This window comes from Gorilla gorilla, chromosome 5, assembly GCF_029281585.2.
Source record: "Gorilla gorilla gorilla isolate KB3781 chromosome 5, NHGRI_mGorGor1-v2.1_pri, whole genome shotgun sequence".
Lineage (NCBI taxonomy): Eukaryota > Metazoa > Chordata > Mammalia > Primates > Hominidae > Gorilla > Gorilla gorilla.
Genome location: NC_073229.2, coordinates 54706497 through 54844770, shown reverse-complemented (window position 1 = coordinate 54844770; position 138274 = coordinate 54706497). Strand labels below are relative to the sequence as shown.

Genomic DNA, 138274 nt, shown 5'->3' with positions numbered 1-138274 from the left:
CCAGGTTCAAGTGATTCTCCTGCCTCAGCCTCCTGAGTAGCTGGGATTACAGGCAACTGCCACCACACCCAGCTAATTTTTTTGTATTTTTACTAGAGATGGGGTTTCACCATGTTGGCCAGGCTAGTCTCAAACTCCTGACCTCAGGTGATCCACCCCCCGCCCCCCTTGGCCTCCCAAAGTGCTGGGATTATAGGAGTGAGCCACCACACCCGGCTTATCATGATTTTAAAAGGGGGAGAGAAGCAACATCCTGCTTAGTAGTAGGGAGGGCCTGGCTATGGGTTGGGTGGACAGCTGAGTTGGGATGAGTTGGAGAACAGGCTCACCTTGTCACAACTGGGAGGTGACAGGCGAGGAGGCTAAGCATGCCCTGCTAAGCCTTGAAGTCCAGATTGAGAAATTTGGGTTTGAGATCCTGAGTCACTTCTTGGGTCAAGTCTTTTTCTCCTGGTTAAAAAACAATTTCCTTGGGGTGGAGTAATCCAGGAGCTCTAAAGGTAGCAGGTGTTTGTTTCTTTGTTTGTTTTTGAGACAGAGTCTTGCTCTGTCGCCAGGCTGGAGTGCAGTGGCGCAGTCTTGGCTCATTGCAACCTCCACCTCCTGGGTTTAAGCCATTCTCCTGCCTTAGCCTCCCAAGTAGCTAGGATTACAGACATGCGCCACGACGCCTGGCTAATTTTTGTATTTTTAGTAGAGACAGGGTTTCACCATGTTGGCCAGGCTGGTCTTGAACTCCTGACCTCGTGATCTGCCCGCCTCAGCCTCCCAAAGTGCTGGGATTACAGGCGTGAGCCACCGCGCCCGGCCCAAGGTAGATGGTTAAATTAATGCGGATTGGTTTAGTCATCAGCTATCGGTAGGGGTTTTATCATCAGAGAGTGGGGACAGATGGCATAGGACATTGTTCAGGAGTCTGACAGCTCTGGGCTTGTGTTGTGATTTCTCCATTCCCTAGCAGTGTGCCCTAAACTAGTGAGTGCCGCCGTTTCCTCATCTGTAAACTGGGGATAATCGCGACCTTGTGTAACAGGGTTAAAAGGAGAAAGAGTTACATGCTAAGTATTTGCCACTTCTGTCTTCTTTCTCCTGCCAAGGAGGAAGGGTGGCAGCTGGCGTGTTTGAATGCTGTTTCAAGAGAGGTGAGGCAGAGCAAAATCCAGAGTAGATCAAATTTCTTTGAATAAGAAAAGATGAAGGCAGGGCGTGGTGGCTCACACCTGTAATCCCAGCAGTTTGGGAGGCTGAGGTGGGCAGATCAGTTGAGGTCAGGAGTTCAAGACCAGCCTGGTCTGGGCGGATCAGTTGAGGTCAGGAGTTCAAGACCAGCCTGGCCAACATGGTGAAACCCCATCTCTACTAAAAATACAAAAATGAGCCAGGCATGGTGGTGCACACTGGTAGTCCCAGCTATTTGGGAGGCTGAGGCAGGAGAATTGCTTGAACCCAGGAGGCAGAGGTTGTGGTGAGCCGAGATCGCACCACTGCACTCCAGCCTGAGTGACAGAGCAAGAAGAGAGCAACAGAACTAGGTTTGGGGTGTGGGAGGAGAGAAGCTGAACTGCTGTGCTGAGGACTGGGACTTGGGCAGGGATAGAAGCCCCTTGTGTTTTGTGAAAAAATTTCCTCTCTGTGCTTCCCCAAGAGACTCTTAGGAGGGACTTACTATGGTGCTTTCTAAGCAGCGTTGGAATCTCAGCTTTTTTTGAATGCTGGGACAGGCCTCCAGGTGGTCCAGTACATCTGGGTTCCATTTGCAAAATGTCTGACACATTTTAGGAGCTTAACAAAATGCTCAGTTATTCTACAAGAAGACAGATCTGGGAGCTGGAGAGATGAGGGCTGGGTATCTTCAAAGAGCAGACAGAACACCTTCCTGAGACACCAGGCCACTAGGTTAGGTTAAAGGAGTGTTAAGTTCCATGCCTTTCCTCTCTCTAGAGCTGCACTGTTCAGTGTGGTAGCCAATAGCCACAAATATTTGCATTGTATTATTTTATCTTATTTTTTTGAGACAGGGGTCTTACTCTGTCACCCAGGCTGGAATGCAGTGGCACCATCTCAGCTCACTGTGACCTCTTCCTCCTGAGTTCAAGCAATTCCATGCCTCAGCCTCTTAAGTAGCTGGGATTATGGGTGCACACCACCACACCTAGCTAATTTTTGTATTTCTTAGTGGAGATGGGGTTTTGCCATGTTGGTCAGGCTGGTCTTGAACTCCTGACCTCAGGTGATCTGCCTTCCTCGGCCTCCTACAGTGCTGGGATTATAGCCGTGAGCCACCATGCCCGGCTATAATTAAAAATGAAAAATCAAAATAAAAAATATGGTTCTCATTCACACTTAGCCATACATCAAGTGCCCAATAGCCACATATTGATAGTGGCCACCACATTGGACAAAGCAGATATAAAATCTTTCCATCAGCATGGAAGGTTCTGTTGGACAGCACTGTGCTAGAAAGATGAGGAAAAAGTCCAAGTAGGTCGGTTTGTTTATACCCTGAATTGTTCCTCAAAGGATCTGAGGCAGCCGAGGACAGCCTGAGGCCATCAGACCAGAGCCTTGTGGCTGGAGCGGGGGAAGGCTGGTGTGTGGGCTGAACCCAGTCAGGAGTGGAGCCACAGAGAGAAGCAAGGCCCCAGTGGGCTGAGCTCCAGGACCCAGATAGGAAATGGGAGGAAGGTGGGGGTAGGGTTGTTGTGGGAGTGAGTGTCAAAGGACAAGGCCATGTGCAATCAGATGTTGAGCAATGAGTCTGCTGCGGGAAAAGGCTCCCCCGTTCCTCTTAGCAGCGTATGGTTCTCTGACCTGTTTAATCAAGGAGTCTCCTGTGCCCTGCTGTTCTCAAGTACAGATTCCAAATTCCAGCTAATCAGATGCAATTACAGGATATTGTTGGGTGCAAGTTCTGACTTGCAGCACATCGGGTAGGATGCCAGGCCTGGGTCCCTGCACGCCGCCTGGCTGGTATGTTTTCAGCAGCCGTCCTGGAGGCAGTGGGGCCGGGAGACATCCTTCCTGGTGGCGGTGCTGAGAGTGGAGAGGGTGAAGGGAACCAGGCCTGGGTGCTATCCTGCAGCACTTTCAAAGCAAAGATCTGCTCCAGGGATGGGTTCTTCTTGAGGGCAAATCAGAGTTTAAAAAATATTCATTAAAAGTGACTTTGTGTTAAACTCATTTCTGGGGATTAAAGAAAAGCCAAACTTATATTAAGATCATTTTAATTTAAGCTTTGTTGGGAAGTTTGAAGATATCGCAGGGTGGGTTGGAGTGCCAAGGGAGCAGCTTCTTATTGCTTAATTTGAGATAATGTATTCCCGTAAGTTTTATTTTTACTTTTATTTTGAGGTATAACAGACTCACAGCAAAGCACACTCATCTTTACTGTACAGCTTGATAAATTTTTACATATGTATGTACCCAAGCAATCTCCACCCAGATCAGAATACGGAACATTTCCAGCACCCTAAAAGGTTCCCTCACCTCCCTCCTGTCCATCAGTCTCGCCCCCCACAGGTAATCGCTGTTCTGATCTACCACCAACAATCATCTTTGCCTGTTCTTGAACTTCATATAAATGGAATCATACGGTGGGTGCCCATTTGTTCCCTGGCTTCTTTTGCTCATAAGCCTGTGAATGATTTTCTTCCTTTCTTTCTTTGTTTTGAGACAGGGTCTCGCTTTGTTACCCAGGCTGGAGTGCAGTGGCATGATCACGGCTCACTTCAGCCTCAACCTCCCAGGCTCAAGCGATCTCACCTCAGCCTCCCGAGCAACTGGGACTACAGGTGCGCACCACCACGACCAGTTAACTTTTTTTTTTTTTTTTTTTTAATAGAGACAGGGTCTCACTATGTTACCCAGGCCAATCTTGAAATCCTGGGCTCGAGCGATCCTTCTGCCTCGGCCTCTCAAAGTGCAGGGATCACAGGCATGAGCCAACGCACCCAGCCAGCCTGTGAACTTTTTTAGGAGAAATTTTTATAGCTACAGATTCATAGTCCTTTACCTGAAACCCTTGGGGCCAGATAGGTTTCCGAATTCAGATTTTTTCACCGTTTAGAAAAAAGCCATGGTGCGCACACTGTATATTATGAAATACCCACCGCAGGATCTGGGGCAGCACCTGGTAAACACATAAATATTTTTAAGCAAAGTCCATGAATATTCACACACTAAATGGTGTAAATAAAGGCTGTAAATAGCCTTGCGTCAGTTGGGGGCCATTTTGTTGCCAAATAAGTTCATGTCAGGTTAAGTTCTGCAGTCAAATGTGTTATGATAAAACTTGTTTTATCATATGGTTTTCAGAAGTTCAGGGATTTTGAAATTGAGAATAAGGGATGGTGGACCTGTTAGTTTTGGACAAGCCTTTGGCTGTGTGGGAGACAAATCCCGAGTAGTCTCCCATGCAGAGGGAAGGTTGCAGAAACCCACTGCCTCACAGGGGTATGGACTGCACTGTCCACCAGGACAGCCTCTCCCAACCACAGCTCTCAGGAGGTCCAGACGTGAACTCCTGACACCGAAGGCACATCTTTGCTGGGTGGGTATTTTCCTGGGATCTCTACCTTTGCTTAGATTTTCAAAAGAAACCTAATACTTAAATACGGTCTAGAGCCCCAGCTAGAAAGAGTCCTTGAGATCAAAGAATTGCTTAGCTAGAGCCCTCAGTTATAGACCTGAGTTTGTTTCTAAGGGACATGAGTCTCAATTAATTGACGTTTCAGTGATTGGCAGGGGAGGGGAGTGAGAAGGGGCAGACACTGGAGATTGAGAGTGTGGAGAAAGATGGGGCAAGAGAAGTTAGGATGAGTGTGAGGGGAGCCAACAAGAGAATACACACAGGTCTCCATGCAGGACTGAGCACGGGAGAGATCATCCCAGGGGTTGGGGGTTATGTCTTCAGTTTAGGAGCCTGCATGGAGCATCTACTATGTGCAAGGCGCTGGGGATGCAAAGATGAATAAGAGCTGCTCCCTGACAGTGATACCTATTTATGACTGTATTGCTCCTCTCTGAAGAGCTCTCTTTTCATTTCCTCCCTCCCCTCTCCACCCCACCTCCCCACCAAAGAAAACACACACACAGCCAGGAGTGGCCTTGAGGTTCAGGCCACAGGCTCCAGACCTTTTGGGCTCTTTCCTCCACTCCCAATCAAAGTGTCTGGGTCCAGGGGGATCACGTGAGGCCAGGAGTTTGAGACCAGCCTGGGCAACGTTGCGAGACCCCATCTCTACAAAAAATTTTTTCTTTCTTTCTTTCTTTTTTTTTTTTGAGACAGAGTTTCCCTCTTGTTGCCCAGGCTGGAATGCAATGGCATGATCTTGGCTCACTGCAACCTCTGCCTCCCAGGTTCAAGTGATTCTCCTGCCTCAGCCTCCCGAGTAGCTGGCATTACAGGCATGCATGATCACGCTTGGCTAATTTTGTATTTTTAGTAGAGATGGGGTTTCTCCACGTTGGTCAGGCTGGTCTTGAACTCCTGACCTCAAGTGATCTGCTCGCCTCTGCCTCCTAAAGTGCTGGGATTATAGGCGTAAGCCACCTTGCCCAGCACAAAAATTTAAAAATTAGCTGGTGTGGAGGTAGCACACCTATAGTTCCACCTACTCAGGAGGCTGAGGCAGGAGGATGGCTTGAGCCCAGGAGGTTGAGGCTGCAGTGAGCTATGATCATGCCTCTGCATTCCAGCATGGGTAGAGCAAGACCCTGTTTTTGTTGTTGTTGTTGTTGTTTTCAGATGGATTTTTGCTCTGTCGCCCAGGCTGGAGTGCAGAGGCTCAATCTTGGCCCACCACAATCTCCTCCTCCTGGGTTCAAGCAATTCTCCTGCCTCAGCCTCCTGAGTAGCTAGGATTACAGGCACGGGACACCACATCCAGCTAAGTTTTGTATTTTTAGTAGAGACGGGGTTTCACCATGTTGGCCAGGCAGGCCTCGAACTCCCGATCTCAGGTGATTCACTTGCCTCAGCCTCCCAAAGTGCTTGGATTACAGGTGTGAGCCACTGTGCCCAGCCGACCCTGTCTCTCAAAAAAAATAAAAAATAAAAAACCTGGGTCCTACATCCCATGTTGACAAAGCCCCTTGTAAAGGAAGGAATGCATTCTTTGCTGACAGTAATGTGCAGTTCATCAGGTGATAATGTTGATTAGAGGCATGGAGTGGTGTCACTGGAGTCTAGTTTCTCCCCATTACTTAGTTGTGCGACCTTGGGCAAGTCTCCTGCCCTGAGCCTTAGTTTCCTTATCTGTAGAATGAACTTAAGTCTATACTCCCTGCTTCACAAGGGTGTTGTGAGGATCAAAGGGAAGAATATGGAGGAAGACATAAGTGGTAAGTCTTGCCCATGTCTGAGCTATGCTTGTGATGTGCTTACTGTATTCCCACTTGAACAGGGAAGCTTCATTCTGCACTTTAGCACCTCAGGGATTGTACAGATTCCGTCCCCCTGCTAGGCACCTAGGGGCGCTATAGGGCTGTATGGCCTCATAGGTGACTCAGGAACAGATTCTCTGCACCCCAAATGTGGTTTCACTCTCTGGTTGCAATGGTTCTTTGGAAAATAATAGTTGTTCATGGATGTTCATTACAGTGTTGTTTATGATAGGCCAAGAAAAGTTATTTTTCACTACAATCCCCAAGCCCAGTGTAGTACAAGTGCTCAAGAAATGGATAAAGACTCACAGACCCCACTTCCCATCCTCCTCAATGCCTCCTTTTGTGCTAATGAGGTAGACCCTTTCCCTAGCATGCAAGGATTAAATAAGGAGCTGGGGCAAGAGCCATGTGTAGCCTAGAACCTGAGAGTTTAAAATGGTCTTCAACATGAGCAACAGTCCTATTCCTTGGAATGTTTCTGTACAACAAAGATGGAAGTATGTGGCCGGGCGCAGTGTCTCATGCCTGAAAGTGTCTCACGCCTGTAATCCCAGCACTTTGGGAGGCCAAGGCAGGCAGATCACAAAGTCAAGAGATTGAGACCATCCTGGCCAACATGGTGAAACCCCGTCTCTACTAAAAATATAAAAAATTAGCCGGGCATGGTGGTGGGCACCTGCAGTCCCAGCTACTCGGGAAGCTGAGGCAGGAGAATGGCTTGAACCCCAGAAGTGAAGATTGCAGTGTGCCGAGAGCGCGGCACTGCATTCCAACCTGGTGACAGAGCGAGACTCCGTCTCAAAAAAAAAAAGATGGAAGTATGAGAATGCTCATCATAACAGGGTTATTTATAATAGCAGTAAGTTGAAAACAACCATAATAATGTTCATCCATTGAGGGATGCTGGAATAAACCATGGCATACGCATGCAATTGGCTTCTCTGCAGCCATGAGGAATAATGCATTTCCTACATGATGTTCCATAGACTCAAGCCCCAAGAGGATCCCTCAAGGGATTTCATGGTGAAATGTGTTTAAGAAGTGCCAGTCTCTGCTTGATGATTCAGAACACACATTAGTAAATTAGAGACTCCAAGAAGTCCTTCAGCAAAGCAGCCCATTTAAGTTGGCGTAAGCCTATGCATCTCAAACAGTTGGTGGAAGACTCCCAATTAATAGCAAAATGGTCCTAGTGTTCTGTGGAGCCAATTTGGGAAATACCTGTGTAGCAGACGCAAGTGGAAAGAGTTGAGTGAAAAATGCAGATTTTGAGAGTCTTCGCAGCATGATTTAAACAAATAAACTTATGTATATTTGTATTTGAAAAACGTCTAGCAGGATGCATGCCAGAACTTTAATAGTAGTTGAGCCATGGGATTATAGGTGAGTTTTATTTTCTTCTTTGTTTTCATCTTTTAGGTTATTTGGGTTTTCTAAATTGCCTTTCATCACTGTATATAACATTTTATTTTATTTTTTCAAGAGATGGGGTCTCACTCTGTTGCCCATGCTGGAGTTCAGTGGCTATTCACAGGCTATTCATAGTCATGGCACCATTGCAGCCTGGAACTCTTGGACTCAAGCAATCTTCCTGCCCTAGCCTCCCAAGTAGCTGGGATTACAGGCACGTGCCACCACACCCGGCTCTATACAACTTTTATAATTAGTAAAAAAAGAAAAAAAAAAGCCAGCCATCAAGAAAAGGATCCAGGGACAGCTGAAGACACTTTCATAGTGCTGCTTCACCTAGAGGAGCTGGGGCCTCCAGCTCCAAGAAGAAGCCAGGTCCTTATTTAGGCAGAGACATCCCGAGAGCCCACATTCCAGTGGGAATCCTTCCCAGAGCATTCCTCCTCCAGCACCGCCGCGGCCAGCTGCAGCCTGGCTGCTCCCTCACAGGGCCTCCCTCTCCTTTGGTAGCAGCCGCTGCTGGCCCGGGCCAAGCTGCACATCTGGACCTCATTAAGAGCCGCCAGCACCAAAGCCGGCACATCTGGCCGCCGCGAGACAGAGTGCAAGGCAGGGCAGCAAAGGGACAGGGGCATGTCAGGACAGGGCTGCCCATGCGGGCCCCAAGGCAGCCAGGGCTCCTCTGAGACATCTGGAAGTGGGAAGGTGGTGGGCGGCTGGCCGCAGACGGTGTGCTGCTTGCTGGCGGGGCTGGCTCTGGCCCCTCTGGGTGCAGCGGAGTCGTGCCCTGGCTGGCAGAGGCCTTTTAGGCTGAAGGGGGCAGGTCTGGCAGAGAGACAGGTACTCAGGACTCCAAGCACAGTGCTCTTGCTCTTGGGGAGGGCTGGAGCTGGGAGCAGTCTCAGGACCATGTTGAAAAGAAGGACTAGACAGGAATGGGGTTGCCTAGCTCTGTGGTGACCGAGCTGTGTGGCTGCAGGTCAGGAGGCAGGTTTTCTACATCGGGAAGGAGAATTCCCATGTATGAAGTTAGAGGGGAGGAAGTGTAATGAGGCACCTTGGAAACAGAGCTTGCCTGCTGCCTGCTGCCTTTTTCCTACACGAGGACATGCACAGGTCCCTGGCTCTACCCCTGTGGCACCATTATTTTTCCCTTTGGTGCCTGTGAATCTAAGGCTTTGTCAGCCCTGCCAATTTTTTCTTTGCGACAACAGCAGATGCTCCTAAGATCCTTTCCAAAGTCAGGCAGAGATCAAAGAAACCAACTAGTTGATCGAATGCAAGAATCTACCAGCCCTTCCCCTTTATCCTACAGCCTTAGACCTCAAATTGGTCCCACATGAATGGTACCCACCAGATTCTCCTGCCTCTGCTCTCCATCTTTAGCCCCTGCCCACCACAGCAAGGGGGTCCACATACCCACACTAGTGCCCTCTGAAGAGGCCACAGCAAGAAAATTCTCAGATCTAAGTGCCAGCACTGAGGTAGAAGTGAAGGGACTATTGCAGAAAGTAAAAGGGCTTCACAGTAAACAGATGGGTCCAAAACCCAGCTACTTAACTTCTTTGAGCACCAGTTTCCTCATCAATAAGATGAGGATACCTCTTACACAAAGAACTATTTTAGGTTCTGTAATAGAAATATGATAGAGTCCGGCTGGGCATGGTGTCTCACATGTGTAATCCCAGCACTTTGGGAGGCTGAGGTGGGCAGATCAGCTGAGGTCAAGAGTTTGAGACCAGCCTGGCCAACATGGCGAAACCCCGTCTCTACTAAAAATACGAAAATTAGCCGGGCAGGGTGGTGGGCGCCTGTAATCACAGCTACTCAGGAGGCTGAGGCAGGAGAATCGCTGGAACCCAGGAGGCAGAGGTTGCAGTGAGCTGAGATCATGCCAGCCTGGGTGACTCCGTCTCAAAAAAAAAAAAAAGAAAAGAAAAAAAGAGAAATATAATAGAGTTACATGTTTCTCCAATAGAAATGTAATGTAATTATATTTGTAATGGGGGGGTATTTTACACTTTTCATTCTGGAATGATTTTAGATTTACAGAAAAGCTACAAAGATAGTACAGTGGGTTCCAGTAAACCCTTCACCCGCTTCTCCTAAGGTTGACATCTTGCATAAACAAGGCACATTTGCCAAAACTGAGAAATTAACATTGGCACAATACTATTAATTAAACTACAGACTTTTTTCAGATTTCACCAGATTTCCCAACACATATGTGATTTAAATTTTTCTATTAGGCACACTTAAAAAAGTAAAGAGAAACAAATGATATTAATTTTAATAATATACTTTATTTAACCAAAAATATCCAAACTATTGTCACATCAGCATTAATCAATAGGAAAAACATAATGAATGAGATATTTCACATTTGTTCTCTTTTTTTGTTGTTGTTTTTTTGAGATGGAGTCTCAGTCTGTTGCCCAGGCTGGAGTGCAATGGTGCGGTCTCGGCTCACTACGACCTCCACCTCCTGGGTTCAAGTGATTCTCCTGCCTCAGGCTCCCAAGTAGCTGGGATTACAGGTGCCCGCCACCACACCCAGCTAATTTTTGTATTTTTAGTAGAGATGGGGTTTCACCATGTTGGCCAGGCTGGTCTCAAATGCCTGACCTCAGATGATCCACCTACCTCAGCCTCCCAAAGTGCTGGCATTACAGGCATGAGCCACCACGCCCAGCCCACATTCTCGTTTTTAATGGTAAGTCTTCTAAACCAGTGTGGATTTTACGCTCACAGCGCATCCCAATTTGGACACTAAATTTTCCCTGGACATACTTGATGTGCAGTTAGGCATTCACAAAATGTAGAGTGGAAACAGTAGCTTCACATACCCAAGTTCTTCCAAACATACTTAAAAGTTTTAAAAGTTTTCTGATAATGGAATTATCAGTCTTTAAATTTAAAATAAAATTTTAAAAATGCATTTCCGGCCGGGCGCAGCGGTTCATGCCTGTAATCCCAACACTTTGGGAGGCCGAGGCAGGTGGATCACCTGAGGTCGGGAGTTTGAGACCACCCTGACCAACATGGAGAAACCCTGTCTCTACTAAAAATACAAAATTAGCCCGGGCACGGTGACGCAGGCCTGTAATCCCAGCTACTCGGGAGGCTGAGGCGGGAGAATCACTTGAACCTGGGAGGCGGAGGTTGCGGTGAGCCGAGATTGTGCCATTGCACTCCAGCCTGGGCAACAAGAGCAAAACTCCGTCTCAAAAAAAAAAAAAAAAATTGTATTTTCTCAGTTGTACTAGTGCTTGATAGTCACATATGGCTAGTGACTGCCGTATTAGACAGCCCAGGTTTAGAGGATTAAATGAGATGATGTATGGGGAACAGTGACCAGCACATGGTAGGTGTTCAGTAGATGGTGTCTATTGTTGTTACTGAAGCCTAGAGTTGCTTCTGATGAAATCCAATTTCTAACGTAATCTTTCATGCGTATCCACTGCCAGGTATAATGGAAGGATGCAGAGAAAGATCTTGGTCAGGGAAGATAAAAAATGGAGGAGGGATGAGATGAAGACACCTCGTACTTCTGTAGCCCTTTCATGGGCTGGGCTCCCACTCAGGAGCACCTTCACTCTCCTCCATTCAGTGCTCCTGACCGTCTTCCTTCAGGGCAGGCACTGTTACTTACCCCTGTGCACAGATAGAAAACCGGGCCTCTGAGAGTTGAAGCAATGGGAAGGCAGGGAGCCTTGAGTTCCCACCCAGCCACTGCTGGTCTCATTCTGAGGTATGGATCCTCATCCCCTCTTGGGGCCTCAGTTTCCCCAAAGGGGTTAAGTAAATGAGAGTGAGGTTGGTTTGGATTACTGGATCTGTCTCTGAAATTTTAGGGTTATTCAAACAGGGGACATTTGGCTGGCCCTCACCTTGCAAAATTCACCCAAAGCTGATTTGTAAATAGGTAAATAGATGAGAGCAAGAGTGAGAGAGAGAGAGAAAGTGAGAGAGAGGGAGTGCACATGCACTCGTTTTTCGATTCACAGTTGGGGGTCACGGCTGCCATGTAGTTTGTAATATTTGTGTCCACAGCAGGTTGGGACACCCTCTTCCAGTCTTGAGGTGCCTAGGAAACCTAATTAATTATGGAATAATGGAGCGCAGCTTGTGCTAATGTAGAACCAGGGCCGAGGGAGTTAGGTGTCTCAGGGGATATTTATAACAAGCTGTGGCAGTCTGGTGAGTCACTGCTCTGCTCTCCAAGAGGACACACCTGCCTCCAAGAAGAGGAGGCCGCCACTCTCCAGTCAGGCCCCTCTTCCCGGGCAGGGCTGGAGACACACACACTGTTGGGCAATCCTCTCCACTTCTTTAGTCTCCCGTGGGACACCAATCATTACACTCCATCCCTCCTCCATTTCAGCAGAATTTCCCAGCAACCTCCCACTTCCCAGACTGAGGCTGTGCTGTCCACTGATGATGCTACAGACCATTTGTACCCTGGGAACATCTCATTCCAGAGAGATTTCTTCTGGGAAGGTTTCCTACGGTCAAGCCAAGCTATGCAGCTAGGCTCTTGGGCAGCTTCCATCCAGGGCCAATTCTTCCTGGACATAGAAAGGCAAAGTCTGGAGAGGGGAAGGGGACAAGCATTTGTTGAGCCCTTTTTCTGTGCTCTTAGGCAGAACACTTGGTATCCTGTAAGCTCACTAAAGTGTCACAATAAGCTGTGTATTGGGTTCCATCATTCATGTTTAACAGATACGGAAACTGAGGCTTAGGGGAAAGCAGCTAAAAGGAATACACAGCTAGAACGTGCTAGAGTCAGGGTTCTAACCCAGGCCTGCCTAACACCATCCTAAGCTATAGGACTAGTGGTACAAGACACTTTACACACACACACTCACTTAATTCTCAAAAAATTGAGTTGAGGGCAAAGTCAAACAGAAAAGGACATATAACCTCCCAACTAATAGAGGGAAAAATTCAATAGCAAAAAGAAAAACAACAACAACAACAACAACAAAAAACCCTAATACCAAAAGAAAGGGAAAAAAGGAGAGAAAAACGAACATAGGACAGATGAAATCAATAGCAAGCACAGAGTAGATTTAATCCCATATATATCTGTAATTACATTAAATATAAATGGACTAAATGCTCCTATTAAAAGATATAGATTGTCAGAATGGATAAAGAACAAATCCCAACTCTGGGGTTTACAAGAGATACACCCAAAGCATAAGGGTACAGGAAGGTTGAGGGGAGAGCCGAAGAGTGAATCAGGGGTTTTTGAGGCTGCAGGACACACTCTCTCTTCCAGATCTCAGCCCTCTGACTTGTCCCTTTCTTGCCTTGGCCTCAGTCATCCTCAGTGACTTCTGGCCTAGCAGTGTTGTTCAATGGAGGGCACTCAGGCACTGGCCTTAGATGAATCAACCATGTGACCCTGGACTTTCTTAGGCAACCTGAGCCTTCATGTCCTCCTCTGTAAAATAGAACAAGGATTCATACCTCACAGGCCTGCTGCAAGAATTAGAGACCAGAAAAAAAAAAAAAAAGAACATGTTCATGGCATCTGGCACACAAAATTTGAATTATGTTAATTTTTTGCTATAATATATTATAATTTTACATGTGCCTATGTAGTAGATAAGGCCCTATGGGCTGCCCCTGACAGTCTGATAGAACATGAGAGCCTTTTTCATGTGTGTTTTTGGTGAGGGCCGTATGTATGTGAGGTGCATCCACTCTTCCTCCCAGGCTCGGCAATTCAAGTAGGGCCGGGGGATGGGGTAACTCTAGGATGCCCTCTTCCTGTTTGTTTGCAAGCCTGACAAATCTGTTGCTCTCTGTCTTTGATTAGGTCATACTCCTGTTCAGACCCTAGCCTTGGTGACTTCGTACTGTTCTTGTGGCAGGGTCCCTCCTGTCTCAAAGGCCTCTGATGGCCTGCCTGCCTTCCTTCCTGCCTTTCTTCCTTCCTTCCTTCCCTTTTTTTTCAGACTGAGTTTTGCTCTTATTGCCCAGGCTGGAGTACAGTGGCGTGATCTTGGTCACTGCAACCTCTGACTCCTAGGTTTAAGCGATTCTCCTGCCTCAGCCTCCCGAGTAGCTGGGATTACAGGCATGTGCCACCACGCCTGGCTAATTTTATATTTTTAGTAGAGATGGGGTTTCTCCATGTTGGCCAGGCTGGTCTCGAACTCCCGACCTCAGGTGATCTGCCCGCCTTGGCCTCCCAAAGTGCTGGGATTACAGGCATGTGCCACCACGCCTGGCTAATTTTATATTTTTAGTAGAGATGGGGTTTCTCCATGTTGGCCAGGCTGGTCTCGAACTCCCGACCTCAGGTGATCTGCCCGCCTTGGCCTCCCAAAGTGCTGGGATTACAGGCGTGAGCCACCGTGCCTGGCCTGCTGATGGCATGCTTTCTGCCCCCTCCTTCTGCATGTGGACTTGCCCCTGCAGGCAAACCACTCAGCCCTTCCTGCGTCCCCTGCCAAGCTTGGTGGGATCTCCTTACCATCCCCATCGAAGGCTGCCCCTCCTCCTTTGTCATTCAGCTTCACACTCCCTGATCTGCAATTCTAAAAACCAAAAGCTCTAAAAAAGCAGACTTCTTTCCCCCCCACTACAAGTTTGATATAAACTCATTTGGCCACAAACCTGACCTGACCTGGTGTGAGGTTATTTAAAAATCTTTACGTTGTCTCTCACTGCTCAGGCATTTTCCTGCAGAAATTTGCTGTGTTTAATTAAGGGCACTGCCCAGACCCTGCTGGAGTGTTATGTAGTGTCAGCACATGCATCGGGTGAACTTTCTGAAACCGCAAAGCTCTGGCCCCAGGGCTTTGGGTGAGGGTGTGAGCCTGCCACTGTGACAGCCTGAGGGCCCTTCCTGTGCTGTGCCTTCTGTACTTATCTCCCCTCCTATTCACAGCTCTGTAAGGTGGGCATCAGCCACTCCATTGCACCAATGAGGACACTGAATCCCAAGGAATCCAGCTGGGAAAGTGGCTGAGCCAAGTCCTTCTGAGTGCTCAGCCTCCCGCACTTTCTCTTTTCTTTATATCAAGCTCCTCTCCTTCCCTCAAGGGCCAGCCCTCTGCTCCCACACCCTTCTCTATCCTGTTGATGCTCCTGGGGCTTTCATGTATTAGAATGCCCAATTTCATTCATTTAACATTATTTATTGCAGGCTTCTCACACTCCAATGTGCACATAAACATCTTACAGTAATGATCCTAATTCACCTGCTCTGGGTCTGACATTCTGCCTCCCTAATAAGCTTCCAGGTCCTGTTGGACCCCACTTTGGGGAATAAGGGGTAAGGGAACAGGTAAGCATACAGAGTTTTTGTTTTGCTTTTGTTTTTGTTTTTTTGAGACAGAGTCTCTCTCTGTTGCCCAGGCTGTTGTATAGTGGCGCAACCTCCACTCACTGCAACCTCCACCTCCCAGGTTCAAGCGATTCTCCTTCCCCAGCCTCCCGAGTAGCTGGGATTGCAGGCGAGTGCCTCCACACCTGGCTAATTTTTGCATTTTTAGTAGAGACAGGGTTTCACCATGTTGGTCAGGCTGGTCTTGAACTTCTGACCTCGTGATCCACCCACCTCGGCCTCCCAAAGTGCTGGGATTACAGGCGTGAGTCACCGTGCCCGGCCTTGTTTTTGTTTTGAGTCAGGGTCTCACTCTGTTGCCCAGGCTGGAGGGCAGTGGTGCGGTCATGGCTCAGTGCAGCCTTGACCTCCCAGGCTCAAGTGATCCTCCCACCTCAGCTTCCTGAGAAGCTGGGACTACAGGCACGTGCCATCATGGCTGGCTAATTGTTATATTTTTTTGTAGAGACGGGGTCTCACTATGTTGCCTAGGGTAGCCTCAAACTCCTGGCCTCCAACAGTCCTCCCAACCCAGCCTCCCAAAGTGCTGGGATTACAGATGTGAACCACCACACCCTGATAGCATACAGAATTGAATAATAAACACACCTCAGTGGTGGCAGAGCCAGGATTTGAACCCAGCAAGCCTGGCTTCAAAATCTGTGCTGTTAACTACTATGCAGCACACAATTTGGAGGGTTGGACCCTGTCCGTGGAGTGTGATGAAGCAATCACTGCAAGCACAGCTGGCGATGCCAGAGCACTGAGGGGAAGGCTGGGCTCCTTTTGACAACACAGTTAATTTTCTTTTTTTCTTTTTTCTTTTTGACATGGAGCCTTGCTCTGTCACCTGGGCTGGAGTGCAGTGGTGCCATCTCAGCTCACTGCAACCTCCGCTTCCCAGGTTCAAGCGATTCTTGTGCCTCGGCCTCCCAAGTAGCTGGGATTACAGGCACGTGCCACTACACCCAGCTAAATTTTGTATTTTTAGTAGAGACAAGGTTTCACCATGTTGGCCAGGCTGGTCTTGAACTCCTGAACTCAGGTAATCCACCCCCCTCGGCCTCCCAAAGTGCTGGGATTACAGGTGTGAGCCACCATGCCCGGCCTCAGCTTGCAGTTTCTCATAGCTGTTCCTAAGCACGCTTCCAGTGAACTGTGGACTAAGAAACCAACTGACCAAGCTCCTTAGAATTACATATAAAGTAAAGGTTTATAGGTACAGAGAGAGGGAACAGCAGTTTCTTGAAGACTCGGATGCTTCAGCTTTTATGCATGGAATTTATGAGGTTCAGTTTGGTTGCTCATTTACATATCTTTGCTAATTTCCTGGTTCATGGCTATGTTTTTGAGAGTTGAGGGGGCTGGATAAGCATCCTTTCTCTCTGTGATTTTCAAACTGGAATGTGATCAGACTCCTAGGGGAGCTCTTCGAATCTGCAGAGAATCCTAATCCATACTCGGAGGATGGGATTTGGACCTCTACATTTTGCAAAACTGCATTTGGAACCATCAGCACTTATTGAGCACTTACCGTATGCTCACAAGTGCTGGACACTATGGACAGAAAACCTATGCAGCCATCTTGCATTATGTTACTACCAAGCCCTCATGCATTACAACATTTGAGTTGCAGTAGACAAGTTGAAACACATGAAGCAACTAAGGCCAGTTCACCTTCAAACAGAGAAGGCTAGCGGCAGTGGTAGCACAGCACAGTGAAGGCATCTTCTGGGAGGAAAGGGAGACCACTCAGTGTGATGAAAACAGCCTGGACATGAGGTCAGCAAACCTGGTTCTGAGTTTCTCCTCTCTAATCTACCTGCCAATGGACTCGTATCCTCTCTGAACATCAGTTTCTTCATCTATTACATGGGGATAAGGTGTTCTCCCTCCCACGTTTGTTGTGATGAGAGAATGCCTGGGAAAGCACCATGTAAACTGTGAAGTGCTGTTTGCACATGTGCAGTGAGGGTCCTGCAGGCTGCAGGGAGCACAGACCCACTCTGGTTGCTCCAGTGATGAGGCTTTATTGTAAAGCTAAGCAGCAGGGTGGGAAGCCGGGGAGGGCCTCCGCAAAGAGCAGCCCTCTTGGAGGAGAAGAACCTCTTTCTGGAGTCCTTGGAGGCTCAGGCCAAGGCCAATTGTGGATCCTTTCTGCCTGATGTCTTCTGCTACCTCCTGGCTTCCACCTCCTGGCCCCTGCCCACTACCTTCTCCTATGTAGCCCTTGCCTGTGGCCCACTTTGTGGTCCTCTGGTTTTCAGGCAGTCCCGTGAGAGACAGTCTGATGGGCTTGGTAAGTCACTGTCCAGTGTAGAAGGTCTCCACTGGGCAGTCTTTTTGCTGGGCTACCTCTCCCGCATATCCAGTCCATAAATGTCTGCCTTCATGTTAGGCCAAACTTTGCCCTGGCAGTTGTGGCCAGGGTGTGGGCTTTTATGTCCCAGCGGTGCACAGGAGCGCCCGTGGGGGCTGTGGGCACAGCTCACTCTCAGAGACAGCAGTGCAGGCTGTCGATCCGTCACAGAATGTGAGCGATTTTTATAGAGGGAAGATGGCACTAACGCAGTTAATCTACCCAGCAAACAGCACCTGCCTGTCACATCTCACGTGCCACTCAGTGAGGGCCAGCTGCAGGCCACGTTGTACAATCCCGGAAGGTTGTGGTGCCCTCGGTCTCCACGTTCTTCGGGTTTCCCTGGTGGATGACACTGTCTTCTCACTGCCCCTCTGCCCCCAGGCACTGGCATTCCTGTGTGTGCTCCCCAGTCCCGTGACTAAAACCTGCCCTTAGCATTTCTATAGAGGATGTTCACCGCAGCATTGGACACAGTAGAGAAAGATTAGGACCAGCTTACATGTCCAGAGTGAGGGGAGTGGTTACCTATGATTATGTATATTTCTATGACTGTGCATGTATGAGGGGACTTCATAAAGTTTGTGAAAAAATGGGATTAAAAGATACAAATAAAAAACATAAACTTATTTCTTAACATAAGCTCCATCAAGCTCAAAATACTTCTGTAAGTGATGATATCAGCCATGCAGTCCATCCCTAAAGAACTGAGCGTCCTGGGAATTTAAGTGTGTCAATGCAGTCTTTTTAATGTTATTAACTGAAGAAAAATGGCTCCCCTTTAAATATTTTAACATTTATTTTATTTATTTATTTGAGATAGAGTCTCACTCTGTTGCCCAGGCTGGAGTGCAGTGGAGTGATCCTGGCTCACTGCAACCTCCGCCTCCCAGGTTCAAGCTCGTGCCTTAGCCTCCCGAGTAGCTGGGATTACAGGAACCTGCCACCATGCCCAGCTAATTTTTGTATTTTTAGTGGAGGTGGAGTTTCATCATGTAGGCCAGGCTGGTCTCAAACTCCTAACCTCAAGTGATCTACCTGCCTCAGCTTCCCAAAGTACTGGTATTATAGGTGTGAGCACTTTGGGAGGTTGAGGCCGGCAGATCACCTGAGGCCAGGAGTTCGAGACCAGGCTGGTCAACATGAAACCCAGTCCCAGTCTCTACTAAAAATACAAAAAATTAGCTGGGTGTAATGGAGGGTGCCTGTAATCCTAGCTACTCGGGAGGCTGAGGCAGGAGAATCATTTGAACCCAGGAGGCGGAGGTTGCAGTGAGCTGAGATTGTGCCGCTACACTCCAACCTGGGCTACAGAGCGAAACAGTCTCCAAAAAAAAAAAAAAAAAAAGGAAACAGAAGTTATAGGAGCCACACTGACATGTCTAATGCTTTCCGATTGAAACGCTTGCAAAATTGCCCTCGTGTGTTGAGTGGAATGAGCAGGAGCATGGTTGTGGTAGAGAAGGACTCCTTGGTGAAGCTTTCCCAGGTATTTGCCTGCAAAAGCTTTGGTGAACTTTTTCAAAACACTCTCATAATTAGCATATATTATTGTGATTTGGCCCTCCAGAAAGTAAACAGGCAAAATGCCTGCAGCATCTCAGAAAACAGTTGCCATGATCTTTGCTCTTTTATTTTTTTTATTTATTTGTTTTTTGAGACTAAGTCTTGCTCTTGTCACCCAGGCTGGAGTGCACTGGTGTGATCTCGGCTCACTGCAAACTCTACCTCCCAGGTTCAAGAGATTTTCCTGCCTCAGCCTCCCGAGTAGCTGGGATTACAGGCGCCTGCCACCATGCCTGGCTTTGTATTTTTAGTAGAGACGGGGGTTTCAATGTGTTGGCCAGGCTGGTCTCGAGCTCCTGACCTCAGATGATCCACCCGCCTCGGCCTCCCAAAGTGCTGGGATTACAGGCGTGAGCCACCGCACCTGACTGCTCTTTTATTTTTATTTTTTGAGACAATGTCTCACTTTGTCACCCAGGCTGGAGTGCAGTGGCACGAACATGGTTCACTGTAGCCTTGACTTCCCAGGCTCAAGTGATCCTCCCACCTCAGCCTCCCAAGTAGCTGGGACTACAGGCGCATGCCACCATGCCTGGCTAATTTTTGTATTCTTTGTAGAGATGGGATTTCACCATGTTGCCCAGGCTGGTCTCGAACCCCCGAGCTCAAGCGATCCACCCACCTTGGCCTCCCAGAGTGCTGGGATTACAGGCATGAGCCACCACCCCCAGCTGATCTTCACTCTTGACTGGTCCACTTTTGCTCTGACTTTCACCTCTTGGTTGCCATTGCTTTAATTGTGCTTTGTCTTCAGGATCGCACTGGTAAAAGCCCTGTTTCATCTCCTGTTCCCGTTGCAGTTATTTGAAGAAATGCTTCAGGATCTTTTTTTTTTTTTTTTTTTTTTGAGATGGAGTCTCGCTGTGTCATCCAGGCTGGAATGCAGTAGCATGAGCTCGGCTCACTGCAAACTCCGCCTCCCGGGTTCAAGTGATTCTCTTGCCTCAGCTTCCCAAGTAACTGGGATTACAGGCATGCACCACCAAGCCCAGCTAATTTTTGTACTTTTAGTAGAGACGGGGTCTCACCATGTTGGCCAGGTTGGTCTCAAACTCCTGACCTCAAGTGATCAGCCCACCTCCGCCTCCCAAAGTGCTGGGATTACAGGCATGAGCCACCGTGTCCGAGAGGCTTCAGGATCTTGATCCCACTTGTTTGAAATTTCCATTGAAAGCCCTGCTGTTGTCTGCAGCTGATCTGGGCACAATGGCTTCTGGGCACAAACTTCGGAGTAGGAAGTTTGCTCAACTTTAATTTTTCAGTCAGAACTGTGTAAGGTGAACCAGTTGAGATGTCTATGGTGTTGGTTGTTGTTTCTGCTGTAAATCATTGGTTCTTTTCAGTTAGGGCATGCACGAGATTAATTCTTCACAAATTGCTCTAGATGGGCTGCCGCTGCAGGTTCCATCAATCTTGTTTTGTTCCTTATTAAAATGAGTTGGCCAGGTGCGGTGGCTCATACCTGTAATCCCAGCACTTTGGGAGGCCGAGGTGGGCGGATCTCGAGGTCAGGAGTTCAAGACCAACCTGGCGAACATGGTGAAACCCCCCCCCCCCAACTAAAAATACAAAAATTAGCCAGACGTCCTGGCGCGTTCCTGTAGCCCCAGCTACTTGGGAGGCTGAGGCAGGAGAATCGCTTGAACCCGGGAAGTGGAGGTTGCAGTGAGCCGAAATCGCGCCATTGCACTCCAGCCTGGGCGACAGAGCAAGACTCCATCTCAAGAAAAAAAAAAAGTCCAGGTGTGGTGGCTCACACCTGTAATCCCAGCACTTTGGGAGGCCGAGGCGGGCAGATCACAAGGTCAGGAGATCGAGACCAGCTTGGCTAACACGGTGAAACCCCATCTCATCTAATTCTTTAAAATACAAAAAATTAGCTGGGTGTGGTGACGTGCGCCTGTAGTCCCAGCTACTCGGGAGGCTGAGGCAGGACAATGGCGTGAACCCGGGAGGCGGAGTTTGCAGTGAGCCGAGATCACGCCACTGCACTCCAGCCTGGGTGACAGAGTGAGACTCCGTCTCAAAAAAAAAAAAAAGAAAAAGAAATCCCGTCTCTATTAAAAATACAAAAATTAGCTGGGCGTGGTTGTGGGCGCCTGTAATCCCAGCTACTCGGGAGGCTGAGGCAGGAGAATCACTTAAACCTGGGAGGCAGAGGTTGTGGTGAGCCGAGATCGCGCCCTTGCACTCCAGCCTGGGTGACAGAGCAAGACTCCATCTCAAAAAAAGAAAAAAAGAAAAAAAGAAAGAAAAATAAATTATCCACTTGTATAATAAACTGCTGATTTTGGGGGGCATTTTCCCCATATACTTATTGTAAAGCATCAGTGATTTCACCATTCTTCCACCCAAGCTTTACCATAAATGTGACATGTGTTCTTGCTTTAATTTTAGCGGAATTCATGTTGCTCTGAAAGGAGTTCTTTCAAACTGAGATCTTATCTTTCTTAGTGCCTAAAACTAGTTTTTTGTTTTTGTTTCTGTTTTTCTGTTTTTGAGACAGGGTCTCACTTTGTCACCCCGGCTGTAGTGCAGTGGCACGATCATGGCTCACTGCAGCCTCGACCTCCTGGACTCAAGTGATCCTCCTACCTCAGCCTTCCAAGTAGCTGGGACCACAGGTGAACACCACCATGCTTGGCTAATTTTTAAATTTTATGTAGAAAGGTGGGTCTCCTTATATTGCCCAGACTGGTCTCGAACTCCTGGGCTTGAGTGACCCACCCTCCTTGACCTCCCAAAGTGTTGGGGTTATGGGTGTGAGCCACTGTGCCCTGCTGCCTAAAACTAGATCTTCTTTGGCCATGTTATAACTTTAGTATGACTTTATTTTGGTGCAAAAGAAAAATTGAAATTCATGCAGGTTTTTTCATAATACACATTTTTTATGAACTTTTTGAAGACCTCTTGTATACATTAAAACTATATGAGCAAAGAACATTTAATGACATCGTACAATAATAAAGGAAAGCGTCATTTCGGCATCATTAATATGTGTAAATAGGAATGTGTCTGTGTACCTACATTTATACACTGTACATAATTTACATAGAAAAAGACTGGAAAATTTTATATCAGTATGATAGTTGTGGTTATCTCTGGGTGATTTTTTTTTTTTTTTTTTTTTTGAGACGGAGTCTCGCTCTGTCACCCAGGCTGGAGTGCAGTGGCGCGATCTCGGCTCACTGCAAGCTCTGCCTCCTGGGTTCACGCCATTCTCCTGCCTCAGCCTCCCGAGTAGCTGGGACTACAGGTGCCCGCCACCATGCCCGGCTAATTTTTTGTATTTTTTGGTAGAAACGGGGGTTTCACCGTGTTAGCCAGGATGGTCTGGATCTCCTGACCTCGTGATCCACCCACCTAAGCCTCCCAAACTGCTGGGATGACAGGCGTAAGCCACCGCACCCAGCCGATTTTTTTTTTAATTAAAAATTTTTTGGGGGCCAGATGTGGTGGCTCATGCCTATAATCCCAGCATTTTGAGAGGCCGAGGAGGGTGGATCACCTGAGGTTGGGAGTTTGAGACCAGCCTGACCAACATGGAGAAACCCCATCTCTACTAAAAATACTAAATTAGTGGGCACGGTGACGCAGGCCTGTAATCCCAGCTACTCGGGAGGCTGAGGCAGGAGAATCACTTGACCCCGGGAGTCAGAGGTTGCGGTGAGCTGAGATTGCGCCATTGTACTCCAGCCTGGGCAACAAGAGTGAAACTCCGTCTCAAAATAAATAAATAAATAAAATAAAACATTTTTTTGGCTAGGTGTGGTGGCACATGCCTATAATCCCAGCACTTTGGGTGGTTGAGGTGGGAGGATTGTTTGAGGCTAGGAGTTTGAGACCAGCCTGGGCAACATAATGAGACCTTGTCTCTACTAAAAATTCATGAATATAATTTTAACGCTTTTTTTTGGTAGAGATAATGTCTTGCTATATTGCCCAGGCTGGCCTCGAACTCTTGGGCTCAAGTGATCCTGCTTCAGCCTCCTGAGTAGTTGGGACTATAGGTGTGCACCACCATACCTGTCTTCTGGGTGATATTTTATAAGCAAGTATTATTTTTGTTTTTTTATTTATGCTTTTCTCTTTTTTCCACATTTTCTACAAGAAATGTGTTACTTTTATAATCAGGAAAACAACACCCATAAATATCATAATCTTTTAAAAAATCCAAACCATGTCCTCCGGAAAGAAAATTACAATGTATTTTTTTACTATCCCATACTCTGTTTTTTTTTTTTTTTTGAGACGGAGTTTTGTTCTTGTCACCCAGGCTGGAGTGCAATGGCATGATCTTGGCTCACTGCAACCTCTGCCTCCTAGATTCAAGGGATTCTCCTGCCTCAGCCTCCTGAGTAGCTGCGATTACAGGTGCACGCCACCATGCTCAGCTAATTTTTGTATTTTTAGTAGAGATGGGGTTTTGCCATGTTGGCCAGGCTGGTATCCAACTCCCGACCTCAGGTGTTCTGCCCACCTCAGCCTCCCAAAGTGCTGGGATTACAGATGTGGGCCACTGTACCTGACTTCCCATAATCTTAAAGGATTCACAATTTCCATGTATTTTCAGGGAAAACAAAGTTTTCTGTTGAAGGAATGATGTCTAATGGTGGAATTTTGGGTATCGGTGATCTGATGAAAAGGCGGCTGGAGGGCGGCAAAGCCTCCTGGTTGCTTTGAAATCAAACCCCAGAGGCCTCCTTCTCTGGTCCTGCTGAAGGGAGATTGTAAGGGTGGCCAGAGTGGAGCCAGTAAAAGTGTCCCGAGTGGGTGGAGCCAGGAAACTCCCCAGAGTGCCTTGTCACCAACATGTTTCATACTTAAAAAGAATGAGAGTGAAATGGACATTTATGTTTTCGATCAAAACAGTGACTGAGTTTTGTTTCCCCTCTTGGGAAAACCCTGCACCACTCCTTCCAAAGGGAAGAGAAGAAGAGAGACGGCATCTTAGTAACTGCTACCGTTATGACCTCGGATGGAGAGGGAAGAGATGAGAGGGAGGAGACAGGAGCATTTGCTTTTCAACTTTTGTACTTTATACAGTTAAAAAGAGACAGCCCTAGGCCGGGCGCAGTGGCTCATGCCTGTAATCCGAGCACTTTGGGAGGCCAAGGCGGGCAGATCATTAGGTCAGGAGTTCGAGACCAGCCTGGCCAACATGGTGAAACCCCCCCCCCATCTCTACTAAAAATACAAAAATTAGCCAGGCGTGGTGGTGCACGTCTGTAATCTCAGCTACTCAGGAGGCTGAGGCAGGAGAATTGCTTGAACCCAGGAGGCAGAGGTTACAGTGAGCCGAGATCACGCTATTGCACTCCAGCCCAGGCGACAGTGTGAAACTTCATCTCGGGGGCAGAAAATAAAAAAAGACAGCACTATGGGTGATTTCTATTTCGTGCATATGTGGGGTTTTTTGGTAGTCCTCAGTTTGTCTATTGTGAACACAAGATACTTTTGCAATCGGGTAAAAATGTCATAATGAAAGGGCCAAAGAGATGTGGTTGGGCCATCCTGCTGCGCTGTCTGCAGGCCACTGACCACCTTCACTCTAGGCCAGAATCCTCAGGCCCGCTTGGGCAAGGGTGAGTAACAGGGCAGAGAGTAATCAGCCTTGGTCCCCTGCCTGGCCCACTCCAGCCCCTCTGGCCTAATGTGTCTCTAACCACTTGGACAGCAGACCTGCTCGGCTCCTGTAGACAGCATGGCCCTGTGTCCCCCAGCCTGACCCTGTCTGTGCCTCCCTGCGTGGTGCCAGCTGCCAGGCCTTTCTGCTTAGCTGGACTCTGGCCTGACCCTCCTGACCAGCCGTTTCCTGGGGCTGGAAATGCCCCCACGTGACACTCACTGGCACATGGTGTTTGGCTGAGTATTCATTGCAGCAACTGCAATCTCAAGAAAAGCGCCTGCAGCCTTCAGGACCGTCTGGAGTTTATTTGGCTACGATGATCGAGACTTGCCGTCTCAGCAGCAGGTGAACACAGCACAAGATTAACAGAGAACCAAGAGTGAGATAGGGTGCCCAGCCCCAATTTACCAGGCCACCTGCAAAGGCAACACAGAGTTTGGTGTCCTGAGACAGCTGTTAAGTCGTGCCTGCAGGAATTGTAATCCCAGCTGCATGACCTTAAACACATCCCCTGTGCTGCGCTTCCTCATCTGTAAAATAGATATGATAATGATCTTTTTTTTTTTGAGATGGAGTTTCATTCTTGTTGCCCAGCCTGCAGTCTAACTGGCTCACTGCAGACTCTGCCTCCCGGGTTCAAGCGGTTCTCCTGCCTCAGCCTCCTGAGTAGCTGGGATTACAGGCACGCGCCACCACGCCTGGCTATTTTTTGATTTTTAGTAGAGAAGGGGTTTCTCCATGTTGGTCAGGCTGGTTTCAAACTCCGAACATCAGGTAATCTGCCCGCCTCGGCCTCCCAAAGTGCTAGGATTACAGGCGTGAGCCACTGCACCCGGCCGATAATGATCTCTTTTATCCAGTTACTCCATCAGGAGCACATAGGCTAATGTATGTGAAAATGCTTTATGAGCTGAAAGTGCTTAAATGATATTTTCTGTGAAAATTCATCATGGTTATTTGAAAAGTTGTTTTATTTATTTATTTTAAATTAATATTTATTTATTTATTTGAGACAGAGTTTTGCTCTTGTTGCCGAGGCTGGAGTGCAATGGCGTGATCTCGGCTCACTGCAACCTCCGACTCTCAGGTTCAAGCAATTCTCCCGAGTAGCTGGGACTACAGGCACCTGCCAACTCGCCCGGCTAATTTTTTGTATTTTTAGTAGAGACAGGATTTCACCATGTTGGCTAGGCTGGTCTTGAACTCCTGACCTCAGGAGGTCTGCCTGCCTTGGCCTCCCAAAGTGCTGGGATTACAGGCGTGAGCCACCTCGCTTGGCCTATTTATGGCCTATTTATTTACTTCAAATCAACTAGTTCTTAAGTGTTTGATACCCACTAACTGCATGTGCCCAGCATTGTGCTTAATGCTTCCAGCAAGTCAAGAAATGCAAGATGAGTATGGCTTGTTGCCAAGGAACTTATGCTCAATTTGAGGAAATGGAGCACTCAGGTTGAAAGCCCATTTCCTTTCTGTCAGTGAGAGGGAGCACTCTGATTCTTGTAAATCAGTTTCTATCACTCGGCCTAGTTTCCTCAGCTGTGAAAAGGAAATGGAGATGCCCGCCTATAATCCCAGCACTTGGGGAGGCCAAGGCAGGAGGAATGTTTGAGCCCAGAAGTTTGAGATCAGCTTGGCCCACATGGTGAAACCCCTTCTCTACAAAAAATACAAAAATTTACCGGGCGTGGCCATGTGCACCTGTGGTCCCAGCTACTCGGGAGGCTGAGGTGGGAAGGTCACTTGAGCCTGGGAGGTCGAGGCTGCCCCTGTCACCAGGCCCTGGTGTGTGAGCCTGATAGGGTGGGGGTAGCCAACACGGTCCCCTGTCAATGCAGACAACAGCAGGAGAGAATAAGAGCTGTGCTGAGGGTCCTGGCTGAGCCCGAAGGAGCGCAGGAGCCGGGAAGTGTTGCTTCCCCCAGTAGCTGGGCCTAGGGGCGCCTTCCTGGGCCAAGTCTTCTCCACAGGGAGCAGGAGGCTCTGCGAGTCAGCCGCCCTGTCTCTCCTCCTCCTCCGGGCCTGCCACCCTCTCCGCACACAGCAGGGTCTGTGGGGGTGGAGGCTTTTTCCAGACATGTATTTAAGTGAGGAGAGAAAACAAGGCGAGTCGCCTAGGATTTGCCAAGTCAGTAGGCAGGAACACAACCCAGGAGGCCAGAAATAAGACGCTGGTGAGGGTCACCCTGCTCTCCGGAGCTGGGGACGGTTTATAGCCCGTGCGGAACGCGTTATAATCACACTTTTGTTTGAGGATGGCCCTTGATCCCCGGGTGTTGTTGCTCTCCTGGTTGGAAGGTAGCAGAGCCCTGATTGTGGGCAGTGAGTAATGGTGACTCAGGGAAATTCACAAGGACACAGGGAACACCCCCAAAGTCATCCAGGGACATGCCCTGGTTCCCCCTGCCGGTCAGGGAGCCAGAAGTTCTGGTCCCCTTTGTAAAGGAGGAATTTCTAAAGTTTTCTCTGGAACTTTGGCAGAATTCTATAGGACCTTTCAGGGGAAGCATTAGGCTTTGGGAATTTTTTGGGGGGAGATTACTAAAAATTTTAAGGCTTTGTATCTATTTATGAATTAGCTTCTTTTCTCTCTTTAAAATTTTTAATTAATTAATTAATTAATTAATTAATTTTGAGACCAGGTTATGAGACTGGCTAATTTTTTTTATTTTTGGTAGAGACATGGTTTCACCATGTTGCCCAGGCTGGTCTCAAACTCCTGGCCTCAAGTGATCAACCCACCTTGGCTTCCCAAAGTGCTGGGATTATAGGCGTGAGCCACTGCACCCGGCTTTCTTTTCTCTTTTAGCTCCTAATTATATTTGTCTCTTAATCTGCTTGGGCATTTGTTACCTTGTATGCAAACAATTCTCCGAAAACAAATTATGACAATAATAATAACAGCTAATGTTTATTCACCCCTTACGACATGCCAGGTACTGGTCTCTCCGTGTATTTTTGTGTTTCATCAAATCTACAGTTCCATCAATCATTAGACATCGCATTATTTGTGTACCACTAAACGATGCTGCCGATTAATCCTTGACATGCCATTGATTTTCAGACTCACCCTGATTTCAGAAATGTTAAAATGGAGATCAATTTTAATCATCTTAGAATCCATGAAATGCAGTAATTAAATCTCAGTTACCATCCTTGCCTTACAGACGGGTAAACTGAGGGACAGAGAGGTTGAGTAAATCTGTCCCAATCTTACCCAGCAAGTATGTAGTGGAGAGGAGAGCTGAACCCAGAGTTGGGCTCCAAAGCCTGTGCTCATAACTGCTGCACTATATTGTGCCTTAGGAAGTCGTATCTGTTCACTGGCAAGACAGGAGGAAGGACACAAAATAACAGAGGGAAAGCTGGACCCACCCTCCACTCCCTTCTCACTATTCCCAGGGCCAGTGGTCACCAGGTCCTGTTGATGTCTCTTCCAAAAACTTCTCCCAGATCGTGCTCCTCCTCTTGCTCCCAGCAGCTGACTCGCTGGTTCTATCCTTCCTTGCATCTGCTTGGACTATTGCAGTAGCCTCTAAGCTGTTGCCCATCTCCAGCCCCGCCCACTCCCCAGCATAGACACTGGAGTCAGAGTCATCTTTCTAAAATGTGAGTCTGATCTTGTTACTCTGCTTGGAAGCATCTGAGGGATCCAAATCCTAGTGCGTGTTTGCTCGCACCTGTGGCAGCCTCTGTTCTAGGCAAACCCCAACATGGTCCAAGCCCTTGTGGAGGCCATGGTCTCACAGAGAAGCAAGACCCCACAGTGGGCAGTTATGATACGATGTGAAACATGCTTCAGTGGGGGGCGTGCTGGGCCCATGGGAGGAGCCCTTGCTCTGGGACCTAAGGGACCACTTCGTAATATCTAAGCCAAGACCGCCAGGATGCATGGGAATTTACCAGGCAAAGGACAGTGAGGATTTCCAGGCAGAAGGAAGAGCAGTGCAAAGGCCCAGACTAAAGAGAGAGGTTGGAGCATGGAGTGTCAGCTGGGGCACAATCCCAGCTGAGGCTGGAAGGACAGTTGAGTGAGGCTGGCTCCTACAGAATGGGCCTCACCTTTCTCTTTCAGCTTAGCTCCTTTCTGCTCCTCTTCCCACCAAATCCCCCTGCAGCAAGTACTTGTGTCCTGAACAGTCTTCCTCCTCTTCACATGTGCTCCACGGGCACCTCACCCCTGCCCAGCAAACTTATCCACCCAGACCCTGCTAGAAGGTAGCCTCCCAGTGAAAACACCCCTGACCCTTGAGTTATCTCTCTCCAAGCTCCAAGCCGGGCAGAAGAAGACTGAGGTGCTGGTCTCAGGTTCAACTGGGGGATTTGGGAGCATTTTGACAGAAATCAACTGAGAAAAAGCCAAAGTTCCTACAAAGGCCTATAAGACCCCACAAGTCTGCACCACCTCCACCTCTCTGACCCCGTCTTCCGCTATCTGCCCTGTTGCCAGCTTGCTTCAGCTACATGTCTCCTGGCTATTCCTGAAACCACCCTGACTCCCGCTCCCACCCCAGGGCCTTTCCACCCGCTGTTTCCTGGTACAGTTTATTTCTCCCTTATTTGCACAGCTCCCTTCTTTACCTCCACCTTCATCAGATTTTGCTCAAATACCACATTCTCAGAAAGGCCCACCCTGAACACCCTACTTAAAGGCATGGCCCCCATCTCACACTCTTCCTGCCTTTATTTTTCTCCACAGCACTCACCATCTTCTGCAGCTTATGTGATTCACTTATTTATTTGTTTACTGTCTGACTTTTCCCACAAGAATGTGAGTTCCAAGAGGGCAGGGATTTGGGTCTGCCTGGTTCACTCTGTAGCCCCAGCAGCTCGCCCAGTGTCTGGCACACAGTAGGTGCTCAGTAAATATTTGTTAGTCAAATGAATGAATTGTGAGCTCTGACTGTGTGCCTGGTACACTCTGCCCTGGACACCATGGAGGACGGGGAGCTGAGGGAACGAGGTCTTTGCCCCTCAGAGGGTGCCGGCTGAGCTGGTTCCAGCGGGCAGTGGGACAGGTCCCTGACAGCCAGGTGAGTCCGGGTGAATCACCACTAATGAGATGGGGAGGGCCACGCCAAGCGGCTTCCCACACAGGCAGCCGACAGGTCACTGCCTGTCGCCCGGAAACTCCTCAATAAGGATTGAACAGGACCCTGGGCTGGGGCGGAGGAAGTGCCTGCCTCTCCTGGAGACCCCACCCATTCCTGAGGACTGAGTCGGCTCACCTGGGCTCCCCCACCCCCTAGGCCTTGGCAAGACGCTGGTTTCTCAACCTGGCCAAGATTTCCTTCCTAAAAGGAGTTTCGCTCGCTCAGCCCCACGCCCGTCCCGGGCAGGACCTGTTTGTCAGCCAGCCCTGTCTGGGTCCCTGAGACTGCAGAGGGAGGACAGCTGAATCTGGAAAACCCTGGGACCTCCCCCGCCCCAGCAGCCCATAGGAGGGTCGGTAGACCAGAGCTTATTCAGGGTATGGACAGACCAATGGGGCTCATTAAACCCAACAAGACAGCATGGGGTGGCCTCCGTGACCACATTCCACTAACCCCGCCGGAGCCTGGGGCCCACTAGAGTGCCCTGAGCCCAGGCCAAATGACCATCCCAGGGCAGGGCATGGCTGTCTCATCTGCACAATGGGGCAAAGCCTCCTGCCCTGTGGGTGGCTGAGGGCCGGGATGAGATCATGGGTACGCAGAGTGAGGAATGCAGGTGGGCAGCCAGGCCTCCACCCCGCAGCTCAGAAGATGTGGCCGATGTGGCCCACGTCTGGGGAGGAAGCTGTCCAGCCCTTGGCCTACAGCTTCCAAGGCTGGACTTGGCCAGTCCAGCATCACCCCCCTCCCTTCCTCTCGGCGGGGGGGCCGGGGGTCACTTGAGGCCCCACCTGGCCTTCCTGCCCCAGAACCCAAATAGCCCCTTGCAGAATTGCCTCACCCCAGCCATCTGTGCAGGCCTAAAGTCGCCACCTGTAGTTACTCACATCATACTCATACATCCATAGCTTTCAACAAATGTACTTGGCCAGTCATCAGATGTCCCAGGAGCACTCCTAGCTGCCAGGCACAGGGTAAGACCAACGGATGCAAAGATGGTGGGGCAGGGCCCCATCTCAAGGGGTGCACAGTTTGGGGAGGGTAGTCATAAAAATATAGCTTCCATAAAAGCACCAGCAGGGCCCTGACACACACACACACACACACACACACACACACACACAATCTATGAGACGCTGGAGGGGCTCCTCGGGGGCTCAGAGAAAGGATTGGTTGGCCTGGCAAGGTGAGGTGTCAGGTGGAGCCTCATGGGAGAGCTGCAGCTTGAGCAGGGCTGTCCCTGTGCCTTGCTGATCTGCCTTTGTCATGTAATCCTCAGAACAGCCCTGTGAGGCCAACAGCACAGGGATCACCATTCCCATGTTATGGGTGAAAAACTAAGGTTCAAAGAGGTGAAGTGACTTGCCCAAGGCCTAATGATGGTGAGTGGCAGGGGTTTATCTGGAATTCCAGTTTCCTGACCCCCATGCAGTGGTCTCTCCTGCCCTGCTGTGAGTTCCTTCCTCTCTTCATGTGTCCATTTGTACAGCGAATCCAACCTGGCTACTTACTAAATGCCAGGCAGTATCTGCAAGCTGGGGACCTTAGAGACAGTAAGGTATCACCCAGGCAGGGGAAGCCACACGCACATACCCAGACAGTGCAATCTCCCATTCAAGTCAACATTCAGCAGATGTACAGTGGAACACCGACTGGGAGCCAGGCGGCACAGCAGGTGCCAGGGTTGCAGCAGTGAACGAGACAGACAGAGTGCAGCCCTGTGGAGGCTTTCTACTACTAGAGAGGGCAGAGAATAATCGCAGAGTGAGGGAGCACGACGCAGGGTGAGGGAAGAGAGAGGGGCCAGGGCACTTCTTCAGATGGGCTGATCAGGGAAGGCCTTCCCAAAGCAGATCCTGTTTGCTTACGATTATTTTGAGACGACAGTTGAGCAGAGGAGCCCTGTGGGTACCTGAGGAAATATGCCAGGCAGGAGTAACGGCAAGTGCAAAGGCCCTGAGGCAGGAATGCACTTGGAGGTGTTCTGAGGAGCACCAGGGAGCTGAGTGGGTGCAGGGGAGTGGCAGGACGTTAGGTGAGGGAGGTGATGGGAGTGCGGGAGGCACAGGTCCTAAAGGCTTTGCGGGTCATAGTGAGGGCTTTGCTTTTACCCCACGTGAACGAGCCACTGGAGGGTTGTGAGCTCAGGGCTGAGCTGATGTAACCTAGGTTTTGAAAGGATCTCTCTGGCTGCTATGGAGAACAGACTCTCAGGGGGCAAGTGACGGGGAGGCAGAGAGTCAAAGAGGGGGCTACTGAGATAACCAGGTGAGAGGTGGGCCAGGGTAGTGGTGGAGAGAGGAGCTGTGGTCACATTCAGGATGTGGAGTTTTTTAAATTAATTCATTTTTTACAGGTGAAGTCTCACTCCGTTGCCCAGGTTGGAGTGCAGTGCATGATCGTAGCTCACTGCAGCCTTGAACTCCTGGGTTCAAGCGATCCTCCCTCCTCAGCCTCCTGAGTAGCTGGGACTACAGGTGTGCACCACCATGCCCAGCTGGGGATGTTTTGAAGGTAGCCCCAAATGTACTTGCAGACATCCTGGACATGAGGTATGGAAGAAAGTGAGGGCTGAAGAACAATCCTGGCTCCAAGAGCGGGAGGGCAGCTCTGCCCAGGTCATGCTTGGCCTGAGGTGCCACATCTTCTACCTGGAGTGTGACGTGGGACATGGCACTCCGCAGGTTGACCAATGTGGAGTTTGGACAGAGTTGGGCCCTTCTTCCCTGCTGGGGGGCTTGGGCCACCTCGTTTAATCTCAGATGTCAGGAATTGGCTAAGCAGGGTTTCATGTGAGTTGAGCTGAGCAGGCTGTCATCTCCCTCCCACCCTAGGTGGGACCATCAGCCGGCATATTTTTGGAAAGTATTTTGTCTATATGTATCAAGAGTTTTAAACTTTCGTGCCCTTTGACCCAGTGAATCCCTTTCAAGGAAGTTCTGCTGGGGAAGCCATCTGAAATGCAGGCAGCACTGATGCATCAAACCCTTCACAGGGGATTATTTAGAATCGCCAAATAAATAAATACACAGCCTGCATGTCCAACTGTAGGGAGTGTTTAAGTCAAGCAGATATAGTCTGGCACCTTGTTGTACTGGATTGTTGTGCTGTCCTTAAATTCACGTTTCTGAGAGTTTTTTTTTTTTTTTTTTTTTTGAGACGGAGTCTCACTCTGTCGCCCAGGCTGGAGTGCAGTGGATCTTGGCTCACTGCAAGCTCTGCCTCCCGGGTTCAAGCCATTCTCCTGCCTCAGCCTCCCGAGTAGCTGGGACTACAGGCGCCCGCCACCATGCCTGGCTAGTTTTTTTTGTATTTTTTTTAGTAGAGATGGGGTTTCACCGTGGTAGTCAGGATGGTCTCGATCTCCTGACCTCGTGATCCACCCGCCTCGGCCTCCCAACGTTCTGGGATTACAGGCGTGAGCCACCGCGCCCGGCCGTTTCTGAGAGTTTTAACGTCAAAGGACAACGCTTATGCTACAGTGTCAAGTGGATACCACGGTATGCATGAAGCAGACACATAGACAAGAAAAAGAAATAGACTCATACTGATTAGCTCTGATTGACTGAAGTTTGGATTACTATTTTCATTTTCCTCTTTACAGTTTTCTGCATTGTACTAATGTTCTAAGATGGACATGTATTACCTTTCTGACTTAAAACTAATATTTAAAAAAGGGGCCAGGCGTGGTGGCTCACACCCGTAATCCCAGTACTTTGGGAGGCCAAGATGGGAGGATTGATTGAGTCCAGGAGTTCGAGACCAGCCTGGGCAACAGAGTGAGACCCCTGTCTCTGCAAAAAATTAAAGAATTAGCCGGTTGTGCTGGGGCACACCTGTGGTTCCAGCTACTTGGGAGGCTGAGGCGGGAGAATTGCTTGAGTCAGGGAGGTTTAGACTGCAGTGAGCTATGATCGAGCCACTGCACTCCAGCCTGGGTAACAAAGTGAGATCCTGTCTCAAAAAAAAAAAAAAAAAAAAAAAAAAACAGGAGAAAGAAAATGTGAGTTCCCAGAAGCTGGAGCACAGTGTTGGCCAAGCCAGGAACTGACAGCCAACTAACCCATCCTTTCCAGGGCTCCAGGGTCCACTTCCTCCGGGCAGGGCCGGCAGGTGCAGTCAGGACAGGGATTATGTTGATAGTTGTGGTGGGGAGAGCCAGGTCCAGAGTTTCCTCCTTCTGCCCCTCCGGCCACCCCCATCATGGGGGTGTGTCCCCCCTTGGGCCCCCTGCAGCCCTTGGAGTTTGCCCCTCTATGTCTTCGCTGGAGGCTGATGCTTCTTGCCTTGTGTGTAACCCTGTGGGTCTCTCCTGACTGACACCAAGCATCCTGTATACACCGGTCCTCACGGTGTAGTCCCCAGGCCCGAAGCATCAGCACCACCTGGGAACTCTTTAGAAATGCAGCGTCACAGGCCTCTCCCCAGACCTAGTGAATCTGCCACTCTGGAGGCGGGGCCTCTGTGTTTTCAAAAGCCCTCCAGACCTAAAGTGTGAGAACTGCTGCCTTATGGTAGGGCCCCACTGTGGCCCATGTTTTACACTGACTAATTCATTTTACAGATTGCCATGATTCCTGCTTAACAGACACGGGAACGAGCTCAGAGAGGTTAAGGAACTTGCCTGAGGTCACACAGCCAGCAGAGACAGGGCTGGGAGTGCGAGCCCATGCCTTTACTTCCCCACTCCACAGCTGTGCAGCTGCCTGGACGCCAGTCCCTCCTGCAGGGTCAGGGTCCAGCTCCGTGCTGGGCACACAGATGGCCCCACTCACATGGGTTGGACTAGCGTTTTGGCTCCTGGGTCGGAAGACCAGGCTGATTCCCCACAAGACCCAAGCAGCCCTGACCCCCTGTGGGAGGAAGGAGGTGGGCTCCATGTGCCTGCTGAGGCCTCTTCAGTCTTGACAGCTGCCGGCGGTTTGGATCAACGAACCCGCAGAGGAGGGGCGCACCGCCACCTGCTGGCTGGCATCATGGGTGATGCTGGGGACAAACGCAGGGATCCACAGACACACGTCTCAGGGACACCATGGCAGGCGTGCACGTGTCTCCTCCTGCCGCACGCGGGTGCACTTGCCCACACGTGGATGTCTGAGCATGTGGGCACGTGGGGCTCTCAGCCACAAGGCCTGGTAGATAGCACTAAATTCACCCATTTACTTATTACCTCATCAAATGTTCATCCAGAGATGCCAAGCCCACTGTTGCTGTTATCCGGGAGCCTATAGGCCAGCTGGGTGTTGCTCAGAGCAACCACCAAGTGATGTGGACAAGGGCCCCTGGGGGATATACTCAGTGAGGTCATGCAGGTCATGCAGTCCTACCCATCTGGACTGGGGCTCAGTCTCACAGGGTGGGCAGGAGAGGGCTGGGTAAAGGAGGCAGAGGCTCGTCACAGCAAAGCCTGGAGGAGGAGCTGGAATGGAGCATAGAGGTCCCTGGCACAGGTCTTGTGCAAGGCCGTGCAGGCTGGACCCTGTCCCCACAGTGGTGGCCGGGCTCTGGTGCCACACCATCCTGACACGTTTATATTAAAGCTTAGTACAAATAAGCTTATACAAATAAGCTTTGGGACCCTTTAGGACCCAAGGATCTCTCAGCCCCTTTGGGGCTGGCCTGAGATGTGATTTGTACCTGTGCACTGTCCCCCTTGCCACAGCAGCTGCCCTTGGATATATCAGGGATGAGGAGAGGCATCCCCAGTCCCAGAGAGAAGCCTGTTTCTGATCTCCGAATGGATGCAGCAGATAGCAGTCACCGTTAAGTCAAGCATTCCTGCGTGCCCAGCAAAAGACCATTTTTCTTAATCTACAAGGCCATCCGAAGCAGCTCACAGGGTGTGACCTATTCCAAAGCACGGCTCCGCGTGCCCATGAGGTCCCCCAGGACCCCACGGGAGAGTCAGTGCCTCTGTGGGGGATGGGAGCTGGATGGATGAGCTTTGCTGGGTGGTGGGCATTGCTGGGGGTCCAGAACGCAGACACAGAAAGATCCTGGTTGGAGGGCTGGTGGGAGTGGGGAGGGACCCATTGGCAGATCTGAGGGGTTGGTGGCTCCCAAACAGGAGTTGGCAGGCGGTGCTGGAAGAGGAAATGTTGGCAGCTCCCCAGTTCTGCCTGTGGGCTTAGATGGAGCCTGTGACTTTATCAATGGCCAGTCCTCACTAGCCTGGCCCCCGGCCTGGCCCCTGACCTGTGGTTTTGCTCAGCAGTGCAGCGGTGGCGGCTTCCGAGAAGCCCCACCAAGACTTTCCTGTCAGGGCAACGCCAAGTTCCTCTTACCGAGGAAGGGGAAGTGGCGGAGTTTCTCCTAAGGCCTTTCAGTTTCTTTCTAAGAAGGTGGGTGTTCCAACCCCAGGGCCCTCAGCAGAGCCAAATGTTAAAGGAAGAGAAGTTGATCTTCGGGGGCTTCCTCACCCCAGTTCCAACCGAAGTTCCTTTGTTGGGGCCCACAGCGGACATTCCGAAAGAGGAAATGAGACACGTGCGTTCCACAGGCCCCTTCCCATGCCCCCTCCTTTCTCCCTTCTCCAGGGACAAACTCCTTGATACCCCCCCCCTCCACCAACACACACACTTAGGAAGTATGGCCTGCTACCCTTGGGGGCATCCCAGGTAGAAAACTTGCTTTTTCCACCTTCAAAGCTGAACTCTTCTGAGTCCGGCTTCCTCAGGACCCTGCGGAGTGACTAAAAATCTAACCCAGGGCTGGCCACGGTGGCTCACGTCTATAATCCCAGCACTTTAAGAAGCCAAGGCGGGAGGATCACTTGAGCCCAGGAGTTCAAGACCAGCCTGGACAACACAGTGAGACCTTGTCTCTTAAAAAAAAAAATTTTAAATTAGCCAGGCGTAGTGGTGTGCGCCTATAGTCCCAGCTACTAGGGTGTGGTGGGAGAATTGCTAGAACCCGGCAAGTCGACGCTGCAGTGAGCTGTGATCGCACCACTGCACTCCAGCCTGGGCAACAGAGCAAGACTCTGTCTCAAACAAAACAAAACAAAAAAACGACTAACCCAAACAAAGCGCTGACAGATGACACTGGCTTAATGCAGATTCCAGTCCAGGGGATATGCCCATATTAGAGGCCCACAGCTTTCTGAGGGGCAACAAACCATGGGCACCCAAAGAATTCCAAGCTCACCCTCTTCAGAAGACCCACTGGCTTGATGGCCAAGTGCATGTCCTGACGTTCTTGTAACAATAGCCACCATTGATTGTAAGTGCTTATTGCGCACCAGGTACTGGGCCAAGCATTTTACATTAATTTCCTCCTATAATCCCCACAGTGATGCCATGACAAAGATACAATCATGATCCCACAGTCAAGTAACCTGCTCGGCTCACATAGCCCATGAGCCCATTCTTCCTCGTAGGCCTCTTCTCAGAAAGATGGGGAAGGACGAGTATCAGACCTTGACAGGAGTTGGCTGGGAAGGTCTGGTCTCCAATTTCCCACGACTGTCAAAGCCAGCTGTGCCTCTCCCAGAGGTGAAGAGCCAGCCATCTAGTCGTGGCCATCTTGGCTGCACTAATGTGGCCGTGGCTGGGGCCTTCCCCAAGTCATTGGGAACTCTTGATGCCTTCTTTATTTTCCTCCCTGAGATGTTGTTTTAAGGTTTTTGCTTTGCTGAAGCATGTGTTATGGGGACAGCGAGGGGATTCCCCTAAACCGTGATGCTGTTCTGTTCAAAAACATTTGCCTGGAGGTCCACAGCTGTGTGACTCACGCTGTTGGGTGGCAGGAAAACTCACAGCTGCAGCGGGGAGGGGCCTGGCCCAAACGAAATGGGATACTTACAGGGTGGCCAGGTTTAGTAAATAAAAATGCAGGATGCCCAGTTACACTTGAATTTCAGATAAACAGCAACATTTAGGACACCTTCATGCTAAACAACTTATTTGTTATTTATCTAAAATTCAATTGTAACTGGACATCCTGCATTTTATCTGATAACCCTAGATACTCAGCACCTAGGACAAATCTCCAGCCTTCCCCCTGGCTTCAGCAGGGTGTTGCCGAGAGAAGACAACAAAACCTGGGAGAAGTCCACTGACCTGGGATGAAGACAAACCTGAGGGTCTCAGTGGTCTGAGGAGGGTGGATACACTCTGCTTCCAGGGTTCCCCTTGAGCAACTGCAAAATCTCAACCTCAGCCCAGGGCAGAGTTCCACATTCAAATTCCACAAAATGCAAGGATGCACCTGAAGGTCACCGCTTCATTCTCGGGGCTTCAGTTTTCTTATCTCTGTAATGGGAAGGACTTTTGGATTCTACGATGTCAAGTGACCCTCTTAGCCCTTAGCTTTTCTTGCATAGTGGAAAATCTGCTGGAAGCAAGTGAAGGTATGAGTGAGCTAGCCAAGGAGCAAGTGTAGAGAGGAGGAGGAGGAGGCCATCTTGGCTTGGAAATGGGCCGCCCCTCTTGCCCTACAGCACTGCACGGAGACTGGGCCATTGTACCTGGATGTTGGGTGGTTTGGAGGGCTCCCCTGGGTCAGGCACACCAGTGCATGCCTGGACTTCCTTAGAAGGGACCCTGGGCATGGACCACAGCTAGGTCCATGACTGAGGTGCCCCAGCCATGAGCAGTGGCAAAGGCCCATGGCAACACCTGAGCCACAGCAGGGAGGGGACCATCATTAGCTTCAAAAGTAGGGAAGTAAACTGTTAAGAGTGAAATTACTAAATGACTACAAAACGTTAACTCGACATTTGCAACTTAACTCCTATGGTTTATGTAAATTATATGTGATGCATGTGGATGCATTTGAATATATTTGACACGTGGAAGCATGTGGCCTCAAGAATAAGGATGCCTGGGCCTCTAGCGCACTTGGAAGACAGGCTGGGGATATGGAGACAGTGAATTTCCTGCAGGCCAGAAACCACATCCCTGGGTCTAGTAGCAGCAGGGTGGTGGTGAGGGAGTGAGCTAGAACCTCTAGGGTTAGAGATGGGGTCCGGTCTGGGAAGCAGGAAGACCCCTCTGATAGGAGTGTCAGACAGATGAAAGCAGGTCCCAAAAGGTCCCTGCAGAGGTGACTGGTGAGACCAGACAGAGCCTCAGAGCCAGGCTGCAGCTCTGCACGGGGACCTGGGGCCCCACCAGGAGCTGAGACCCGGGCTCTCCAGGCTCGTGGGATGGTGGGATTGCTTCTAGACCTCTGCTTGCTGGGAAGGCCAGGGTGCAAACCTGCAGCCTGCAGTGGAGGTGCCTGGGGGCTGGAGGTGCCCAAAGTCCCCATAACTGCCATCAGCTCTATACCTCAGAGGCACCACCAGAAAATGTCTTTGTTTTGGACAATGGACATTTTCTCAGTCTTATATGAAGTATACATTAAAAAGTGTCTTCAGGGCCAGGCATGGTGGCTCACACCTGTAATCCTAGCACTTTGGGAAGCCAAGGTGCGCGGATTGCCTGAGCTCAGGAGTTCGAGACCAGCCTGGGCAACAGGGTGAAACTTTGTCTCTACTAAAATACAAAAAATTAGCTGGGCGTGGAAGTGAAGTGAATCCCAACTACTCAGGAGGCTGAGGCAGGAAAATTGCTTGAACCCGGGAGATGGAGGTTGCAGTGAGCCGACATCGCGCCACTGCACTCCACCCTGGGTAAAAGAGCGAGACTCCGTCTCAAAAAAAAAAAATGTCTTTAGTAAACATGATGTCTTCATAACAAAGTATCATAGACTGGGTGGTTTAAACACAGAAGTTTATTTTCTCACAGTTCTGAAAGCTGGAAGTCCAGGAGCACAGTGTCATCAGGGCAGGTTTCTGAAGCCTCTCTTTTTGGCTGGGAGCCATCTTCTCTCTTTCTCTTCACGTGGTCTTTCCTCTGCACATGTCTCTCCTCATTTCCTCTTCTGATTGGATCAGGGCCCATCCTCATGACCTTATTTTACCTGAATTACCTTTTTAAACATCCTGTCTTTAAATGCAATCACATTCTGAGGTACTTGGGGTTAGGACTTCAATATAGGAGTTTTGGGGGCATAGAATTAAACTTGTAACACTTATGTTTTTTTTTGAGATGGGGTCTTGCTGTGTTGTCCAGGCTGCAGTGCCGTGGCACCATCATAGCTCACTGCAGCCTCAAACTCCTGGGCTCAAACCATCCTCCCACCTCAGCCTCCACAGTAGTTGAGAGTACAGGCACAAGCCACCACACCTGGCTAGCTTCAAAAGAATGTTTTAGAGAGGGGGTCTCACTATATTGCCCAGGCTGATCTCGAATTCCTAACCTCAAGTAATCCTCCTGCCCTCAAGTGATCCTCCTGCCTCAGCCTTCCAAAGTACTGAGATTACAGGTGTGAGCCACTGCACCCAGCTGGCCCCAGCCCACTTTTTAAGCTATGATGTAAGTACAAACAGTGGGCTGGCTTTGGAAGTGCAGATTGTACACTGGTCCCAAGATCAGCCTATGGAAATTCTGGTGCCTCCCATGCCTACTAGTTTTGATTAGAGGTAGTTTAGGGACACAGCCTGCACTCAGGATGTCCCCTCTGGACATGGCCACCACTGGCCAGCTGGACTGGGAGGGGGTCAGTGTTGTCACCAACATGATAGGACTTCTTAGAACAGGCCTGGCAGCTCTCTCTAACCAACGATGTATGTCTGGTAATCTTTGACTTTGAAAACTCTGTTCTCTTTAAAAACAAAGTTTCAAATTCTGTATCTGGAGCTACTATTTATAGAATCATCTAGGAATCCTTCACAAAAAAAGGAGACAAATTTGTGGCATTTGTGTTTTTACAAAGTAGCACATTTATTGTTGAAAAACACAGGTGAAAAAGAAGAAAACAAAATCAACAGTAATTGGACCTCCCAGAGATCAGTGTTAACATTTTGGTTTCTGTATCTATCTTCATCTCTCCCTGTGTTTTAATCTACATCTCAATCTACACTTATATAATTAAATTGACTTGAAAGATAAGATTACACGGTGCCATGTCATAACTTCTTATCAATTAGTATATCATGATCACTTCCCAGGGCATGGGATCATTTTCTAAGAGGCCATTTAAGACGGTGGCCGAGTACGAGAATGGCATAAGCTATTCAACAAATTTCCTATTGTTGAATAATTGGGTTGTTTTACCTTTTTCACAATATCAGATGAAGCTGTGATAACATCCTTTAAGCTAAATCTTTGCCATGATCATTTACTAAGGATAAATTCGTAGAAGCGAAACTTCTGAGTTAAAGACAAAGCATTATTTTATTTTATTTTATTTTATTTTTTAAGTTTAAGTTATTTATTTAAGCCATCTCCTGCCACAAGCAAAGGGATGGGAGACCAGTATACCAGTCATCATTTGATACAAGTAAAGAAGGTGAGCTTAAGGTCCCATATACTTTTTCTGGTCCATGTGCAGAGTAATGGTCCAAACCAGTGCTGTGGTCCCTGGTGCCCGGGTAGTGGTCCAGATTCTCTTTATTCATCTTCGTAGCCAGTTGGAAGTGGATTCACATGAGGGTTATGGAATAAAGTATGGTTACCATCTCCCCAGGGAAACGGCTTGGTCCTGATGCGGAGATGAGGGTAGGCGATGAACTCGGGTCTCTCGTGCTCTCCGTGGTGCGACTTCAGGTACACATTCAGCATGCTGACTGCCACCCCGGGGAGCGCGACGAAGAAGGTGAGGGTCTTCCACATGCGAGCTGAGCCCTCTTCGCCATGGGCGCCACTCGACATAGGCCGCCCCAGCTGTGGGCGGGACCGACCCAGCAGCCGAGAAACCGAGGACACACCAACTGCCGCCATTTTTGATCTGGACTGCCGCAGCGCCGCAAAGCATTATTTTAAAATGTTCAACTTTATTTACTTTTGAATAGATAATATATATGGTGTATATATACACATTACAAAATATATGTGTATTATCTCTATGCATATGTACATATATACCTCTGTGTGTGTATATATATATAATATAAAAATATATATTATATATAATATATATAAAATATATTTATATATTTTATATATATATATATATTCAGAGACAGGGTCTTGTTCTGTCGCCCAGGCTGGAGTGCAGTGGTGCAATTGTAGCTCACTGCAATTCAAACTCCTGGGCTTCAGTGATCCGCCTGCCTCAGTCTCCCAAGTAGCTGGGACTATAGGCATATGCCACTATGACAGGCTGCTTTGTTTGTTTTGTTTTGTTTTAATTTTTATTAGAAACGAGGTCTCTCTATGTTGCCCAGGCTGGAGTGCAGTGATGTTATCATAGCTCACTGCAACCTTGAACTCCTGGGGTCCAGTGATTCTCCTGCCTCAGCCTCCCCAGCAGCTGTGACTACAGGCACACATGCGACAACATCCAGTTAATTTTTGTATTTTTCATAGAGATGAGGTCTTGCTATGTTTCCCAGGCTGATTTCGAACTCTTGGCCTCAAGTGATCCTCCTGCTTCAGCCTCCCCAAATGCTGGGATTACAGGCATAAGCCACTGTGCCCAGCTATTTTTTTTTTTTTTCCACAAATGGTAGTTGCTATGGTTTGAATGTGTCCACCAAAGTTCATGTGTTGGAAACTCAATCTCCAATGCAACAGTGTTGGGAAGCGAGGCCTAATGAGAGGTGATTAGGTCCTGAGGGCAGAGCCAGGATAATGCAATTACTGTGGGAATGGGTTAGTTATTTTAAGAATGGGCATATTATAAAAGTGAGTCTGGGGCCGGGGGCAGTGGATCATGCCTGTAATCCCAGCACTTTGGGAGGCCGAGGTGGGCGGATCACGAGGTCAGGAGATCAAGACCATCCTGACTAACACAGTGAAACCCCATCTCTACTAAAAATACAAAAAAAACATTAGCCGGGCATGGTGGCACGTGCCTGTAATCCCAGCTACTCAGGAGGCTGAGGCAGGAGAATTGCTAGAACCCGGGAGGTGGAGGTTGCAGTGAGCTGAGATCACACCACTGCACTCCAGCCTGGGTGACAGAGCGAGATTCTGTCCCAAAAAAGAAAGAAAAAAGTGAGTCTGGCTCCCTTTTGCTCTCTTGCTCTTGCCCTTCCACTTTCTGCCATGGGATGATGCAGCACGAAGGCCGTCACCAGATGCCACCATCATGCTCTTGGATTTCCCAGCCTCCACATGCTCTTGGATTTCCCAGCCTCCAGAACTATGAGCCAAATACATGTATTTTCTTTATAAATTACCCAGTCTGTGGTATTCTGTTATAGCAACACAAAATGAACTAAGACAGCAGTATCCTCTGTACTATTCTGCACTTTGCATTTTTTCACTTAAGAAATTATCTTGTAGAGTTTTCCAAGTCAGTACTACATAATATTTTATTATATGCATCTACCATAATATATTTAAGTAGTCCCCTGTTGGATAGACGTAGTCCCTTATTGATGGTTACGTATTAGTTATATATGACTGTATAACATATTATCCAGAAGTTCAGTGGCTTAGAAAAACAATAAAAAATTATTGTCTCATACAGTTTTTTGCTGGTCAGAAATTTGAGAAGGATTCATCTGGGCAGTGCTCACTTGGGGTCTTTCATGTGGCTGTAGTCAGATGCAAATTGAGGCTGAAGGTATCTGAAGGCTCAACTGGGACTAGAAGATCTACTTCTTTCTTTCTAAAAAAATTTATTATTACTGTTTTTGGAGATGAGGTCTTAGTATGTTGCTCAGGCTAGTCTCGAACTGGGCTCAAGTGATCCTCCCACCTCAGCCTCCTAAGTAGCTGGGACCACAGGTGTGTGCCACCAGGCCTAGCTAATTTTTCAATTTTTTGTAGCAATAGGAGTCTCACTGTTTTTCTCAGGCTGGTTTCAAACTCCTGGGCTCAAGCAATCCCCTACCTTGGCCTCTCAAAGTGCTGGGATTATAGGCATGAGCCACCATACTGGGCTCAAGAAAATCTATGTCTAGAGTTACTCACTCATACAGCTGGAAAGCTGGTGCTGGCTGTAGGTGGGGGCCTCAGTTCCTCTCTGCATGGATCTCTCCACAGAGCTGCTCGAGTGTCCTCTGGAAGCTGTCCAGGAAGCTGAGGCAGAAGCTGTGATGCCTTTTATAACCGAGCCTTGGAAGCCACACACCTTTGCTTCCACTACATTCTATTGGTTATGGCAACTACAAAGGTTTGCCCAGGTTCAAGCAGAGGGAATTGACCCTACCTCTCAAAGGAGGATGCTAACATCGCATTACAAGAAGAGCATGGGAAATGGGATATATCAGTGCTTCCATCTTTAGAAAATACAGTCTGCCATAGGTTATTTCCAATATTTTGCTATTACCATATGTTAGTAAGTAGATTTTAAAGACTTTCTATATGTATTGCCAAATCTCCTTTAGAAAGTTGTACTAATTTAGATTCCAACCCCTGGTGATTGAGAAAGTCAATTTCTCCGTATCCTTACTAGCACTAAGTTTATCTTTTAATTAAAAATCTCTGCCAATTTGATATGCAAGAAATGGTATGTCATTGTTTTAAGAAAATTCCTTCTAAGAAAGCATAAGAGCTAAATTTGAGTAGCAGTATCTATATTAGTTTGCTAGTTTAGTTGCTATATTAGTTTCTGCCATAAGAAAATACCACAAACTGGGTCGCTTAAACAACAGAAATTTATTGTCTCATAGTTCTGGAGGCTGCAAGTCTAAGATCAAAGTATCACAGGTTTTTTTCTCCTGAGGCCTCTTTCCTTGACTTGCAGATGGCCGCCTTCTCACTGCTGCCTTTCCTCTGCACACGCATCCCTGATGTCTCTTCTTTTTCTTTTTTTTTCTTTTTTTTAAGACAGAGTTTCACTCTTGTTGTCCAGGCTGGAGTGCAGTGGCACGATCTCAGCTCACTGCAACCTCCACTTCTGGGTTCAAGTGATTCTCCTGCCTCAGCCTCCTGAGTAGCTGGGATTACAGGTGCCCACAACCACGCCCAGCTAATTTTTGTATTTTTAGTAGAGACAGGGTTTCACCATGTTGGCCAGTCTGGTCACAAACTCCTGACCTCAGGCGATCCTCCCGCCTTAGCCTCCCAAATTGCTGGGATTACAGGCGTGAGCCACCATACCCGGCCTGTCTCTTCTTTTACTTATGATACCAGTCACGTTGGATTAAGGCCCTTATGACCTCCTTTAATCTTAATTACCTCTTTAAAGGTCCTATCTCCAAATATAATCACATTGGGGGCTAGGGCTTCATCATATAAATTTTGGGGGGACACAGTTCAGTCTATAACAGCACCTTTATTGATTTGCTGAGTAATCTTGGGACAGCCACATATCTCTCTGAGCCTCAGTTTTCTTATCTGTTTAATGGAGAGATACCACATTTCCTTTTCCTCTTTCTCAATGGGTTGTCATGACAAATTAGATAGAACCTGTGGAGCTGAGCGTGGTGGCTCATGCCTGTAATCCTAGCACTTTTCAAGGCCGAAGCAAGTGGATTGCTTGAGCCCAGGAATTTGAGAACAGCCTGGGCAACATGGTGCAATCCCATCTCTACAAAAAATTTAAAAAATTAGCCAGTCATGGCCGGGCGCGGTGGCTCACGCCTGTAATCCCAGCACTTTGGGAGGCCGAGGCAGGTGGATCACTAGATAAGGAGATCGAGACCATCCTGGCTAACACGGTGAAACCCCGTCTCTACTAAAAAAATACAAAAAAAAAAAAAAATTAGCCAGGCGCAGTGGCGGGCGCCTGTAGTCCCAGCTACTCAGGAGGTTGAGGCAGGAGAAAGACGTGAACCCGGGAGGCGGAGCTTGCAGTGAGCCGAGATTGTGCCACTGCACTCCAGCCTGGGCGAAAGAGAGAGACTCCATCTCAAAACAAACAAACAAACAAAAATTACCCACGCATGGTGGCATGTTTCTGTGGTCCCAGCTACTCAGGAGACTGAGGTGGAAGGATTACTTGATCCCAGAGGGTCAAGGCTTCAGTGAGCCACGATCATGCCAGTATACTCCAGCCTGGGCTGCAGAGCAAGACCCTGCCTCAGAAAAATAAAAGGAACATGTGAAAGGGTTCTGGAGAATATAATTATTAACACATAAAATCTTCCAATTTAGGTCTCAATTCTGAGTTTGCACAACATGAGATACCCTTTGTTGACCTGAGTGGTACGCTGATAGTGTAGATGGATGTATCAGTTATGTAATGCTGTGTAACAAACCATCCCTAAACTTAGTGACTTAGAACAGCTGTTTATTATTCTTGCAATTCTGTGGGTTGGCTAGATGGTTCCTCTGCTGTTTTCATTCACACAGCAACAGTCTGCTAATGGCTTTGCTGGGTTAGGTGGTCTAGACTGGCTGGGGTGCCTGGGCCTCTCTATTCCTGTGGTCTTTCAGGCCAGGTTCCTCACGTAATTATGAAAGCACTCCAAAAGCACAAAAGCAGAAGCCCAGCCTCAGAAGCTGCCCAGCATCACTTTTTTTTTTTTTTTTGAGATGGAGTCTCACTCTGTCACCAAGGCTGGAGTGCAATGGCGTGATCATAGCTTACTGCAACCTTGGCCCCCTGGGCTCAAGTGATCCTCCCACCTCAGCCTCCAGAGTAGCTGGGACTACAGGTGCATACCACCATGCCTGGCTAAATTAAAAAAAATTTTTTTTGTAGAGACTGGGTTTTACCATTTCCCAGGCTGATCTCAAACTCTTGGCCTCAAGCGATCCACCCACCTCTGCCTCCCAAAGTGCTGGGATTTCAGGCATTAGCCACCATGCCCGGCCTGCTCAGCATCACTTCTGCCACATCCTATTGGTCACAGCAAGTCACAAGACCAACTCAGATTCAAGGGGTAGTGAAATAGATTCCACCTTGTGGTAGTGGAAGCAACAAAGTTACATTGCAAAAGAGCATGGACACAGGGAACTTGATTCTGTTTGGGGCTATTATTGTTACAATTCTCCATGCGGACCCTTTGCAAAGCCCATATGTATCTGTTCCCATACTGAGTCAGCGTGCCCCACACACTCTCCCAGAGACTAGTGGACTTTGCCCTGCCCTTATTCTTTTTTTTTTTTTTTTTTTGAGATGGAGTCTCGCTCTGTCGCCCAGGCTGGGGTGCAGTGGTGCAGTCTCGGCTCCCTGCAACCTCCGCCTCCTGGGTTCAAGCAATTCTACTGCCTCAGCCTCCTGAGTAGCTGGGACTACAGGCATGTGCCACCACGCCCGGCTAATTTTTGTATTTTTAGTAGAGACGAGGTTTCACCATGTTGCCCTGTTGGCCAGGCTGGTCTCGAACTCTTGCCCTCGTGATCTGCCCGCCTCGGCCTCCCAAAGTGCTAGGATTACAGGTGTGAGCCACTGCGCTCGGCCAGACTTTGCCCTTATTCTTGGCGATGATCCAGTGTCTCCCAACTTGCACCTAAGCCCATTCTCAGCCAATCCAGCTCCAGAGCCCTGCCCACTGGCTGTGGCTCTGGTTTGGGGCTCTGTTTATACCCTCTGGCCTTGCTGATGTACCTGGGAATTTGAATTTGCATCATCCTGCTAGCCTTCCCACTCCTAACTAGCCCCTACTCTGTTTCATGGAACTCAGCCCAGCCCAACTCTCTCAGCTGCCTTCTGGCAGGGCCAGACCTGCTCTTCCCAAGAAGTTCACACAACACCAGTGGGTTCTCTTGACCAATTTCCCAGGAAAACTGCTTAATACATCTAAAAGGGCAAAATAGTTCTTTCCACTTTGATTCACCTCAACCTAATAAGCTCCAATAATTCAGGCCTTTGAGAAATTCCACAATTTATGCTTCAAATTTCAGTCACATTTTTGTGTGTGTCTTACACATGTTCTTTAGAGCTCATGAGTTATTGCTAATATAAATCCGTGTGGTTATTATTGATAAGAGCTATAAAGGAAGAGGTAATATCAAGACGGCAGAATCTCACAGCACGGTTTATTGGGAGGGCTGCTGAAAAGTTAACATGAATCACGTCTTCCTAATTGAACTGCATTTTCTGATGTAGCAGCAGGGCTTGCTGCCTAAGGACCTTCAGAGGGCTGTAAAGCCAAGCATCATTGAAGTGTTTGGTAATGAAGGTTTCAATTTTAATAAACCAACTCTTTTGTAAGGGGCACTTTTTGGTAAATATATTAATTTGCTAATTATTGAAATGATTCTAGCATTGTAAGTTGATAAATAAAAAGCACACAATTGACTAGTATGTATCTTTTGTGTAAAAAGGTGAGAAAATTAATATAGTATAATATGATATAATATATAAAGTGTATCTCCTTTCTTTCTCCTTTTACTTTGTTAAGTAAAAAGTACACAATTGACTAGTATGTATCTTTTGTGTAAAAAGGTGAGAAAATTAATATAGTATAATATGATATGATATAATATATAAAGTGTGTTTATCTCCTTTCTTTGGAAGCGTCTGCAAGAAACCAGTAATATTTTCTCATGGGAGAAAAAATGCGTGTCTGAGGCTGGACGCAGTGGCTCACACCTGTAATCTCAACACTTCGGGAGGCTGAGTTGAGCAGATGGGTTGAGCCCAGGAGTTCGAGACTAGCCTGGACAACATGGTGAGACTCTGCATCTACAAAAAATACAAACAATTAGCCAGGTACAGCCGAGTGTGCCTGTAGTCCCAGCTATTCAGGAGGTTGAGGTGGGAGGATCACTTGAGCTGGGGAGATTAAGGCTGTAGTGAGCCGTGATTGTGTCACTGCACTCCAGCTTGGGTGACAGAGCAAGGCCCTGTCTCTCCTCCACCCCTCCAAAAAATGGGTCTCTGGCAGCAGGATGGGAGGGAGATTTTCTAGTTTACCTTTTGTACTTTTTGAATTGTACCATGTGAATGTATTGCCTATCCAAAATTAAATCACTACTGCGGGGTGGGTACTGACTGGGAGGGGGCACAAGGGAGCCCTCCGGGGCCCTGGACGTCTTCTGAGCCTTCATTCTGGATCTTGATGGTTATGTGGGTGAACACACATGAAAAGTCATCAATCCATACACTTAAGTTCTATGCACTTTATTTTAAATTATGCTTCAAAAAAAGTGATGTATTCTAATGACATGATAAAATACAGTCAGCCCTCCATATCTGTGGGCTCCATATCCACGGATTTAACCAACCATGAATCAAAAATATTTTTTAAAATGGGTGTTTGCATCTGTACTGAATACATATAGACTTTAAAAAGAATCATTATTCTTCCAGCCTGAGGAACATGGCAAAACCCCATCTCTACCAAAAATACAAAAAAATTAGCTGAGTGTGGTGGCATGTGCCTGTAGTCCCAGCTACTCAGGAGACTGAGGTGGGAGAATTACTTGAGCCTGGAAGATGGAGACTGCAGTGAGCCGAGATTAGGCCACTGCACTTCAACCTGGGTGATGGTGTGAGACCCTGTCTCAAAAAAAAAAAATCATTGTTCTCTAAACAATATAGCCTAACAACTATTTACATATACATATGCTTTTTTTTTTTTTTTGAGACAGTCTCACTATTGTCACCCAGGCTGGAGTGCAATGGTGTGATCTTGGCTCACTGAAACTTCTGCCTCCCAGGTTCAAGTGATTCTCCTACCTCAGCCTCTTGAGTAGCTGTGATTACAGGTGCCTGCCACCACGCCCGGCTATTTTTTTTTTTTTTTGAGATGGCGTCTTGCTCTGTCACCCAGCCTGGAGTGCAGTGGCGTGATCTCAGCTCACTGCAACCTCCCCGTCTTGGGTTCAAGCCATTCTCCTGCCTCAGCTTCCCCAGTAGCTAGGATTACAGGAGTGCACCACCACACCGAGCTAATTTTTGTATTTTTAGTAGAGACGGGGATTCGCCATGTTGGCCAGGCTGGTCTCAAACTCCTGACCTCAGGTGGTCCGCCCACCTCGGCCTCCCAAAATGCTAGGATTACAGGTGTGAGCCACCATGCCCAGCCTATTTACATATTTTTTACAGTATATTAGACATTATAAATAATCTAGAGATGATTTAAAGCAGCAATCTCCAAACTTTTTGACACCAGGGACTGGTTTTGTGGAAGACAATTTTTCCATGGACAGGGGCATAAAACTGTTCCACCTCAGATCATCAGGTGTTATAGTCTCATAAAGAGCGCGCAGCCTAGACCCCTCGAATGCTCAGTTTGCAATAGGGTTTGCGCGCCTCTGAGAATCTAATGCCGCTGCTGATCTGACAGGAGGGGGAGCTCATACGGTCATGCTAGCTTGCCAGATGCTTGCCTCCTGCTGTGTGGCTCTGTTCCTGACAGGTATAGGCTGGTACTGGTCCACGGTCTGGGGTTTGGGGACCCCCCCCCCGATTTAAAGTATGTGGAAGGATGGGCATAGGTTACATGCAAATATGGTACCATTTTATATCAGGGACTTGAGCATCTGAAGATTTTGGTATCTGCGGTGGAGGGGGGGCGGTTCCCAGAACCAATCTCCCATGGATAGCAAGGGATTATTGTATATTAAAATAATTTTATTTATTTATGTATTTATGAGTTTATTTATTTTACTTTAAGTTCCGGGATACATGTGCAGAGTGTGCAGGTTTGTTACGTAGGTATGCATGTGCCATGGTGGTTTGCTGCACCTATCAACCCGTCATCTAGGTTTTAAGCCCTGTATACATTAGCTATTTGTCCTAATGCTCTCCCTCCCCTTACCCACACCCCCCCCCCAGAATAATTTTAAAAATAAAGTCAGACCAGGATATATTGCCTTGCTCCACAAAAATAAATATGTTTCTAAAAAGTTTACTCAAGCCTGTTTCTAGAAAGTGAAGCATAACTTCCAACTGGCTTTCATTAAAACGTCTAAGATGTATTCACATACTGACTCCATTCAAGGAGTGGCAGTACTGGTATTGGTCTGAGCACTAGGAGCCTGCTGGGGTGAACCCACCCACTCTCTGAGTCTGGGCTTGATGATGGAAAGAGAAAAGGAGAGGTGAATTGAGTCTCCTTGAAAGACTTGAGAAATTAGAGCCAGGCACGGTGGCTCACGCTTGTAATCCCAGCACTTTGGGAGGCCAAGGCGGGAGGATCACCTGAGCTCAGGAGTTCGAGACCAGGCTGGCCAACATGGTGAGACCCCCGTCTCTACAAAAACACAAAAATTAGCTGGGCGTGGTGGCATGCGCCTGTAATCCCAGCTACCTGGGAGGCTGAGGTGGAAGAATCACTTGAACCTAGGAGGCAGAGGTTGCAGTGAGCCGAGACTGTGCCATTGCACTCCAGCCTGGGCGACAGAGCGAGACTCCATCTCAAAAAAAAAAAAAAAAAAAAAAAATCAGAGAAATTAGAGCCCAGCAGAGAACACAGGAAGAGAAGTCAACACTGCCTTATCGCCTCTGCATCTGGGAGCTTGCTGGGCACTGTGCATGCTGGTACAACAGAAGCAGACAAAGAATTCTTCTGAGAGGCAAGAGAGGAAATCAAAATTGGAAAACAGAACTATATACTAATAATCCACTCATTTGCTGAGCACTTTACCATTTTCTTTTCTTTCTTTCTTTTTTTCTTTTCTTTTTTTTTTTTTTTAAATTTTTGAGATGGAGTCTTGCTCTGTCGCCCAGGCTGGAGTGCAGTGGCATGATCTTGGCTCACTGCAAACTCTGCCTCCCCAGTTCAAGTGATTCTCCTGCCTCAAACTCCTAAATAGCTGGGATTACAGGCATGCACCAGCCTGGCTAATTTTTGTATATTTAGTAGAGAAGGGGTTTCGCCATGTTAGCCGGGCTGGTCTCAAATTTCTGGCCTCAAGTGATCTGCCTGCCTCAGCCTCCCAAAGTGCTGAGATTACAGGCATGAGCCACCGCGTCCAACCCACTTTCCCATTTTCAATATCCTTTTACGCCTGTTACATAATTTGACTTTGAAATCACCCTATGAATGGATGGGGTGCATGTTCATCGTCCCACCTTGTGAATGAGGAAGGAAGCTGAGACCTAGACAGCAAAGTCACAGGAGGTGACAGAGCCTGTATTCAAACCCATGTTTTACAATTCTAAGTCTGATGTGCTCATTGCTGCTTTCCAGAGAGGTCTCGGATCATCTAGACTGAGCTCTGGCTTCCCTATTTACCAGTTGTGTGATTTTGGGCAAGTTGCTGAACCTCTCTGTGCCTCTCTTTTCTCATTCTGTACAATGGAGCTGGTATAAGGATTACATGAGCCAATAAAAAGAAAGCACATGGTAAGTGCTCATCAAAAATTAACTTTTGTTTTTATTCCTAGAAAAAAAGAAAGTGAGACATGATAATGGCAAAGATGAGAAATCTGAGAATCATAGAGAGAAGAGGGTGAGAAGAACAGTTCAGAGATGGAAATGGCTCTAGCATGTCAGTGCTCAGCTCCCCCAGGCAGTAAGAGCGGGAATACGGTGGCCAGGCAGAGGCCAGGGCAGGCCAGCAGTACCAGTAGGAAGATGCCCTCACCCCTACCTTGGCCTTCAACCTGAAGCAGCTCAGTGTTTCCCTAGGCCCAAATCTAGCTGGCAGCCAGCCCAGGACAGAGAGTGAGGACAGGAGTGGGGAAAAGAGATGGATAAGGCATCTTGGCCACCCTCGAGGAGCTTGTGGTCTGGTTGTAAGATCGAGACAGGGCTATGTGAGCTAAGATGGCTTCCCTCAGTCTCCCCAGAATGCCAGGCTCCCTGTCCAGTGAGGTGCTGGTAAAAATGGAACAACTAGCTCTTTGTTGGGGGATGACAGGTCAGAGGGGCTGATATGCCAATTTTCATGTTCGCCAATTTCCATGGTGTAAATACTCTTATTGTGGCCATCTTCAAAAAGAAGCAGGTCCTGGCATCAAGCCATGAGGGCAGGACAGGCAGTAAGGTGAGGACAAAGGTGTGGGGTCACAGTCAGAGGTTGGAGACCTGCGTCCCGGTCCCTGAGAGAGTGCACAGGAATGCTACGTGCCTTGGACACATCATTTTACCTCTTTGACCACCAGTCACCTCAAGGAAGAAAATGAAAATGTACCGTGTTGGAGGGTGGGCAGAGCTGGCGTGAATCCAGGCCAGAGGGTATTTTTCAAGCACTTGCTACGTGCTAAGCCCTGGGATACAGAGACGAATAACAGAGCGTCATGCTGGGGAAGTGGGCAGATGTGAAAGTCCCATGACCTCATGGACATAGTGGTGGCGATGATTAGTAAGTACGAGGTGATGGCCTTGTTGTGTCTGAGTCACACAATTCATTCTGTCAGTCCCCACATCTTTTGTTTTGTTTTGTTTTGTTTTGTTTGAGACAGAGTCTCACTCTGTCACTGAGGCTGGAGTGCAGTGGTGCCATCTCGGCTCACTGCAATCTCCACCTCCCAGGTTCAAGCGATTCTCCTGCCTCAGCCTCCCAAGTAGCTGGTACTACAGGCGCATGCCACCGTGTCCAGCTAATTTTTGTATTTTTTGGTAGTGACAGGGTTTCACCATGTTGCCCAGGATGGTCTCAAACTCCTGATCTCATGTGATCTGCCCGCCTCAGCCTCCCAAAGTGCTGGGATTACAGTTGTGAGCCACCACTCCCAGCCAGTCCCCAGATTTTTATTGAGGACTGGCTGTGGGCCAGGCACTGGGAAACGGCAGTGAACAAAAGACCAACTCTCTGCCCTCCAAAAATAGAGACAGGACACTAATCTAAGAAACATAAAATAGAAGCCGGGTGTGGTGGCTCACACCTGTAATCCCAGCACTTTGGGAGGCCGAGGCGTGCGGATTACGAGGTCAGGAGATCGAGACCACGGTGAAACCCTGTCTCTACTAAAAACACAAAAAAATTAGCCCAGCGCAGTGGCGGGCGCCTGTAGTCTCAGCTACTCAGGAGGCTGAGGCAGGAGAATGGCATGGACCCGGGAGGCGGAGCTTGCCACTCGCACCACTGCACTCCAGCCTGGGTGACAGAGCGAGACTCCGTCTGAAAAAAAAAAAAAAAGAAACAAAATAGATAAAATGATTTTTATTATGTGAAGCAGAGTCAGGGGCAGAGTTGCCAGGAGCACTACGTGAGGCAGGTGGACAAGGAAGCCTGTCCGAGGGCCAATGAGGCAGAGACTGGAGAGAAGTGAGGGAGTGCATCAGGCGGATTTCTGGAGGAACAGCATCCAGGCTGAACGAGCAGCAGGTGCAAGAGTCCTGAGGTGGAAGTGTGCTGAGGGAGGGAGATGAGATGGGGCAAGGGAAGGGGGAACTGTGAGAGGCAGCCAGGGGTCATCCCAAAGGGCCTGGTGGAGCACAAGGAGGGAGACATTAGATGGGCTTCTAACCCCATGCTACTGGAGGGCTGGGAGCTGAAAACTAGCTCAGCTTTCACATTTGAAAGAATCTGTGTGAAGACGCCAGAGGACAAGTGTGGGAGCAGGAAGGGCAGGCGGGAAGCTCTAGCAATCACCCCCAGAGATATCACAGTGGCCGGGCCAAGTGACAGCATGTGAGGGGTGTGAGGTGTGAGGACGGGCTCTGTTCGCAGTATATCCTGAAGGTAGAAGCAACCAGGCTTGCGGCCAGAACAAATGGTCCCAGGAAAGCAGAAACGTCCATGAAGAGCATAGCTAGTAACAAGTCCCAGCCAGCGAGCTCCGTCTGTGGGCTAGGAGCTTTCCCTGAATTATCTCACTTGGTTTTCACACCAAATCCTGCAAGGAGGCACTGCTTGTCAAGTTACAATGAATACATGGAGGCTCAAGAGGTTGGGTGATATCCCCAAGACCCTATGTCAAGCCTTCAACAGAACTGGAATTTGAGCTTTTCAGGCTATCAAGGGGGTGCCCTTTGCATGATATCAGCTGCCCCTGAGATTTGGAAAGTAGTAGTATATTACCTTGCCAGGCGTGGTGGCTCACACCTGTAATCCCAGCACTTTGGGAGGCCAAGGCAGGTGGATCACCTGAGGTCAGGAGTTTGAGACCAGCCTGGCCAACATGGTGAAACCCCGTCTCTACTAAAAATACAAAATTAGCCGGGCGTGGTGGTGCATACCTGTAATGTCGGCTACTTGGGAGGCTGAGGCAGGAGAATCGCTTGAACCTGGGAGGCAGAGGTTGCAGTGAGCGGAGATCGTGCCACTGCACTTCAGTCTGGACAACAAGAGCAAAACTCCATCTCAAAAAAAAAAAAAAGAAAAGAAAAAGTAGTATAAGTAGTATACTACCTGGCACGTATTAGGTACACATAGTAGGTAATAATCATTTGCAAAATACCTACTTTTTTTTCATTTTGAGACAGGGTCTCCATCTGTCACCCATGCTGGAGTGCAGTGGCACAATCATAGCTCATTACAGCCTCAAACTCCTGGGCTCAAGCGATCCTCCTGCCTTGACCTCCCAAAGTGCTGGGATTACAGATGTGAGCCTGTATGCATTTCTTTGTATCATAAACATTTAAAAGGTCATGAGCCCTATACACTCACCAGAATGTCTAAAATTATTAATTTAAAAAAAAAACTTCAAACCTGACTATACCAAATGCATGAGCAGGGGAAATGTCATACATTGCTGGTAGGAATGCAGAATGGTACAACCAATATGGAAAACAGCTTGGTAGTTTCTGATAAAGTTAGACACTTACTCAGTGACCCAATTTTAGGTATTTACCTAAGAGAAAAGAAAACATGTGCTCACACAAACACTGAACATGAACGTTTATAGTTCATAGGAGTATTATTCATAATTGCCCTAAACTGGAAATAACCCAAGTATACTTAACCTGGTAAACAGATGAACAACTGTGGTATGCCCATGCAATGGAATACTACTCAGCAATGAAAAAGGAATGAACTACTGACATGGAGAACAAAATGGATGAATCTCAAATATATAATGCTGAGTAAAGGAAGCCAGGCTTAAAAAGCTGTGGTTCCATTTAAATGACATCTGGAAAAGGCAAAATTATCAGTCAGAAACAGATCAATGGTTACCAGAGGCAAGGAGTAGGGGTGTGGGTTGACTACAAAGGGTGGCATGGGGACACTTATGGGGGATTGTGGTGGTAGCTGTATGACCGTACTCTTCTGCCAAAACTTAGAAAATACACCAATAAGGGTGGATTTTACAGTCTGTAAATTACACCTCAGTAAACCTAACAATGACAGCACAAAGGCTGTGAGCCCTCGCTTCCCTCTCCTGACGGCTACCTCATTCTGCTCCACAGTGAAGCCACTCTCCATACTCCTACTCAGATTAACCCCCTGGAAAAGCTTAGGTACCAGTGCTGCAGAATCGACTCTGCTGTCACCAAGCCAGCTGCCTTCAGCATCATTGGCTAGTTTTAAAATGCTAATGCAGGCCAGGTGCAGTGGCTCACGCCTGTAATCCCAGTACTTTGGGAGGCTGAGATGGGTGGATCACCTGAGTTCAGGAGTTTGAGACCAGCCTGGCCAATATGGTGAAACCCCGTCTCTACTAAAAATACAAAAATTAGCCGGGCATGGTGGCGCACGCCTGTAATCCCAGCTACTTGGAAGGTTGAGGTAGGAGAATCACTTGAACCTGGGAGGCAGAGGTTGCAGTGAGCCAAGATGGCGTCACTGCACTCCGGCCTGGGTGACAGAGTGACAGACTCCATCTCAAAAATAAAAATAAAAAAAAAAAATAAATAAAATGCTGATGCTGTCCGGGCATGGTGGCTCATGCCTATAATCCCAACACTTTAGGAGGCCAAGGCAGGAGGATTGCTTGAGCTCAGGAGTTTGAGGTCTGGGCAATATAGTGAGACCCCATCTCTACAAAAATTTTAAAAATTAGCTGGATGTGGTGGCATGCACCTGTGGTTCTAGATACTCAGGAGGCTGAGGAAGGAGGATAGCTTAAACCCAGAAGGTCAAGGTTCCAGTGGGCTCTGATCACACCACTGCACTCCAGCCTGGATGACAGAGCAAAACCCTGTCTCAAATAAACAAACAAACACCCTACAGGAGGGAAGTGGCCTCAGGTTGGAGGCAGGCAAAGCTGCTGGGCCTGTGATGGGACAAAAACCTGTGACTCATCCATGCTTCCTCCTTTCAGGGCAGAGCCCAGCAATGGCTGGACCTGCTGAGAGCAGCTGAGGGTGTTCTGGCCACTGCTGGGGCCACTCCATGTGGCCTGCTGACCACTGCCACCCCCTGGTGGTCTCTTATGAAAAAGCATCCTCACCCACCAGCGAGGTGGGGATGAGGGGACAGGGATGCTCCTCCCATCCCCCTTCCTCCCACCATTCACATTTCACTCTTGTCTTCCCAGCTTCTTCACTCTCTTTCCCTCTCTTTTGCTTCTCCTCACTCTCCTCCCCTTTCTGCTTGTCTTATTGTTCTGCTCCATGATAGAAAGAGCTTTGACCTTAGTTCACCGGGTTAAAACCTGGCTCTGGCATCTACGAGCTACATGACCAATTGAGCCAATTACTAAACCTCTCTGAGTCGGTGTCTTCATCTGGAAATGGGGATAACGCTGGATGGTAAAATGACATAATCCACATAAAACACCTTGCACAGAGCCTGGCCCAATGGATGTTTATTATTATTATTACTACTATCATGACTGGCACTTGACAGGGACTCAACCATTGGTTGTGGTAGTTTGCTCTCTTTATTCTTCATCCCAGGTAACCCAGGCTATATATTAGACTCCAGTGGGTACTCTTAAAAAATATGCATGCGCCAGGTATGGTGGCTCACGCCTGTAATCCCAGCACTTTGGGAGGTGGAGGTGGGAGCATCGCTTGAGGCTGGGAGTTTGAGACCAGCCTGAGTAACATGGTGAAATCCCATCTCTACAAAAAATAAAAAAATTAGCTTGGCACAGTGGCACACACCTATAGTCCCAGCTACTTGGGAGGCTGAGGCAGGAGGATCACTGGAGCCCGGGAGAGTGAGGCTGTAGTGAGCCATGTTTGTGCACTCCAGCTTGGGAAACAGAGTAAGACTCTGTCTCAAAAAAAAAAAAAAAAAAAAGACCCCATGCCTCCCCCAACTCAGACCATTTAAATCGTTGGTGGTACTTCAGTACAGGCATTGATTTTTACATTTTTTACATTAATTTACCATGTGTTTTTCACCAGTACTCTTTAAAAGCTCCCCAGGAGATACAAATGAAAAACCACACTATGGTGACCACCAGTCCGGGGTTACCTGGGGCTTTCCCAGTTTTAACACTGGCCCAGGAGCCCCCTCCCCGCAAGGCAAACTGAGACACTTGGTTGTCCCCTTTCTAGAAAGGAATGGACCCATATTTTCTAATCCCAGATCGGGACACGTGGCCTGGGCGCAGATGGCTGAATCAATTCTCTGAAAGCACCACTTGGGGCAGTGGGTCACTGAGGCCACAGGGTCAGTCTGTGGCAGGAGCTGGGTTCAGGGTGGGGAGAGGTGGGCAGGAGAGCGGCTGGCAGTGGCTCAGTCGGACAGGTCCCCGTCGTTGGGCCAGCTGGGGCTCCAGCCACTGGCCGCCCGCTCCATGGCCTTCACCCAGCGGCCCTTCAGCTCCTCCGTCTCGGCCTTGAAGGTGTAGAGCTGGCCTGACTGCTGTAGCTGGAAGACCCGAGGGTCCCCCTGGGGCCCAACAGTCACCCGGTAGCCCAGCAGGGGGATGGAGGTGTGAGCCCTCATGTCCTGGGGGGAGGAGAGAGCAGTGGGCCACTGTCCCCTCTCAGTCCTACTGCCCCAGATAGCCATCTTGAAGGCAACAGCCACGCACGCACAGCTCACACCCTAAACCCCCATGGGTTGGGGGTGGGCTGGTGAAGGCTATCGAGGAAGAGGAGAGAAGAACTGGCTGCCTCTGAGGGCAAAGCAGTGGTGACCTAGAGTCAGGGCCCAATTCTGAAACCTACCAACCTTGAGACTCCAGGATACCACATCCTCATTGGGCCTCAGTTTCCCTATCTGACATATGGAGCTAGTAATACTCACCCCTGACCCCCTTCACACACACGCTGTGGGAAGGCCAGGGCCTGATGGGGGGCGGGCAGGTGGTGGCCTTACCTGAGGGGCAGCGTAGACATAGAGCACGAGGGGGTCATCCCGAGGGATCACACACCAGCCCCGGGGGCCGCTCTTGCCCCACTTGTCCCCGATGAGCTGCAGGAAGCTGCACATCAGGCTCTGGTCAGGCGTGGCTGAGGACACTTTCTAAAACCAGAAGGAGGGACTGTCAGGGAGCACAGCAGCCGCAAGTGCCAGATGTTGGTCTGGGGGCTTGCCAATCACTGTCTCCAATCCTTACAGCAGTACTGAATGGAGGGGTCCTTGGTCCTTGAGGCTCAGAGAGGTCCCATCAAGTGCCTGTGGTCACACAGCTAGCTGGCCAGTGGCAGAGCTGCAGTCAAACCCCAGCCTGCCTGAACCTGTCGCGTGTGTGCCCACAAGGGGCAGGTGCCGGGAGGGTGCCTGGAGCTGCTCCAGGAAACAGAATTGGGCCCTGAGAAGGGGCTGAGCATCTCCAGGGGCAGGCTGTGTTGCCTAGTGGTCAGGGGGTCCTGGGCCTGGAAGGATGGGGAGGATTGGAAACGGGGTGGACGCCCGTGGAAAAAGGCCAACTTTTTTTTTTTTTTCAGACAGTTTCTCTCTTGTTGCTCAGGCTGAAGTGCAACGGTGCAATCTCAACTCATTGCAACCTCTACCTCCCGGGTTCAAGAGATTCTCCTGCCTCAGCATCCCGAGTAGCTGGGATTACAGGCATGCACCACCATGCCCGGCTGATTTTTTTTTTTTTTTTTTTTTGTATTTTTAGTAGAGACGGGACTTCACCACGTGGGCCAGGCTGGTCTCGAACTCCTGACCGCACGTGATCCATCCACCTTGGCCTCCCAAAGTGCTGGGATTACAGGCATGAGCCTTCCCGCCTGGCCAAAAGAGGCCAACTTGAACCTGGGAGTGAATCTCAGCTGGCACAGGCTGGGACCTTCTCCCACCTCCCAGGGACGGTGGGATGTCAACCTGGCCTTCGTGAGGGAGGGGCAGTGGACAGTGGTATTGATGCTGAGCTGGTTGACATTGTATTTGTGGTGCCTAGCTGAGCATAGTTGTACCCCCACAGGGGAGCACCTGTAGGGGCAAGTGTGGCTCAGTGAGGCCCCCAGGGCAACAGAAAGAACATCTGTGACTGAGATCAGAGAGCTGGCTCCTAACTTGCTGTGTGATCTTGGGCAAGTCACTCCTCCAGCCCTGGGTCTCCATGGGATAAGACCGACTGGCCCCTGGAGTCCCTTCCAGTTAGAATGGAGTCTCCAATCTGTCTGACCTGGAGCGTCAGTATTCCCATCTGTAAAATGGAACCGGTGACACCAGCTCTTGGCACCCTGGGACTGTTGGGGCAGGACATGGGGACGTGAACAGGAGCTGTCCAGAGGGGCCGTACTATTGGATGGGGACATAGAGGAAGTGCAGAAGAATGTGGACGACAGCCTGCAGCCAAAGGGTGCCTCCACTTGGTGACAGGCTCCACACTGCCTGGGCTGTGGGGAGAGGCATGGGGTCTGTGGGCAGAGAGAGGAAGAGGGAGAGGTGGGAGGGTGTGACCATGGCTGGCTTGTTCCTCAGCATTGGACAGTGTCAGCCCAGCATGGTTGCCGGGCACACATTCCCTGAACAGAGGATGGATGGTGAGCGCGGTGACAGTGGCCCTCACCTCCAGGATGCCCCGCCTCTTGTCCTCCTTGGCCTCAGGCAGCACATTTCCGGTGAGGAATGCGTAGCAGTGGAGGCAGACTCGGTTGGGCCTGTTGTCGTCGTATTTCAGTTCGGCCCGGTAGTCAGAGCACCTGGCACACACCACCTGAGGAGGACACATAGGGGGGCATTGGGCTGAGACCAGGCACCCGAGGGCTGGGCTCCTGCCTTGGTGGGCAGGTGGGGGCATGAGAGCAACCAGGGACTGGGGGAGGAAAAGAAAGCTTCGAGGGAGGAATAGAGGCAGAGCGGGGATGCTCCCTGATGCTAGTGAGGCCCAACTGCCTGGAGGCTGCGATACATGGGGGAGCTCGGGCTCAGGGCTTTTAGGCTGAGGGTTCAAGACCTGGCCCCCACCGCGAGGGCCGTAACTTCTCTCCCCTCCAGGTTCCCTCCGAGTGAGGGCTGCCGTGAACCCAAGGGGCTTGCCCCAGACGGGCCACTGGCATCTGATTCACTTTTCCAAATGCTGTCCTCTCCGCCATCTCGCCTGACTCTCCCAAAGACCCCACCAGGCAAGCAGGGCCCAGCTTTTGTCCTCTCCTGACCCTGAGAGCCACACTGTTACCTGGCAGACAGGCCCTCCACACACAGGGTGTGTCTTTCAAGTCCCACAGTTTAGCTTTAAGATTCAGGCAGACCTTGTATTCTGCGCCATCATGGAGTCAGGTGTGTTTTCACCTAAACATGATAGGCTGGTTGTTTTTACATGGGTATTCTGTGGAGCGGGGCCCACTCTCAGCTCACCACGAAAGCACCCCTCAAAGGCTGACATGGATCATGCCGGGAGGCTGGGTAAAAGGGGCCTGGGAAGACTCAGAGAGGAACACTGGGTGCCGCAAGGTGTGACTGCGAGGAAGACTTGGCTTTATGGGGAGCCCAGATGTGGGCATGGAGATGGAGGGCAGGAGAAAGGGGCAGAGGGAGTGTAGTTCATCAGGCGGCACCAGCCCTCAGGGAGCTCCTCTGTGTGCCCAGCACAGAGTGTGGACTGGCAGGGACCTGGAGAAGAAGGCCTGGCCCTGCCCCACCCTCACAAGGATTCCCGTCTGGCAGGCAGGGGAGACAGAAACTGGCACCCGAACCACCGAAAGGATGACTCACTGGCTCAGCAGGCACGAAGATCTGCACAGGCACAAGAAACCCACGGTCAGGGCACAGCCCCACACGGGGGCTTCAGCTACCTTAGGAGCATTGTTTTTTTATTGAGCGATTTCAATGTTTAAATATAATTAGTAAATATTTTTTCCTCTACCAACGTTTAATTTTGAAAAATTTCCTACCAACAGACAAATTGAACAAATAATACAATGATACCACCCACTAGATTAACTAATTATTAACATTTGTGCCACATTTGCTCTCTGTCTCTCTCTATATGTATGTATTTTATTTTTTTCTGAACCATTTGAGGATAAATTACAGTCATCATGACACCTCACCCTTAAATATGTAGCTGGCGGTCTCCTAAGAACAAGGGCGTCCTTCTACCTATCCACGGTGTCATAGTCACGCTCAGGAAATTTATTGATACAATATTATTATTTTTATTTTTTTGAGATGGAGTTTTGCTCTTGTTGCCTGGGCTGGAGTACAGTGGTGCGATCTGGGCTCACTGCAACCTCCACCTCCTGGGTTCAAGCGATTCTCCCTCCTCAGCCTCCCGAGTAGCTGGGATTACAGGTGTACACCACCACACCCAGCTAATTTTGTATTTTTAGTAGAGACAGGGTTTCACCATGTTGGCCAGGCTGTTCTCGAACTCCTGACCTCAGGTGATCCGCTCACCTCGGCCTCCCAAAGTGCTGGGATTACAGGTGTGAGCCACTGCACCCAGCCAATACAATATTATTATCTAGATATGTTGCATCATCAAATTTCTCCCAATGGTCCCAAGAGCAACCTTGATAGCTTTATTTTACCCCAGAAAGAATCCAAGCAAGGATCATACATTTAATTTAGTTGTCAGAATATTTTCTATCTTAAGCTGGAAGGCAGCTACACGGGTGTTGTTATTCTTTGTGCCTCTTTGTATTTCACTATTTTAAGTAATTTTTAAAGAACTACTTTCACTCACAAGTGTGAATCAATTCAACTCTTATTTACAGAAGTGAATCACCAGGAACAGTAGCCAATCCCCACATCCTTTCTACCTGGCTTCGGGATGTAACTCATCACTGACATCTGAAGGCAGGTGTGTTCCCAGGTCCTAGAAAGTGACTCTGTCCTGATTGCAGTTGAACACATTTTGGGGACACCTCCCTGACTGGCCCCAACCTGTCCAGCTAGACTCTTCCTGTCCTCTGGAGGTCTTCAAAGACTGAGGTTGCAAAGGGCTTCTCTGTTTGCAGAGTAAACAGAGGGGGTTGTGATGTCAACAGAGAACAGCTCAAGTACAGCAGTGCTTAAAAAGCAAAGTGAGATCTGCCTCTGGTAACTGGGCCTGGATTGATAAGAGGAGAAACTGTAGTGGACACAGTTCCCTCCTCAAGAAGCTGGTAGCTCAACCACACTGGACTGGATGCCCTGCCTGAGCTATGGAGGAGGGGGAAAGAAAAAGAGGAGAGGGAAGGGAAAGAATGTTTTTTGGTGGAATCCTCACTGCCACACTGGAGGTAGGTTTCACGATCCCCATGGCGGAGTTAAGGAGACTGAGGCCTGAACCAGTAGGCAAAGTTAACAACAGAATCCATCAGGTGCCAGGGTGCTGAGGGCTTGCAGAGAAGAGAGGACAGTTAGCCGAAGCGGGTAAAGAGAGGATGACGGGGTGGGTGAGTGCATAGTGGGCATGGGCCTGGTGAGGTTGTGGGGCAAGGCCTGAGGGGGTGCGGGGCTAGATGCCCCTCCACTGGAACTGGGGACCATTTCCTAGCTCTGGGTCTCAGGGTCGTGGAAAATGATGATAAGAATGCAGGTAAATTCATAGGATCAGCTTCAGGGGTGCCTTCAGCAAGTAATTTAACCTCAATGGGTCTCATTTTCCCATCTAAAAAATGGGAAACAGCAGCCTCCTGAGGTGTGCTGTGACGGCCAGATGAGGTAGTAATACACACACCTGGCTCAGAGCTAGTGCCCAACACCACTGGGCTGCATTGGTTGAAGCCAGCAGATTTGGCCAGGATGGGGACAGCAGGACCTGAGCTGGGTGGGTAGAGGCCCAGGTAGGGCAGGTAGAGGCCTAAGTGGGACAGGTAGAGGCCTGAGTGACACTGGTGGAAGCCAAGGTGGGGCAGGTGGAGGCCGAGGTGGGACAGGTAGAGGCCAAGGTGGGGCAGGTGGAGGCCTAGGTGGGGCAGGTGGAGGCCTAGGTGGATCAAGTGGAAGCCTAGGTAGGAAAGGTAGAGGCCTGGGTGACACAGGTGGAGGCCTAGGTGGGACAGGTGGAGGCCGAGGTGGGACAGGTGGAGGCCGAGGTGGGACAGATAGAGGCAGAGGTGGGGCAGGTGGAGGCTTAGGTGACGCAGGTGGAGGCCAAAGTGGGACAGGTAGAGGCCAAGGTGGGGCAGGTGGAGGCTTAGGTGACAGGTGGAGGCCGAGGTGGGACAGGTGGAGGCCGAAGTGGGACAGGTGGAGGCCAAGGTGGGGCAGGTGGAGGCTGAGGTGGAACAGGTAGAGGCCTAGGTGGGGCAGGTGGAGGCCTAGGTGGATCAAGTGGAAGCCTAGGTGGATCAAGTGGAAGCCTAGGTAGGAAAGGTAGAGGCCTGGGTGACACAGGTGGAGGCCGAGGTGGGACAGGTGGAGGCCGAGGTGGGACAGGTGGAGGCCGAGGTGGGACAGGTAGAGGCAGAGGTGGGGCAGGTGGAGGCTTAGGTGACACAGGTGGAGGCCGAGGTGGGACAGGTGGAGGCTGAGGTGGGACAGGTGGAGGCCGAGGTGGGACAGGTAGAGGCAGAGGTGGGGCAGGTGGAGGCCGAGGTGGGACAGGTGGAGGCCGAGGTGGGGCAGGTGGAGGCTTAGGTGACACAGGTGGAGGCCGAGGTGGGACAGGTAGAGGCAGAGGTGGGGCAGGTGGAGGCTTAGGTGACACAGGTGGAGGCCGAGGTGGGACAGGTGGAGGCCGAGGTGGGACAGGTGGAGGCCGAGGTGGGACAGGTAGAGGCAGAGGTGGGGCAGGTGGAGGCCGAGGTGGGACAGGTGGAGGCCGAGGTGGGACAGGTGGAGGCCGAGGTGGGGCAGGTGGAGGTCGAGGTGGGACAGGTGGAGGCCGAGGTGGGGCAGGTAGAGGCTTAGGTGACACAGGTGGAGGCCGAGGTGGGACAGGTGGAGGCCGAGGTGGGACAGGTGGAGGCCGAGGTGGGACAGGTAGAGGCAGAGGTGGGGCAGGTAGAGGCTTAGGTGACACAGGTGGAGGCCGAGGTGGGGCAGGTGGAGGCCGAGGTGGGACAGGTGGAGGCCGAGGTGGGGCAGGTGGAGGCCGAGGTGGGGCAGGTGGAGGCCGAGGTGGGACAGGTAGAGACCGAGGTGGGACAGGTGGAGGCCTAGGTGGGGCAGGTGGAAGCCTAGGTGGATCAAGTGGAAGCCTAGGTAGGAAAGGTAGAGGCCTGGGTGACACAGGTGGAGGCCGAGGTGGGACAGGTGGAGGCCGAGGTGGGACAGGTAGAGGCAGAGGTGGGGCAGGTAGAGGCTTAGGTGACACAGGTGGAGGCCGAGGTGGGGCAGGTGGAGGCCTAGGTGGATCAAGTGGAAGCCTAGGTAGGAAAGGTAGAGGCCTGGGTGACACAGGTGGAGGCCTAGGTGGATCAAGTGGAAGCCTAGGTAGGAAAGGTAGAGGCCTGGGTGACACAGGTGGAGGCCGAGGTGGAACAGGTGGAGGCCGAGGTGGGACAGGTAGAGGCCGAGGTGGGACAGGTGGAGGCCGAGGTGGGGCAGGTGGAAGCCTAGGTGGATCAAGTGGAAGCCTAGGTAGGAAAGGTAGAGGCCTGGGTGACACAGGTGGAGGCCAAGGTGGGACAGGTGGAGGCCGAGGTGGGACAGGTGGAGGCCGAGGTGGGACAGGTAGAGGCAGAGGTGGGGCAGGTGGAGGCTTAGGTGACACAGGTGGAGGCCGAGGTGGGGCAGGTGGAGGACTAGGTGGATCAAGTGGAGGCCTAGGTAGGAAAGGTGGAGGCCTGGGTGATGCAGGTGGAGGCCTGGGTGACGCAGGTGGAGGCAGGAGTGCTGGCAGGAGTACTCACATAGCCGCAGGCCCGGCAGTGGTGGCGACGGCGCGTCAGAGCGTTGAAGGGCTCCTGGCAGCGCATGCACATGGTCACCATCTTGTCCCGGACCCACTGCGGTGCCCGGAGGCCCAGCTCCTCAGACTGCAGCTGTGGGTTAAGGGGAGTTGGGCAGGAATGGGCCCTTGGTGACCTTCTTCCGCCCATCCTCCCAGGGCCTGGGGCCCTGTGCCCACCTGCTGTGGCAGGGATTCTTTGTGTTGGGCTTCCCTGGGGCTTCTACAGCAAGCTGACTGACCTGATCGAGACCTTATGATAGGTTAGTTACCATTATTCCTATTGTATAAGTGAGGAAACTGAGGCCCAGAGAGGTCAAATGACTCAGCAGTCACTCAGCAAGCCAGAGTTCAGCTCAAATCTGAACTCAAACCACAGATATCCTCCCCAGCCCCCACCTCACTCACCTTCCATCTTCCCTGAGACTTTGTATTTCTCAGATACTTTCAAACCCAAAACCCTACTGCCCCCTGCAGCTGGAGCTGCAGAGACGTGAAACACTTCCCCAAGACAGCTGTGCAGACAGGCTCTCAAAGGAAGCTTTGCTAAAGGGTAATGCTCAGGCACTGAGTCGGGGGATGCGCTGGGAGGGCTTCCCCTGGTCCCTTCAGTCTCTCCTGGCAGATGACACTCCCTCTCCCTCCGAGCTGGTATAGGCAGAACAGAGAGGGAACAAGCTCTGTTTGGGTTGGTGGCTCCAGCAAGGGATGAAAAAGGCTTCATTTACCTCCTGCTCCTGGGTGTCTCCCTCAGGCCCCTGGGCCGCAGCCTTGAAGGTTTCATTCCGCTTCTCGATTTGGTCAATGGCTGCTTGGAAGGCCTGGGGTGCAGGGAGGGGGAGGGTCGGGGCTTGAGGTGTGGAAGGGAGGGATTGCTCCTCTGTCCATCCTTCCGTGCGTGCAACAGACAGGGCTGAAAGCCCACTGGGTACCAGGCGCTGGATTCTGCACACACGCGGGCTGCCTTATCGGAGGAGAAACTACCAGCCCCAGGTTACAGATGTAAAAACTGAGGCTCAGAGAGGGTAAGTGACTGGCCCAGGACTGCCCAGCTAGGCAATGAGAAGCAGCAAGATAGGAACCCAGATCGGTCTCCAAACTACCGCAGAGCAGCTCCTTAGGAAGAGCAGGGAGCAGCTGAGCACATGCAGGTGTGGGAGCATGCACACGCAGGTGTGGGAGCATGCACACGCAGGTGTGGGAGCATGCACACACACACACGCACGCACACACAAACAGACACACAAAGACACATACACACAAGCACATACATACACATGCATACACACAAACACACACATACACACAAACACATGCACACACATGCATGCACACAAACACACATATACACATACACACATACATGTACACACGCACACACATGCATGCACACAAACACACACAAACACACAGACACAGACATGCACACACAGATGCACACACATGCATACACACATGCACACACACACACGCACACACACACACACACACATGCATACATACACCACTCCCTCCCCTTCAGCCCAAATAGGCTAGGGAGAATCCCAGGAGCTTCATCAAGATAGTCCAGTACCGTGAAAGAAAAAAAGAAAAAAGAAAGAAAGGAAAAAGACTCCCAGAAGCCTCGGAGCGTTCCCATACCTGCATCCAGGAAATCATTTCCTCCTGGGACCTGCTCGGAAAGTGAACACAGGTGTTGAGGAGATCAGCCCCTCCCAGTTTTCCCGCCTGGCCCTGGGCCACCACCCCAGCTCCTTTACCGGGCTTGCAGCTCCAGGGTGCGCTGCTTCCCGGACACCAGGAAGGAGTGGGGAAACTCAGCATCCATCTGCTCCCGCACCTGCCAAGAGGAGGGAGGTAACCAGTTCAGACTCGTCATAGCCCGGGTCCCAGGCACAGCACTGTGGAGGGGAGGGAGGTGGATTGTGCCCAGGGGACAATTCAAATTCGAGAGACAGGGATGCAGAGCTTGTTCGCCACCTCTCTAATCCTGTTGAGCCAAGCAAATGCCCCTGCAACTGGGCCTCGCTCCAAGCAAATGGAACCTACGGCTCCTGGAATTTTAGCAGCAGCTAAGTTGACCCAGTGTGACGTGGAGATGACAATTTTTGACAATGGATTCAACAAAAAAGGAAATTAGATTTCAAAACTGGATGAGTATATGAGGTTCATTATACCATTTTCTTGGCTTTAAAATTTTCATAATAAAACATTAAAGAAAATAACCTTGGCTGGGTGCAGTGGCTCACGTCTGTAATCCCAGCATTTTGGAAGGTCAAGGAGGGTAGATCACTAGAGGCCAGGAGTTTGAGAACAGCCTGGGCAATATGGTGAAACCCATCTCTTCTAAAAGTACAAAAATGAGCTGGACATGGTGGCGCATGCCTGTCATCCCAACTACTCGGGAGGCTGAGGCACAATAATCTCTTGAACCTAGGAGGTGGAGGTTGCAGTGAGCTGAGATTGTGCCATTGCACTCCAGCCTGGGTGACAGAGGGAGACTCTGTCTCAAAAAAAAAAAAAAAAGAAAAGAAAAGAAAAGAAGAAGAAAATAATCTTCACAGCAATCTTGGGAGGCAGATACTATCATCCTCATTTAGGAGATGAGGAAATGGATGCTCAGAGAGGGCAAGAGAGCTGCCTGAGGTCACACAGCACCTAAGGGGCAAAAGAAGGATTCCACCCCAGGTTTTCAGCCCCCAAGGGTGAGATGGAAGAACATCTATTTCCATCCTACCCCCAGAGTCCTGTAAGCACACTTCCTTCAGACGGTGTGGAGAGAGATTTGCAAAGAGAACCTAAGACACAGGCTGAGAGCACAAGAGCTTCTGTGTGGGGGAACTTTGTTGCCATTAAATTTCTCAAACACTTGAGCTCCTCTGATGCCTCCCATGTGGTGGCCAGGCCTTTGCACACTTCCAGGGCAGCTCACCATAACCCAGACAGCACTGAGTACAAGCACATGTTTCCTCAGGTTAGGCCTAGTCTGCAGCCTCACTCCCCAGTCTTTGCTTTAGAAGGGGCTGATGTGATTTGGATTCGATGCCCTTGGCAATGGGGAGGCGGTCATGTGGAAAGAGGTATTTGGGAAAGAGCCAAATACCTCTTTGTGTGCAAGGGATGACAGGCTGGATCTGGGCCAAATGGGACAAACCTGTAGCCCAAAGGCCAGTTAGGAAGCAACATCATAAATGGTCCTGGCCTGCCCAGGTGCACTGGAGAGACAGAAGAGGTTTCTAATTGGGTCAGGGAGAGGGGAAAGGGAAAAGAAGGGAGAAATCCAAGGTTTGCAGTCCAGAAGCAGGAAGAAATATCATGCTTTTGACAGAAAAAAGGGAACTGGGGGCTCCTAACCTGAGGGTCCAGGCTGCCCCTGGGATGTTCATACAGAGGCTTCCAGCTCCCCAGCAGGTTTCAAGAGGAGTTTCCAGAACTCTGCTGAGCTGAGCCTCAACCACTTTCCCCAGGGCTGGGTCAATTCAGTCCCCTGCTAGTCCATACAGTACGTTTGTAGTAATTAGAAAAGGACAGCCTTCCTCAAAACACTTTACTGACATCTGTTGGCAAACTGGCATAATACCTAGATATTGTTGGAACAAGACATTTGACTGCCATCTGCCGGACAATTCTCACTATAAATATACCATCTATGATATTGTATCATAGTCTGCTAATCTGCAGTTGGCTGCAGAAGACATCCTCTTCGATGAGGTATCCTTGTGCAGTGTACAACCTGCACAACTGTACGTGGAGCCCCTAGGTATGTGTGTCCACACCCCTTCCTTCTTCCCAGGCTGGCCCTGTGGGGGATGGCAAAATACTAAGACCAAGTCAGACCTTGGAGAGAATCAGCTGCTGTTAACTAGGCCTCCCTGACACCTAGGAAGGAGGAGACCAGGGAGTCATAGGCCAATAGGAACCATCATGATGGTCAAAGGCAAGATTTGCCTCCAAATCTCAGACTCAGAAAATGGTTCCTGCACAGAAGTAGGGTGAGTGGACAGCTCTGCACTTGCCAAGCCCATGCCGTCCAGGAGAGGGTGCTGTGCGGCTGCTGGAGTATCAGACATGTTAGCCGAGACTAGCAGACTCCAGAGACCCAGCACACACACGGCTGGTGAGCTCTCAACACACACCCAAAGCATCTGATGCTCTCAGGCTCGGCTCTATCTGTTTTCTCTCTATGACTCTGTTTTGGTTTCTATATTTCTTAGCCTTCCTATCTGTCGATCTCTATTTTTCTATGCCTGGGTCTCTGACAGTCCTTTGGCAGGGCCACCCGTCTCCATTTCTCTGTCTGTAGCTCTCTATAAACCTGCCTTTCTCAGCCTCACTCACCAAGGACTCCAGACATACAAGCCTGCACACGCCCTGGTCTATGTGACATTCTGGCCCCTTCAGGATGGAAAGCTAGATGCCAGGGCCGGGGCTGCACTCCTAAAAGACTTCAGTCAGCTCACGTGTCAGGGTGAGCTGTGAACCCATGTTCCCTCATCAGCCTTCATCATTCCCAGGCTGCACCCCACCCCCAGGCCCTGGATTGCTCCAGATGCCAGGCAACCCCAGTCAGGAGCAGGGGCGGGGCTCTTTTGCTGGGGTCTCTGGAGGCCCCAGGGGCTCTAGAGGGTAGAGCATTCTGGTTCAACTCCTGCCTGCAGCTCCCTTCTGGGGCTGAAGGGGGTAGGGGTGATGCTGAATAGGAGAGTGACAAGATGGGCCAGACCAGACCTCTGCTTCTTCCAGTCCCAGCCCTCAGGACACACCATGACTCAGGAGCCAGCAGAGAGGGGCGGTCAGGAAGCTTCTCTGGCTGTGTCCTCCACGATGCCAGAAATTCCACCATAGGCTTGAACCCTCTGGATTGAAGCCTTAATAGGCGACAACAGAGCGTGGTGGTTAGACGCAGAAGCGCCAGCCTTTGTTACACCTGCATCTGAATCCTGGCTTGGTCACTCGAACTAGCATTTGCGATATGACCTTCAAGCAAGTTATTTAAGTTAGAAAGGTTTTCTAGGGCCTTGGTTTTCTCATGTTTAAAAATGGGATTAACTGCAGATACATTCACACACGGGCAGGCTGTACCAGGCTATTCACTGCAGCCTCATTTGCAGCTGCTGACAACTGAAAACAATCTAAGTGTCTCTCAGCAGAAGACTGGTTGAAGAAATTCCGGTGCATCTGCACAGTGGAACGCAATGCAGCTGGGCAGAAGGATGAGGAAGCTCTCAAGTACAGGGACACCTCAGTCTCCAGCATTTGCAGTTAGTTAAAAAAAAAAAAAAAAGCAAAGTGCAGAAAAATGTGTAGAGTATACCACTGCTTCTGGTATAAATGAGGAAACAATCCTATTATATGTTATTGGTTTGCTAGGCAAAGACCACCTCTGGAAGGCCTCACAAGAAGCAAGGGTTGCCTTCAGGAAGGGGAGCTAGGGGATAGAGTCGGGGGGAGACTTTCATTGTATATATTTTTTATATTGTTTGACTTTAGAATGTGTATAATCTGTATTTTTTAAGTAGTAAAATTAAAATATTTTTAAAAGATAAAAAACAGGCTGGGTGTGGTGGCTCATGCCTGTAATCCCAGCACTTTAGGAGGCCAAGCCAGGTGAATCACTTAAGGTCAGGAGTTTGAGACCAGCCTGGGCAACATGGTGAAACCCCATCTCTCCTACCAAAAATACAAAAATTGGCCGGGCAAGGGGGCTCGCGCCTGTAGTCCCAGCTACTTGGGAGGCTGAGGCAGGAGAATTGCTCGAACCCAGGAGGTGGAGGTTGCAGTGAGCCGAGATTTTGCTGTTGCACTCCAGCCTGGGCAACAGAGTGAGACTCGGTCTCAAAAAAAAAAAAAAAAAAATCCAGAAGATTCTAACAGCCCCTGCATCATGGGGCTGTTAGGAGGATCTGGTGGTCCCCCCATGGGTACACCCAGTCAATGGGCTCCATGATGGACTACTGGCCCTGCTCATTTGCCGTAATCTCTGGATGAGGTAGATGGGGACGCATACAAGCCAGCCGCTGAGCTGACACTGGAGACCTTTCCTACTCAAAACGTGTTCTGTGCTCCTACAGTATCAGCATACACTGCCCAGTACGTGTCTCATTTCATTTAATTCTCACAATCCTGCAGGTGGGGTCAGTTGTCAGCCCATCTTAACTGGGAGCTGGTTAGAAATGCAGGATCTCAGGCACCCCCCCACCAACCCAGACCTCCTGATTCAGAGCCTGCATTTTTACAAGATGCCCAGAGGATTCACGCACACATGAAAGTTTTTGAAGCAGTGGTATAAACAGTAGGGAAAGCAGAGAAAGGCCAAGCTGGCTCATGCACTGCCGCGAAGGGAGGGCCAGACCTGTGGGAAGCTGGGAAGGACAGGGCAGGAGGGCTAGGAGCCCAGAGGAGAGAGCCCCACACTCTTCCATCTCCATGTTTGCCCAGGCCCTGCAAGGGTTCTGTTCTGTGATTGAGAACCTGGTTGGCCCCTCCTCTTACTCCCTGTACTCAGTCCTACCCTTGAGGTGGAGCCCAGTGGTGTTTAGGGGGCCTCTTACCTTCATCCCGGCCACATCGATGCGGGTCCTCACCTGGAACTGGGCGCCCACCTGGATCACCCTGGGCACACAGTAGAGCAGCATGTTGTTGAACTGCAGGAGACACAGGCGTGAGTGGCCCGTGGCAGGGGCAGGGAGGACGGCTAGGTGGGGCTTCCCCGAGGGTGGGCCGAGCATGGGCTGAGCACCACTGGACCCCCTCCCCTTTGAACACACTCTGGCCAGCCTGCTCACAGGACATCACAGGTGATGATGTAGGTGACGAGGAACGGGCTGTCAAGCTCCCAATTCCCCTAGGATGGTTACTGAAGGGTCACCCTACAAGGGACCATAGCAGACCTCAGAAACCTACAAGGCCTTTCTCAACAGGGGCTCAGGATGGCAGGGGTTTACAAGAGGTTATATCTCTGTCCCCCAGACCTCCAGGCAGGACCACCTTTCCAGATCTCAGGAGATCCCCCGGCTTCTTCCGTGCAAACCCAGGGCAGTTCTTCCTAGTAGCTAACCTTACTCCTTCCTGCTGTGCACTCTCTAGAGCACAGATTAATACCACAGGCTTTGCAGTCAGACTGGGTTCAAACTCTGACTCTGTTGCTTCCTAGGACATGTCTGGGAAACCTGTGGGTTGGAAATCTCTGAGGCTTGGAGGCAGCAGGTGACCTGTCCAAAGTCATCTGGGTGCCAAAGCAGAAAAAGACAGAGAAGCGTTCTCTTCCCTGTCCCCCTGCAGTGCCAGGTAGAGGCCAGGCAGTATGACTCGGGCCAGAGTGGCCCATGGACTTCCCTCCCCAGTGTGGAGAGGAGCTCCCAGCACCCTCTTACCAAGAAAAGGTAGCGCTCCATGGGGTCGTTGCGGCGGAAGGAGATCTTGAGGACCGGGCCCTCACGGAGCAGGGTGTTAGAGGGGTCTACTATGTCGTCCTCGAGGCCCAGGCGCTGGTACACCTCCCACAGGTCCTGCAGCCGCTCCTGGGGGTTGGGGTGCATCCTCAGCCAAGTCTGGGCAGGGCTCACCTGCTTCTGGAAGGCTTGCCTTGTGGGGACGGGGACTGGGGTGTAAGAGTGATGGCAGCAGTGGGATAGGTGTCATGGGTGGGACCAGGCTGAGACCTGCAGGGAGGGGGACAGGGCTCCAGGAGAGGGCGGGCTGCTTACCATATCAGTGATGGCTGCATTGGAGTGCTGGGCAGCTGAGAAGATCATGTCCAGGGCTTCTGAAAGGGGCAGGGCCGGAGTTTATTCCCTGAGAATCTAGGGCTGGTGGCTGGGGCAGGAGGTCCTTGAAGTTCAACAAAGGGCCCTCAGGACCTGCCATGACAGCCCCCAGGAGCAGCCCTGCCTGTGCAGCCCAGCCATGGGGTGTCTGAATGGCGGGAGTCCCCCAGGGCTGAGAGACTGGAAGCCACTGAACGTTAGCCATTAGGTGTTTGGCTTTGGTGACTCTCACTGCTTCCCAAAACAAGCCAGACCTAGAAGGTATAATGGAAGGAGCATGGGCTTTGGTATCACATAGGCATGGGTTCAAATCCCAGTTCTGCTACTCTCTGGCTGCGTGACCTTGAGCAAGTCACTAAACCTCTCTGGGCCTTAGTGTCCTCATCTGTGAAAAATGGCTAATGGTATGGATAATGTCTATGAAGTGCCAGTGGTTGATGTTGATGACTGATGGTCGTCAAAACCATTTTAGCAGGAGCTCAGTAAGTATATGGGAATGGCTTAGGCCTCCCCAGCCCCCTGGGACCCCTGGAGGTGTCCTCACTCTGGGCATCGGCCTGGTCTGGGGCCTGGGTTGGCAGCTTCTGGATGTACTCCTTGAGCAGCAGCTCATAGCGTGGAATTCTCTGCACTGGTTCCAGCATGTGGTGCTGCAGGGTCAGGCTGCCCGAAGCCTCGCTGCTCTTGGGGAGGGATGGGGGAGCAACACGGAGAGGGTGAGAGAAGGGAGGTGGGTCAGGCTGCCCCTGAGGGCCAGATGAGTAGGCAGGGGCCTATGGAAGCAGCTGAGCCTGGGAGATGCCCGAAATCACTCAAGGCAACCTGAGCCACTGCATGCTGGGAGTGGCAATGCTGACTCCAGCCCTCCCCCAGCCTCACCTGGATGCGAGTGAGAACCTCCTGGAAGAGTGGAGACTTGTCGGTCCAGGTGGCCAGCAGCTCAGCCGCTCGCTCAAAGTTCTTGACATACTCACTGTACATCTTCAGGAAGGGGGCCAGCTTCTGGATCACGTCACCGATGCGGGGGTTAGCTGTCCTGCAGGAGGGGCACAGGGATTGCCCTCAGCCTAGAGACCTCCTCTCGACTCTAGGTAGGGCCAGGTGAGGCCAGGCTCCCTGAATCCCCCAAAGCAAACTTTCCACGGCAATTCTGGGTGTGGGCGGGGCACATGGGTGTCATCCTCACATGCGCCCCTCTACTCCTTAGACTGTGAGCCTCCTGAGGCCAAAGGCTGTTCTGGTCCCAGATTGGCCTCATCCACAAGGCCCAGCACAGTGTTGGGCCCACAGCAGGTGTTCAGTAACTGCTCAATGCTTCATTATGTAACAGTAACGAGGGCCACCTGCCAAGCACTACCCAGGACATGATGCATGTCTCATTCCATGTAATTCTCACAACCCTGCAGTTGGGGGCAGCCACTAGCCCATCTTGGAGGTGAGGAAGTGGAGGCTCAGAGGGGTAAGAACTTCTCCAGGATTGGCCAGCCACAGTGGCTTACACCTGTACTCGCAGCACTCTGCAAGGCCTGAGGCAGGCAGATAGGTTGAGCCCAGGAGTTCAAGACCAGCCTGAGCAGCATGGTGAAACCTCATTCCATGCCCCTCACACTGAAAAAAAAAAAAAAAAAAAAATATATATATATATATATATATATATATGTATACACACACACACACACACACACACAACTTTTCCAGGATCATCCCATGGCAGGGCCTGCTAGAGCAGAGCAGCAAGGAGCCATGGCCATGGCCTGGGAGTGAGGCTTCCTGAGCCTGACTCCTGGGATGCACAAATCATGCTAGCTGTGTTCCCAGGTAAGTCACTTAGCATCTTTGTACCCTAATTTTCTCATTGAAAAAAATTGGAATGATGGCAGGCGATCTCATAGGGTTATTCTTCTCTTTTCTTTTCTTTCTTTTTTTTTTTTTTTTTAAGTCAGGGTCTCTCTCTGTCACCCAGGCTGGAGTGCAGTGGCACAATCATGGCTCACTGCAGCCTCGACTTTCCGGGCTCCAGCAATCCTCCAACCTCAGCCTCCTGAGTAGCTGGGACTACAGGTGCCTGCTACCACGCCCGGCTAAGTTTTGTATTTTTGGTAGAGATGGGGTTTTACCATGTTGCCCAGAGTGGTCTCAAACTCTTAAGCTCAAGTGATCCACCCTCCTTGGCCTCCCAAAGTGCTGGGATTACAGGCATGAGCCACCGAACCTGGCTATTATTATCTTAAAAAAAAAACAGTTTATTATAAATGTTTTAAGCAATCAATACATCACTAGGTTTAACAATTACTAACATTCTTCTTTGCCAAAGATCTTAAAGGACATCCTAGACTTCGTGGCAAACTATATAACGCAAGTAACTTCACTGTTAAATGCTTTAGTGGCCATCTCTGAAAACAAGAGGGTTTCTTGCATAACCATGATGCCGTCATCACACAGCAGGCTGATGTGAAGATTGAGGGAGTTAATAGATGGAAAGCCCAAGGCCAGGTGTGTAGGAAGCCCTCAGTTGGCACTGGCTATTTTCACTGGCCCAAAGTCACTTGGTCACTTGGCTTGGCCAGGACCTGATCCACCCCTTTCCCCAGGAAGCAGTCTGCACACACACAGCCTCTCAGAGCTCATTCACCCAAGCCCTTCACTGTGCAGACAGACCGAGCCCCAGGGAGGCATGGCCACACAGCAAGGGCCTGGGCCTAGGAGGCTGAACCTAGCGCCCTGGGGTCTCCCCACCTCCACCTGGCCAGGGCTGTGGTCTGAGGCCTCAGGGGCTCCTGGTGGACCTCACCAGTCGTCCAGGCGCCGCTGCAGCTCTGGGAGGAAGAACTGAGAATGGAACTGATAGATGGAGGAGATGTTGGAGAAGATGACCCTGACCACATCCTCTGGGAAGGCCTTGCTGCTGCGGGCTGTCTTCAGCAGCTCCTGGAAAAACACCTGTAGCCGCCACGACAGGTCACTCACTGCAGTGACAGGGAGCCACCCACACATCAGCCCGGGGGAACTAGGGTCCCACCAAGCCTACTGCATGCTTCCACCTCCCTGATCTCCTGGCATCCTCACAGCAACCCCGGGAAAAGACGGCAGGGGAGGTTGTGTTCTGGCCACTTTACAGATGAGCAAGGCAAAGCCTAGAGATGCAGGGACTTGGCCAAAGGCTGGCAGCTGATGAATGCCATAAACAGGCCCAACTTGTGGAGGTCTTGGACTTCATCAGACTAGAGCTCCCTGAGGTGATGAATAACCCTCTAGCCTTAGGGCTCCTTAAAAACTATGAAAGGTAAGATCGTTGTGAGGTTGTGGGCATTGAGATGACAGATGAAAATACTGTGTAGGCCAGCAAGGGCCAGCTGGTGTGTTCTCTGCTATACAGGGGCCAGCCTGGGCACCACAGGCAGAATGGGGAGTGCTGCTAACAAGACCTCCTGATTCTACCCCAACCCCAGCCATTGAGGTTAAAGGGCTAAGGCTTCCTGGAGTCAAAGCCAGGGCTCCTGACTCAGCTCTGGTGAGGAGGGTGGGAAGGCTGAGAAGGGGTGGGGTGAGGAGACCCAGGGCTGGGGCTCTAGACGGGTGTGTCCTGGCCACTGGCCTGGTCTAGCAGGTGGAGGCGCGCCACATAGGCCTGCTCTGTCTCCAGCAGCTCCTGGACGATCTTCTTCTCTGGCTCCTGCGGAGGATTGGAGAGGAGAGAAGGAGAAAAAGGGGGAAGATAGCTTTGGTTTCCTCTGATGGGGACCTCGGTTCAGTCTCCAAAGTTGCTGCAGTGAAGCATACCTCCCGGGATTCATGGCCTCCCGCAGTGCATCTGGGCTGGCCCTGGGGTGGCTTTCACAGAATGCAGCTGAGTAAGGCTGTGCCAGTTCTCAGCCTTAGCCTTAAGAGGCCTGGAAGCTTCCACCTGTGCTGTCTTGGGAGCTGTGAACCACTACATCAAGGGGTCTAACAGCTCTGATAGGGAGACCTCATGGAGAGGCCACGTGAGGAGGAGAGGCCTGGAGAATACACGGAGAAAGAGCCCAGCCCTGCCAGCATCCCAGCTGAGCCCAGTCTTCCGGCTGTCCCTGCCCAGATGCCAGACTTGCGAGCTGAGCTGTCTTGGGCATTCCAGCCCCAGCCATCCTCTGACTGCAGCTACTTGAGAGATCCTGCTGGGAACTAAACTGTGTCCACCAACCAAATTCCTGTGTTGAAGCCCTAACCCCCAATGTAAGTGTATTTGGAGATGAGGCCTTGGAGGAGGTAATTGAGGTTAAATGCGATGATAAGAGTAGGGCACTAAACTGGTAGGATTAATGTCAGAAGAGGAAGACACACCAGGGATGACAAAGAAATGGCCATGTAAGGACACACTGAAAAAGTGGCTGTCTTCAAGCCAAGAACACAGACCTCCTCAGAAACCAAACCTGCTGGCACCTTGAACTTGGCCTTCCAGCCTCCAGCACTGTGAGAAAATAAATGTCTGGTGTTGAAGTCTGGGGCATTTTGTTACGGCAGCCCAAGCAGAATCACACAGACCCCCGAGTGAGGCCAGTAGAAAAACCTCCCGGCAGCATCCCAGTCAACTCACGAAATGTGAGAAACAATAAACAGTTACATTCAGCCCCTACATTTTTTTTTTTTTTTTTTGAGACGGAGTCTCGCTCTGTCACCCAGGCTAGAGTGGAGTGGCGCAATCTCGGCTCACTGCAACCTCCTCCTCCTGGATTCAAGTGATTCTCCTGTCTCAGCCTCCTGAGTAGCTGGGATTACAGGCGCCCACCACCACGCCCGACTAATTTTTGTATTTTTAGTTGAGACAGTGTTTCCCTATGTTGGCCAGGCTGGTCTTGAACTCCTGACCTCAGGTGATCTGCCCATCTCGGCCTCCCAAAGTGCTGGGATTACAGGCGTGAGTTACTGCACCCGGCCAGCCGCTACATTTTTGAGAGGTTTGTTCAGCAGCGATTGAAAACCAGGATGCATTACTATAACCACTATCCCCATTTTACAAATGAGGAAACTGGCACAAAGAGACTCAAGTGACTTGCCCAAGGACACACAGTTAGTAAGCAGACGTGCTGGGATGTGACTCCAGGGAATTTGGGTGCACAGTATCTGCATGCCAACCCTTGAACTCTGCAGATGAGAAAACTGCAAGCCACAGAAGAGATCAGACTGGGCTTTAGTCTAAGGGCAGGACAGTTCACACTCAGACCTCTATTTCTAGGTTGAGATTGTTGTCTCCTCCAGTGGGTAAACTGAGGCCCCACCTGAGAAGAGTATCAGGTTCACAAGATGGAGACTGTTCCAAGCTGTGTGGCCTTGAATAAGTTCCTTAAAACTGTGTTTCAACTTCCTTGTCCAAAAAACTCCTACACGAGGGACTCGCGAAGTAATCCAGCACGGTGCGTAGCAGGCAATTAGTGAATCAAAGGCCATTAAGCATGGGGAAATCTAGCTCCCAGCTGACCTCTGATCACACAATACCCCCACCTGGGGAACTGCTGGCTCTGGCTAGGAAAGCATGTGTGGAGGGGAGGTCAGGGAGAGCTCCCCACCCCAGCACCCCACACCTCTACCTCAGCCCTCAGGCACCTGCGTCCCCGATCCTGAGAGGGTCACAGGCTGGCAAGATTTCCTCCAGGCTTCGCTGGACAGCTTGTTCTTCAGGGAGTTCAGGTACCTCCTGCTGACTGTCCTGGGCTCAGACCCCACGGCCTCCCCGACATTCGTCTTCTCCCGTGGTCCTGGGGACTCGGGAGGCCTGCACTCAGGGCGGTGATGCACGTCCTCTAGCCTGTGGCCTCTGGGTGCTGCTTCTGGGGTCCTGAGGAGAAGAGACAGACCTGAGGGCTTCCTCCCTGGAGAACACGGAAAACAGCAGCAAGTCCCTGGTGTGGATTTGGGTTGCCTGGTGCAAATCCCCAGTGCAGGGGCCCCTGGGTGCCTGGCTTTCTTTGGGAACATGCTAAGTAAGACTTTCACTTCTCTCCCAACACATTCTTGGAGGGAACTCAGTGTTCAAAATGAGTCAGGGTGGACTATATTTTATTTTCTGGGGAACTGCATACTTCCTTGTTTAAAATGAAGCCACAGTGTCCAGGAATCCTTTCTGTATATAGGGGTTTTTGAGTGGTACCCCCTGGATTATCCTCACCTTTGGACCTCACCTCTGTTCTCAGTTTCCACATCAGTAACCTATACATCAAGGGAAGGTAGGAGCCACAGAACAATATAAAGTGAGAGCAGGCCTGCAAAAGCTGGGGCTTCTCAATGGGATCGACATCCTCCACACGTCCAGAAGCAGGGAGAGCCAGCCCAGCAGCAGATTCTCTGTTCTCCCAGGGATGGGCCTTCGTAGGTCACCTTTATTACCCTGTGTACTGGGTTCTGCAAGCCAGTCAAATTCCTTAGATAACAGGGCCCACCCTTGATGAATACACCCAACGTTGCCCTCGGTGTGGAAGGGCTTGTGATGACAGAACAGGGCAGGCATCCTTATGAGAAAGACAGGCCAGGAAATGGAAGGCCAAACAAATACAAAATCTCCAAAACTCCGTGAGAAAGGTTTTCATTACCCATATTTTGCAGTCAAGGAAACTGAGGTCTGGACAGGATGAGTAACATGCGGCTCGGAAGTGGCAGAGGTGGGATTCAAATCAGGCGACTGCTTCCTGAGCCTTCACCCTAACCTGCCCCTCCCCATTTGAGTAAAGGAGAAACAGGTCCGCAGAGTCAAAGTGACTTGCCCCAAGTGACACAATTGGGTTTGTGGCAGTGAAAGCATTGGGACCTAGTGCTGTGTGGCTACTCCCAGGCTCTCTCACCCCTCCCTGGCACCCCAGTCCCTGGTTTCTCAGCCCATGGGTCTGCAGCTCATGGGCTTAGCTGGTTCTCAGGCTTTCTGTTCTACATTTGGTTTCAGGTTCTGCATTTCTGTTCTAGGGCCCCTGGCCAGCTTCTGTTTCCTCTTTGCCCCTCAGTTTCAGATCAGCTGAGGTGCTGGAGACCTCATAAGGAAGCCCAGGCCAAGGCAGTTGGTACGGGTCCCCTCACTCAGTAAGGAGTGGCTCTCACCCTCTTGACGCCTGCTGGGACCTAACTCCCGTCTAAGGGCTGCCCGCTCCTGCCAGGGGTATTGCCTGGGCAGAGCACAGCATGCTGAGGGGCTCCACCCAGGTGTGCCTAGTCCACGTCAAGCATGTTGAGTGAGGTGGTGCCATCCACCCACACCCAAGGGGGTGGTGGGCCAGGAAGGCGGCACCCAAGAGCTGTCTTTGGTGCTGAACAGGACGAGCTTGTCAAAGATCCCGGGAGAGGCAGGGGAGAATCACCCAGCTCAGGAAGTTGAAGACTTCTAGGTCTACATCTATGCCATCTCCACCCTGAAGCCTACAGGAAACGTTGCCTGCCATGAGTGCCCTCAATACAGCATCCGGGCCATTCCTAGGACATCTACTGTCTATGACCTTGCATCATGGTTATTGGATGAGCTCAGCATCCAAATACTAAAACCCTTCTTCATCCTCTACAGTTCCTGTAGGATGCTGTGCTGTGCCACCCACGTCCCTCCTTCAGGAATGAGGCCTCCCCACACCATCCCCACCAGCTGCTGGTAGTACTGGGGGCTGACGGGTAATTTATTGGCTGAGTCCCTCTCTGGGAATCACTCTCTGGAAGAGAGAGCTGCCTCACCCAGAGTCTCTTGTCCAGTCCACATGGAGATACAAATACTCAGCCCTCTTCCTCAGCTGGAACAACCGAGAGGCATCCCAGCTCCAGAGCTCCCTGGGACCGGCTGAGGCCTCTGTGGCAGGTGCACTGCAGTTCAGCATCTCCCCCTGCCCGGCCCTGCTTCCCTCACACCCACAGCTGTTGTTCCCAAAAGCTCTCCCTGATAAACCACCTGAGGCAAACCTCTGTCTGAGTCTATTTCCAGAAAACCCTACCTGGGACAGCCCCTAACACAGTCCTGAGCTTAAGAAATGCCTGCAGAATGGATTGATGCCACACATAACACACAACACACACATACACACACGCACACACGCACACACACACAAACACACATGCTCCCAGGGCTACCAATGACTCCACGCATCTGGCCCAGCCTTTTCCCTCCAGACAGACGCCCCAGCATTGCCCCAGATACTTAAAGCACTTGGCATCCTCACCTCTCTGTGTCTCCATTTCCTCATCTATAAGATGGGAACAGAAACAGAATCTACCCCTGTTAGGCTGTTCGATGATTAAATTAAATAAGTAAGGACATGAACTTAGAGTAGGGAGTACCCCATCAGGATGCTGCCCGTACATCCTGGTTTGCCTCATATGGTCCCAGCTTTACCTGTAATGCCTCCCCCCCAACCACCACATTTTATTTGGCATTTACTTTCAGTTTCAATTGTGTGCTGAGTGATAGATTATATGGTTATCCTAATGATAGGGCGTGAATTCTTGGTGAGTATCAGCTACCTTTCCTGAGAGGTGCTGGCAGGCACTGGGTGGGGTCCTGCGCCCACACACAGGCTTTCGTCTGCCCATGCTTGCTCGTAACCACACCTGTCTGGACTCTCCCAACACACACTGGCACTCTCACCCCTTCCTGGCTCCTGGTGTCCCACCAACACTCTCCCATGCTCCAAGGAATCCGTGACCGAGGAACGCGGGGCTGCCCCTGCAGGAGGAGGGTCCGGGGCAGGGCCCAGGGAGAGAGCTGCCAGAAAGGCTGGAGGGTGGCTGCCAGCCCACCATGGTGACCCTCCCACCCCAGCTGCCCATACCTGCTATTCTCAAACACAGTGACCAGGTTGGACACAGATGCCAGCTTCTCCTCACTTGCCCCCTTCATCCTGCCGGTTTCCGGGGTGGATCTCAGCTACCTTCGAAGCAGAGAGAGAGGCCTCCAGCCAGCACACTCAGCCGCCCTGGCCTGGGACACATAGGCTAAATCACCCATGAATCTGTTCTGATCTTTCCTGAGGGCTCAGCAGGTCGGCGCTTGGCTTCAGAGTGAAGAAAGAGGAAGTGGTCCCAGAGCCACAGCCCTGCGGGGGAAAGGCCAGCACTCCCGCAGTGGGAGGAGCCTGCTCGGGCCCCACCTCTCCCTCAGGGGGGCTGACCTTTCACACCTGTAGACCCCCATTCCAGAAGCCACCTAAGAGGTGGCAACAGGGCCCAGAGGTAGCTTCTGGAGCCCAGTCTGGGCTGGTGCAGTGGTTTGCACCTGTAATTCCAGTGCTTTGGGAGGCCGAAGCAGGAGGATTGCTCGAGCCCAGGAGTTCAAGACCAACCTGGGCAACATAGTGAGACATCGTCTCTTAAAAAAAAAAAAAAAAAAAAAAAGGCCACCCAGAGCCAGACCCTTGGCTGGTTTCTTGGCCTAGTGGTTCCAGCCAACCACACTTTCTCCTCCAGAAGGCCCAGTGGCTTTTACTTGGTCTCTTTCTCAGCACCTTCTTTTCTGCATCTGCCCCTGCTCACAGCTATAAGGAAATAATGTCTTTTTTATTCTTTAGAGACAGAGGGCGGTGGTGGGATCTCGGCTCACTGCACCCTCTGCCTCCCGGTTCAAGCGATTCTCCTGCCTCAGCCTCCTGAGTAGCCGGGATTACAGGGCCTGCCACCACGCCCCGCTAATTATTTGTATTTTTAGTAGAGATGGGGTTTCACCATGTTGGTCAGGCTGGTCTTGAACTCCTGGCCTCAGGTGATCCTCCTGCCTCGGCCTCCCAAAATTCTGGGATTACAGATGTGAGCCACTGTGCCTGGCCAGGAAACAGCATGTTTTATTTAAAATAATCACAAACCTGGTAAGGGTGGCAGGGAGTACTGTGATGTTCCCACCTCCCCACTGGGGTTCTCTCATTTTAGTTGTTGCTGTCATCACCTCATTGCCCCAAGGGAGGGCAGTTTCCTCCCTGAAACTCAGAGGATAATAATAGCTAACATGCACTCTTTTTCATGCTTATGAGTATTTTCTTATTAATCCTATAACAACCTCATGAGGTAGGTACTATTCCTATCCCCACTTTACATAGGAAGAAACAGAATCAGAGAGGTTAAGTAACTTGCCCAAAGTCACCCAGGAAGAACACAAGAGAAGTTGGATTTCCAAAGCAAAAGTGGATGTCCTACAGTTCCAGCAAAGGTTCGTCGGGAGCCTGGATGACCATGTTCTTGCTGCTCCATCCCCAGGCCTCCCTGATCCCAGGACACTGGGTTGTCTTTGCCTGAGGCCTCCTTTACCACCTGGTCTCCCGGCCCTTACAGAACAAATGGACACTGCCTCTGTTCCCCTCCTTCAAGCCCCACAGGCCGTTCAGGGCCCCCTCACTGGGCTCTGGTCCCACCAGGGCTCTCCACTGAACCTGGTCTTTGTCCTGGAGTGCAGGGCCTGAGCCTCGGTGCTCTTGGTACGTGAAGCGCCTGGAACAGCTTCACGCTCCAGCAACTGTGAACCCCTGGGGCCTCACATGCCCAACAGCCGCCCTCACCCCAAGCCTCGTCTGAGTGGTTTCTCCCACCAGATGCCGGGCCCCCTGCCCCAAACCCTAAGTCTCACAAACCTCCATTTTTGTTTTTTTACTTTTTATTATGGAGAATTTAGAACATATGCAAAACTAGACAGAATCATATAATGCATCCCACAAACCCCTAATCCAGACCATAAACCTCAGCTCACAGCCAGTCCCCTGTCCCTGCTGCAGCCACATCGACTCTGCCTTCTCATGTCATTTTGAAGAAAACCCCAGATGTCAGATGACATTACCCATAAACATTTTAGTGTGTATCTAAAAGATAAGAACGCTCTCTCTTTTTTTTTTTTTTGAAACTGAGTCTTACTCTGTCGCCCAGGCTGGAGTGCAGTGGCGCGATCTCGGATCACTGCAATCTTCGCCCCACTGGGTTCAAGCGATTCTCCTGCCTCAGCCTCCTGAGTAGCTGGGACTACAGGTGTGTGCCACCACACCCAGCTAATTTTTGTATTTTTAGTAGAGACGGAGTTTCACCACGTTGGCCAGGCTGGTCTCGAACTCCCAACCTCAGATGATCCACCTGCCTCGGCCTCCCAAAGTAGTGGGATTACAGGCATGAGCCAAGAACCCTTTAAATAACTAAATATACACACACACAAATGTATATGCATATATACACATGTATAATAGTAATATTGTTTTATATAGACGTACCTGTTTTACATGTTATATCCATGTGTATATACATATGAAATAATATTACCGTTATCATACCCCAAGAGATATTTAGCAATAATTCCTCAATATAATTAAATATCCAGAAAACATTCCAAGTGCCAATTCCTTATAAATGTTAAATTTAAAAAAAAATCAGAATCCAAATAAGGTCCACACATTCCCTGAGCTGTCACATGGATGAATTCACTTTTCATCCACATGTTCCCCTGGTTCTTTCCGTTTTCCCACACAGCATAGTGGAGGGGACACTGGGTTGTTGGTCCTATAGGTCCCACAGCCGGGACTTAGCCCATTGCAGCGCCATACCCTGGATTTCCTGTCGATGGTGGTTAGGTCTAGAGGCTCGATCGGAATCACCTTTAAATGCCACTTCTTCCCGATGCCCTCCCTGGCCTGGGGGCGCCTCCCTCCCTGGTGTTCCTCTCCTGGATTTCCTCCTCTGCCTCCCACCAGTCTGTCTGCTCACTGGCTGGCTTGCTCCCTCCACGCGGGGCACACCTGAGTACGTGCACTTCCTGGTGGGTCCCCAACCCCAGCGCCCTTCCCGCATACAGTGGGGCCTCAGAAGGCATGTGGAATGGACAGACATCACACCCCAAGCCTCAGAGGATTGTCTTACCCCTCAGCTGCCAGTGCTTTGAGCATCCAAGCCTGAACAATGGGACCTGCCCCTCCCATGGGGGCTGGAGGGTGGGTAGGTGGGCCTTCAAGAGGCCTCCAATACCCTAACCCTGAAGATGGCACAGGCACCATCAGAGCTGCTTCCCTCCAGGAAAAAGAGGCCAAGATGTCTATACCCCCAAAACAACCTTCCCTCATCATCCAAGGCTCTGCCTCCCCTGTCCCCTACCACTCTGTCTTGGGCCCCTCACAGTCTGCCAGGCTTTCTGCCTGTGCCTGCAGGCAGCACCTGAGACTCAGCCTCGGCCTTCTGGTCTCCTCATTCACACACACCTCCCACCCAATTCAGAATTTATCCTGGAGGTCCCACTGGTAACTTTTCCTGCCCTTCTACCCAGTGGATATGTCCAACACCTTCAGGATATCACCAGGTAGATGCCTACCTTTGCTTCCAACTCAACACACAACTCTCTAAAGCCAGCACCATTATTGCACTGAAGTCATCTCAAACTCACTGGGGCAGCCATCAGGATCCTCCTGGTTGACACTCTCAGCTACTTCTTGCCTGCACACATCCAATCTGTGTTGGGATCCAAACCTGCCGGGTACTGTGGCTGAGCTAAGCTGAGACACAGCCCCCGAATCCCCTTCCCTGCATGGTCTGGACTACTGTTAGCCATGAATGCAGGAGGGGATATAGCAGCCCTGTTTTGTTCCTGGGTCAGTGCAGAGCTCCAGCCCTGTTGCAGATCATGCATGTTGATGTGGGTCTGTTGCTTCTCCACTGATCTTCCTTTTCAGCTTGTCCAGCTCCTGGGCCAGGTGCATGCTTAGCTCCAGGACAAAGATAACCTGTGTCATCAAAGTTGATGGCTTGGAGGTGGTCACCTGTCCGTCCTCCAGAGTCCCAGCTCTTCCTGACTAGTTCAGTTCCTCTTTGCTCCCCCTACCTCACTGCCGGCTTCTCCTCCCCACTGCCTGCCCTGCTTACTTTAGACTCAGAAGCATTAACTCTTTAAGAAGCTCCCACACTGTATAAGGTCAAATTCTGTATTCTGTATTGGATCCCTGCAGTTCTGGCTTGGGCATCCCTCCCTCACACTCTCTCCCTCCCACCTTCCCCCGTCTGAGCTGCAGGGAACTGAGCTCTTCCATCTTCTGTATTGTGTCACTCCCGGTCCTTCTGCTTCTCTGTAGCACCTTGGACCAGTAACAGAACTTCACTTTCCTCTTCTGCCACATGGGGATAATTATACTGCCAACCTCCTGTGGTTGTTATGAAGATTAAATGGGATAATAATATATAGAAGAGGTTAGAGTAAGGCCTGGTACTGAGTAGGTACTCGGTGACTGTTGGCTACCAGCATTCTTACTTTTGAGAGAAGCCTTTGCTATAGCTCCGCTCTGCCTTGACCAATCAGTTCCCTTTGCCTAGAGCAGTGGTCCCCAACCTTTTTGGCACGAGGGACTGGTTTCTGGGGTTGTGGGGGGTGGGGAGATGATTTTGGGATGAAACTGTTCCACTCAGATCATCAGGAATTAGATTCTCATAAAGAGTGAGCAAACTAGATCCCTCACATGCACAGTTCACAATAGGATTCGCACTCTTATGAGAATCTAATGCCACTGCTGATGGGACATGAGGCAGAACTCAGGTGGTAATGCTCACCTGCCACTCACCTCCTGCAGTATGGCCCAGTTCCTAATAGGCTACGGGATCCCTGGCCTAGAGTGTCTTCAGTCTGTCTACAGCCTGTTCACTTCCTCCAGGAAGCCTTCCTTTATACCTATTGCTGGAAATTCATTTTCCTCCTCAGAGACCTGGTGTTCCTCTCTGTTTAATTTTGTCTTTTCCGCCCTATTCATTAAATCACGCATTCAGTAGATAAGTGTTTCTTGAGCACCTACTATGTGTCAATACCATAGTAGAGGTTGTAGATAAAACACAGTCCCCAGCCCTTTAGCTCAAACTCTAATAAGGAAGATGGACCTGTTAACCACTAAAATAGGATGTGATGAAAGCTTTGAACAAGGGAGTTATGAACATCCAAAGAAGGGTCATCAGAAGGCTTTGTGGCAGAGGTGACTTGAAGTATGAAAGATGAAGGATGGGCTGGGTGCGGTGGCTCACACCTGTAATCCCAGCACTTTGGGAGGCTGAGGCGGGCGGATCACAAGGTTAGGAGTTTGAGACCAGTCTGGCCAATATGGTAAAACCCCGTCTCCATTAAATTAAAAAAAAAAAAGCAAGGTGTGGTGGCAGGCGCCTGTAGTCCCACATACTCGGGAGGCTGAGGCAGGAGAATTGCTTGAACCTGTGAGGCGGAGGTTGCAGTGAGCCAAGATTACGCCACTGCACTCCAGCCTGGGCGACAGAGTCTCAAAAAAAAAAAAAAAAAAAAAAAGATGAAGGATGAAGGATGAGTTAACTCTGTGTGGACAAGACAGGAAGGGGCATTCAAAGCAGAAGGAATAGCATGTGCAAAGGGATATGGGCTTGAGAGACCATGGCTACCATGGCTAGACTGGGAAGAACACAGGGCCTCACACACGTGGGTGTCCAGGGCCTGGGAAATGGTGGAACCCGCAGCTGAAGGGGTCCTGGAAGCCTGGCCTGCTAGGCTTTGTCTGCCAAACTGAGGTGCTTATAAGGTTAGGGGAGTGAGTATAGCATTTTCAGCAGAGTAGCCCCTGATCCAGTCTACAGATCTCCCTCTGAGCAGGGGCGATGTCTCCATTTCAGGGCTCTTGGTGTCTTTGGCATGAATAAACCTCTTGTTTTTTTCTCCTCTTCTCTGCTTCCAAGCCCAAGGGAAGATGGAAGAGCTCAGTTCCCTACAGCTCAGATGGGGGAAGGTGGGAGGGAGGGTGAGGGAGGGATGCCCAAGCAGAACTGCAGGGCCAGGTGGGGCCTCGGCTGGCGAGGGAGCTCTACCCTGGGGTGCATGCAGAGTGGCTTAGTGTGTAGATTGGAGGCACCCAGAGGACCTCTTGGGGCAACTTTGGGAAAGCAGAAGGGGCATTTAGAGGCTGCCAGGGAGGAAGTGTCACAACTTAGGATCAGGATGCTATGAGTGTGTATGTGTGTATTTTTGGGGAGTGTATGTGACATGTGTGTATCTGGTGTGTGTGTAGGTTGCGCGTGTGTGCACGTGCATGTATGTATGTGTGCATTGTGTGTATGAACGGTGTATGTGTAGCGAATCTGCAGGGGTTCACCAGGTGTAGCCTTTCCGGGGACAGTGAGGACTCCCCAAAGGAGCATTTATCTTCAGGATGACAAGGACTGGGAGGGGACAGGCTGGCATGTTCCCAGGCTCCCCCTTGCCAGCCATCCCACCTCCAGCCTCAGTCAAGCACACAGCACCTGCCGAGGGCTTAATGGCCCGTGACAGACAGGCCTGTGAGCTGGGATGATGCGGCTCTAGAGAGGATGCAGGCAGCCGGCTGAAACCTGTGCCAGAGGCTGCCGTGACCCTTGCCACCCCTCCCGGTCTCCGCCTCACCCCCTCCTCCGGCCCACCCCCACCCCCTGCTTTTGGAAGGCCCTAGTGAGGGCGCTATCTGGGTAGTCACATGGTGGGCAGAGGCCACACTGCCGATGGGAGGGATGGGCGCCAAGGGCCTCCGATCCCTGGCTTGGAGGGAGGAAGCTGAACAAAGCTGGGCTCCCTTGGAGACTCGTCTCATCTGTCCCCTCCTCCAAGCAGCCAGAATTGTTCCACTCTGTCCCTCTGCCGGAAATTCCACCCTTTGCCGAGGCTTTCTTCTGGAAGGGGGCTGGCTCCTTCTGTGGAAGGCCCGCCGGCCTTCCCGCTTTCACCTTTTCCAGGAACCTCCCTATATTTTGCCTGCTATATGCCCCTGACCCTCTGTGGCCTGGGTGTTCCTAAATGTTACTGTCAACCTGAGGAGTGGAATTATTCCGAGTTGGTTCAGCCCTGTGAGGAATACCGGGAGGCAAAACCCACCTCTCTCAATACAGGCTCCTTGCGGCTCACTGCCCAGGAGGATCCGCTCTGAGAGCACAGCCCAGATAGCAAAGGGTTGTCAGGCCTGACGTGGGGGGCAGATGGGTGTCAGGCCTGACGTGGGTGGCCAGAGGACGTCAGTGAAGAACATAAACAGCTCTTTCTTCTTCAGCGTGTGAACTATCTAGTTTCAAAGTTGGCATTCACAAGGATTGGGCAAGGCTTGTGCCAGGCTATGGCACCCACCCCACTATTCAGGAAGAACTCAAGGTCACTAGAAGCAGAGATCAGGTGGGGCCCTAGGAGGGAAACCAAGAGTGAAATCGCAGGCGGGCTGAACCCACAGTGAATGTGCAGGCTGGCAGGAGATACGCCCCCGGGACACTGGGAGACGGCAGAGGCAAGGATTGTGTTTCTAGGGGAGGAGAGGGGGCCTGGCAGAGCCAGGGCCGGGATCTGGGCAGGGAGGCGCCAGAAGGGAGCCAGTAAAGCAAGGCCAGAGCCCAGGAGTGGTGCCAGGCTGTGCCTGAGAAGGCACCCAGAGTGCAAGCATTCAGCCGCCATGCAGGGGCCTCACACCCAGCGACAGGCTCCTTCTCTATCCAAATAGTTGTAGGCCTTTCTCGAGGCCCTGACTGCTTGGTTCTTCACAGCGCTCACACAGAAACATGAGTGGCTTGGAGAGAATTGACAGGTTTCCAAGTGGAGAAAGGGAACACATTGTTCCTGCACAGCCAGCCTGCTGCCCTCCATACTGACGACCTTTCTCCCACGACCCATTCCCCCACCTGTGCTACCTCTCAGCTATCTTCCCACACAATAGCACGACTTATTCTCTGCCTGTGATTTCTGCATGAATGCATCTTGTTACTAGGCTCCTGTTGTACCTTCTTCCAGGGAGCTGTTATGTAACAACCACACAGAAGCCCACTAACAGCCCATTGCTCCCATCAAAGAGCTGCCGAGTTCCCGCCCCTCCTCCCACCAGGTCCCTTCCTTCTTTGCTCTCAGCAAATAGCCCCTGTGCTGGGACCTTGGGAAACAAGGAGAAATGAAACCCAAATCCCATCCGAGGCCTCAGTCCTCACAAGATCCAGAAGGGGCAGGACCTTGGCTCATTTGTCTCTGGGTCCCCAGAAGTTAGTACAGTGCCTGCCAAACAGTAGGCCCTCCACACATCCTTTCTGAGTGGGGAGCAGCACGTTCCAGCATGTGGGAGGGGGTTGTGGAAGGTTCTCTTTCCTCCACCTCTTGCCTTCCCTGAGTTTGGCTTTTGGTCTTTCCTTGGAGCAGCTCCTATCAAGCCAAGCCCCGGCCCTGTTCCCCACCCCCACCCAGGGCCTGGGCCCTCTGACCTGACAAATGCACCTCAGTTTCCCACCAGTTGTGGCCTCAGGGCTCCAACGTGAGTGAGCCACCCTCCCTTCTGTCATGCTCCCATTCCCTCCGTCTGATTCCTAGGGAACAAAAGAAAAAACAAAACAAAAGAACCCCCAAACATTCCCAGTCCTCTGCAGGGCAATTCAGGAAGAAAGCTGGCTGGATGGCCCTACTTTAGCCTCAGTTTCCCCATTCTTTTCAAGGGTCCCTTCTTCTGGTCTACATTAGGGATATGTCTTTTTTTTTTGAGACAGAGTCTCGCTCTGTCGCTCAGGCTTGAGTGCAGTGGCGCAATCTCGGCTCACTGCAACCTCCACCTCCCGGGTTCAAACAATTCTTCTGCTTTAAAGCCTCCCAAGTAGCTGGGATTACAGGCACCTGCTACCACATCTGGCTAATTTTTGTATTTTTAGTAGAGATAGGGTTTCACCATGTTGGCCAGGCTGGTCTTGAACTCCTGACCTCAGGTGATCCACCTGCCTCGGCCTCCCAAAGTGCTGGGATTATAGGACATTAGGGATAGTCTGAATCAGGATGGTCTGATTGGTGTTTTACTGGGTGTGATTGCCATGTCCACAGACAATGGCCTGCAAAGTCCAACTCCCTGACCTCATCTAGGCCACTCTCCCCTTTCTCTTGGCTCCAGGACCATGGCTTCCTCTCTGCCCTCCACCCCACCAAACTCCCATCTCAGGGCCTTTGCTCTTGTCCTTCCTCCTATCCAGAACTGTCTTTCTACAGTCACAGTGGCTCACACCTGTAATTCCAGCACCTTGAGAGGCCAAGGCAGGAACATCACTTGAGACCAAGAGTTCGAGACCAGCCTGGGCAACATAGTGAGACATCTTGGCACAAAATTTAAAAATTAGCTGGGTGTGGTGGTCAGCACCTGTAGTCCAAGCTACTTAGCGATGTAGGAGATCGCCTGAGCCCAGGAGTTTGAGGCTGCAGTGAGCTATGATTGTGCCATTGCACTCCAGCCTCGGTAACAGAGTGAGATTATATCTCAAAACACCCCAAAACAAGGAACTCTCTTCCATGAGATATCTGCGTGGCTCACCCTCTGGTCACCTTCAAATCTTTGCTTAAATGTCACCATCTCACTGGCCTTTCCCTTCCCCCGGAGACTCCCTGAGCTGCAGCAGCACCGCACATTCCCAGTGTCCCTTCCCTGCTCAATTTTTCTCATGTATCACTTTCCGAGATACTGATTTATTTATTATATTTGTTGTCTGTCTCCCCACTGGAATATCAGCTCCATGGGGGCAGGCACTTTTGTCTATTTTGTTCTCTGCTCTTTCCCCAGCATCTACAACAGTGCTTGGCACGTGGTAGGTGCTCGGTGAATACTGGTCAAAGGAATTGCGGGAGAATTCTTGCTTTCTCTCTCTCTTAAGCTCTCACAGGACAGAGGCTCCAGGACACCCAGCTTCACTGTGAGCCGAGGCTCATGCTGCCTCTGGTCTCTGCTTGAACCGCAGGCCCAAGTCTCCTGGACAGGATGCAGCTTCTACCTGGTACCCAGTGGCGGTTGAGGTGTGGCAAGCCACACTTCCCTTCCTGCCCTGCCCCTTTATTAGAGGTAGGAATTACAACCTAGCGAGGGAAACGAACTTAAAACTGGATGCTACATGTGACTCTTCCCTTAATCTGAAGGAAAAGGCACCTTAAATTGTACCTTCCTAAAAGGGGGAGGGCCTTCCTTGGTCTCTCTTTGAAAGTGTTATCTTCTGTGGGTCTATGACTCCCCCAACCTGGGAAACATCACTCTCAGGTTGCAAGATGCCAGCCAGATGCAAGCCAGCATCCTCGTCACTTTAGCCCTTGCCTCTGAGCACGCCATTGTTTTCTGTCTGGAACAGTGGGTCCCAACCCTCCAGCATATTGGAATCATCCGGAAAATCTTACTCAAACATTTTAGTTAAGACCTCGTCCCCAGAGATTCTTAGTCAACTCTCTGGGCTGAGGAGCGGGCTTATTTAAAATTAAAAACAATAACAACAACAACAAACAAACAAACAAACTCCTTTGGTGATTCTAATGCTCAGCCAGGATTGAGAATCGGGGGTCCAGGCAATGCCTTGGCTGGAGGGTGGCGATCTTTTGTGTCCCAAGTCCCACGGAGCACCCAGAGTGAGCATGAGTACCCCAAGATGCCAAGTCTGGTTCCTCCAACTGGGGAAATTGTGGGTGTGCATGGGTATTCTTCAGCTCATCCAAAAGTTAACTGTTCACACAGACACACCCCAAACTAGCTCTCACAGTTGACACAGTTTAAGCCAGGATTTGCAAACTCAAATGATGACTAGAATCACACAGAAAATGTACCAGGTTGCAGCAGGTGCATTGTTAAGATGTGGATACTATGGGTGGAGAATCCATGCCCTTCTCACGGGGGCAGGTTTTACCCTGTTACAACCTGTTGTTACCAAGAGGGGATGCAGATCTTGTGGTGCCTGATTTTGCCCTTTGCTCTCCCCAAGAGAAATCAGGATTCAGGAATTTTAAATGAAATAACCCATATTTTTTTCTTAAAAATCCTGATCCTGCGAATGGGTTGCTAACTTCGACCAAACTGCCACACCTTGCAAGGCTGACCCCACAGTGCGGTATTTCATATTACCACTTTATTTCTTTATTTTTTTGAGATGGAGTCCCGCTCTGTCATCCAGGCTGGAGTGCAGTGGTGTGATCTCAGCTCACTGAAACCTCCACCTCCCAGGCTCAAGTGATTCTCCTGCCTCAGCCTCTCAAGTAGCTAGGATTACAGGCATGCGCCATCACACCCAGCTAAGTCTTGTATTTTTAGTAGAGGCAGGATTTCACCATGTTGGCCAGGCTGGTCTCGAACTCCTGACCTCGAGTGATCTGCCCACCTCAGCCTCCCAAAGTGCTGGGATTACAGGCATGAGCCACAACACCCGGCCTCATATTATCACTTTAGGGCAGTGTCAGTTTCTTTACATCATCCTTAACATTCAGACTAATAGGAAATGGCTATTTGCTCCAGAGTAAGACACTGTTTAATGTATTCTCAGCTCTGCCAAGAATCCCTGAACCTTCAAAATAAAGGGTTGTTGCAGTGATGTGCCAGAGTTGGCTCACACTGGCTTGCAAAATTCAGTTGTGCCCAGCTCTTCCCAACTTCATGCTCAGTGACATCACATCAGCAGCTTGAAATCAGCCATGGCGAGAGTATTTATACCAGATGAATTGGTAAGTGCTGTAAACCAGAACTTTTTTCCCCCCTAGAGAGCCCGTTGTTACATGCTTACCAGCACAGCATTGCTTATAAGGATTCAGACTCTTTGCCAAGGAGTTGTGGAGAAGCAGTGAAGAGAGTAGTCCATTTTTCTGATTACATTAGGATTTACATGAATGTGTGCAGTCCCTTCCCTTTAAAACCCCCAGATGCCCACTAAAATGTGAAAATGTATTCTTAAAATTGTTAAATTTTAATAATATATTAAAATATATTCTTCCTTAATTAAAGAATAATGTTCGCACAATAAGATGCCCAGATTTGGCTGGGCGTGGCGGCTCAAGCCTGTAATCCCAGCATTTTGGGAGGCTGAGGCAGGCAGATCACGAGGTCAGGACATCAAGACCATCATCCTGGCCAACGTGGTGAAACCCCGTCTCTACTAAAAACACAAAAATTAGCTGGGCATGGTGGCGCATGCCTGTAATCCCAGCTACTCCAGAGGCTGAGGCAGGAGAATCACTTGAACCAGGTAGTAAGAGGTTCCAGTGAGCTGACATCGCGCCACTGTAGTCCAGCCTGGTGACAGAGCGAGACTCTGTCTAAAAAAAAAAAACAAAAAAAAACAAAACAGAAAAAGGCCCAGATTTTAAGAGTACTGTCTAATGGACTTCTACTATTACACACACCATGTAACCACCACGCTGATAAAGATGAAGAACATTTCCATCTTTCCAGAAAGTTGTTCATGCTCCTCTCCAGTCAGTCCTCCACCATGGGCAAGCACTCTTCTGATTTTATCCTGATAGATTCATTTTGCCTGTTTTAGAATTTTATATAAATGGAATCACACAGTAAGTGCTCTTTTGTGTCTGGATTTTTTTCTCTCAGAATAATGTTGCCCATATCAATAGTTCATTCCTCTTTATTGCTGAATAGTCTCCCTTTGAATTAATGGTCCTGATAAAATCTTAATCCTGAAACTCACCCAAATGCCATGCAAGAGCCCATTAAAATTTGATTTTTACTGATTGCCACAAAAGAAGAAAACATCTTTTCACCTCTTAGGATAAACAGACTGGGTCACAGAAGATTTAGGTGGACTTGCCTTTTTCCACGAAGAGAATGACAGAGCAGAACACAAACCAGGCATTTGATCCTTTCTGACATGGGGACAGTATTGGACTCACTGCAACGTACCACATCTCCTTGGAGTTTAAAGGCCCTCACTTCCCCTCTTTGCTCTTGTAAGTTTCACGCCAAAGCCTTTGGGCCTCTCAGTCCCAAGTTGTCTTCTGTGTTTCCCCATTAAAACTTGGCAATTAGCCAGGTGTGGCGGCCCATGCCTGTAATCCCAGCACTTTGGGAGGCTGAGGCGGGCGGATCACCTAAAGTCGGGAGTTCGACACCAGCCTAGCCAACATGGTGAAACTTGTCTCTACTAAAAGTACAAAAATCAGCTGGGTGTGGTGGTGGGCACCTATAATCCCAGCTACTCAGAAGGCTGAGGCAGGAGAATCGCTTGAACCCGGCGGGTGGAACTTGCATGGTGAGCCAAGATCATGCCACTGCACTCCAGCCTGGGTGACAGAGCGAATTTCCGTCTCAAAAATAAATAAATAAATAATAAATAAAAACTTGGCAATTATTTGGCTTAGCAATTCCTCATGCCAATACACTTCTGGTGACCTGCATGATATGCCAGAATTCCTGAGATGACTGCAATTCTAATGTACCTTCTTTTAGCATAATAAGGATAAGAGGTGTTTTTTTTTAATTGAATGGCTCTCTCTTAATAATTCTCTGCTTCTTTAATTCAGTGTCCCCTTAGAACTCCTGGGGCTGGGCTGGGTGCAGTGGCTCACACTTGTAATCCCAGCACTTTGGGAGGCCGAGGTAGGCAGATCACGAGGTCAGGAGTTCGAGACCAACCTACCCAACATGGTGAAACTCCATCTCAACTAAAAAATTAGCCAGGCGTGGTGGTTGGCACCTGTAATCCCAGCTACTTGGGAGGCTGAGGCAGGAGAATTGCTTGAATCCGGGAGGCGGAGGTTGCAGTGAGCCGAGATCGCACCACTGCACTCCAGCCTGGGCGACAAGAGCGAAATTCCATTCCCCCCACCACCCCCTACCCAAAAAAAACAAAAAAAGAAGGGGCTGTCTCCACAGGTGGTATGATGACATGAATGAGGAAGACCAGAGTGAGGCTGGCATCAGGGTGTCCTCTGGCTCGCATATACATGGTACCCACTTTGGGTGTCGTTAGTACATGTGAGCCACGAGGGTGTGTATCTCAACTGCTGAAATCTTGCTCTCTTCACAGCCTGTACATCCAGAAGACCTTTGTGTCAGCAATACCCTTGAAGTCACTGGCCTGCCTGCCAGCAGAAGCTGGAGGTCCAGGGTCATCACTTTGCATGCTTGTCCATTTCCTGTCTTTGCCCTCCATTCAAGATTGTAGGGCATCACATTCAGGCAGAGCTGGACTCAAACCCCGGCTCCACCTCTTATTAGCTGTGTGATCCTGAGGAAGTTACTTAGCCTCTCTGGATCTCAGTTTCCTCATCTGTGGAATGAGGATAATCATCGTAGCCCTGGCCCCATACTGTAATAGTAAGAGGAGTTAATACTTGTAAAGCAAACAACAGTGTCAGGCAGAGTTGAACACCTGTGCAGGCTGCCTCACTTCACTTAGCAGAAGAGTCCCTGACTATAAGACAATTAATTGAATTTACGTATTAAAATTTTTCAGGCTGCGCACGGTGGCTCATGCCTATAATCACAGCACTTTGGGAGGCTAAGGCAGGTGGATCACTTGAGCTCAAGAGTTTGAGATCAACTTGGCCAACAGGGTGAAACCTCGTCTCTACTAAAAATACAAAAATCAGCCAGGTGTGGTGGTAACCACTCGTAATCCCAGCTACTCAGGAGGCTGAGGCACAAGAATTGCTTGAACTGGGAGGTGGAGGTTGCAGTGAGCTGAGATCTTGCCACTGCACTCCAGCCTGGGCAACAGAGTAAGACTTACATACATACATACATACATACATACATACATACATACACACATAATTGTTCAGTATAATCCTATGTTGTCGTTGTTTTCTTTTTATTTATTTATTTATTGCTTTTTAGATGGAGTTTTGCTCTTGTTGCCCAGGCTGGAGAGCAATGGCATGATCTTGGCTCACCGCAACCTCTGCCTCCCGGGTTCAAGCGATCCTCCTGCCTCAGCCTTCCGAGTAGCTGGGATTACAGGCATGCGCCACCACGCCCGGCTAATTTTGTATTTTTAGTAGAGACGGGGTTTCTCCATGTTGGTCCAGCGCTGGTCTCAAACTCCTGACCTCAGGTGATCCACCCACCTCGGCCTCCCAAAGTGCTGGGATTACAGGCGTGAGCCACCACGCCCAGCCTCGTTGTTTTCTTTTTAAGAGGGTGGGGAGAAGCAGAGGCAAGTGGAATTGGAACCAGGACGTAAAGTCGGCTCCTTTTGCAGCTTGGCTTCTGGGTGGGGTTGATGTCTGAGTGTGGGACCCCAGGGATCCAAGACAGAAGAAAAGCCAGTGTTTCCACTCCCACCTCACCCTCACCCCAGACAAGCAGGTGATCAGAGGCAGCAACCGGAACTAGTTCTCACCCAGAACTAGTAAACAGGATCCTACATCGAAATGAGCCCATCTTCTTTACACCAAGGTTGATTCTCCTTACACCTTGTGCACCTTCCCTGGAGCTATGGTTTAAATGTTCCTGCCAAAACTCAAGTTGAAATTTAACTGTCAATGTAATGGTATTAACGATGGGAACTTTAAGAGGAGATTAATGCTCCTATCTCAGGAGTGGATTAGTTATCTCAAGAATGGGCTTCAGAAAAAAGGACAAGTTCAGCCCCCGTTTGATCTCTCTGTCTAGTATGCTCACTCTGCCTTCCACCTTCTGCCATGGGATGACCCTCCCCAGACACTGATGCCACGTTTTTGGACTTCTCTGCCTCCAGAACTGTGAGAAATAAGTTTCTTTTTTTATAACTTACCCAGTCTGTAGTATTCTGTTAACAGCAGAAAACATCAGGTGAGGCCAGAACTCTGATGCCGCCCTTGACATCACCTCAGTTCCCTCCTGACTGGATCAGTATGATGTCAAATTAATTGCAATGGTGGGTACTTACTAATTTGCATTTACTTTTCATTACAACATATCCCACAGGATTCCAGGGACCTGGGATGGTCTGTATTCTTGGCAGTTCTCAAGATCTACGAGTCTTATTTCCTGTTAACTTTTTTCCTTTTGCTTGATCCTATCGGGCACATGGATCTTCCTAAAGTTTTGATTCTGTAATTAGTGCTACCATAAAAAACTGTACAATTTTGGAGAGTGTTTTTGCTTAGTCATTCATTTTCTAGTAATATTTGTTGTGTTCCTATCATGTGCCAGGCATTGAGCCAGGCTTGGGGTTCAACTATGAATAGAACAGTCCTGGCTGTCAAAGAGCTTACAGTCTAACAAGGGAGACTGACAAGAAAACAGGCAGTCACAGTGCAGTGTGGTCAGCACTGCATATGTGAGGTGGCATATGCAGAGGGTGGTGGCACCGAAGTGGGGGGCACTACCCAAGCCCAGAGCTAACAGCCTTTTTTTTTTTTTTTTTTTTTGAGATGGAGTTTCACTCTTATCGTCCAGGCTGGAGTGCAGTGGCGTGATCTCGTTTCACTGCAACCTCTGCCTCCTGGGTTCAACTGATTCTCCTGCCTCAGCCTCCCGAGTAGCTGGGACTGCAGGCATGCACCACCATGCCCAGCTAATTTTTGTATTTTTAGTAGAGACGGGGTTTCACCATGTTGGTCAGGCTGGTCTTGACCTCAGGTGATCCACCCGCCTCAGCCTCCCAAAGTGCTGAGATTACAGGTGTGAGCCACCGCGCCTGGCCAGAGCTAACTCCTTTGTAGCTCTAAAGGTTTATTGCCAGGTTGCTCAGTAGCTTGACTGCTGAGGAAGATTTTCTTTCATTCAATCATTTCAGTGAGTATACTTTTCATTTCTAGATGTTCTGTTTGGCACGTTTTCAAATACTCCTGTTTTTTTTTTTTTTTTTCCTTTACAATTCCTGTTCTTTTTACTAGTACTTCCTATTATTTATCTTTGCCTTCATTTGAAACCTACTTCTTTCCTTTTAATTTTCTTTGAGATGGTTCTATTATCTCAAGTTCTTCCTGTTTTGCCCATTCTCTCTCATGATGGCACGTTTCTTTGAGCGGCTCATACATTTTTTATTGTGAGGATTCTTTTTTTCTTCCTCTTGGAGTCTCTGCGAGCCCTGAGTTGTAGAAATACAGCTATTGTGCAGTTTAACATTTGCTTCTGCTTGGTACCCTACGGGTCTAACTGGTTTAGCTGATCTATTTTTCCTTCAATTTCTTCACTTGGAGAAATTGTTGGATCATTTAGAAATACTTTACTGAACATGTACTATGTGCATAGTCCTATATCTGATGCTGTGGAAGATACAAAACAATGCAAGACAACACAAAGTTGCTGCTTCACATGAAACTACAGTTTGAAAGGGCCAAAGACAGTATAGGCCCAGAGTTAGGTGACCATGTAAGGCAGAGTAAAAGGCTCAACGGTGAACAGCCAAGTTCAGAAAGAAAAACAGACAGTTGGAGAAAACTGGGGACGAAAAGCCCAAAGAAGGAAAAGGTTCCCGTGAGGAAGTTTCAGAAGGACGAGGAAGTAAATCATCCTCCCCTACCCCCACCCCCCACCCCCAAACTAAAACCTATCGCCTCTTCTGGGTAGAGAGTTAGTGTGGCACTAGGAACTTGACTTTGAGGTCCTTAATGAGAAAGCTAAATCAAAACCTAGGCAAAAGGAAGTCATTTAAGGTGCTCCTGGGGGATGTTTGATGAAAATTGTGTTTGATGGAGAAAACACAGCAAGTTGAAAGGGCTAGCAGGCTTTGCAAGTGATTTCACTAGGACAAGCCTGGGTTAGAGAGGCCAAGGTGAGGGAGAGAGGGAGTGTGGCATGCTTTGAACGTGGAAAGTACATAGTGTTCATTATCAGGAGTGGGAAGAGGGGAGGTAGCTTTTTAGGGGGTAAGGCAGGAAGGGAGTTAGAAAGGACAGACTGGGAAACCTGGACTAACAGTGGCAGGTGTCGATCTAAAGAAATTTCTCACAATGAACGGGCTATAGGCTAAATACAGACAAAGGGACCAGGTCTTCCATTGCTGTGTCCCTGCACACTCTATGATCCATTCAAACAGAAACGTTTATTGCGAACCCCCAAAACTAGCAGGGTTCTGTTGTAGGTGTTGTTGCAGAGTGTAGGGCACGTTTACAAACAGGAACAGGGCACTTGCTGTCCTATCTTCCTCGCAGGGTTCTTGTGACGATTACACTTAAATCAACACGTGTAAAGCATTTTAAAAAGTGCCTGTCACATAGTCCCTGCAATTTAAGGTCTAGTTGTGATTATTCACTTGTATTAACTAAGAATCAACTACAGGCGCCTAGCAGTGCCTGCGTGTGCTCACACTGAGGGACTCACTAAAACCCTCAGGATCTAGTGAGGGAGACACTCAATACTTTAGAGCAAAACAAATTTTACAACCACGGACTCTGAGGAAGGCGTGCGAAGGCTCCACAGCTGGGGAGGGTGCCCACAGTCGCCGAGGGGACATCTGGATTTGCTCTGGTTGGGAGAGCATTCCTGGCAGAGGAGATGGAAAATGGGATCGGACAAAGAGGCCGGGACCGCGGAGGGGATCGGGCTCGGGGTCGGGGCTCGTTCTGCAGCAGGAGATTCAGCTCGCGCAGAGTTCCAAGCAGGCCGCGGCGACTGGGATCTGGGCCGCAAAGGGGCGGGCAGAGAACTGCAGAGAAAACTCCCGAAGCCAGGGAGGTGGCTTGGAAGCGCCTCAGACCATATTGGGGACGTCTGGCAGCCAGAGGCGCCGAACCCCGCCCCCGCGTGCTCTGGGCATCCCGGGGGAGCGCCCCGGCCTGCGGCTGCCGCCACAGCTCCCGAGCCCAGGGCCCCGGCTGCCCGCCACCATTGACCCCCGGCCCGCAGCCCAGTGTCCTGCTAGGCCTCCAACCGGCCGGGGAGCCACATCCGGCGTGTCCCACCCCCCGCGCCACGCTCCCGAGCTCCCCCGCGGCCTGGAGTGGTGCGCCCCGGCCCCGCCCCCTGACGCCGGTGGTGGGGGGCGTGGCCCCCGTCACGTGACGGGGAGTGACCTAGCCGCCGGGCGCCATGGGAGCTTCGGACCCGGAAGTGGCGCCCTGGGCTCGCGGCGGTGCCGCGGGGATGGCGGGAGCCGGAGCTGGAGCCGGAGCTCGCGGCGGAGCGGCGGCGGGGGTCGAGGCTCGAGCTCGCGATCCACCGCCCGCGCACCGCGCACATCCTCGCCACCCTCGGCCTGCGGCTCAGCCCTCGGCCCGCAGGATGGATGGCGGGTCAGGGGGCCTGGGGTCTGGGGACAACGCCCCGACCACTGAGGCTCTTTTCGTGGCACTGGGCGCGGGCGTGACGGCGCTCAGCCATCCCCTGCTCTACGTGAAGCTGCTCATCCAGGTGGGGGACCAGAGGCGCCGTAGGGAGATGGGAGGCTGATGTGAAGGTGACAGGCCAGGATTTGGAGGATTGGGGCGGGCAGTCATTGGCGACGGATTTGGGGAGAGGGGTGGGGACGGCGGGTTTGGGGGGCCGAGTGGGTGGGAGGGGAGGGAAGCCGTGAGGGAGTTGGGAACGCAGGGGTCACGGGTTTTAGGATACAGAAAGGAGACGAAGGGGTTAGAGTAATAACAGATATGGGAGAGGGTGGAAGGAACAAGCGATTTGGGGGGGGTGCCAAGGAGGGAGCGATGGGCTGGAAAAACATATTTGGGAGATAAAGGAGTGGGGACGATGGACTTGGGGTAGGGAAGGGAGCGAATTTGGGGCGAGGGAAGAAGCAATAGAATTGAGGGAGGGGCAAGAAGTTTGGGTGAAGAGATGGGGAGGAAGGTTGGGGGCCCAGGCAAAGTGTTTAGAGAATGAGGAGCACATAATTGGGGTAGAGGGGAACGGAGGCTCTGGATTTGATAGAGATGGATTTAAAACGTCTTGGGGTGGGGACAAAGTGGGCGCCAGGGCCAGAAATTTAGGAGGGAAAGAAGGACACCAGACTGGGGGTGGACAGAGAAGACGGAGGTCTTGGGTTGCATTGTGATTTAATTTAGTGGGAGAGTGCGAAGGCAAAGACTTCTGCAGGGGAATGCTATCGGTTTACCGGAGATGGGGGCTCTGGATTTGATGGCGACGACGGATTTGGTAGGAGGAGGGGACAGGGTGACGCGTATGGGGGGAGGGGAACAGATAGGGCCAGCATTGGGGGAGGGGAGTGGCAGCGATTTGTCTAGAGAGGGGAGCTAGGAGGAGGCTTTAAGCGGGGAAGGGGGATGACGCATTTGGAGGAGGAAATGGAAGTCATAGTTGGGGTCAGAGAGAGGAATCACAGTGCTTGTATCTGGGCAGATGAGGAGAAGGGGCACGGGAGTATTGAAATTGGGCAGAAGGGACAGTGGAGACATAGGTGGCAGGATAGGTAGGGACTACCAGAAATTGAGACCGAGGTAGGGATGTCTCTGGAACAGAGGGATGCATACGCACTTGGCAGATTTGTTGGTGGCGGGCAATGCGGTACAGATGAAGTGTGCTGCTTGAGAGGAGTGAGCTGGAATGAAGGGCGTGTGGAGGTGTGAGAATTAGGTGGGTGTGGCTGGGATGGGTACAGTTTTGATGGGGGTCATTAGGCCAGAATTTTCCAGTTAAGAAGTGTGGGGGGAGGAAGGTAAAAATTGAATTGGAGACCCATCCAAGATTTGAGTTGAGGCAGGTGGGTGTCAGATTTTACCATTTCTATAATTGAACCGAGAGAATGCAAAATACAACTGGAATGAGAAGGTCTTGAGAATGAGAGTAATTGAAATCTGGGATCCGAGGAATGGTAATAGATTTGTGGGTGTGACCAGGAATATGACAAGGAATGAGGAGATTCAGTCAGGGGCATCAAGGTGCCTGACTAGACCCTAATTGTGACAGATTTGGAAATTGTTGATGGCGGAAGGTGTAGACCAGACTGGCATTTGGTTGTGATTTGGGAATGAGGGCTGTCTTACAGGGTTAAGATTGTATTTACAGCAGTTGAACTTGAAGTTTGGGAGAGAAATTGGTGCTTTGGAACTGGTGGGACCTGAGAAGTGAGGGTTCTGGAAACTGATGGAATGAGACTGAGTGAGGGCTAGGATTTTAGGGCACAGGTGGGAGAGTCTGTGGAGTGAAGGATACTGGAGCACAAGGGCTCAGTGTGAGGGAAATGAAGAAGTGGCTTCATCATTTGGACGATGGCAGATCTGGTTTGAAAGAACATTCAAATGAGGGTGGTTTGGGAAGGGAATGGGGGAATGAAGGACACCAAAGCGTGAGAAGAACTAGATGGTGGGCAGGTAAGGATGGATGAGTCCTGTTGAAGGACCAGAGGTGCCTGTCTGATTTGAACCCAGCTGGTGTTGAGTGTAACATATATTAGGGTAAGATCTTCCATGGGTATAGTTTGGGAATCAGAGTAATAACTTGCAGAAAGGCAAATTACTGGGAGTTGGGGTGTCAGGAGTGGAGTGACAGATTTGGGGATTGTCTAGATTAGGTGCATAAGAGTGCAGTGCCTTAGATCAGTGCATGTGGCTGTCGAGTTTGGGAGTCGGAGATTTTAAGATGACAGACTGTCCCTGCTGGTATCTGATATAGGGCCACAGCATTTGCCGTAGTTAGGACTGGGTTAACAGATTTGAGGTTGAAATTGGGTTTAATGACTTGGGAACAAATAATTAAAACTTGAAGGCAGGAGGAATGGGGGTGAGATACAGCCAGTGTGCCTATGATAACCCAATAGAAGTTAAGAAAATAGATTCAACAGATTTGGGAGCCATGGGAATATGGGATAACGTTACAAATTTAAGTATGAAATTGGGGTCAGTGGGACTCCCAAATAGTGTTGACTAAACTGGGTAAGGACAGCAAAAGAGCAGTGGTGGCGATCTGGAGTGGAGGAATAAAGGAATACCACCTGTATTTAAGAGAACACAGATCAAGACAAAACTTAATTCAGAACAGCCTTGGAGCTTTTAACCCAGAAGGGAAAAGGTCTAGAAGGGAAGTACTCACTGCCTGGGTCAGCTGACTCACCCCTTTCCTCCTTTGCTCCACTGGGTCAAAATTTTTTTCTTTTAAAGACAGTCCCCATCATAGAGGAGTTTTTAAATTTACAATCATTAATCTGTTAGGCATCTCAGAATCAGATCCATAGGAGATAGCCTGAACTTTCAAAAGCACTTGCTTGATAAAGGCAAAAGGGGACAGGGTTGATCCCAAAAAGCACTGGAAGCATACCTAATCCAGTTTACAAGGTAGCGCTTTCTAACCTGCCACTTTTACCGCCTCCCACAGCTGCAGGCGAAATCCTCTCCCACATGTCAGAGGAATCACTCTGGTCCATGGGCCCAGCTGGCCTGGTTAGAGGGCACAGGGCTGGTATCCTGGCCCCTTGCCAAGGGAGGAAGGGGGCTTCTCACTCCCCACCTAGGTGCTGGTCTCCTTGACACCTTGCCTCCTCCCTGGCAGCAGGGGCTCTCACCCCTCGACAGAGACTTCCTGCTCCTCACATGGATATGGATGGTCCTTCACCCACCCGCGGGTTTAATAAGTATTTCAGGCTGGGCGCAGTGGCTCACACCTGTAATCCCAGCAATTTGGGAGGCCGAGGCGGGTGGATCACCTGAGGTCGGGAGTTCGAGACAGCCTGACCAACATGGAGAAACCCCGTCTCTACTAAAAATACAAAAAATTTGCCGGGTATGGTGGCGGGTGCCTGTAATCCCAGCTACTCGGGAGGCTGAGGTAGGAGAATCACTTGAACCCGGGAGGTGGAGGTTGCGGTGAGCTGAGAGCACGCCATTGCACTCCATCCCGGGCAACAAGAGTGAAACTCCGTCTCAAAAAATAAATAAATAAATAAATATTTCAGATATAAGAAGTATCTGTACAGCAAGAACTATCATAGCCCTACAGAAATGAGGGGGTCGTTTTGTCACAGGGATGTAGGGTGATTGAGGTGAGAACGCAGCTAAGGATATGTTTGAGGAGCAGCTGGAATTTGAGGTAACAGTTTGCTAAGCCTGGGAATGGGAGGAATAGACTTGGAGGTGTCTGCAGTAGATTTGGTAAGAAATTTGAGTTTGGGGTGCACTTTGGAATGGATGACTTAATGGCTGACCTGTCTGAGGTTTGGGTATGATGTATTTTCTTATTGCCACATTTGGAATTGAGGTTGGAATGAAGTTTTTCATCTGGAGATGAAAATAACTGAGATTTGTTCTGAGATGGGAGTAGGGTTTGCAGTACATACAAATGGAGGTTTCTCTACTGGGAATATTTGGGATTTGAATGTAAGAATGTTGGGGTGTGGGTGTGACTTGGATTGTGGTTGGACAGTGTCTGGGACCAGGCATTTCTGTTCCTTGGGAGTTTACGTGCTGCCAATGGTTAGAGACACGGACGAGCTTTCTGGTATGCTTTGATGGGGAAAACATGAACAAGAGCCACATTAGAATTTGTGGGAGAAGAGTTAAGCAAAGGGGACAGGAGGTGTGAGGAGCGGTGATGAGGCTGAATCACCACGAGACTCTGAGCGTCCCTTTGTCTTTGTTAATTCTGAAGGTGGGTCATGAGCCGATGCCCCCCACCCTTGGGACCAATGTGCTGGGGAGGAAGGTCCTCTATCTGCCGAGCTTCTTCACCTACGGTGAGTGTGCCTCCCAAGCAGGAAAGCCCACACCAACAGAAAAGATGCCTCAGGTGGGGAGCAGGACCAGCTGGCCCCGGGGAACCCACTGCGCAGCATGGCACGCAGAGTCGAGCTGGCATGGAGGAGGGGATCTAAGCGTGTACAGAGAGGACATGGTGTCGGGGTGGGAGCAGGTGAACCATACAGCTTTGGTCCAGCTCCTCTGCCTGTAGCTGCCAGCTGCCAGCCCAGACAGCAGGAGGGGACAGACACAGGTGCCTGAGAGAGGGGCCAATCCAGGACACTGGTCCCTATTATTTCTGCTGCCCCGGGTTGTGCCTGGAACATGTGTGGGGGTGATTTCCTTTTGTCCTGTGAGCAGCCTGGCCCTGCTACTCCAGCAGGAGGCTGGGGGGGTCCTCCTGAGTTTTTTTCTTTTATCCCACCTGGGTGTCTTGTTTCCCCTGCATTCCTCAGGCAGTGAGTGGTGCTCACTCACTCTGGTGTCTCCATCTGTTGGTTACAGAATGGTGTGCGGTGAATTGCAGCTGCACCCCTTGTCTGCAAAGTAAGGTCAGCTTCTCCTGCCCAGGCCTTCCTGCAAGCTCCCCAACTGTCATCAAGAAGCCCACCTTGCTGCCTCTGCTGCCCATCACCTGGCCCACAGGTGCCGTCTGGCCAGGGCCTTTTCATGTTCACCCTCACTGTCCCTCTCCCAGTCCCTACCCTCACCAGATGACCATGATGAAGGCCTTCTTTAAATGTGCCCTTTTTCTCCGTGTTCACAGCTGGAGTTCCATTGCAGGCAAATCCCCTCCAGTTTCTTGCACCTCTGCTCTTACCTGTTTGGTTGTCTAGAATATTCTCCAGAATCTATCTTTCTGTTGAGTAACTTGGGGCTTGGCCTCTGTCTTACCTTTTCCATTTCACATGCTGTTGGCAGAATCGGGTGTCGTATTTCTCTTCCGGTTTTGTCCCTGTGTTGTTGAGTGCAGAGTCTAGGGCCAGGTGGAATGTGTCATCTTGTGAGGAAATGTGTTTGTGTTGTTTTTTACTTAAAAATTGTCAGCGTAGTGGAGGGGGGAATGACAGAAGTAGGAAGGCACCCCACCATTGATTGCATAGTGAGGCAGTATACAGAGAGGTAAGGCAGCTGGGGCAGATGGCTGCGGCCCTGCACGGGGCTTTTTCTGGATCTGGTTGCACATGCTGTGTTCTGAGAGGCGAGGTTAGAGCCCAGATCATCTCTATTCATGTGACACAGCCATTCCCAAAAGGACTTAGAGCAGAGGGAACTTGACCCCCATCTTAACTGTCTCTTGTGAGGATGAGCAGAGTTCTCAGGTGTGCCCCCAGCCTGGTTTATATAAATGTAGCTTTAATCTAGGTGTGAGCAGATGTCTGTTGGGGATCTCTGGACACCAGGCCTACTCTGGAGTCAGAGAGGGGACCCACCATTTGGCTCTCTGGTACAGTGTGGACAGTGTCTGCTCCTCTACTTGTCATGGCTGAAAGTACTGCAGCTGTTATGACATTCTCTGGTGTAGAAGAAAGAACTTCCCAGAGGGTTTCCTGGCACTGCAGAAAGACCCAGAATGAGGGAGGCCCTGGCCAGCCTGAGGCCTTGGGACCCACAGAGGCCCCTGCAGGCATTTCAGCACGCCTCCCTCCGCTCTCACTTGTTCCTCAGTTCTCTCAGAAATGGAGAGAAATGACGGTCCTTATTCCTTCTTTTTTTACAGGTGGGCAGATGGAAGAGGGTAGATGTTTTGCTCAGGATCACAAACAGAGGTCCTGAGGCTCCCTCTCCTCACTAGGATCCACCCTCCCCCAAAGCAAATTTTCCTTTTGCCTGTTCACTCTGTGAAGAGGGCTCCTTGCCAAGTCACCCAGCATCCCCTCCCCTCCTCCTCCTCTCCTTCCAGCCCACCCTCATCTCAGGCAATCACATATACAGGTAACAGGTGTTCTCAGCCTCATGAAAAACCCATGCTAGCTGTGACATTGAATTGCTGGGCTGGCAGACATCTGCAGAGGAGCAAAAGGCATATTTGCTTCTTCCTGCCTCTGCGCGGTGCCAAAGAGCTAAAGTCATGGTCTAACAGGGGGAGCATGCTGTCTGAGAGAATGTTCTGCTAGCTTCCAGATGCACAGGTTTATAAAAATACCACCCTGCCATTTAAAACATGTTTAAAATGTTGATAGAAAACAATGAATCGTATCCTTAGAAAGATAGACCCTAGTGAAAGAAACACTAACTCACACAGGTAGGGTCTAGCGTCCATAACATTTAAGTTTATTCTACGGAATTGTTCATTGGTGCTCCTGTTTTAGTTACTTCTCCATAGACTTGTTTTTCCCTTGACTAATCAATGCCAACAGGTGCCAGGTGGTATCCTGGGTGTAGCACAGTGACAGGGTGGAGACTGCCCTGGCCGTGGCATGTGCAGGGGGCGTTCTTGAGCCTATCTTCTGGGAGCCCTTTCTTTTCCTTTTTCCCTCCTTTAGGTTGAAGGCTTCATCATTCCCTGCGGGCAGTTTCTCTGTTTTTCCTATTTTCTTTTCCTCAAGAAAAATGTAATTTTTAAGTAACAGAATTGTTTTCTGTGTTGCAGCATTTAAGTTGCTGAGTTGAGAAATCATGGCTGAGTTTGCCAAGTAAAGTTTTTAAAGCAAAAAAAAAAAAAAAAAAAAAAGGAGGGAGGGAAGGAAGGAAGGAAGGAAGAAAATATATGAACTTGTTTGTCAGAAATACATTTTGAGGCTTTTACTAAAAGAAATGGGCTAGAAGACATTTGGGGGTTAGGGCCTGACTGCTTCCAGGTCCTGGACAGATGTTCCCTTCTGTGCCTGTAGTCAGCAGTTACCTGAAGGACAAGCTGAGCCTGGTCTGGGTGTGTGTGACCCAGGTGTGGGTGCCCCTGAACTGGGTGTGACTCCTCTGCCACCTCTGTTTTCTTACAGCCAAGTACATCGTGCAAGTGGATGGTAAGATAGGGCTGTTCCGAGGCCTGAGCCCCCGGCTGATGTCCAACGCCCTCTCTACTGTGACTCGGGGTAGCATGAAGAAGGTGAGCCCACACAAAGCCAGGAACAGTCGCCCGGGGTTTCCTCATACTCCCAGCCACCCCTGCAGCAGCCGGTTACCCTGGTCTTGCCTCCTCCTTCCCAGACCATTGGGGGCTTCACTCCAGCCCCATGGGGGAGCTCCCACCCCACAGTTCTGCTTTCCCACAGCTGTGACACCAGATAGTGGCTTTCTTTTTCCCCCAAGCTCCAGATCTGGAGGTTACCTGAGGTGGGCCCAGCCAATAGACACTGCAGAGGAAATATTTGGAGCTGGTTCCTGCCGCCCGAGTCCCCAAAGAGCTCCATGGAAGAGGCGTAGCTGAACTTGGTTCTTTCCCTTCTCTGTTTCAGGTTTTCCCTCCAGATGAGATTGAGCAGGTTTCCAACAAGGATGATATGAAGACTTCCCTGAAGAAAGTTGTGAAGGAGGTGGGTGTTGAGAGTTGGAGAGGGAGAGGTGCGTGGAGGGGAGCCTGATGATTTCTCACCCCCAAGTTGGGCGGGTCATTGACAAGTCGAAGAGCTGGGTCCTTGTGCATGCATGGGTGGGATGCTAAGGGAAGAAGCCCTGGCCTGGATGTGCCGGGAACCCCGGAAAGCCTTCTCAGCCATTGTTGGCCCTAGCCTGGGACCCGACAGCACTCCTGGGTGGGGGAATGGGGAGTGGGCAACAGGTGGAGCCATCCTTGGCAGACCGACCCCATGTGCAGTCCTTGGGACAGGTTTCTCCCTCCTGAGCACTTGTAGCTCCCCCTCGAGGGCCAGTTCCAGAGACAGGCCGAGGGTGGCAAATCCCCACCCCATGCTCTCTTCCAGACCTCCTACGAGATGATGATGCAGTGCGTGTCCCGCATGTTGGCCCACCCCCTGCATGGTAAGCCACCCCCCTTCCCCCGAGACTGTATCTAAGCTGGGGTCGGGGGCGTGGGGTGAGGGGCGCCCCCTCGTGGACTGTAGATAGACAGCCGTAGACCTGTTGGGAAGTGGTAGTGGGGTTGGGGGTATTCTACTGGAACCCACCCCACTGAGGAGAGATTGGAATTCTTTCCAAAGGGAGGTGGGGCTTTTCCCAGGCAGTAGAAATGGCATGCTGTGGTCATGGGGTGTAACAGGGAATCCGAAAGGCCCTCTTCCTCTCCTGCTCTCTGAATAGGCCACGTTGTTCAGTGGCCACTCTGCACCTGGCACCCGGTGGCTGGAGCATTATGAGGTGTGGCCCACCATATCACCTGTGTGTGTTTTCTTTTTCCTCAGTCATCTCAATGCGCTGCATGGTCCAGTTTGTGGGACGGGAGGCCAAGTACAGGTGGGTAACTCTTGGGACTGGCAGAGTGGCCCTGTTACCCTTTCAGAGCCGGCCAGGGCAGGCCGTGCTGGGGTTGGTTGCTGCACCTTTTCTGCCCTAGTGCTGTGTGAGTTCAGCCTGCTGCCTGGCTTCTGAGGAATGTGGCAGTGGCTTCAATAGTCTGTCCAGGGGCATTTTCTCTTCTTCATCTCTTATCAAGGGCAGCCCTAGATGAGCCTAGATGCCTTTGCAGAGGGGTGAGTGGGATTGTAGTCAGCTTGGATTAGGATTTCTGGCCCCAGAGCTGATTCTGCCACTTAGGACTGAGCTGGGGTCTCCTTCTGGACTCCCGAAGTAATGCTTTAATGATTTTTCCGGCCCTCATAGGCTGATAGCTCTTTTTATCCCCTATGAAGAAGCCATCCACCCCATGGGCTTGGGGCTCATCCCTTCCATTGTGTACCAGACCCTCATCTAGATCTGCTGCGTGTAGCCCTGGGCAGGTGCCAGGGGCATATGCCCAGGGGCATATGTGTTGACACGGAGGTGGGTCTTGGAGGCATGTGTGAAGGACACACCTGGGTTGCCCTTCCTCTCTTAAGATTCTCATTTCCTGGGGTCAGTGTTTTTTGCAGCTGTCCTGCGGGGCCACCATCCCAGGAAGCTCAGCTGCCATGGTGCCTCATTTTGGGGTCATTAATGGGAAATTGGCCCATTCCTCTAGACTGATTATGAGGTTGGTAGTTGGGACCAGAAGGGTATAATCTGGCCACCACTGTTCTGAGTGGTGGGGCCGGGCCTGGCAGGGCTGGGATGATCTGGGACCGGGGCTACCCAGGGCTTTGCCTTCCACTGGCTCCCTCTGTTAGTAGGTTGTTATTGAGCTTCCTTGGCATTTCACACCCAAGAACCCACAGCCTATCCTCTCATCCAGCTTGTCCTCTCATCTCTAACAGGGTGCAGTGGCCAGGGCATGAGTCCCCGGCTCCCTGCTGAGGAGTGCCAGATGTCTTCTCCTAGGCTGGTTCCAGTGCCTCCTCCTGCAGGGCCCTGTATTCTTTCTCTGCCCTCTGGGAAAGTACTTCTCTTTGCTTACTACCCCCTCCTGCTCTGACTCTTGGGCGGGCCTGTGGGCTCCTCTGCTAGAGGGTTGTTTAACCAGAGATAAGTGTGAGGGCCGGGTAAGAGAAGGGCCTGCCGCCTCTGCAGCAGCGGCCCAAGTCAGGAGATGCATTCCTAAACTCCGATCTCACAGAAAACACCAGTAGAGGACTGCTAGTGGGCTGCTCCCATGGGTGGTTGGGCTTCCCCAGTCTCCGTGAACTGTGTAAACTCCTCACCCTGAACAAGCGCTCTTTGCCTTTCTACTTGGTTCTTTATGGCAATAGTCCTCCCCATCCCCGCCAGGACTGGCTGGATTTGAGCAGAACTGGTGGGCTCAGCCCCACACCAACGGGTGGGCTTCTGGTAGGTGACTGCATGACCCTGTATCTCTGTCTTGCCTTCTTCACAGTGGTGTGCTGAGCTCCATTGGGAAGATTTTCAAAGAGGAAGGGCTTCTGGGATTCTTTGTGTACGTGAGTTTATACACCCCATAACTGGCCACGGGCATGGCTCTGCTAACAGGTGTGTCCTCAACCTCTCAGACCACAGCTGCTGGCCTGGGACTTAACTACATGGCCCTGCCCTAGCCTGAGTGCTGCAGCCAGCTCTCTAGAGCTCCATAGTGTGTCCAAGCTGCTTAGCCCTTTTCAGGCCATGGCTCATGTAAAAGTGGAACTGTGTGTCTAGTACATGGGGGAGATGAACTGACCAGTCCCACTGGGCCTCATCCAGTTGTGGTGGGTGTGGGGCTGGTCTTCATGAGCTAAGTCACTGCATAGTCCTTGGCCTCACTGCTAAAATGTGACTGAAAATCTGACTTGGACTGAGGGTGGAGCTCTGGAAGCTCACAGGCTGACCACAGCCAGGGGATTCTGTTTGACATTGCTTTTCTGACAAATTAGTTGTTGACGTTAACATTTAAGATATGTTGCACAAAAATCCACGTTTCTGGCATCTCTTGAAAAGCCAGAAAATCTTGTCCTGCTGAGTGGTTCTTTCTGTAGAGCATCCATCGGCCAGGACCCAGACCTGCTTCTTTGGCAGGGCACATGGTCTCCGAGGGCCACAGACACGCTGTACTTCGTCACGTCACATCCAGTGTACTTCACCTCTAAAGAAAGCACATACTGAAAAGACTAAGTTCAGAAAGAATAAAGTGCAGACAGAAGCCAGGCTTGATGAGTTCTATTTTGATTTGCCGTTTTAAGGTCTAGGCAGTGACATACATGCTGATAAGTATGTCACAAACGTGGTAGACACATGGTATACAACAGTATCCACTGTGCTAGATACAGGGCTCCATATTATTCATAAGAAGTCTTTATATCATGGTTTTCCAGTTTGTGAGATGTTTTTTATTTATGGCCCCTTGTTTAACCAATTAGTGACTACTTGTAGGTGCATGTGTGTGTATATAATACAGAAATATATATACGGTTCTCAGCAGGAGGTGATTTTGCTCCCCGGGGAACATCGGCAGTGTCTGGAGACATCTTGTGGTTGTCACAACTGGCATCTAGTGGGTAGAGGCCAGAGACGCCGCTAAACATCCTACAGTACACAGGACAGCCCCGCAACAAAGACTTATTCAGTCAGGTGTTGTTGCTTGCATCTGTGATCCCAGTTACTTGGGATTAGTCTCAGTGGTTTCTGCAGCTGTCAGGAGACCGAGGCGGGAGGATTACTTGAGGCCAGGAGTTCAAGACCAGCCTGAGCAACATAGTGAGACTTCTGTCTCTACAAAAATGTTTTTAAAAATTAGTTTGGCGTGGCGGCATGCACCTGTAGTCCTAGCTACCCAGGAGGCTGAGGTGGGAGGATGGCTTGAGCCCAGGAGTTGGAGACTGCAGTGAGCCATGATTGCACCACTGCACTCCAGCCTGGGTGATAGAGTGAGACCCTGTCTCTTGGGGAAAAAAAAAATTATTCAGCCCAAAATGTCAATAGTGCCAAGGTTGAGAAACTCTGATTTATATTCACACACACACATATATGTATGTGTAAGTATTTATACATACATATATTTGCACATGTACCTGGTAACAAACCAACATTTGTGACATACCTATCAGCATGTATGTCACCGCCTAGACCTTAAAACAGCAAGTCAAAAAACAACTCATCAAGCCTGGCTTCTGGGTTCTGTCTGTGCTTTATTCTTTCTGAACATAGTCTTTTCAGTATGTGCTTTCTTTAGAGGTGAAGTAAGTTGGATGTGAGGTGACAAAGTGCAGGGCATCTGTGGCCCTCAGGGACCATGTGCCCTGCCAAAGGGGCAGCCCCGGGACCCCAGCCAATGGCTGCTCTACAGAAACAGCCACCCATCTTGAAACACTGCACATGACCACCTCTGGCATTTTTCACACTGCGTAGTTCTCTTCTGGTGTGTGAATAGGATTCCCGCACAACAGATGCCTACTCTTTGGGTTCTTGCTCCCCATGTGATTTTGGAACAGGTGATATTCATACATGTTACAGTGCATAGAAAGCACCAAAGGGTATAGCACAAAGTCAATCTGAGCACAGGCAGGGACGACAAGATTAGAAATTGCATTCACAGAGGTTCCTTTTATTAATACTCTTCATAGATGTATTACATGTATTCTTTTGAGGTTTTCAAATATAAGATTTTTTTTTAATTCAAAAACAAAAATTCTGCTTCTCCTCCCAGGAGACAGCCATCCTTCTCCTGGCGAGCCTCCCAGGGCACTCTGTACCTAAACAAGCAAACACATTGTAAAAAACACAAGAGGCACACGGGACTCACTGACCTCAAACTGGCCTTTTGCCCTCAGCACTGCATCTTGGGGAACCTTCCTTAGCAGTTTATAGAGCTGTTTATCCTAAAGGCCATCACTTAAAAAGTTAGCCCTCCTTGTAAATGCTTGCATAGAATCTTTTTGATAGAATATTTTCAGGGGCAAAGAGAACAGATGCATTGAGCAGTGTGTCTTCTGAGAGTTGGTTAGGTAAAGAGGCCAGGAGAAAATTACCAACACGTCGGCACTCTTATTATCTGCATTTGGAAATTCCAAATTTGGCAGTATTCACATCTTGATCCCTGGCTTCTGTGGTTTGAAAACTGCTTGAGACTGTTAACTAATTTATGGCATCCAAAGCGGCATAGAACACCTCCCCATGGGAAAAGGAGCACTACCTTCCCAGTGTGCATAGCTGCCGGCCCCTGCAGGCCTCCTTTCTAAGGCTGTGCCATTGGATATGCTAAGATTTTGAGCTTGGAACATCCCTGCCTGCTTCCTGGGTGTGGAGCCCCCAGGAACTGCTCCTCTCCCTCTCCTGCTCATCTCTGCTTACCTTGTTTTTTAGTGGATTAATCCCTCACCTCCTGGGCGATGTGGTTTTCTTGTGGGGCTGTAACCTGCTGGCCCACTTCATCAATGCCTACCTGGTGGATGACAGCGTGAGTGACACCCCAGGGGGGCTGGGAAACGACCAGAATCCAGGTTCCCAGGTTGGTTGGAACAAGGACTTGTCCTTCTTTCCGTGTACTGCTGATGCCCAGGGTCTGGGACAAACTCAAGGATTCTGGGATTCTGAGCATCAGGCCCGGAGGGTGAGAGAGGACCTCTCATTGTCCCTGGAGTCATCTTTGTCTAAGGGGAGAATGGCCTCAAGAGGCGAGATTCCAGATTAGTACCCAGACCTGGGAGGAATTAATGGAATGCTTGTCCCTGGGCAGCCTTAGAAACAGACCCCAGCTTATCTAAGGCTGCTCCGAGGCAGTGACCCAACTAGGGCTCAGGAAGTCAGAAGATAGACCAGCTAATAGTGATCACCTTTTGACCTTTGCGTCACGTCTTTTGCTTTTTAAAACCCTTTTGTGAACGTTATGGCCTTTGATCTGACGGCATCCTAGTTGTGAAGGGAACAGGGCAGGTATAATGTTCTGTTTACCAATACAGAAATTGAGACCCAGAGATCACAAATTCTGGAGAGGCTCTGGGCTCTCCAGAGTCACTCAGCTGGAACTGACAGGGCTGGAATTAGATCCCTGGCCAGGCCAAGGGTGCATTCCTCTGAGTTTTTTCAGATCTGCTAGGAAGTGTACAGTCCGATACACCCTCCTATTTTGTTAGCTGTGGTCTACACAGCCTAGTATACATAGACCTTTCAGCAGGTCGGGTCAGGCATAGGAAGGCCTGGTCCTTCTACACAGCACTTGTTGAGGAAGGCCATCCAGGTACCTGAGGGGTTGACTGGTTCTGCCTGAACCAAGATAAGAGGTAGGGAGCAGCGATGGCTGGGAATTGCAGTGTCCAGACATTCTCACAGTGGGGATCACCTTCAAGAAGGATGGCATTCCTTCCTGAAGTGGCTTTCCCTCCCAAGAGGCTAGGAGGGCCTGGGGACATGTCTGCCAGAATCACCTGGGTGGGAAGGGGGTCATGTTCAGCATGTGTGTGTGTGTGGTACATGTCTGTTCTGTGTGGTGAGGAGTGCCCCATCCCAGATGGGAGCCTCTGCTTGCAGGGAGACTGGCCACTTGACCTGGGCAGGTGAGTCTTCACTGGCCTTTCAATGTAAGCAAATTAAAGTGGCTCCATAGAGGCCCACCCCATCTGCAATCACAGTGGTACATTCCTGCAGTTCCGCCCCTTCTCGGGGGCCTTGTGGGTGGGTAAGCTGCTGCTGTCACATACAGAGCAAGGGTGGCCAGGAGTGCACAGCTAAGTGGTTTCTCGTCTAGGTGGGCAGCTGTCTGACCAGAGGCTGCCATGCTTACATCAGCAACAACAGCAGTCAACAGATTTGTCTAAAGTGTTTTTCGAGTGCTTTTCTGTATGTGGCTTAAAGGCCGAGGTGAGGCTGCCGGGCTGTCAAAGCCACTCAAGCAGACATCTGAGCAAATCTCTGACCAAGGACCGAGGCCATCGATCTGGTGGGATGGCCGCTCCACAGGAAGCTGAGGGTGGGGGAGTCACCTTTCCTCACTAGGAGCTGTTTGCTTCAGCAAAGCAGGATTTGAGGAGCTGGGGTCTGAAGGGGGAGAAGCTTGCTGAGGTGGAGGTGGCGATAAGCCTGGACTTGCCCTCACCTCACCCCACAGGCCAGGATTCGTCTTTGGGTTTCAGGGTGCATGTCTGTCTGAGCACTGGCTGCGTGCCAGGCCCTGGATGTTGATCAGGCAGACACGGGCTCAGCCCTTGAGGCTCACAGTCCGGTGGGTTGCACAGTCAGCGGCAGCTGATCCCTCTTACCAGGTCTCCTTCTCAGGACTCCCTTCAGTCCACTTACCCCGTTTCTGCCCCCCCAGGCCTTCTCTGGGCAGTGACTGTGAGGGCTGACAGGAAAGGCATGTGCAGCGTGCTTGTGAGGAGCTCAGCACAGAGGGTGGGGTGAGGGCATGTGTTGCTGAAGTCTGCATCCTGAGGTGCCTGTGGCAAACCACTCTTCCCTTCTGTCTCCTCAGTTCAGCCAGGCCCTGGCCATCCGGAGCTATACCAAGTTCGTGATGGGGGTAAGTTTTGCCAGCTGTCCTTCCTTCCCACTGCCTTGCAGACCCAAGTGGGGCCTAGGAGGCCAACCCTGGTAATGGCTGGAGGCAGGTCTTGGTACAGGGTGTTGGCGTGGTGTGTCCCTGCTCCCTGGGCCGGGGTGGGTCACTGGCACTCAGGCCTCTCTGGGTTTCAGATTGCAGTGAGCATGCTGACCTACCCCTTCCTGCTAGTTGGCGACCTCATGGCTGTGAACAACTGCGGGTAGGTGTGCGCCCCTCTACTTGCCACTCTACCTACCAAGGCTGTGTGTGGGGTGGGGGAGACCCACTGAGCCCTTCCAGCACTCTGCCCCCTCCCACCTGCTCCGTGTGTAGGCTTGGCCTGCCAGGCACCCTGGCTTCCGCTGGGATTTCCCAGCACCCCCTGGGGTAAACTGTGGTGTCAGGGGTCAGGGTGTGGATGGGTGGTAGCCTGAAGGCATTCCTTCTTGAAGTGGTTTTCCCGTGGCTGGCTGTCTTCCACTGTTCTCTGCATCTACACTCTCCTTCCCCGGCAGGCTGCAAGCTGGGCTCCCCCCTTACTCCCCGGTGTTCAAATCCTGGATTCACTGCTGGAAGTACCTGAGTGTGCAGGTGAGCAAGCACTGGACGGAGGGGAGGCCTTTCCTGTTCTTTGCTACATCCTTCAGCTGAAATGGTTTTGTGGATGCTTCATTGCATGCAAAGATAAGTGGTTTCATGGAATTTAATATTGTGAGGAGATACTTGGTATCTATAAGGCATTTAAGTTTTCATCTTACATAATTTGAGAAAGGATTTGAGGTGGCTAAGTGTGGGTTTATTTTAAGATTATACATCAGACAAGACCTTTTCTTCTTTGAGTCTTAAAGACTCTTAGGATAAGGATAAGAGAACTCTGGCCCAGGTGGCAGGTGGTAAAGCCCAAGAACTGCTTCTCCTTCAAGTAACATGGGCTGAAAATTCGAGGTCTGTAACCAGTTGAGCTGAGTTCCTGGGTTGTTAGGGCGGCTGGCATTGGAAACCGACTCCTCCCTCCTGCAGGACATTCCTGGGCCCAGGAGAGCCTGTGGGTGGGGCTGGGCCACGTGGGGACCTGGCAGCAGTACCAGCCTTGGGTTCTCGTGTTCTGTACCGAAGCTACCTCTCCCTAGCTGGAGCTCTTGGGCCCAGCAGTCAGGGGTCCAGGCTTTGGCCGAGGGCAGAACCTTGCATTTTCCTGGCCTTGATTTGCCTCGCAGTGAAACGGGGCAGTGTCCCGGAGGGAGCCAGAGCTCTGACTGGCCTCAAGGCTGAGAAGAGGACAGATGGGAGGGAAGCAGGGAGGAGAGCCGCGGTTCTTCCCAGTGGCCCTGGTCAGCGTGAGTGTGTCTCGTCCTCCCTATGAGCACTGAAAGAGTCCTAGACCACTTGGGCTCTGAAGCAAGAGGGGCAACGAGCCTCCTCTCTAGGGCTCTCCTACAGAGTAGCCCCAAAGACACCCCTGTGCAGGAAATGAACTGCTCCCTTCTGCTTCAACACAGGCAGATTCTGCCCTCCAGGGATGTAGGCCGAGGCCGTCCACCCCGGAGCTGGGTCTTTGAGCTCCTGCACCCTTCTTTGCCTGACACTGGCCTTCCTCTCGGAGGGACAAGGAAGCGTGGCCTCCCTTTCACTCACCCTACTTTTCCTTCTGGTCCAGGGCCAGCTCTTCCGAGGCTCCAGCCTGCTTTTCCGCCGGGTGTCATCAGGATCATGCTTTGCCCTGGAGTAACCTGAATCATCTAAAAAACACGGTCTCAACCTGGCCACCGTGGGTGAGGCCTGACCACCTTGGGACACCTGCAAGACGACTCCAACCCAACAACAACCAGACGTGCTCCAGCCCAGCCAGGCTTCAGTTCCATATTTGCCATGTGTCTGTCCAGATGTGGGGTTGAGCGGGGGTGGGGCTGCACCCAGTGGATTGGGTCACCCGGCAGACCTAGGGAAGGTGAGGCGAGGTGGGGAGTTGGCAGAATCCCCATACCTCGCAGATTTGCTGAGTCTGTCTTGTGCAGAGGGCCAGAGAATGGCTTATGGGGGCCCAGGTTGGATGGGGAAAGGCTAATGGGGTCAGACCCCACCCCGTCTACCCCTCCAGTCAGCCCAGCGCCCATCCTGCAGCTCAGCTGGGAGCATCATTCTCCTGCTTTGTACATAGGGTGTGGTCCCCTGGCACGTGGCCACCATCATGTCTGGGCCTATGCTAGGAGGCAAATGGCCAGGCTCTGCCTGTGTTTTTCTCAACACTACTTTTCTGATATGAGGGCAGCACCTGCCTCTGAATGGGAAATCATGCAGCTACTCAGAATGTGTCCTCCTCATCTAATGCTCATCTGTTTAATGGTGATGCCTCGTGTACAGGATCTGGTTACCTGTGCAGTTGTGAATACCCAGAGGTTGGGCAGATCAGTGTCTGTAGTCCTACCCAGTTTTAAAGTTCATGGTAAGATTTGACCTCATCTCCCGCAAATAAATGTATTGGTGATTTGGAGTTTTTTGTGGGGAGTCTCTTATTTTTGTAAGTTTAAAAATCTATAGAGTCTATCTTTCCAAGTCCTTCCTGTTGGTGTGAGAAGGGGCTGTAAAGAGGCAGGGCAGGGGGCTGCCAGATTGGAGATGTAGGTATCAGAGCTTGGTGTAGCTCAGTCTCCAGGGAGACACTGGGTGATGAGGCTGGGGTGTCAGTTTCCACAGCAGCAATCAGTGCGCAGGTCTGTTGCCAGGGAGACAGGCCTTTCAGAAAGTGTTCCACTCACACCCCTGACTGTCATATCTCAGCACCATTTGAGGATAACGTAGCTTCAAGTTTTACGAAGAGTCACTTGGTGTAGTGGCCATGGTTACATCAGAACGGGCAGACCTCCCTTCCATCAAATGGTTTTTGCCCAGCACTGGAGTCTGTAAGCAGACAAAACTTACAAATATTTTGAGACTCAGCTGGGTTCCCCCAGGTATTTCTCTGCCCTTGCTCGAGGTGACCTGGCTTGTGAGAGTTGGGGTCTGGTGGGTTTGGTCATATTTCCCTCCACAGGTAGGGGCTGAGTCACCCCCGCCAAAGGGAAGGCCCCTGGGATGCCTGTGCACAAGTGGGTGTTCCCAGTGGCCTAGTAACAGTGGACTCACAGGCAGTTTCACCTCACATGTCCTTGTTTCTCAGGAACGCAGAAGTGTGCCTGTGTGGGTGTTATGTAACTGTACACTGGTTGAGGCCACTAAGGTCTCATAACTTTGTCACCCATATTAACTTTCCTAGGGAAACACCCAAGAGGGCTAAGGTAGTGGGAAGAACACATGCGGGGGTGGGCAGGGCAGGCCTGTAGAGAAGGAGGGCCTCGGGTTCCCAGGCCCTTCAGAGGGGAGTCTGCCCTGTGGCCTTTCTCCAGCCCAGTGTGCTTTCCCACAGCACTGACCACTGTTCTGGGGTATCTTTTCTTCCTGTTGCTCCAGCCTCAGATCCTGTTTTTGCATTGATTAGTTCCTAAGGACCCCCGAGATTGAGGGGCACCTGTATCTCTGGAGCCTGAGCTAAGCTAGATCTGAAGAGCTCCTCCCAGAAGTTCAGAGAGGCTGCCCAGAGTAGAGAGCAAGGTTTTAGTGGCCTTGGCCAGTCACCTCTGGGAGGGCTGCTGCTGCCCCCAAGTAATTTCCTGAATTTGGGGGTTTCAACTTCATTTCCCAGGCCATCTTCCACACCCAGAAATGGCATGAAAATCTCTTGATACTGTGTCCCAGTTATTGGCTGAGCAAAGTACAGGTTTTTAATCTAATGAAACAGGAAGTTTTCAGTTCATTCAAATTCTTGGGTGTGTGAAATGCTTCTAGACCATTTGAACTTTGGGGGCTGAGACCCTGTTGATCTGCCCTCCTAGCACTTGGTGTGTTTCCTGTCGACTAGTCCTGGAAACTAGGATGCTGGGTCCTCATCTGAGAAAGGAGATTGGGTGGGATTGGGCAGGAGGAGACCTCAGCTGCTGGCAAAGGGAGGGGTGACAGGAGGAGTGTCCTCCTCCTCCCGTCCTGGGAAACCTCATCTAATGGGCAAAGCTGAAAGGGCCTCTGACAGGCCTTTGGGGACCTCCTTATATATACCCTTACGTATATACCCAAGATAATTGGAAACTTAACGTTCACACAAAAACTGATATATGAATGCTTAGTAGTATTATTCGTAGTAGCTCAGGAGTGGAAACAGCCTGAGTGTCCGATGACAAATAAAATGGAAATGTTCTATAGAATGTAATGAATATTCCATAGAATGGAATACTACTTGGCAATAAAAATGAATGAAGTTCCGATTCATGCTACGACATGGATGAACCTTCAAAGTATGTTGGCTGAGAGCAGCAACTCACAACTATAATCTCAGTCCTTTGGGAGGATTGCTTGAAGCCAGGAGTTCAAGACCAGCCTGGGCAACATAGTAAGAACTGGTCTCTACAAAAAATTTAAAAATCAGCTGGACATGGTGGCATGCACCTGTAGTCCCAGCTGCTCAAGAGGCTGAGATGGGAGAATCACTTGAGCCCAGGAGTTGGAGGCTGCAGTGAACTATAATCCTGGGTGTCAGAGCAAGATCCTGTCTAAAACAAATTATATATATTTATATGCTAAGTGAAAGAAGCAGTCACAAAAGACCATAACATATATGATATGTCAAGAATTTATATTGATGTTAAGAATAGACAAATCCATATAGATAGAAAATAGATTAGTGGTTGATTGGGGCTGGGGAGGTTGGAGGGAAATAGGGAGTGACTGCTAATGGGTATGGGGTTTCTTTTTGGGGTGATGAAAATGTTCTAAAATTGTGACGGTTTTACACAACCTTGTGAATATAGTAAAAACCATTGAGTTGCATATTTTAAATGGGTGAATTTTATGTTGTGAGTTATATCTGAATAGAGCTGGAAAAAACATATAGAATAGGCCGGGCATGGTGGCTCACACCCGTAATCCTAGCACTTTGGGAGGCTGAGGCCGGTGGATCACCTGAGGTCAGGAGTTCAAGACCACCTGTTGACCAAACCCCGTCTCTACTAAAAATACAAAAATTAGCTGGGCGTGTTGGCAGGTGCCTATAATCCCAGCTACTCGGGAGGCTGAGGCAGGAGAATCGCTTGAACCCGGGGGGCGGAGGTTGCAGTAAGCCGAGATCACTTCACTCCAGCCTGGGCGACAAAGCAAAACTCTATCTCAAAAAAAAAAAAAGAAAGTAAAAGAGGGGAGTGTCCTCCTTGGTTACAGGTCGGTTCCCAGCCCTGGCCTGACTTGGGTGGTGTCCTGTTTGACTGCTCACCTTCCAGCGGTGGTCTGGAGACTTGCTCTGCCCCTCCCTACCACCCAAGCCACCCTCAGTCATCCACCACTGCTACCCCAGCATATGTGTGCTTTCCTGATCCACAGCACCTCTGGACGGTCCTGCTTTGCTCCCCTGGGGAGGGTCTGGGACTCCAGATCCCTTTCTTAGGACTCTTCCAAGCACCTGGGGCTGGCAGAGCCTTGCCTGATGTACATTTCTGACCTTGTGTCCCAGAAAGGCCTGGATAGCAGCGCCCCCGTGAAGAGGCCGCATGCCATGCTTTGATCCTGGGCTCCAAACCTACCTAGGCCCCACTGGTGACTCCTGAAGCTGGGGGAGTCAGCCCAGCGCCCTTGGCCTTCCTTTGGCTCTTCCCCTTCCTGCCTGCCACCTGTGATTAGGGGGAGGCGAGAGTTATAGGAAGGAAATGAAGGGTGCATCCCAAAGAGGAGACACTAAATGGAGTGTTTTAGAGGAGGGCTATGTGAAAGAGAAGGAATAGTTGCCACCGGTTGGACAGGTTTTTATTGGAGAGTCAGGAGTTGCTTTCCTTCCCTCGTCCCTGCCTCCCCCACTCAAAGAACCCCACTCCAGTGGGGCTTGTCCTTCATCTGCCCCTAGGAATCCCCGTCCCCAGCTACACAGGCACTCAGGGAGAGCGCACATGCTGTGTGGGCAGACGGCCCCAGGCCAGGTAGGCAGTGAGCTCCCTCAAATCCTCCCACCCCCAGGACTCAGGAGGGAGGGGCAGGAGAGGTGTGGGCCCGGTGTGCAGTCCTCAGGCGGCCCCCTGAGCTCGCAGCCAGCCAGGCCTTGTGCCTCCAGGATGGATGGTGTGATGAGGCACATGCTCCGTAGCCTTTCCCTTCCGGAGGGCCTTAACCAAGAAGTATCTTGTTTAGGGGCTGGGGACAGGGTGGGAAAGATGACAGGAGGACAGCTGACCTCTTCACCCTGAGAAGGCAAGAGGCATTTCTGGGGAACAGTCCTGGACTCAGATGGCTCAAGGAAGAGGCCAGGGGATTGGGAGGGGCCCGGGGGTTCCTGGGAAGCCTGAGATCCTCTGTCTGGGAGAGAAGCTGCTGGCCACAGGACAACCTGAGAGTGGGCACATGTAAATACTGCTCAGAACAGTCTGCAGCCAGCTGAAGGATGGGCCTACCCAGAGCCGAGGCACTCCTGGGGCAGTGCCAGGGGCTGGCCCTGTAGACGCCTCCCAGGAGGACAAGAGTGCTGGCCTGGAATCTGGCCAGAAGTTGGGGTGAAGGGGGGCTGCTGGGCCACAGAGCAGGACCTGCCCAGGAAGCTGTGGTCTCTCACTTGGAGGAAGACAATCCAGGTGGGTATGAGGCCAGGGCCCCCCTCACCAGGCCTTGCCTTTGAGTGGTATCCCCTTCAGAAGATTCCAGCCAACACCAGAGGAGGCAGGAGCAGTAGTCCCAGGAGAGGGCCCCACACATGACCAGGGCCCGAGTTCAGCCCTGACACGACGCTAGGCTTGTCAGGGCCCTCTGCACCTGTGGGAAGAAAGAGGCTTTGCCTCAGCCTAGAGACAGCTGTGCCTGACGTCCTGCCCACCCCACCATGCAAGGAGGTGGGGCAGCAGCCAGGGAGGAAGCTCCTACTCAGAGGGTGCATGCCCCACCATGCTCATACCACCTATGCTGGGGCAGGATACTGACATTCCAGAGCCAGGAGGAAAGTGGGACAGATGCTATGGGCCTTACCTGGCAAGGACGACTGCAGAGCCAGGGCACGCCCACCCGTGGCATTAGCGGTGGCAGAGGTATTGGGGAAATTGGGCAGGGACTTGGAGGAGGTGTGCCCCGTGTGGTCCAGTGTGGCCTGCAGCTCACCTGGCTTGTCCTGGGCTGGAAAAACTGAGGCCAAGACCTCACTGGAAGGAGGCAACTCAGCCTCAGCCTCAGCCTCCTCCTGGGCATGGGGTAGGAGCTCCCTTGCCCCTGTCAGGGACATCTTGGGGTCCAGAGAGTTCTCTGGGCTCCTAGAGGGCACTTTTGTTTTGTCTGTCACTTTGTCTGCTGATTTTGGGATAGGAACATGGGTCGATTTGGGGAAGGTAACTGGCTCCTCATCCAAGGAGGGCAGGCTGTGAGCTGCCAAAATGGAAGGGACCTCAGTTGTTACGCAAGGTGGAGCCTCTGTTGCCATGGAGGGCGGGTCTTTCGTTGCTAAGGAAGTTGGGGCCTGGGTTTCCACAGCAGGCAGAGCCTTGGTTGCCAGGGAGCCTGAGACCTCTGTTACCAAGAAAGCCGGAATCCCCGTTGCTAGGGAAGAAGGAGTACCCATTTTCCTAGAGTCTGATGCTTCAGTCGCCCGGAAGGATAGGGCCTCAGTCACCAGGTAAGGCAAATCCTGAGCATCTTCCGGGCTTCCGATGGGTTCTGATAAGACAGACGAGAACGGGCATGAGTGCTGCAAGCAGGACCCCACATCTCTCATGGCACTGCAAACCAAGTGACGCGACCAAATTTCCTACCAGGACACACAAACACACACACACACTTCTCCAGCGGATATGCCCCTCATTGAAAATAAAAGTTACAAGCCGGGCGCGGTGGCTCACGTCTGTAATCCCAGCACTTTGGGAGGCTGAGGCAGGTGGATCACCTGAGGTCAGGAGTTCGAGACCAGCCTGACCAACATGGAGAAACCCCATCTCTACTAAAAATACAAAATTAGCCAGGCGTGGTGGCGCGTGCCTGTAGTCCCAGCTACTCGGAAGGCTGAGGCAGGAGAATTGCTTCAAACCGGGAGGTGGAGGTTGCAGGTGAGCCGAGATCGAGCCATTGCACTCTAGCCTGGGCAACAAGAGCAAAACTCCGTCAAAAAAAAGAAAAAGAAAAAAGAAAAGAAAAGAAACGTTACTTCTGGTGATTGACACAGTTGCTCCTCTAGCCACCTCCTGGTCCAAGTCTCTCTACATTCGTACTTGCCCTTTTTCAGGGGACTTCTCCAGCGGGATCGCGGTCCCTCACACGCCCCCAGCAAGACTGGCCTCGCCCGTTTGAAGCCTTCTGACCACGCCCACCGGTCTGGCCCCAGCCCGCTCCTCGAGACCCTAAGGTGTGGCGACGCCCACCTCGCGCGGGCCCCCCCGAAGCCGCCAGACTTTCTAACATCCTCCCTTTGAAGGGTTGAAATCCGGCCACTTGGAACGACAGGGCGCCAAAGTGGCTGCGCGTGGAGGGCTAAGGGAGCCGCCGGGGGCCCCCGGTGGTCGCATCCCGCCAGGCTCCTTCCCTGCCCATGTCCCGCTCAGTCCAGGGAGGCTCTTAGACCATCCAGCCCGCATCGCATCATTTCCACACCCCCTGCCCCTACCCATCCACCCGTGGACTCACCACAGAGGGAGTTCTTGCAGTGGTAGCCAGAGGGACATTGGGAGCACGGAGTCCCCTCCTGGTAGGGCCGTTTCCCCTTCACGTTCCCCCTACAGGAGGTCAGGAGGATGCTGCGGGGAGGGCGTCGACCCCTCCCAACCCTCTCCCCAACTCCTATACACACACCTACTCTGGAAATGCCCTTGGGTCTCCTGACTGCCAGCCACTGACTTGCTGGGCGACCTTGGGCTCCTCCTGGCCCTCTCTGGCAGATGACAGCAGACCCCCATTGGTGCCTTCACAGCTCCCTGGACGGTATTGCTCCAGACTGACCCCTCTCCTCCCACTCCCTCAGGCTGTGGCCGACTCTGCCTTCCCCTTGGCTCTGCCTGTGCCTTCCCCCTCTCCATCTCCAGGGTTCCCCCCGGCACTCACGGAGGCTCATAGTTGCACACCAGTAATTCGATGTTGGTCTCCTCAACACCCTGGAGCTTCTCACAGAAGTGGGAACCGCAGCCGATCCTCTCTGTCTTGGCCCATACCACCTGATGAAGGGCAAACCTAGCAGCTCAGCCCCATGCGAGGTGGCATGGTGCCTTCCTGGCATCCCACTACACCTGCCTTACAGGAGTGGAGAGAAGAGGGACCCTATAGCCTGTGACATCCACGTCCCCAAGGCCATGCAGGTTCAGGACAAAACTCTAACCAGGGGGAGGGATGGGGGAGTTTGTCCCTAACAGTCTACTCTCCTCTGCCAACCACACATACCACTTTGCCAGGTCTCTTTTCCTCTCAAAACCTTCCCTCAGCTCCAGGACTGTGATATACCCTCATTAATTTTTTTCTGTGGGCTAGAAAAAAAGGCCTAGAGGCCCTTGCATTTTAAATGAAGGATATATCCAAAGGAAAGAATCTCAAATGGTAGAATTTTAGACCTCAGCAACAAGAAAAGTCCAAGGAGGGGAGCAGGAGGAGCCATTTTGGAAGTGGAACTTCCCCCAAATCACAGGTGAGCAGGGCCTGTTCTGGTTGTTTCTCAGTGTGGGTCTCTTAACTGCTAGAAAGACTTCTATCTTTATCAAACAAAAAGTCCAACAACATTTGTGTGCTGCCATGGGGTGAGACCAGCAGCCTTGCCTTGCTGGTTCTAGGTTCAATCTGCCCAGGAATCTCTGCTGAAATCAGCTGAAGGTCTCCCCGGTGTTGAGCACCTTCTGGGCAGAAACGACTCCAGAGTGCATGCACCCTCAGCCCCAGAGAAAGCTGGGGTGGAGCTGGGCTGACTCACTCCCTGCTGGGCCCTGATAACAATCCCTGCAGGAGCAAGTGGGTGGGGGTAGAGGGAGGGGGGTGGAGGGAGAGGGAGGGGTGGCAGGATCCAGAGGGAAAGGGCCAGGAAGGGAGCTGGGCCCTCACAACTTTCTGACCTGGGTGGGTGCTGCTGGGATTTCCTCCCTAAAGATGAAGACTAAAAATACCATGAAAAAGAGACACTGAGAAATGGAATTGGTGGATGTGGTGGGAAGATGGTTGGTTTCTTTTCTTTTGTTTGTCATGTTATTATTTGTACAACACATAAGCACTGGAAGGAGAAAAAATAATTCAGTAACACTAATGTTAATTCCCCTACACACACACACACACACACACACACACACACACACACACACACACACACACACACACACACATCTTATCTGCAAGCCCAAACTTTCAAAATGCAGTGAGAACCCAGACAGGAGCAAAGTGTGACTGGGGAGCAGGAAATTCTATCAGAAATCTCCCTGAAGCCTTTCATTCAGCCACAATTTGTTCTTCATCGTTATGCATAATTGTTAAATGCGAAAGAAAAACTAAGCAAAATTGTCTATTTGCTTTATTAGTCCCTGGCAGATGAGAAGTAGCAAATTAGACACCACAATAAATGCAAAAGAGCCACAGAGAGAAGTTAAGGGACTATCTGCTGCTGGGGCAAACAGCCCTGCACTATCTGGGGGAAGAGGGGCAGGATCACTTGGAGCCCAGTACAGTATCGCCTAGGACAATAACCATGGTCCATAAAATTGGCTCTGTGACACCTAACATGTCCCAACGCCCCCACCCCTTTTTATTTATTTATTTATTTATTTATTTATTTTATTTATTTTTTTTGAGACAGGGCCTCCCTCTGTCGCCCAGGCTGGAGTGTAGTGGTGTGATCACGACTCACCGCAGCCTCAACCTCCCGGGCTGAAGTGATCCTTCCACCTCAGCCTCCAGAGTAGCTGGCGCGCGCCACCGCGCCCAGCAAAGTTTTTTGTATTTTTTTGTAGGGACAGGGATCTTGCCATGTTGCCCAGGCTGGTCTCCAACTCCTGGCCTCAAGCGATCCTCCCAGCTCGGCCTCCCAAATTGCTGGGATTAGAGGGGTGAGCTACTGCGCCTGGCCTAGCAGCCTAGGAGCAGCCGACTCCGTCAGAGGCTTAGACAGCGTATTAGCTGCAGTGAGAGGACAAGATTTGCAAAGTGTCTGAGAGGGCTTGGAGTGAAGCCCGCCTCCTTGCAGCGAGGACGCTTAGGAGGGGTGAAGGCAGAGGTGGCCCCGCCCAGGGAGCACGTGGCCCCACCCCCAAGCCGCGAGGCTCCGCCCCGCCTGGCCCGCCGGGCCCACACCTGCGTGTAGTGGCCGCACATCTGGCCTGGGCTGCAGGTGGCGGCGCTGAGGTTGTAGTGCTCACGCTCGTGGTGCCACTCCTCCATGGCCAGCGGCACGTCCATGCCCTCGTCGGTGATGGCGAACAGATTCTCGCCGCGGCGCCCGCGCTCCTTGTTGTGGCCCCACACGCACTGCCGTGCGTAGGCCTTGGCGAAGGCGGCCAGCTCCTCGTCCCATCTCTGCAGGGCAGGTGAGAGAAGGGAGGTGAGGATGCCCACAGATGCTGTGGGGACCAAGCAAAAGGTCGAGGAGGTCGTGGGGAAATCCTTCCGGCACCTCCTTAGCAGGGTGACTCTTGGGCATGGCCTAGAACAGGTCTCTGCTCTGGGTGGGCGTCTGTGGGGCGGTGAAGGATGCCACCCCAGGCCGTGGAGCTGGACCGTTCACCAGCTGTGTGACTGCACGGATTGTCTAACCTTTCCGCACCCTCAGAGGGCTGGGAAGAGTGGATGAGGTGGTGTTGGTGACAGTGTTATTATTAAAAGCCTCATGTGAAAAAGGTGCCATACATGCCCCTGCCTACCTCCCAGGCCTCCTTGAACTTCTCTGAAGAGCACAAGATCACGGTGTGATCGATGTTGAGGGGCTGGATTGTTTATTCAGCCCATTTCCCTACCCCTCAACCATGAACCTGACTTGAGGGCCGGCACCTTCCTCTCCCTCTAAGCCCCCACCCTCCCCTTGGGACACCCAGCCCCCATGCCTTTACCCTCTGCAGGCTCCCGCCCCAGTGCTGTTCCTAACTGCTCCCAACCCTTGTCAACGGCAACCCCCTTCCTCCAAGAAAATTAAGCGTCTCTATGTGACACTGAATGTCACAGGCCTCTCACCAAGGGGCCTACTTTCAGAGCCTTGGTAACCCACTGTCAGACCCCAGTGACAGTGTTCTCCAGTGGGGACCTCAGGTGAGAGGTGGAATTTTAGGTTCGGGGCCTTTGCGATTGTGTCCCTGGCTGAGAGGACAGGCCGAGTGTGGGTGGGAAGAGGGATTAACAAGGCATCCGACCCAAAGGATTGAGGAGGGGAAACCTGGATCCCATTAAACGCTGTCCTTGGCTTCTCCTGGAAATCCATGGCCTGGCGGCAGCTCTTGCTCCACCCTATGAGGGCCAGCCAGCTCTGGGAGCCAGACAGCCCATAAAGCGCCAAGAGCTTGGGTGACCCTGAGGGGAGGTGGCTGTGTGGCCACACCTACTCCCCACCCACTCAAGGCTTTCAGGAGCCGCTGCCTGGCATGGGGATGGGTGCACCTGGCTGGGATAGCTCCACAGCTGTGACGTTGGGTGAGTATCTTTCCCTGTCTGGACATTTTTGTCCCAAATCACTGGCCCCTGAGATTCTCTCAACTCTGGCAACAGTGGGAGACTGGGAGTGGGAAAGGGGCAGGGCGCTGGGGGCCAGGTTCAGGGTGTCTGAGATCACCTGCGAGGTGCCGGGCTGGACTGTAAGTGCCATCACGGTAGGGCATGGATGGATCCCCAGTGTCTGGCGCAGTGCTGGCACATAGTAGGTGCTCAACAGATACTTGTCAACTATTGATGACTGAGACAGGGCCCTTCTTAAAGCAGTCTACCCCTACAGAGCCTGGCTGTAATTTCCTTTCTGACTAGATATCTGGAGCCCCACCATTAGCATCATTGCTTTGGTCTTAAGGATTCTCAGTCAGTCATCCAGAGCCCCCTGTGGAGTTGTAAGACTCTCAGCACCCACCCTCATTGGCCACATGGTCACCATCTAGAAGCAAGTCCATTCATTCATTCATTCAACAGTCCTGGGCATTGTGTCAGCCCTGGGACAACAGCAGGAACCAAGAAGCCCAAATTTCCATTGACATAAAAGTCATTTGGGCCACCACATGGTAAATGACAGATGTGCCACAAGTACTATAGAGGCACCAAAGAGGGCCATCTAGCCCAGCCAAAGGTGGAGAGGGAGACACCAAGCTAAGTGTTAAAAGATGAGGCATTAGTCAGCTGGAGGGGAGGTGCATCCTAATCAGAAGGTACACATCAGCAAAGGCATGAAGCTGGGAAACATTTTGGCTGGGAAAAGACAAGCTGTTCAGGTGGCAGAAGAATAAAGGACAAGCGGGAGAGGAGGATGGAGAGATAGGCAGGGGCCAGAACACACAGAACCTTCTCAGTTAGGAGCTGGAGCTTTAACCTGAAGCAGCAGGGAGCCATGGGAGCCACTGAAGGATTTTGAGCAGGGTCAGGCCCATGTGTTGGATTATTCATTCTGACAGCAGAGGCCAGAAGCTGGGGAACAGGTAGAGGCTATCCTAGGAGTCCTTGTGTGGAAGAATGAAAGAAACCTGAACCAGGATTGTGCTGAAAAGAGAAGGGGGTAGGGGTAAGGGTTAGATTTCAAGGACAATTGAACCTTCGGGGTGGCAAAACTGGTGCTGATTAGCTCTGGAGCCTGAGAGAGAAGGAAGAGTTCATGATAACCCCCACCTGCCTCACCCTGGATCCATTCCCTCTTTTGTGTTAATCAGACACTTATTGAGCACTTACTGTGTGCCAGGCATTCTTCTGAGTGCTTTACACATATTCACTCACTTAACCCTACAACCACTGTAGCTACAAGGGAATTATCCCACTGTTAGCATCCCCATTTTACAGATGAGGAGACTGAGGCACAGAGAGTTTAATTTGGCCAAGGTCACAAAGCTAATAAGTAACAAAGCTAAGATTTGAACCCAGGCCATTTGGCTGCAGAGTCCCTGCCCTCACCACTGCTGAGGTTGAACCTGAGTCTTGTCCTGAATGTTTCCTGGCATCCCAGCCCCAGCCTCATCTCCTCCTCCTCATATCACTCCCCATCAGGCAGCAGCATATCCCCTCAGTATCCCAACTGCCTCCCAGAATGTTGCCCCACTCCAAGGTGCACCTCTGTCTGAGAAGCAGCTCCCAGCCTGTGTGGCCCCCAGTCTCAGCCAGCAAGACTGTAGGGCATCAGGGATCTACAGGTGGGGAAACTGAAGCCCAACAATGAGTCACAGGCCTCAATCAGGGAGCTGTTGGCAGAGCTGCATCTGTGACTCCTGGTTTGTTGTCCACCTTTCCTCGATGTGCAGGCTGGCACAGCTGTGAACGGCAGTGCTGGGTGTGTGTGCAGAGCTCTTCCTAGATCTTTCTTACGTGTCATCCTGTCTGACGCCCAGGGCAGGGATCACCAGCCCCATGTTTCCATCTGGAAACAGAGGCCTTTGAAGGGAAAGGGGTCCACCCAGAGTTACTTCAGCCAGATCACATTAGGCTGAGGTTAGAACTTAGGTTTGGGGCCCCAGGCTCACTGTTGTGTTCCTCAAGGTGCATCTGTTCTCTCAGGCACCAGCTCCAGGGGTCCCTGAACACTGCCCAGCAACCTCCCCAGCCACCTGAGGGTGGCTGGAGGGGACAAGCTAGTTCAGCCCTCAGGGAGGGCAGGAAGTGGGTGAATTTCTCACTTTATCTCCTTTAATCCTGCATATAGACAGCCCGCCTCTCACCCTACCATAAATAGCTCTTCCTGACAGAAGTAACCAACCCTAAATCTGGCTTCTGTCTCCTGTGTGCATGTACATGTAATGTTTACTACATCTGCGTGTTTCACCAGGACATAAATAGTATTTTTACATGTTTTCAGACTTCATGTAAAGAGATCCTACTGTGTATTTTTTAGAGATTTTATTTCCTCCCCCATTCAGTATGATATCTGTGAGATTCAATCCACACTGGTATATACGTAGCTCTAATTCTGACCGCCTTTTTCAGATGAGACACGGGATCGGCAAGGTTACAGGACTTGCCTCGAATCATAGGTCTTGTAGGTGACCGAGACAGAATTTGGACTGTGTGATCCAGAGCCCTCTCTGCTTCTGGATCCTGCTGTCACCCACCTCCTTAGCACCTGCCTCCTACTCCAGGTGCCCACGCCCATCCTGCTGCCCTGCTTCCTCTTGTCCTCTCCTTGGCAGGCATGTGAAAGACCGTTTTCACAAAGGTGTTAAGAACTTCCCGGGTTCCCCCACTGAGGGCACGTGCATTTGAGGAAGTGCTGGGGAAAGCTCATTGGAGTGGGAAGCCAGGGCTTTGGGTCTGGCTCTACCAGCTGTCTGACCCCAACAAATCCCTCTGAGCCTCACTTTCCTTATCTGTATTATGAGGCTGCTTATAGGGGCCTGTAAATTTTATTAGGCGGGTGCAAAAGTAATTGTGGTTTTTGCCATTTAAAGTAATGTAATACGATGTCAGGGACTCGGGGACTCTGTCACTGACCAGAAAAAGGAGAGGAATTCTGAAATAGCTTCAGCATGAGGAGCAGGGTAAGAGGGCCTGGTGACAGACCCTGGCCAGCACCCCTTCTATCCCAGCCAGCAAGGGCCCTGGCCACACTTACCATGTGCAGCATGTCTGAGGCCGGCGGGGATACCTGGGCCCGGTAGAGGTTGTGCAGCTCCACCATCAAACGTTTCTCCTCATCTGTGAGGGCTCCAGCGGGGCCTGTGGTGGCCACCAGCAGTAGCAGCAGTGGCAGCAGAAGCATCAGGAAACTGCAGGAGCCGTGCATGGTGGCCAGCCGTCTCTCCTTCTCCCGTCCAGGGGTCTGGCAGCTGGATTTAAAGTCCTTCCCACACAAGCACCACCCTGGCTGGGGTGGGGCAGTGGGGGCCGTGTCTGAGGCCCAGCCCGACTCACACAATGTCTTAGGGAGGGCTGGGTGCTTTGGGTCCCGACCAGCATCAAGTGCACTCCCCTTGGAGTCCTTGGCAAAAACCTCCTTTCTCTCGGTAACGGGGGCTCAGGCCAAAAGCTGTGTGAGTTCCTAAGTTGTGGACAGATCCTTCAGGGGCAAAATCACAGTAACCTCTGCAGAGCTGTGACTGGCTGCACCCAGGTCACACCCACTGTGTGTTGAGGATAGATAAGAGAAAGGAAACCACAGACCCTACCCGCAGAGGAGTGGGCAAGATGAGGAAGCTATAGGCTTTTGAAAGGACAGAGGAAGACCAGATGTATTTGATAAAAGGCTGAGCCAACCTAAATCAGAATCCTGGTTCTGCCCCTTGCTATCTGTGTTTTGGCGGCTTTCTCAAGTGCATCAGTGACAATGATAGTACCCACCTCACAGGACTAGAGGGAAGATTCAACAACATATAATGTATGTAAAGCACCTAGTATGGTATCTGGCACATAGTAGGCCCTCAGTAACAGTAGACAACCCACTCATGTGGCCTGGGCCTTAGCAGTCTACCAGCCCCGTGTGGAGGCAACACTCTTGCCTGTGGGGGGAGGGGCCAAGGTCTTCCCCACTCTAGCTGTATTCAGGAATAAGGCCTTTCACTATGGCAAAATTTTGGCTTCCAGGTATCCTCTCTGAATGCATGTGCTTGACATGCTCATTTGGAAGTGGGATGCTGGGACCCCTGTGCTCTAACTATGTAGAAATATAATGTGTCTGTTTCTTAAATCAAGAGAGAGCAGAAAAGCAGAAGGTTGAATGAGCTGATGCACCAGGAGCTCTGAGGGGAAGGTATTGGAAGGGAAATAGGCTTAGCAGCCAGGTGCTGGCATTATAATGACCTTGACCTTGCAGGGGCCATGACCGGTTCATGAAGCAGGAAGCTGGAACCAGTACTCTTGAGGACAGCTGGTATCCTTGAAGCCTGCTTCCTCAATGAATAGGGACCTAGAAAAAGCCTACTCACGGGCTTTGGAAGATGACAAGAAAACCTGTCCCTGCCTGAGTCTCCAGGTAAAAATAAAAACAAAACCAAGATGGATTACACACACATACACACACACACACACACTTATTAGAATTAATAAAGTCAGCAAAGTTGCAGGATACAAAATTAACACATAGAAATTAGTTGTTTCTATACACTAATAATGAAAAATCCAAAAAGGAAATTAAGAAAACAATTTCATTTATAAAAGCAATGAAAAAGAATAAAAAGAATAAAATTCTTACCAATAAACCTTTTTTTTGAGATAGAGTCTTGCTCTATCACCCAGGCTGGAGTGCAGTGGCATGATCTTGGCTCACTGCAACCTCTGCCTCCCAGGTTCAAGTGATTCTCCTGCCTCAGCCTCCCGAGTAGCTGGGACTACAGGTGCCTGCCACCATGCCCGGCTAATTTTTGTATTTTTAGTAGAGATGGGGTTTCACCATGTTGGCCAGATGGTCTTGATCTCTTGACATCATGATCCGCCCGCCTCAGCCTCCCAAAGTGCTGGGATTACAGGTGTGAGCCACTGCGCCTCGCCCTTAGCAATAAACTTAACCAAGGAAGCAAAAGACTTGTACACTGAAAATCACAAGTATTGCCAAACAAAGTGAAAGAAGACACAAATAAATGGAAAGACATCCTATATTCATGGAGTAGAAGACTTGATATTGCTAAGGTGTCAATGTTGCCTGAAGCAATCTACAGATTCAATGCAATCCCTATTGAAATGCAAATCATAATATTTTTATAGAAACAGAAAAATCCATCCTAAAATTTATATGGAATCTCAAAGGACCCCAAATAGTCAAAACAATCTTGAAAAAGAACAAAATTGGAAGTCTTACAGTTTCTGATTTTAATATGTAACCACAAATCTACAATAATTAAAATAGTGTGGTATTAGTATAAAGACAGACATTTAGACTAATGGAATAGAATAGCCCAGAAATAAAGTCTTACACATATGGTCAAATGATTTTAGACAAGGGTACCAAGACCATTCAATGAGGGAAAGGCAAGTCTTTTAAAGAAGACTTAGAAAACTGGATGTCCACATGCAAAATAATGAAGTTGAATCTTTATCGAAAGTATATTAAAAAATTAACTCCAAAATGGATTAAAGACCTAAACATAAAAGCTAAAACTACAAAACTCTTAGAAGAAAATATAAGGGGGACTTCTTGGCATTGGATGTGGCAAGGATTTCTTGGATATGACACCAAAAGCATAGGCAACAAAACAAAAATAAATTGGACTTCATTAAAATTAAGAACTTTTGGGGGCAGAGTGTGGTGGCTCACGCCTGTAATCCCAGCACTTCGAGAGGCCAAGGTGGGTGGATCACTTGAGGTCAAGAGTTCGAGACCAGCCTGGCCAACATGATGAAACCCCGTCTCTACTAAAAATACAAAAATTAGCTGGGTGTGGTGGCAGGTGCCTGTAGTCCCAGCTACTCAGGAGGCTGAGGCAGGAGAATTGCTTGAACCTGGGAGGCAGACGTTTCAGTGAGCCAAGATCCAGCCACTGCATTTCAGCCTGGGCGACAGGGTCTCAAAAAAAAAAAAAAAAAAAAAAGACACAATTTCCCATGAAATGGGAAAAAATATTTGCAAATCATGTATCTGATAAAGGATTAATATCTAGGATATATATTTTGTGGGGTTTTTTTGTTGTTTTTGAGACAGGGTCTCGCTCTGTCACCCAGGCTGGAGTGCACTCGTGCGATCTTGGCTGCTGCAACCTCTGCCTCCTGGGTTCAAGTGGTTCTCCCACCTCAGCCTCCCAAGTAGCTGGGACTGCAGACGTGCGCCACCACGCCTGGCTAAGTTTTGTATTTTTAGTAGAGACAGTATTTCGCCATGCTGGCCAGGCTGGTCTCAAACTCCTGACCTCAAGTGATCTGCCCACCTTGGCCTCCCAAAGTGCTGGGGTTACAGGCATGAACCACCACACCTGGCCAATATCTAGAATCTATTTTTAAAACTCCTACAACTCAACAACAACAACAGCAAAACAATTTGAAGTCAATTCAGTGGCTCAGCACTTTGTAATCCCAGCAGTTTGGGAGGCTAAGGCAGGCCGATCGCTTGAGACCACAAGTTCAAGATCAGCCTGGGCAACAAGGTGAAACCTCATCTCTACAAAAAATACAAAAATCAGCTGGGCATGGTGGCATGCACCTGTAGTCCCAGCTACTAGGGAGGCTGAGGTGGGAAAATTGCTTGGGCCCGGGAGGTTAAGGCTGCAGAGAGCCGAGATCACACCACTGTACTCCAGACTCCAGCCTGGGCAACAAAGGGAGAGCCTGTCTCAAGAAAAAAAATTTTAATTAAATAGGCAAAGGACTTGAAAATTCATTGTTCATTTATTGAATTATTCATGCAATTATTCATTGTCGAAAAGACATTTCTCCAAAGAAGATATACAAGTGGCCAATTAGCACATGAAAAGATGATCGACATCACTTACCATTAGGGAAATGCAAATCAAACCGCAGTGAAATAACCACTTCACACTCATTAGGATGGCTATTATTAAGAAACAAAACAAAACAGAAAATAGCAAGTGTTGACAAGGATATGGAGAAATTGAAACCCTTGTACATTGCTTCTGGGAATGTAAAAGGTGCAGCCACTGTGGAAGACAGTGTGACGGTGCCTCAAAAAATTAAACACAGAATTACCATATGAGCCAGAAATTTCACTTCTGGGTATATACCCGAAAGAGTTAAAAGCAGGGACTTGGCCGGGTGCAGTGGCTCATGCCTGTAATCCCAGCATTTGGGGAGGCCGAGGCGGGCGGATCACCTGAGGTCAGGAGTTCGAGACCAGCCTGACCAACATGGAGAAACCCCGTCTTTACCAAAAACACAAAATTAGCCGGGCGTGGTGGCGCATGCCTGTAATCCCAGCTACTCAGGAGGCTGAGGCAGGAGAATCGCTTGAACCCAGGAGGAGGAGGTTGCGGTGAGCCGAGATCGTGCCACTCCAGCCTGGGCAACAAGAGCAAAACTCCATCTTAAAAAAAAAAAAAAAGCAGGGACTCAGACAAATATATTTGTACACCAGTGCTGATAGCAGCATTAGTCACAATAGCCAAAAGGTAGAAACAACCCAAATGTTCATCAATGAATTAATGAATAGAGTAGTATACACAAAATGTAAGATCACATATACAATGGACTATTATTTTGTCTTAAAAAGCAAGGAAATTCTGACACATATTACAACATGGTTGAACTTTGAAGACATTAGGCTAAGTGAACTAAGCCAGACATGAAAGAACAAATCTTACATGTAGTGGTGTAGAGGTTTGGTTTGGGAAGAGGAACAAGTTCTGTTGATGGATGGTGGTGATGGTGACAATGCTGTGAAAGTCCATACTTAATGCCACCGAACTGGACACATAAACATGAGTAAGATGGTAAATTTTATGTTCTATATTTTACCACAGTAACAACCACCACCACAAAAACAGGAATTCTTACATTGGCCAGGAGTACGGTGACAAAGGAAAAATCGTGTCTGGAGGGAGCCTTCACAACCCAGGCCACTTGAGCCACCATGAGAAAAAAAAAAAAAAATCCAACTTTAGCTCACAATCAGAAAGTATCAAATGCATCAGGAACTGAGTCACCATGAGCAACAGACAGACAGCATACATCACAATAGGAGAATTTCTGACCCTGAAACTTGAGATAATAGAACAATCTGAAAAAGACTTCAAATAACTGTATTTACAATGAATATGGAAATAAATGGGTAGCTGAAAAGGGGAGAAGAAAGACTTAGGGGGTTGAGGGGAACAAGATGCGGAAAAGAATCAGAAGAATTCAGGAAAATGGGTTAGTCTGGGGAGAAAGGGAAGCTATTTGAGAAAAATCCAAGTGAAGGAAAGAAGACTGACCAGATTAGACTACAGCCCAGACCCCTGGGCAGCTGTCCCAGGGTGTTCAGGTGGCAAAGCTGTGAGATGGATCTCTTTCCTCCATAGATGGGAGAACTCAGTGAGTTCCTGACAACTTGGGCTTGAGATAGAAATAAGGGGACTTAGTGACCGGGCGCGGTGGCTCAAGCCTGTAATCCTAGCACTTTGGGAGGCCAAGGTGGGCGGATCACCTGAGGTCAGGAATTGGAAACCAGCCTGGCCAACATGACGAAACCCCATCTTCACAAAAAATACAGAAATTAGCCAGGTGTGGTGGTGTGTGCCTGTAGGCCCAGTTACTTGGCAGGCTGAGGCAGGAGAATCACTTGAACCCAGGAGGCGGAGGTTGCAGAGATCACGCCACTGCATTCCAGCCTGGGCGACAGAGCAAGACTCCAGTGAGAAGAAAGAAAGAGAGGAAGAGAGAGAGGGAGAAGAGAGGAGAGAGAGAAAAAGAAAAGAAGGCTGGGCACGGTGGCTCACACCTGTAATCCCAGTACTTTGGGGGTGGATCACGAGGTCAAGAGATTGAGACCATCCTGGCCAACCAACATGGTGAAACCCTGTCTCTACTAAAAATCCAAAAATTAGCTGGGCGTAGTGGCGCACGCCTGTAGTTCCAGCTACTTGAGAGGCTGAGGCAGGAGAATCGCTTGAACCCAGGAGGCGGAGGTTGCAGTGAGCCGAGATCACGCCACTGCACCCCAGCCCGGGTGACAGAGTGAGACTGTGTCTCAAAAACAAAAACAAAAACAAAAAAAGAAAGAAAGAAAGAAAGGGAAGGGAGGGTGGGA

The 138274-nt window shown here is 50.5% G+C and overlaps 4 protein-coding genes across 7 annotated transcripts; 1 reads left to right on the top strand and 3 right to left on the bottom strand.

Moving 5' to 3' along the window:
- Positions 1–41017: 41017 nt before the first annotated feature.
- Positions 41018–41573, bottom strand: LOC101133285 (cytochrome c oxidase subunit 6A1, mitochondrial). The gene has a single exon (XM_019028909.4). It carries the CDS (start codon positions 41552–41554, stop codon positions 41225–41227), a length of 330 nt encoding a protein of 109 aa, XP_018884454.1. The 5' UTR covers positions 41555–41573; the 3' UTR covers positions 41018–41224.
- A 13127-nt stretch (positions 41574–54700) lies between these two features.
- On the bottom strand, positions 54701–82335 carry FGD2 (FYVE, RhoGEF and PH domain containing 2). 2 transcript variants are annotated; one of them, XM_055390314.2, is made up of 16 exons: positions 82105–82335; positions 78917–79148; positions 76932–77009; positions 76128–76276; positions 74216–74372; positions 73881–74019; positions 73277–73335; positions 72944–73090; positions 72122–72214; positions 67331–67410; positions 67212–67242; positions 66299–66391; positions 65533–65664; positions 60318–60464; positions 58673–58819; positions 54701–54816 (listed from the first exon to the last, which is right to left on the bottom strand). In XM_055390314.2, exons 1-16 carry the CDS (start codon positions 82170–82172, stop codon positions 54787–54789), a joined length of 1782 nt encoding a protein of 593 aa, XP_055246289.1. In that variant the 5' UTR covers positions 82173–82335; the 3' UTR covers positions 54701–54786. The 2 variants fall into 2 exon arrangements, with proteins under 2 accessions (XP_055246289.1, XP_055246288.1); XM_055390313.2 differs by lacking the exon at positions 54701–54816 and adding an exon at positions 56687–58300.
- An 18255-nt stretch (positions 82336–100590) lies between these two features.
- On the top strand, positions 100591–118990 carry MTCH1 (mitochondrial carrier 1). 2 transcript variants are annotated; one of them, XM_031012594.3, is made up of 12 exons: positions 100591–101292; positions 105475–105559; positions 108506–108612; positions 108962–109039; positions 109427–109484; positions 109865–109916; positions 111409–111468; positions 114327–114420; positions 116431–116478; positions 116652–116719; positions 117015–117090; positions 118157–118990. In XM_031012594.3, the coding sequence occupies exons 1-12, from the start codon at positions 100972–100974 to the stop codon at positions 118226–118228; spliced, it is 1119 nt and encodes a 372-aa protein (XP_030868454.1). In that variant the 5' UTR covers positions 100591–100971; the 3' UTR covers positions 118229–118990. The 2 variants fall into 2 exon arrangements, with proteins under 2 accessions (XP_030868454.1, XP_030868453.1); XM_031012593.3 differs by having other exon boundaries at positions 100859–101292; positions 114327–114471.
- A 3314-nt stretch (positions 118991–122304) lies between these two features.
- PI16 (peptidase inhibitor 16) lies at positions 122305–134974 on the bottom strand. 2 transcript variants are annotated; one of them, XM_004043930.5, is made up of 7 exons: positions 132221–134974; positions 127795–128016; positions 125578–125687; positions 125164–125252; positions 123526–124203; positions 123176–123315; positions 122305–122752 (listed from the first exon to the last, which is right to left on the bottom strand). In XM_004043930.5, the coding sequence occupies exons 1-6, from the start codon at positions 132389–132391 to the stop codon at positions 123194–123196; spliced, it is 1392 nt and encodes a 463-aa protein (XP_004043978.3). In that variant the 5' UTR covers positions 132392–134974; the 3' UTR covers positions 122305–122752; positions 123176–123193. The 2 variants fall into 2 exon arrangements, with proteins under 2 accessions (XP_004043978.3, XP_018884734.1); XM_019029189.4 differs by having other exon boundaries at positions 124105–124203; positions 132221–134964.
- Positions 134975–138274: the final 3300 nt, after the last annotated feature.

What these genes read in the sequence shown, in the direction of transcription:
- FGD2 (XM_055390313.2), bottom strand. Translation starts at nt 82,172, where the DNA reads ATGAAGGGGGCAAGTGAGGAGAAGCTGGCATCTGTGTCCAACCTGGTC. An exon ending in TCGATGTGGCCGGGATGAAG is followed by an intron (nt 67,411 to 72,121) that starts GTAAGAGGCCCC and finishes TCCTCTTGGCAG; the next exon opens with GTGCGGGAGCAGATGGATGC. An exon ending in ACCCTGGAGCTGCAAGCCCG is followed by an intron (nt 67,243 to 67,330) that starts GTAAAGGAGCTG and finishes CTTTCCGAGCAG; the next exon opens with GTCCCAGGAGGAAATGATTT.
- MTCH1 (XM_031012593.3), top strand. Translation starts at nt 100,972, where the DNA reads ATGGGAGCTTCGGACCCGGAAGTGGCGCCCTGGGCTCGCGGCGGTGCC. An exon ending in ACGTGAAGCTGCTCATCCAG is followed by an intron (nt 101,293 to 105,474) that starts GTGGGGGACCAG and finishes TTAATTCTGAAG; the next exon opens with GTGGGTCATGAGCCGATGCC. An exon ending in TGAAGAAAGTTGTGAAGGAG is followed by an intron (nt 109,040 to 109,426) that starts GTGGGTGTTGAG and finishes GCTCTCTTCCAG; the next exon opens with ACCTCCTACGAGATGATGAT.
- PI16 (XM_004043930.5), bottom strand. Translation starts at nt 132,391, where the DNA reads ATGCACGGCTCCTGCAGTTTCCTGATGCTTCTGCTGCCACTGCTGCTA. An exon ending in GTGTGCAACTATGAGCCTCC is followed by an intron (nt 125,253 to 125,577) that starts GTGAGTGCCGGG and finishes GACCTCCTGTAG; the next exon opens with GGGGAACGTGAAGGGGAAAC. An exon ending in CTGCAAGAACTCCCTCTGTG is followed by an intron (nt 124,204 to 125,163) that starts GTGAGTCCACGG and finishes CTGTCTTATCAG; the next exon opens with AACCCATCGGAAGCCCGGAA.
- LOC101133285 (XM_019028909.4), bottom strand. Translation starts at nt 41,554, where the DNA reads ATGGCGGCAGTTGGTGTGTCCTCGGTTTCTCGGCTGCTGGGTCGGTCC.